General features: G+C 42.5%; 5 protein-coding genes and 2 long non-coding RNA genes across 12 annotated transcripts; 4 read left to right on the forward strand and 3 right to left on the reverse strand.

Annotated features, from left to right (window-relative positions):
* Positions 1-11,063: 11,063 nt before the first annotated feature.
* Positions 11,064-19,525, reverse strand: LOC128453923 (uncharacterized). Its single transcript, XR_008341569.1, has 3 exons — positions 19,405-19,525; positions 16,582-16,701; positions 11,064-11,191 (listed from the first exon to the last, which is right to left on the reverse strand). It is a non-coding gene; the product is annotated as an uncharacterized LOC128453923 (long non-coding RNA).
* Positions 19,526-20,028: 503 nt separating this feature from the next.
* calm2a (calmodulin 2a (phosphorylase kinase, delta)) lies at positions 20,029-24,386 on the forward strand. The gene is made up of 6 exons (XM_053436345.1): positions 20,029-20,158; positions 21,087-21,117; positions 22,469-22,612; positions 22,697-22,803; positions 22,880-23,015; positions 23,106-24,386. The coding sequence occupies exons 1-6, from the start codon at positions 20,156-20,158 to the stop codon at positions 23,132-23,134; spliced, it is 450 nt and encodes a 149-aa protein (XP_053292320.1). The 5' UTR covers positions 20,029-20,155; the 3' UTR covers positions 23,135-24,386.
* A 2,216-nt stretch (positions 24,387-26,602) lies between these two features.
* stpg4 (sperm-tail PG-rich repeat containing 4) lies at positions 26,603-35,945 on the forward strand. Its single transcript, XM_053436897.1, has 7 exons — positions 26,603-26,692; positions 26,855-26,911; positions 27,665-27,919; positions 28,958-29,022; positions 29,316-29,361; positions 34,468-34,572; positions 35,838-35,945. The coding sequence occupies exons 1-7, from the start codon at positions 26,603-26,605 to the stop codon at positions 35,943-35,945; spliced, it is 726 nt and encodes a 241-aa protein (XP_053292872.1).
* A 6,505-nt stretch (positions 35,946-42,450) lies between these two features.
* On the reverse strand, positions 42,451-95,167 carry ttc7a (tetratricopeptide repeat domain 7A). Of its 6 annotated transcripts, none has more exons than XM_053436335.1 (21): positions 95,111-95,167; positions 94,102-94,288; positions 89,053-89,216; positions 88,578-88,746; positions 84,580-84,710; positions 83,653-83,777; positions 81,808-81,886; positions 80,933-81,102; positions 79,129-79,192; positions 78,825-78,962; positions 76,218-76,301; positions 75,171-75,275; positions 72,922-73,039; positions 72,205-72,262; positions 71,703-71,775; positions 71,439-71,599; positions 64,219-64,335; positions 62,693-62,805; positions 61,996-62,130; positions 58,342-58,544; positions 42,451-44,344 (listed from the first exon to the last, which is right to left on the reverse strand). In XM_053436335.1, the coding sequence occupies exons 1-21, from the start codon at positions 95,165-95,167 to the stop codon at positions 44,126-44,128; spliced, it is 2,670 nt and encodes an 889-aa protein (XP_053292310.1). In that variant the 3' UTR covers positions 42,451-44,125. The 6 variants fall into 6 exon arrangements, with proteins under 6 accessions (XP_053292310.1, XP_053292304.1, XP_053292306.1 ...); XM_053436329.1 differs by lacking the exon at positions 95,111-95,167 and adding an exon at positions 94,549-95,028; XM_053436331.1 differs by lacking the exon at positions 95,111-95,167 and adding an exon at positions 94,559-95,027.
* A 2,754-nt stretch (positions 95,168-97,921) lies between these two features.
* mcfd2 (multiple coagulation factor deficiency 2, ER cargo receptor complex subunit) lies at positions 97,922-101,384 on the forward strand. The gene is made up of 4 exons (XM_053436337.1): positions 97,922-98,080; positions 98,624-98,851; positions 98,988-99,147; positions 99,818-101,384. The coding sequence occupies exons 2-4, from the start codon at positions 98,661-98,663 to the stop codon at positions 99,947-99,949; spliced, it is 483 nt and encodes a 160-aa protein (XP_053292312.1). The 5' UTR covers positions 97,922-98,080; positions 98,624-98,660; the 3' UTR covers positions 99,950-101,384.
* A 502-nt stretch (positions 101,385-101,886) lies between these two features.
* On the reverse strand, positions 101,887-104,108 carry prop1 (PROP paired-like homeobox 1). The gene is made up of 3 exons (XM_053436336.1): positions 104,012-104,108; positions 102,959-103,188; positions 101,887-102,289 (listed from the first exon to the last, which is right to left on the reverse strand). Exons 1-3 carry the CDS (start codon positions 104,106-104,108, stop codon positions 101,918-101,920), a joined length of 699 nt encoding a protein of 232 aa, XP_053292311.1. The 3' UTR covers positions 101,887-101,917.
* A 656-nt stretch (positions 104,109-104,764) lies between these two features.
* LOC128453438 (uncharacterized) lies at positions 104,765-107,226 on the forward strand. Its single transcript, XR_008341507.1, has 2 exons — positions 104,765-105,017; positions 105,109-107,226. It is a non-coding gene; the product is annotated as an uncharacterized LOC128453438 (long non-coding RNA).
* Positions 107,227-128,889: the final 21,663 nt, after the last annotated feature.

Raw genomic sequence — 128,889 nt, forward strand, 5'->3', positions numbered from 1 at the left:
ACAAGAATCAAGAAAGTACAATTTCTTCCAAAAAAAAGCAAAATTACAAAGTGCTATAAGTAAGTGTCATTTAAGTGCTACTAAGATGTGTAAACTTTCTGATGTCCGAATGTCAATGGGGAGCTCATTCCACCATTTAGGAGCCAGGACAGCAAACAGTGGAGATTTTGATAAGTGTTTAGCTCGCAGTGAGGGAGCAACAAGCCAATTCGCCGAAGCAGAGCGGTGAATTAGTAACCAGTGAAGGGAGCGGAGGAGTCTGAATTTAGGTTAAAGACCAGTGGAGCTGCTGCATTCTGGATGAGCTGCAGAGGACGTATGGCACTAGCAGGTAGACCTGCCAGGAGGGAGTTAAAATAGTGTAGGCGTGAGATGACCAGGGCCTGGACCAGAACTTGCGCTGCCTTCTGAGTGAGGAGGCGATGTATTTTGTTGATGTTGTGCATCATTTATCTGCAGGAAGTTTTGATACATAAATGTTGGCAGTAAGGGAGAATTGACTGTTGAGTGTCACACCCAAGTTCCCAGGAGTCTGGGGGGGAAGGGGGCTACCACGGAGTTGTCAAAGCTAATTGTCAGTTCACGGGTGGGAGAGCATTTCCCGGAAAGGAAAAGTTGTTCAGTCTTGTCAAGGTTAATTGAGTTTGACGACATCCACTGAGAGATGTCAGTCACAACACCTCATTGAATCTCATCTAAAACGTATCTGACGTACCCGTCTGGATGAAGGGTGTGATGCAGCAGGGAGTGTCACTGTCTGCTTTCATGCTTGTCTGCTTTACATGCTGTTGTTATGTGCAATGTTTGAACTTTAACCATCAGCTCTAATCAGTCAGTGAATGAAACACTCTATTGTTGTTTCTCTTTTGTTTAACTTTGGTGCCATCTTGGGGTGGATTCATCTTCAAGGACTTCAGTGCAGTGTCGTGATATTTGCTGCCACCTGTCTATTGTATATCACAAATGTCCTATCACATGAACAACAATGTGATAATTCATACAGAATCTTAAAAACAGTTCTGATTCGTTGTTTCCAGACTAACACCTTCCAGTGCATCCTGACCACGGATGGCGCCCGTTCCTTTGCTCTCCTGCGATATGGGGACATGCACTGGGGCCCTGGCCAGAGGCAATATCACAATGCTGTCATTGGCTACACAAATGGAAAGTTGTCCTTTAAGGAACCAACTGTTCCCCCTGAAAACCTGTTTGGACCCGGAGGCAGATACCGGCCCCAGCAGGTGAAAGGGACCCTGGGGCAGTTGGGACAGCTGGTGTATGATTTGACAGAACCAGCAGGGTCAGACGTAAATCCCCAAATCCGATGCCAGGCATGGGCAATGGAGGAGCCTGAGCCTGCTGAGTGGACACAGGGGCTGTCTTCTTGTCCCTGCACCCGAACCCAGGCTCTGGAGGACCTGTCGTTCCTGCAGGATACGACTGATCCGAGTTTAAGAGTGAAGATACTGAGGAATCAGCGGTGGGGGGGTGCAGCGGGGCACATCTTTCTGTCAGTCCTGTCCAACAGACATGGCTCAGGAAAAAGATGTGTGTATGAACCTGAGGGTCCTCTGCTGGCTGGATACAACGAACGCTACTTCTCTGGACACAGCGAACAGAAACATATTGGTAATACAATGATTCTGGAATTTTTGTTAAAAACACCACAGACATGTGATTTTAAGTGCCAGTTAATGATCTCTGATTTAAGTTGATATAATAATAACTACTTACTCTTTTGATTAAGAGCAGCAGCAAAGCAGATACAAGTAACAAGTTGAGATACACTATAAACACAAGGAAATGTTGCGACTGTAAGATATAAGTGCCTTGCTCAGGACAGAGCTGGGATCAGAACCTGCAACCTTCTACTTCCAGGACACTCTCTCTGACCTCTCAATTTAAGCAAACCTCTCTCGTCAGATGGAGATCTCCTGCCATTCCAGTGGTGCTGTATCGAGTCTCCTCTATGTCACCTGTACCTCAACAAGAGACCACTGGACCGCTGCCAGGGCTACAGCTGGGTCAGCTGTGATGGCTGCAGACCAGGCATGAGGGCGACACAGGGTGTAGGTGAGGGACTCGGCTCAATAAATACAAAGCAAGTTAAAAACAGCAGAACACATCATGCAGCAATCTGTTATATTTACTATTTGTTTGGCCTGTGTTAGTGCTTATGTAGACTTTACATACTGACATAATGAAATGTGAAAAATCATATGTCACCTCTTAAGGATCTCTTAATAATATTTGATGCGAGCAAATTGTGAGTGCCACAATAAAAAAGTAGCCATTTTTGTATATATATAAAAAAAGCTGTTACTCCTAATTCTATTTCTTTAGATGAGAACATATTATAGTGTTGATACTCAGCTGTCTGCCAATTTCCAGAAAACCTTTGCCTTAATTTAAAGAAGTCTAGTTTGATGAATTCAAATAATGCCCCAGAAAACCTAGATTGTCTGTGTTCTTCTTGCAGCGATGGTGTATGGCAGCCTCCATTTCATCACCTTTGATGGTACAGAATACTCCTTCAAGGCCCTGGGAGAGTTTGTGATCGTGCGTCTTTCCTCCACCGCCGGCTCTAATATCTTCACCCTGCAAGGACAGACTGACAAACTACACACAGAAGCAAAGGGGCTCATCGAAGTCCCAGTGGTGGCTCGCCTGGCTGCCTTCCACCAGGGCATCGGCAAGGTCAGGACGTTTTGTGTGTTGCAAGGGGAGACACTGGAGTGTGTGTGTTCAAAGAGAGAGAGAGATAGAATTTTGTTCTGGATCAAATAAGTTACATTTTTTAACAATAAGCCAATTTATTTTCTGAGGGTTATCAATTCCATACTAATGTGTTCGGCAAAAGTTGGAATTTGGTGGTGATGAGCCTAAATTAGCATAAAGAATCAGTGGGAAGTCGCAAGCCTGAGATTGTTCAAGTTACAAAATTAAGTCTTATATATTTCAAAATTCATTAATTGATAGTTTGGGTTTGATTTGGTCATTTAAGATGAGAATTTCCAAACTTCAAAAGGTAAGCGGATATACACAATAAAAACAAATTACTCTAAAACCATTATTTGTCTGTAATGTGACAGAGAAGAAGAGAGTTTCAGTATCAAGATCTTTGGACAAAATATTCCTATTAATTTATTTTAAAGAGTATATTGTTTATAAATTATAAATGTCTTCCTTTTTTGGATTTGGATATGTGTGCAGTTTTTCTATAAACGCCAAACACACCAGGATTGTAGGCTTGGACCCATTTCTGTACAATAGTCTTATACCCATCTAGTTTTTAAAGCCAGCATAATCCAGTTTTACATGCAGCTGTTTAAGCAGGCGATATTTATATAAGCGGTAGATAATATTCGTGAAACACATGTGTCTAATCCAGCTGTTGTGTCATTTACAGATTGAATGGAGATGTGCAGAGGAACGAAACGGACTCAAGATTTTTGTGGATAATGTTGAAGTCCCAGTAACAGTTGGTAATTTTAACCTGACACATCTGATATGTAACCCTGTACTTTTAATTGTGGTACAATTGATGTGAGAAAATGTTTTATACAACCACACTAATACACAACTATCTACTTAAGACCTAATAGCTGTTGTCTTCATCAGATGATAAACATGCCGTCACTGTCCTTTCAGGTGTCGTGCACATGGGTGTGAAGGACTTTGCCGTGCTCTGCATGTCAGTGGATCGCTGTGCAGCGTTGTACGCAGGGGGTCTCCATGTGGTGGCATGGCGGGTTGTAGGCCACAATCAGCTGGCAGCCATGGTGGGAGTTCCTCAGGCCTTCTACAACCGCACCGTGGGTCTCATGGGTCTGTGGAGCTCCAACCGCTCTGATGATTTCCTCATGTCAGACGGCAGGCCCCTCCCCTCAACGGACCTCAACCCCCCCACAGAGGAGAGACTGCATCAGTTTGGCTTGTCCTGTGAGCAGAATCTAGATGCATACAATTATTCTATTTTCCTGTATCACCACTAATTCACAGTCAGGCTTACTGGCGGCCTTCAGTGACATATCTTTCCCCGTTTGTGACTCTGTTGTATCAAATCTTAATACCGGGAGCTTGACTTTGACCCTCTCTGGTCACTGTCGTCCACAGCAGATTCACTTGCTTCGATGCTTTATCAACAGCACCCTATCCGGACTGTCATGTCAGGCACAGATAGAGCTGCTTTCTTATCCTTAACCCCTTAGCTGCAAGACAGAAACAGTAGTTGGTTAGCTGGATTAAATCTTAAAACTGGAGTTCTTTTTACAGCTTACAATCAATATTTTAACAGTGACAGTGGATCAGATTGCTATGTGCGACAAGAGTGGCTTGTAGTGACCAATCAAGAGAGGAAAAAACTTTGATAAACCTACAGCTCACTACCTGTCCAGTGCCACACAACAGATGTGGAAAATTATCAACTAGCTGGTGAATAAAAGGAAAGCATTCAGCAAATAAGGAGCCGGGTAGTTTTCTGAGGGAGTGGATCCTCTTCCACTGAAGCCCCTACATTTCTACTGCAGCTCAGAAAACACAAACCAAACACAGAGATAAAGAACATCAGGCTTTCAGACATGCACTGAACTCCTCAGTTCCTCTCTATTTTCACGAGAGGAGGTGCATGTGGGAACGCAAAATGTCGGAGTGAGACGCTCCGTAGTCTCTGTGGACTTTCTCCGCCTGGCTAGTATAATGTCCGTAGAAATCAAGGTGAAGTCGATGTGTGAACACAGCAGCTGATCCCCTGTTGGATTCACCGCGAGTCGGTGGGGGGGTTGATGACGCTTCACACACACGACAGTTGCGAAAATCAAATTAACTAAAGGAAAACAAATATCTCCTGGGGAAATAGAGATACACGGAGAAGACAGAGACAAATGTGTCAGGAGAGCTTGTGGTGATAAGAGCTGACACCAGTATCTGTGTGTTGTTAAAAGATCCATGTGATCTCTGCAGCAGAGTCAATATGTCACTTCCTGCCTGTTGCACCAGGCAGAGAACCCCCCTGCTGTGTTGTGCATGTATGAAAGGCAGACAGGTCATGTCTTAAAATGGCTTCAGGTAGGGAAGAGTAAGAGGGAAGTTAGTCAGTTGACTGCAGTCTGCAATCTTGCCACTAGATGTCCCTAAATCCTTCACACTGGTCCCTTAAATATACTGGGTGACACAGAAACTGCGTGGAATATGAAATTAAGAGGAGAGCTTTAGGTTCAAGTCTATTCTACCATTTATTAACAGCGCCATCCTTTTCAGGGCCTTGTTATTACAAACCTACCCTGTCTGTGACATCCACACCTACATGTATGTTTGGAGTCACTATGCTGAATATGTAGTTGTCTTACTTTATACAGATCAAAAGTCACATTTCTTGCGTTTCATGCAAAATGCCAACTGAAACTTACAGCTCCACCTTCACATTACACTTCAGTCAAGGACTGTGTGATAGGCTGTTATTTGTCACAGCAACACTTATCTCTGCCCCCATCTGTCCTCATCTTTGGTTCTGTGTGTGTGTGTGTGTGTGTGTGTGTTTGTGTTTCTAGGGGCAGTCCCAGTCCCAGAGAGCCTGTTGTTCTCTCCGCCTCCACTGGTTCCACTGAAGGATGTCTCCACTGAGCACCTGCTGGGAAGTGTCAGTCCTGCTGAGGTGGAGGAGCTGAAGAAAACCTGCAAAGGCAGCATGATGTGTGTCCACGACACTCTAGCATCAGGCAGCTCTGACATGGGCCTGCAGACTCTGGACGCCAAGAAGCAATTCCAAAATCTGGCTCTGATCTATGGTAAGCTGTCTGCTCGATTGTGGAAAGGTTTTTGATCACTGACCTGTGTTAATTTGATGTGTTGTGTCTGTGCCTGGCAGGTAACATGCCTCCCATAGTGACAGAACCCACAGTGATCCAAAGCAAGGTCAATTCTACTGTCAACATTCGGATTGTTGCTGCGGATCCTAACGGGGACCCCATCACCTACTCATTGCTCTACCCCAGGCCTCCAGGGGTTTCTATTAGCAGTGGTGAGACAAACACACACACACACTTGCATACACAAACAAAAAAATAAACTTCCTTGATTTCTTACCAAAGTGCACCCCCCTTCGTCCATCACTGTTGCCGATGACGTTACTGTTCACATTTGTCAGTGGGATGATGAGCAGCAGTGCACTCTCTCACCAGATGGGACATTTCAGAGCTGAGTCATTGGATGGGTCACAGAGAGAGACACGCACAAACAAACCATAAAGCCCAAATACTTTCATTTGTAATTAAAAATGATTTTATTGTACTGTTGTTACTTTTGTTTATACTATTGGTATTTTCCTACTTTGACAGAAAATGCTCTTGCAAATTGTTGTAATGTGTGTTTCTTTTTAAAATCGTAACCTCAGAAAGACAATGTGGGCTGCCTCAGATACCCAATGACCCTCCCATGGCAGTTTATGAATGAGTTCCTGTTTGTTCAGGCTTTCCTCTCCTACAACCCTTTGTGTTTTCCGCTCCAGGTGATGGCTACCTGGCGTGGACTCCCCTCAGCACGCAGCCGGTCCAGCTAACCATCAAGGTCAGCGACGAGCGCTCTAGCTCCCTGTTCACCCCGATTCTGCGGTTGTGCAGCTGCCTCAATGGAGGAACCTGCCAGTACAACAGCATCACCGAAAACCACCAGCAGGGGAAGTTCCAGGTGAGGTTTTAAATATAGTTGACGCTCGCATTGCATGGGGTTTGCATATTCGTTCATATATTCATCACCTGACGTTTCCCAGCTTATTGAGAAACTGCCAGTTTGTGCTGGTGATGTCTTTTAACAGTAATAAACATATCTTGTGATTTAAGAAGTTATTTAAGAAGGATTTATAAATGAACTTATCTGGAATATTCATGATAAAAGAAAAGATTAATAACCAAAAAGGCATTTCCTCATTACGTCTCATAGATTTTAGCAAATTATTTCAAAAGGTGTTTTTGGATTATACTCCTTAGATATGGATTCAATAAATGTTTTACTAATTTCAGCTATTTTTTAGTCACCCTGGTGTCATGTTTCGAGTGATGAAAACATCCGCCCACCACTTTGGTCCAGATTGAAATAGCTGAACTCTACTCAATCCATCGGCAAAAAATGTGCTACAGACGATCATAGCTCCCACACAATGAATTCTAATAACGTCAATGATGCCAAAACTAATCCTCTGGTACCATCATTAGCTGCACTTCATGTTTGCTTCTGATTTTAATTCTAATTAGCAAATCTGATGAAGTGACCATGTTACATAGTATAATCTCCAACATGTTAGCACTGTTAATGGGGATTATTATATGGAATCACAACTCAGGATTCACCAAAAAAATAACTCTTGCTCCAGTCTTTTTATTGGTTGGCCTGTTCATTATTTTTGTGTATTGTTGTTCACATGGATGCCATATTTACTTTTACTACAACTGCATGTGACACATGGGTTGAGGTAATGTCTAATGATTTGTAATGCCCTGATATACAGCTTTAGGATTAATCAGATTACCTTGATGCATTATCTAGTTGTGTTCCTGTCCGAAGTCACATTTTGTCTTGATGGAATTCAGGTGGATTCTGTCAATACTGGGGTAGTTTAGGAAATCTCGGGGTCTAACAGTCGTCCTCACCTCTGAGCAACTACATCTGTCCTTGACTTGACTTGACGATGTTTCACATTGAATTTAAAGAAATGTGGATTAGAGGACAAGAGGCATGTATAGATGTGGTTACTTTTGCAACATTCACTGAGTATAGGATAAGATGAGTCTGTTGTAAAGGTCATCCCTGCTGGTGCATCCAAGAGCAAGTGGGAGGGGTAAAAATGAAGTATGCTCCAGCTTTACTAGGCTCTTGTCTACGTATGCTGAATGTTTAACTGTCCATCGCAATTTCTGTTCATTCTTACTCCTCCTCTTAGGTGGTGGGCTGCCTCTGCCCAAAGGGGTTCAGTGGAAAGTTCTGTGGGAAGTCTTCAGACATATGTCAAGGAAAGCCCTGTTTCCGAGGGGTGAAGTGCCAGTCGATGACCGAGCCCGACCAGTTCACCTGTGGAGAGTGTCCTGAGAATACTGTCTCCAATGGAAAAGAGGGATATAAGTGCTTTGAGCATGGTTTGTGGCACATGACTGATTTTGTCAAAAATAAAATTGACCTCGACAGAGTATGATTTATCTCTTTCTTGCTTCTCAGACATGTGCAGCCCTCCGTACCCCTTCCCCTGCCACAAAGATGCCGACTGCCGCAGCACCAAACAAAATTACACCTGCACGTGTAAGCCTGGCTTTACAGGAAATGGACATAACTGCACAGGTACCGCAGACACAATACTTCAGTTTGAACACATTTATTTACAGTAATCTAAGCTCGCATCTGCCTTTGCCTGTATTTGTAGATATAAACGAGTGTGCAGAGATGTCGACCTGCCCCAATGCTAAGTTTGAGTGTAAGAACAAGCCAGGCTCTGTTGAATGCCTCTGTAGATACAAGGACAGCAAGGACACCGATGGATGTGGTATGTGTTGATTGTCTATTGACCAGCAGACAATAACAGACAACAAAATACAGCAAATACAGTCCAACAATGTATTTTTTTAAGTATTTTCTTGCCAACAAAGGTGCTATAGATAATGTGTGTGATACAGCTTCATTGAAAGCAGTGGTTCCCAAACTAGGAACCACTTCCACTGAATCATGTGTTTCTCTGCAGGTGACTCTGCCAACCCTCCAGGTGAGAGCTTCCATGTGCCTCTGTCGATGGCCTCAGGGGCTACATCATAGTTCAGCCCCGCATCTGGTGTTGCCAAGGTAAACGTCTCCATGTACTGTATGTTGATAACAGAGATGTTCCTGCTGTCGTGTTTCTGTAGGGTCAAACTTGTTCAACGTCTCTGTGAAGTGGAGGGAGGACAAATCTGACGGGCTGGAACAGGTGTGTGCAAGCATGTGTATGTGTGTGTGTTTAAATAGTAACTTATATCACCAATGAACAATTGAACCCATTCATATTTTGCAAATCAATAATCTGTTAATGCCAACCTTGTCTCAGCTGGTGGACATCTTGATGATGGGTTTCCAGAACAAATTCTACAACGCCAGTAAGAAGGATCAAAAGCAGAGCTCCACACCAGGTTCAAATGAATATCGTATTAACATGTCCAGTGACACGCCTCACTGGTATATCAGAGACTACCTGGCCAGAGTCAGCAGCCAATATGACATCAATGGTATTGAGGTTGATGGTAAGATACTTTGTTCTTTAATATTTTTATTCTTTGCTTTCTCTCTTTCATTCACTTATTTTTGGAATGATTATGGTTAAAATGTCCTTGTATAAGCTCAACAAGTCCAACACCACAGTGCTAACACTCATCGATGCTTTTCATTCCACTTGATAACATCGGTCACTTCGGTTTATAGCTTCTCTATAAAAAATGTTTATCGGGGTCATTATTATAATAAATGCAATGAAAAACAGCAATGCTATTACAGTTTTCAAAAGTAGCATAGTAAACTATAACCTTTATGTGGAATAGGCAAGTGGGACTAAAGTATGGGTTAACTTAAAATGTTAACTTCAATAAATGAGGCTAACACTATGTTTGTGTCAGTTTGCCATAGTATTGTGGTGTAGTATATAGTATAAAGTATCCTGGTGTTGGTGAAGCTGCTTCTTTGTCCCCACCTACAGATCTGGATGAGTGCACAGCCAAGGAGGCGATGTGCGTCTATCCAGCCCTCTGTGCTAACACTTACGGAGGCTACAGGTGTGTCTGTAACGGCACTGATATGGATGAAACCCAGTCCTGTGTATTAGGTGAGAACCTGCGAATACTTTATATCTACCACACAGGTTTATTAATGACCCTAAAGCTGCTTTCAGACCTGCACTGAACTCTTTACAACCTCCTGAAATCATGCGGAGGGGCAGAGTCTAAGAACGCAAATCTCAGAGTGAGTGATTCTGGACTTTCTGCAGAGTTTCTCCTGCCAACTCCCAGATAAAAACTCTGGAGAATGTCGGAGTGAGCCCGTGTGAGAAAACAGCAGGAGATCCTCCACAGGATCCTTTGTGAGCAAGTGGGTGATAATGTTTCTAACAAGGGACAGACTCAAAATGAACACAAGTGTCTCTGGATAAAAAATAAGTGTCATACACGTCGAAGACACTGTTGAAGATGTCTTGGAAAGATGTCTTTACAAGATGACAACAAGATTTCTGGGCTTTTGGTGATAAGGGCCCGGCGCCTGTGTTGATGTGTGGCAGACAAAAACAAGTGATCTCTGCAGAGGAATTAAAACGTGCCTCTGTCTGCTGCGCCAGCCCTCACCTGAAGGCTCCACAGGATTTTCTCCTGTTGAGTTCTCCATTTGTAAAAGACAAACTCCGAAGAAAGTCTGTCCCCAATCATCCGTACATCTCATGAACTTCATTTCTGAAGGCTCATTTTCAGAATAATAGATGGTCAGAATCAATGTTATGAGTACTAGACCCATGAACCATTTACTAGAAATGACATTTACTACTCCCTATGGGAGAGGCGGTGGACTAGTGGCAGAAACTTGGACTATGGGCAGAAAAGGTCTCTGGTTCGACTCCACTGAGAAACAACAAAAAGATGAACCTGGATTGATCTGTCCAAAAATCCAAGAGGATTCTCCCTACCCTGTCTAGTGCCCCTGAGCAAGGCACCTTACTCCCCCAACATCTGCTCCCCGTGCGCCGTACATGACTGCTCTGTGTGTCCTGCACCAGATGGGTTAAAAGCAGAGGTTAAATTTCCCTTCCATTGCATGAGTGTCCGTTTGCATGTCTGTGCATGTGTTTGATAAATAAATGTATCTTAATCTTAATTTTAATGAACACTTACAGTATATATCCAGTGTCATTGTCATTTTGCAGGAAAAAAAATCATTCAATGGTCTGGTAATTAATAATGATAACTGACACCTTAACATTCCTCTCCTGTCCCTTCTCACCTCTGTGTGACTGATTTGAAGAGACTTGGCCTCAGATTGCCATGACCTAACACTGCCTGACCTGTTCCAGAGCAAGGCCGGGTGAGTAACAAGCAGCGGGACCTCGTCCTGGGGCTGGTTCTGGGCATCGGCATCCCTCTGCTCCTGCTGCTTCTCCTGGCTCTACTGGCCTGCTTCTGCTGCTGCAGGAAGACGGTGTCTGGAGAGTGAGTAACACACGTAACACATTAAATGTGTGTATTAGGTGGGTCAGCAGCTCCTTTGGGCAGGGGGAAGCAGGTCACCACAAAATATACTGCTGCAGTTAATGACTAGACAATGGGACGCACACACACACACACACACACACACACACACACACACACAGGGTTGTGGATCCATGCCTTTTATGACAAATTATTTGTTGGAGACTTACTTTAACCTTGACCATAGCTACTTCTTGCCGAACCCTAAACTTAACCTTACCTGAACCTTGAAACATGTCATGATTCCCATTATGGGGAATACCTCAGGGAATACAAAGAGCCATAAAGTGGAAACAGCTTTAGGTCCCCACAATATAAATCTCTCTCTCTCTCACACACACACACACTGTTTCAAGGTACAGTAGTCAAGTAGGTCTGCCCGGAGACAATCGTTTTCAGCAGCTCAGAGGCTTTAAATCCTGTCCTCTGTACTGCTGCTGCAGCACTGTCTTCTTCTTAACTTCTCAGTCGGAGGATGAACTGCCCACTCTCTTACTATATTAAACAAAGACACTTCCTACTTACAGCTTTGGTCTGAGTTATGAAACTTGGCTTGGGTAACACCAAGGAACAGTAAATAGAATAGACACTAAACCAAGGTAATCAGAGGTTGTTTGCTTAAATCATCCTGTAGGGTTTCTGAAAATGTAATGGTTGCTTCTCTGATCCATACCACATCATTCTGCCAAGTGCGCATCCCTTTAGTTGTTTTTGAGTAAATGGACAGGAGTGAAAACGCAACCACCTTGGCGGAGGTAACTACAACACACAGTGTTTGGTATTGTGAGACTTTTTCGGTATTTAACTTGACAACACAGATTGAAAAGTCATTGAGAATAAACAGACTGAAATGATTCAGCTACAGCCTCAACATCACATGACAAATATATCACACAATCATGGGATTTCATGATAAAGCTGAATGTTTTGCGTGGGAATTGAAGTTTACTCTAAAATAGGTTAGATCTCATGCAGATGTCTATGTATGTGTGAGTGTTTGCAGCAGTGTATTCATGATTTGGTGTAGCATAATGTGCGTGTGTCCTTGGCCCCAGCGTGTGTACAGATGTATGGCATCTGGGCCAGGTGTTAGTGGGCCATAGAGACCCTTAATCCCCCTGATGACTGGCCTGCTTTCTCTGCTATCTGTAAACTAGACCCTATGGAAATAATAGCTGTGGTCTGTGCCTGCATTGTGGGATTATGTTAAATTGAGTACCAAAACCCAGGGATGAGATTGTGCTGTTGGATCTGAAGAAGATTATTTATATATAATAAAATAATAATCCCAGATGCATGTGATCTGATGGAGATGGAGCAGAAACTGTTTATGCAACGTTTCCAGTGTTCCCGTAAATCTATGTATCATCGTATGTAGGTGCTTGAACATTTTATTTACAAAATACTACTATATTTATAATATATGTAACATGTCAGGGTGCTTGACTAGATTCTGGACAAAGCGTTTTGAACACAACAGCTCACAGCATGGAGTGTAATCAAGGAGCAGACAAATCTTTTTGAGAGAAACGATTTTGCTAGAATTGTGTTTTGAATGATTAATGGAACACAAGGTTGCCTCATTATCAGGGAGGATATACATATTTGCATAAAGAACAACCATATTGATAAACAATGTGTCTGAGCTGCAAATCACAGCACGGGGCGTCCAGAGAAGCATTCAGGATGTGTGTTTCATGTTGTGAATCAGCTTTAGCTCCAGATTTCAGCATCTTTCAACGCTGCCTGAATATCTAGGCTAGAACCTGCATGAATATTCATGAGTCACTGAGTATTCCACAACAACTGCTGCCCATCCAAACCTGTCCACGGATTGCCTGAGATGATTGTCTGCTGGATGGAGAATTAGAGGCAGCAGTAGTTAGAGCTAAGAATCCATTGAATAAGGTAGAAAACATACAGACATTTATAGAGACTAATGCAGTGTCCATTCTAAACCTGCCTGTTTTTAATGGGCTGTTCTCTTGTCCTGTGTTAATGCTCCAGAGCTACTTCAGAATTATTCATTTTCATTAGTGAGTCCTCTTCTTAAATATACTTCAATACTACAATAATAATAATTATAATACAATAATAGTTTTACAATATACTGTCACTTTTTATTCTTGGTGTGCTGAACGTTGAGTGCAGAGCTTTTTATAAACAGTGCGGAGTGAAGATAGAAAGCGTTGTGTTCATCCTACCTGGTTTATCTGCAATTAAAATGTTATAGTTAGTGTTTTTCATGAAACAACACTTAATTTGCTTTATTGGTGTGCCCATGTGTGGCTTGTATATAAGCTTTATTAATTTACTGAAGGTTTTTTTTCATACTTTGCATGTCTGCTGTTTAGGAGGTCTATTAAGCATCAGTAGCACAATCTTCAGACCCAAGTTCACAAAATAAAAGCTCTGTAATTCAGCTCAACATAAAGCATTGCAACAACTAAATTAACATTTAGCTTTTACTTTGACGAGAACTTGCTAAAGAGGATGTGATTCTATGATGGCGATCAGCACCAGAGACTGTCTGTGTCAGTCCGATATGATGAAATAAATATATTTACATAATCATAATGATCTGGAGGGTCAGAGGGCCAGTATTACCGGTTAACTGAGGACATCGAAGAAGACACCTTGAATGCGGTCCACATACTGAAGGCTCACTGGCCCCACTCTTTATAGACATCATATACCTAGAATGAATGATAGATATTAATATGGACATCACTCTGTTGGTTTATGAGTAGACATATTCCAATATATCTTGAGAGGCAGAGTGCAGTAATTTCTTGTTAACCTCTGCATTCTGATTGGCTCATGTGTTTTCTTCCAGCCTCCCCCACTTGCTGCCAGACCACATCCAGGAGCAGTCCAACCCCCCACCCTTCAACTACTCTGACCCTGCTCTGCACTATATGACCCACTGCAGCCCCCGGATCATCGACATCTACGCACCCAGGCAACGCCTCAGATAGCACACACTAAGAACCCCATAAACACACATGCAATATATCTGCAGATCCCTCACACAGACACTTAAAGACAGGGAACCCTGCACACGGAAATGCACAAGTCTACAAACACAATGCACTTTTGGAGCTACTGTATATGATTTATAAAGACAAGATGAAAGACATTTATTTATATGGTAACAGACAAGCATTAAACCTGAGTGACTTTTAATGTCGGTCATCTCAGATCCTCTCCGGCTGAGGGATGGACCTGCCAAGTGTGAGCTGGAAGTTTTTTTATTCTGCGTGGACGACAGTTTACAGTCAGAGTCTGACCCAGCAGAACTTGACAATCTCTTGGCTGGAGATGTTGATGAAAAGTATACCACTGCAGTGGTCTTTAGCTTCCAGCTGATACGAGGCCAACAGCATTCTTGATAGCAACATTAAGCGTTTACCAGAATGACTGGCGTGTCACCCTCCTGCCCTCTGTGCACAATTATATTCACTTTCTTGTCTATTACTGCTCTTGTCCAAAATGCACAGTAACGCATCAATAAATGAGAAAATCTGCTCCTTTCATTAACACCGTAACATGGTTGATTCGATTTATTTGGTTATGATTGCAAACACATTCCATAAATATAATTCTGAAAGCATTCATCTCACTTTGGAATCACACAACAACAAACCAACCGCTAATTATTGTTCATGTCTCGTTCCCAGTTCATATCACACAGCAGAGTAATTCAGTGTTTCAACTGAAAGCTGTCTCCAGAAAAGCTGGACTGTCAATAGAAATAAAAAAAAAAAAGATGTGTAAAGATAATATAAATCAATAAAAGTGCAACTTGATTACTGTTGCTGTGTAGATTTCTAGAGCAGAAACAATGATGTCACTTTACTCACGTTGGGAACAGAATGGCCTCGTGGCTAACTGATAAGAAAGAGATAAGAAGAGAAGAAAGCACTGGGTTTGACCTGTGACCTGCCACTGAGGAGGGAAATTAATATTGTCATCTTCCTGTAAACTAATACATATCTAACTGTAACTGTAACTCAATTTCTTTAGAAGGTGTGCATGCCGAATGAACATAGTGATGTCATCTCCACCAAATGTTATTCTTAGCAGTGCAGAAAACACCTCACACTATGAACTGAAGCACAATTCATTCCAATTCTACTACAGAATACAAATTGTTTTTCCTCGACCATCAGTACAGTATGGATCAATACTGCTACTTCATGTCAAATAAGCTATACACTGAAATGGGGGATTTACAATACATACTGACTAATACTAAATCAAGGATTCATCCTTAATTTGATCACTAGTTAAATAATAATAGCATGGTGTAAAAACGCTAAATTATACATTTTGCAAATGTGAAAGTATAATTGAATATAGGTATAGCAGAGTGCACTTAAAGTTTATGAGTTATTTAATTAGCATATAAAAGTTTTAATGTTGTTGTAGTTAGACACAATTGAGTACATTTCTTGTATTCAAAAATTACTTTAGAAGTACAGATGAGTAATCTGTTTAAGTATCAAAACTAAAACTAATCACTCTACCTCATTATGTGTAGAAGCATGAATTATCATAATATGCACTCATATACAAAAGTGCACGATATATTAATTCATCTTATGTACAGTAGTTGACTAAATGTCATTTTCCACCATTGTATATAAGGCATTAACTTTATTTTGTTTGACCTACAATTCCTTTACTGGCCACTGGGTGTCTCAGCTGAGCCCTACACCCAAGGCAGATCAATCACATTTGTTTATGAGCAGGGTTTAAGCAGAAACGCAGCAGTCAGAGCCACACACACACACACACACACACACACACACACACACACATACACACACATACACACAGAGATGACTAGACACCTGCTCTGCAGCCTTGATCTGGAAGTGGCCACAGCATGCAGTGGAGCCGCTGCCCCCTGCAGAATGAGCTCATCTGAGGGGGACGCGGAGCGAGGCAGCCCCTGCAGGTCGTTGCCACTGCAGAGACAGACCTGGCCTCTGCTGCAACCAGGGTCAGGGACGGGCCGCTTCTCACAAACACTCTGTCCTGCACCTGTCACTTCTTTTATTGCCGTTACGCACCAAAGTACACACTCATGCAGACAGCTACCCCTGCATAACCTCTGCAGTGCTGCTTGATTCCTTCAGTTTCAATTTCGACATGACTGACTGAGCAGGTAAACTGAGAGTGAGCCCTCGCCATCACAGAGAGGATTTGCAGAGGAAACTTGTGTAAAGGATAGAAATCCACAGCGAGTAGAGTTGCTGACACCTGTGATACAAAGGAAGAAAAAAAGACACAGAACGAACAGTGGCCACTCACAAACAGACACTGAGGATGAAATCACCTTGGCGAGAGAGAGCTTTGTAGTGTCACACTTCTGGATGGTTCCAAGTAGCAGTGTTTCATGTGCTGCTGAAAGCTGCGGCGTTTGAACTCCAGCTCCTCGCTGACTGCAGAAGACCACCTGGAGGCACGCCAGAGAAAGGGAGAGTGGGAGAGAGACAGCGTCAGAGAGAGAAAGAGAGACAGAGAGAGGGGACAGGCGGGGGGTACAAAATGAGTGAGTGAAGATCAACAGCAGGGATTCTATTTGACAGCCAGTAAGAGGTTCTGTCCCTCGGATCCCCTCAAATAAAACAAGTGGCCTCTGCAAGTTTAGAGGCTGCTGATGATCTAGAGCCAGGCCCCAACAAAAACAGAAACAACATGTTCAGGGGGATGGTAAAATAACTGCATACATGCTTAACACTATATCCATTTCATCACAACATGATTGAAATAGGCTGCGAATAGCGGGCCAGAGCAAATCCTCTTATCTGATTTGAGGCCATTAATCATTTCTGCTTCATGATGTAATTTTGGAATACAAGTCATTTCTCAGTAACAGGTAGGATTGGCTCATGTGCGCTTGCCAGACTGATGTTGGACCTTACGCGGCTTATGCCCTTAGTGCACGGCAGTAAAAGTGTTCACGCTATCTGGACGTGGTTTGCTGTAATAGGCCGTTAACTTTGTGCATTGACTGCGGCAGACCTTTGGCCAGAAGCACTGGTAATCAGATGAAGCCTAAATTGCCTTTGGGTCATAAAAAATACATACGTACACAAACGCACCTCGTACTTGTGGGTTTTACCATCAGTGTGTGCATAGAGTAGCCCTGCACAGAGGCTCAATATAGGGTACTCTAACACACACACACACACACACACACACACACGTATGTTCGATTAGCATTAACACATACAGGCCTGAATGTGCACAGGCTCACACAATGTTAACGCCCTTTTCACTAATGCAGCTACATCCATGACAAACAAACGGCCATTCTTCTCCGATGAAAGGCGATCCACTCCGTTGGCATGAGACCAGCAGGTGCATTGCAAAGCCTCATTCATTAATAATGGCGTCCGCGTCTTTCAGTTACACAGGTAAACATCTTCTCATATTTGTCACCAGCGCTTTATCCCTCAAAGTCCACTCAGGTCAGTCAGGTACACGCCGATAGGCTTTCTCTGCTCCGGGTGCGTTTTGCTCGAGAGCTGCTTAACTTCAAGGCCCGACTGCCACACCCCCGCACACGTCCACCACACAGCGTCTCTCACATGCTGCATGCCAACCCAGTCCCCCCCCCCCATCTCTACAAACCGAACTGACCCACATGATAAGTTTGTCCTGCGGAGGGAACAATGCTATCAGTGGGAGTGATGATGTACAGGCCACTGGAAGGTGACATGAATGAAAATGGAGGGTCTGGCTTCGGCCTCGCCTCTGTGCAGCTCCAATGAACTTCGGCCCGTGTGATCTGGAAATGAAAGCTGCGGTTCGATCAAATTGTTCTTGGCTGGGCTTGCGTACGATAAGGACTTACAAGTATACGGCCGGGCGGTTACATATTCACAGAGCTGAAAACCGGAGGGGAAACATAAGGGCAACAACAGGGGTTTGAGCAAAATGTTTACATTTACAAATATATATTAGGCAACACTGTGACATATACTGCATTGCCCTCAACGTCGAGGGTGAACTCCTGGTTTTCATCCTGGAGATTGGCTTCAGCTTTTACGGACCATTAAGTCATGACTCCTGAGTTCCAATACGCCCTGTCCATATAAACCTTCAACCTACAGTCACCTCTGACCCAGGGCGGCTCCTCTGGGACCTGGGGATCATTGAGGGGTATGTCATCCACCAAGCAAACAGCTGATTGTGCATATTGGATGAAGTGCAGCTAAAGAAATTGGGCAGGAGGACAAAGTAGAGAGCTCTTCTGATATTGAAATATTTATGACCCACTAACAATAAAGCATTGTCCCGGACCGATAATTTACCGTATGGTGTTGCGCAAGACTGTAGGAGAAATGCAGCAAAGTCTTCATGGCAGCTGCGCATTAGCATCTGAGGTCACATTTTAAGTATTTTAAAAGAGGCAAAACGTGAATTCATCCACCTCCACACACATGCTCCAGCTTATCTGATTCTTGTGACAGATTTAGGCCTTTGTGCCGTCACCTTTGCCTTTACATAATCTGCACGGTGACAAAAACCCTGTAGAAGAAAAACAGATTTAAATGAAAGGAAACCAATGTGCTCCAGATTAGACAGGTCCGTGGGGTGGGGGGGGGGGGGGCGAACAGCCCAGGTGATTCTGAGGCTGCTCAGCAGAACACATGACGCAGGCGCCATCACCTCACGGTGCAGATGTCAGGTGGGGGAACCACTTTGGATCCTCGTTTTTATTACATCAGCGTTGGGGGGCTTTTGCACAATCCCTGCACAAAAATGTAGTGTGACATCTACTGACAAGAGAGGCAGCAGAATCAGGAGGAAAAAGAGAAGGGCGGGGGGGGGGGGCTGTTTGGGGACGTGGAGATTCTAGCACATTCTTCTGAGAGGATGCTCCTCGTATCGTCCGTCTCCGTCTCTCCGTGCACCCTCCTCCACGGCATCTCCCGTGGGGACTGGGGGGGGGCGGAGGGCGGAGGCAGGTGGTCAGTGGGAGACAGGAAGACAGTCAGGCATAAGCAATCAGGCGATCAGATCCCCCCCATCCACACACATAGTTAGACCTGAGAATCCACTGTCAGCTGCCTTAGTGTCACACATCACTCTTCTAAACGTGCACACGCACCTTCTACCAACTCTTAACCACTAACTCACTCAAAGTCACTTCTGGGTAGAATGTCAAGCGATGGAGCCGTGCACTGTTGAACCGGCAGGCTGGAGGAACTTCAGAAACAGGGACTCTTTGAGTGTGTGATAACCTTATAACATACTTTTTTTTTTTAAATGATCAAACACAAGTAATCTAATAAGGAACGGGCACACCGGTCATGTGAACGGGGTCAGCAGCGTTTCACCACCGCAGCTAATTGCTCCTAAAAGCCACCTCGGTGCACATGACGTGCACACGCACCGCGCAACAGGCCTGTCCGCGGCGCCCGTGGCTCTGATGTCTGCGGACAAGACGCAGCGGCAGCGCAGACCATGGGAGTGACGCATTGCAGGTACAAACGCACCAATCACAGAGCGCGGTTTCTCCCAGCGACGTCTTGCGCCCCACCGCGGATTAGCAGAAAGTATTCGTGCGCCGCCATGTAGACCGCCGGCGACGGGTGACGCCGTCGGTGATAAGGACATAAGAAAACGCGCGACAGTAAGACGCGCGTGTATCAGACGCGTGTCTGTATACCGCGCGAGCGACGATGATTGCAAATGTGTTTTTTCAGGGATTAGGAAACCGAGGAAGAGAGAAGTCGGCGGAGGGATATGAAAAAGAGGCGGAGTTTAGGGCAGCGCTTAAAGGCGGGTGCTGCCGCCACTTCCTCAGTGTGTCCATAGACTCTGTTCATTGCTCGGATTCTGTTCTGGACCCGATTGTTACGGATTTGTCTTGAATCAGCCGCTGCACCCACATCGAAATGGTAAGAGACGCCACTTTTGTGCTTTCTCTGCTGTCTAGAAATGGCGGACAGTCCTTTAGTGGCGGTCCTTCCTGTGAAACTTCATATCTAATATCGGTAAAAGAGGAAGGACCCGCTGACTAAGCTTAAGCCGACGCTCGTAAATGTAACCACCGCAGTGCCCGACGAGCAAGTGACAGCTCGGTAGTTGCTGGGCTTTCAGGGAAAGCTAGCGTTAGCTGGGCTGCTCTGAATGAATGCAGTAACAACGGTGTGTTTATAACATTAGCATAACCTGAGACAGGGCACGTCCATTAATAAAACTGCCTTTTAACAAGCCCAACATATGTCTAGCTAATGCCAAATCCCGAATATGACTGATGTCCGACTTGGTAAATACGTCTCTCGTCACTGGATGACGGGGATGTTATGAGGAATAATGGTGACTGTTGTACAAGTCAGTCATTCTGCTGAGTGTGGGTCTCTTACTGTAAGCCTGCTGCCAGACGGTAGCTAGCTAACTTTAGCTCTCCCTAGCTAAGTGTTACCGCCAAATTGTCAGTCATTCATCGTCTGTGGCGAAGTTTGCGTCATCACACATTCAAACGTAGAGGGATCAAATGTAGATGGACGTTTGAACGCCACACGGACTCGTACGTTTTTCTCCATATTCTTCCCCTCGCGTTCAGTAATAGGATTGGTAGATACCCGCACTATAATACCATGCTTTTATGCTTAGAATATTACAGTTCCATTGATGGCTCTCATAACGCACATTGTTTCACACTTTGTCAGCTGCACTCAAATCTCCTTACACTGTTTTAGATATGTTTGAGATGATTAACCTAAAATTACGATCGAAGTAGCTTCTATGTGCAAATGCTAATTGGGGATTTTTTTGGTTGTTGCTCTGAAATACTAATAATTACTCCCATCTTCTATTTTACAGGCTGATCAGCTTACAGAAGAGCAGATTGCTGGTAAGACATCGCTGCATTGATCTACTTTCCTCATATCCTGCGCAGTGGCCTGCATTATGGATCATTGCATCCCTTGCAGTGGATTTATACTTTTGCCTTTTAAGGCATTCCACAGGGTAGCCTACTGGTCATAAAACAGGAATGAATGAAACGGCTGTTGCTTGCTGGCTCTGGAACGCAGAAGGACTGCCTCATGGAAAACTTTGCATTTTCATGATTGCCATGTAATAAATGATGTAATCTGGAAGCACTGTGTTCTGGCGGGGTATTTACAGTCAGCTTTTTACGTGACGTGTCCTTTGCCTGGGTGTGTTCTCATCAGATAGGAATGTTTCAAGAACAATGCAGCAGCAACCTGGGCTTGGTTTTCTGGTATCCTAAGAGGAGTGTCTGCATACGCTTACAGTATGTGCTCAGACTGCAATGTATGCTGTACATGTCTAAACTGGTGCACAGTTGTAGCGGTTTCCCCCGATCATGTCGTCCTCCTGTTGACTAGATCTAGCATAGCTCCGAGGTTTCACAATACACTCATCATACTCTTACTGTATTTCATAGTATCAGCTTGCAGGGAGTAAGCCTGTGCTTTATGCTGATGGGCAGGTTTGTACAAACAGCATAGCATGAACATGCACCTCAACAAAGTCAAAATGTCCTATTGACTCTGGTAAATTACAGTGTTATAAGAACCTTCTGTGATGTGAGGTAGTAATTGTCTCAGCGACCAGAGGGATGTGCCCCCCCCCTCCCGAAACTTCCTGCGGTTGCTGCAGACCACAGGCCTTTACTCGTAACAAAGGGTGTTGCCCTGTGCGTTTGACCCTGCAAATGGCAGGGCAGGTTGATGTTTTTATGATGCTGACAAGCTGCTGCATGCTGGCACACATTGCCCACTAGCCTCATCACACTTGATGTGTGTTATCATTGCTCACGGCTCAACTGAACTACACAGGCTGTCATTCAGTGCTGATGGTGCCCAACTTTGCCCTGCTGCTTGGTCTCATGGTCACTGTCCTTGTTTAGCCAGAAACGACTGCAGTTGGAACACTAAACAGACGGGCTTGTTGTTATGCTGTAGCTAGTTTACAGGTTAAACATGAGTGGAATGACCTTTTTGAGGCTTGTACCAATTCAGGGCTGGGTCAGTGTGATATGCAGACTTGAGGAAGAGATTGTTATACAGGCTGGGCTGACAGTATTAACATGGTTTTTAATAATATAATTAGGTTCAACCTTCTGTGCTTTTTGTTTACAACCATTGTCATACTGTCTGGCCAGTTTTCATGTACTTATCTAACTCGAGGTATGACACCATTGACCGTATGACATTTCTTTTCTTTTTTTTCATTAGAGTTCAAAGAGGCATTTTCGCTCTTTGACAAGGACGGAGATGGCACCATCACCACCAAAGAGCTGGGCACAGTCATGCGCTCTCTTGGCCAGAACCCCACAGAGGCAGAGCTGCAGGATATGATTAATGAAGTGGACGCTGATGGTGAGAACTCAAATTTGGCTTCAGCACCTGGTAACTACATGCATGCTGGATGGAATTGCCCATAAAAGTCTGTTTCATCTTCAGGAAATGGGACGATAGACTTCCCCGAGTTCCTGACCATGATGGCAAGGAAGATGAAGGACACAGACAGCGAGGAGGAGATCAGAGAAGCATTCCGTGTCTTTGACAAGGTAAATACCATCTACACTCGCGCACATATGTATCTGCAGAATTTGTATTTGCTAACTGACTGATCTTTATATTCAGGATGGCAACGGATACATCAGTGCTGCTGAGCTGCGCCATGTGATGACAAACCTTGGAGAGAAGCTGACTGATGAGGAAGTGGATGAGATGATCAGAGAAGCAGACATTGACGGGGATGGCCAGGTCAACTATGAAGGTTTGTATATGTTGTATTATGTATTTGTAATCAGCTTTGATCCCTCATTGGATACTGATGGGTATTTTCATCTCCCCCTTTTTACCACAGAGTTCGTACAAATGATGACAGCGAAGTGAAGGCCTTGTACAGATTTCGTATATAAATAATTTGCCTTTTTTCTTTGTGTAATTTATCTGTAAAATCTTAATAGCCCCCCTGCCCCCGGTCCCAACTCCTTCTGCTGTCCAAAGGAACTGCATGTAAACTGCATAGGCTCTTGTCCCCATGTCCCTTTCTTTTGCTGTCATGGTGTTTTGGAGTGACGGAACGGTCGTACAACCAGATGCTCGTGGAGGCCCCTGGGAGCCGGAGAACTTCGAATCTTCCTGTCTTGTGTGCTCGGGGCCCCTCCACGCATGGCGACATTGGAAACCTGTCAGCTGGTTGTCACTTGGCAACACTGTTGGCATGGAAACAATGTAGAGGAGTTTAAACTCTGCATGGACTACGGACAAAGTATATATGGAAATCTTTCAGCATTGCACTATTGCAAAAAAAATGACACGGGTGTATCTCCTAGGTACTCGTACAAACTCTTTTTGTATCTGCTGTTCTATATACCAGAAAACGACTAAACTTATGCTTTTTAATGTTTTAATCACTACTTTTATTTTTCTTTTGTTTTATTTTTTTTAATGGCCTCTGGTCATGCCTCAAATAATTCATTCCAAGTTGTATATTTTTGTTTTCCAATAAAATTTACAATCTACCCAGATATGAAAATTGTCTTGTTTTCTCAGTTATGGATCCTTGAGTTTGTATACCCTGTAATAATTCCCATTTTTGTATTGAGGACAGATGCTCCTTTTTTTTCTTATTTTCTAATAGGACTTTTTTTTTCTCTCTTGATGCATAGAATAAACACAAAATGTTTACCGTTTCTAGATTTATAGTGTCCCCTGTTATTTTCCCAAAAGCACTGAGGAGCATCAGCCAATGCCTCTTAATGTTCAGATAAGCTCAGATGAAATTGTATTGTCATTAAAATAAAAGCACTGAGTGGGATCAAAGGCTTCTATTGTGAAGTGCACACAATGGTACTTAACATTAGATTAGCCTTGTACTGTCCAGCTCCCTGACTGACTATAAAGGCCATGTGTTGTCTGCTGCTGTTGGCACGGCACCATGTAGATGCTGACTGCCTCATGTCTTACTTGGCATTTTCCCCAATCACGAGGTGCAGGTGATTGTACATCAGAAACCATGGTGTAAATAGAGGTGTACCTGTTTTTTATTTTATTTCTGATTATTGAGTTTGTTACAGTAGCTTGCAGAGATACTAAGTTTGTTATTTTGACAAATGACAAAATAAAGCTCTTGTGGACCTCTGCTCTGTGTACTTTGTGAATTCTTTAGTTGCTATTATAAGGCTGTGCCCTTGATCCTTTGCAATGGTTATGCAGTAGACTAAAAACATTTTTACAACTTGAGTTTCTCTGATGTTCTACTGTCCGTTGGGAGTCGTTAGGACGGCAGATTGTGGTTTGGTCAGTCATGTATGATGAGGATTCCCTGTGGATGCACATTTAAACACAGAGCATTCTAAGTGAGGTAACAGCTTATACACGCAGTAGAACTGTGATGTGAAGTAGCTTTTTATTTACATTACACATGACTAACCTACCTTGAATGTAGCTTGAAGTGAGACAATCGTTATTAGTGCACAGTTGATTTCCAAGCCAACAGAAAAGCATCATGACCCACAACAATTCCAGGTGTGAATCGAGGACACAAGTGGTTCTAATCTCGTCCCAACCAATTATCGCACAAATGAAAACGCTCAGTTTATAGTGTCATTGCCGACAGCTTGTAAAAAGCTGTTAACTACAAAGCTCGTGTCTGTGCTCATTCAAGGTCCACACTGAACAGACTGAATATACATCAGGTACTGTGGTGGAAACAGACATATACAGGAAAACGTCAGTCAGTTTAAAGCTCCTTCTTTATGTGTGTGTATTTGTGTATTTCTCCTCATGCAGTCTCTGATCTCAGGAGACTTCCTTGTCAAGTAGCGTAAACATGAATCCTGGGTTCCTTCAAACTTTGCATTTCCATGTTGCCTAGCAACGAGGCTGAATGTGGCGCCTATGCTCCCAGAGCGAGACTTTCACTTCAGGTGTTGGATTAAGTTCTGCCTATTTCTGTGTGAGTGTGTGTCTGTGCACGTGCGTGTGCATGTGAGTGTGCTTGTACCTGACATCAGACTTCAGTCTAGTTTGATGCTGGAGGTAAGATCCACAGATACAACAGTATTCAGAGGCTGAATGATAGAGAGAGTTCTGTCTTTACAAATGTCCAAATGAGAGAATAAATGGCAGCTTGCAGCGGGACTGCTTGGCATGTCATGTTGGGGTTGTCCTTCGGGATGTCTACCCTCATCAAATGCTGCTAGAGACTTTAATCTTGATGATGTTTTCCTGCACGTGGCATCTATTGCACTTCTGTCCGTCCTGGGAGAGGGATCCCTCTCATGTGGCTCTCTCTGAGGGTTCTACATATTTTTACCCTGTTAAAAGGGTTTTTAGTAGTTTTTCCTTACTCTTGCTGAGGGTTAAGGACAGAGGATGTCACACCCTGTTAAAGCCCTATGAGACGAATTGTAATTTGTGAATATGGGCTATACAAATAAAATTTGATTGATTGATTGATTGATAATTAAACAAAAAATGGCCATAGAGCGCATACCTCCGACAAAGATCAACAGTCCCCCGAAACTCAATCAAGCTGCACCAAATTTCACACACTCAGATATCAGTTCACAATATGAGCAATTTTTTTTTACAAGATTACTCCCTGGGGAATCTGTTAAAATGTTGAAAAAACGTCCTGTCTTCCACTCAGCATTTCTGGAACCAAACTTGAATCGGTTCTTTCCTGTCTCATATCACATCCCTCCAACCAATTAAGTACAATGTCCCTCAGTAGAGCGAATACCTCCGCCAAGGCCCAAAAGCACCAAGTTGCACACACTCATAAATAGCAGTCCTGTAAACATGCCTGATTTTTTGCATCAAGATGTACTTTTTTCTGAGAAATCAATGAAAATGTATAAAAGAAAACATCAATCCTTACAAGTAAACAAACAAACCAACCAACAAATAAATGCAAAGGATAACTTCCATGGTGCGGGTTAGTATTTGTCAGAAGATTTGTCAGAAGATCCTCAGACCATGGTTTGGAAACCATATGCAGTGAAGAATGAGACTTGTGTTCCTGTCTTTTCTCGACCTGCATTTGCACTTTAATGCCAACTCTCCGGCTGTATATTCTTGTCAATGTTATAGTCTGCCTTCAAACATAACATGAGAGTAGATGATAATCATGGGGACTAAGTAACTGCAGCATGTGCAGTATGCTCAGTATACCTCGCTGTTCGTCTTTGTGTCTTACTCTGAGTACAACTGGTAGGTGAGTCTAAATTTAGCCCCTCACCAGGCCGGCTTGTTGAAAAATTGATCGATAGTGGAGTGGCTGCTATAGTAACAGTCAGTTTTAATGGTGGTCAGGTGTCACCGGATCTCCAGTCGAGCAGATAGCGAGCGACAATGAGGACAGCGCAGGACACGGTCACATGGAGACACAAGGCTGCCAGTAAAGTCGCTGACATGTCCAGGGGTGGCATTAGAACAGATAAGGTAAGGGTCTATCTTTACAGCCCTCATAACTGTGTGTGTGTGTGTGTGTGCTTAATGAGCAGAGCTGCAGGATGAGACACGCTGGAGATGCATCAGGACATTGTTGGCCCAGCAGTGTCATCAGAAGTGAAACAATCCACTGTGTCCTGGTCTCATCTGCAGGGTGATGACAGGGTGGACCTGTGTGGCCGTGGGAGCTGGTGGCTGCGAACACTGAAAGTAGGTGTCATGCTGCAGTGTGGCTTCACAGCCTGTCCTCACAGCAGAAGCTACTGCTGGAGCGCCTGAGCCGAACGCTTGTCACTGGTTTGTCGATGTGAAGTGGCTCATTAGCTCATGTGTAGCTGTGGCAGTGCTGTGCTGCCTTCAGGGACCTTCAGGGAGGAGCATCATAAACATATAATTTTTCTTGAGACGTGTATAGCTTTCAATTACTGGCTTTTTTTGCACTTTCCCGTTGTCTCTTTCCAAAGTGTGCTGCATGCCGGAAATAAATGAAACCCTAACGGTGCTCTGAGTCCAGTCCCTTAGTGGTCCACAGTGCATATTCTAATAACATATAGACCTGATTAATTATCAGTTTGAAATAATTTGACCCAAGTTTGATCATGAGATACTAGAGTTTAGATTATTTCAAGGAAACATAAAGCTTACTTTAGTAGTCAGAAATTATTAATGGAAAGTCAAAGGCAGTTTCCATAACACAAGTTTCTTTAATGCCAAACATGAATTCAAACAACTCGACTTGGCTCCAAATGACTTAATTTACGAAGGATGGCAATGGGTTTCTGATATTTTGGCTTCATTACTGGATAGTAGAGGGAAGGGAAGATGAGTCGTCCAGGTTATGCTGCATACAGACGTTGATCCAGTGATTCCTACAACCTACTAACATGCTAATACAGTAACAATTTGCCTATCCCAGCAACAACCAGACATTCCCCAAAGCTTTCCCCTCTCATCCTCTCCCAGGACACACCCCTCCCTGGTCTCTATTACATTCGAGACTTCATCGAAGAAGCTGAACTGAACCCTGTGAAGAAAACCTATGGGTTTAAAGGTGTGGGCAGAAAAGCTAAGACCCTGGGTGTGCGTAACGGGGAATTGCTGATGCCTGGAGCGTATGATTACATTGATTCCACCCAGGAGGTTCTGATGAACCAGGCTTCCTACTCTTTCAAAAACTGTCCACGGCCCGACATCGATACCCTCGGCATCAGAGACAAGGTGGGCTTCAGACTTCTCCCGTGGGACCACATATTCTGAATATTTGGTCAAAATTTGTGATACATTTTGATGCCACTCCAACTACTGTTGCAACAAGAATTAAGGAAGCTTGTTTGTAAAGAACTAGAACACACACATTTATGTACATTTCTAGCAATTAAGCCAAGCAAATGATTTGTGCTTTCGATGTTTGGACAGAGGCAGGCTAGCTCTTTCCCTCTGCTTTCATCAGCTCCTGTCTCCGCCTACGTAGTTAGAATACAGATGTTATACTCTTTGTAAAAAATTAACAAATAAAAGAAAATAGAAAAATGTCCCAAGTACAACAAAATATTACTAGAGGGTAACTTGGACAGTGGATATACCTCTGACAGGCCATCACCACATTGCATTATTGAAATCAGCTACATCCCGATCATTATTTGGATCTGCACCAAATTTCACCAAATCATAGATATTAGAAATTTCTACATTTTTTCTTAAGAACCCTGGACACACCACCTTTCCATCAAGTTTTACTAAAATTTGCTATGCACTTTTTGCATAACTCTGCCAAAGGTCAGACAGGCCTCAATGAAAACTTAACCTCCTTGGTTGATGTACTTCAAATTCCTCAATTTAAACCTATTTTTCAAAAATCTTAAACAGTTATTTTCTTTGTGATGCCACTACATAAACTGATGCAATGTGCAGTGTAATAGCCAGTCAATAATGTTATTCCTACTGAAGTTATTATTAGCAGGAACTGCGTCTCCACCGCCTCAACACCACCTTGATTCTAGTTTTTAAGCCTAAGGGGTTCCTTTACTTAAGCACTCATTATTATTCACAAGTTTGAATAGTGTATTTGGCATTTAGATTTCATGCTTTGTTTAAAAATGCAGGAGGTGCTTATTAAAATGCACTTGCTACCTGAAAACAACAGATGTGTTGGAGACAGAAGTCGACTGTATGTTTTATGTGACACAGCAGACAAAAAGCAAACCCCATGGTGATACTGTCATATGAACAGGTCTTCTTCTTTGTTCCCTTTGCCAGCATATACACACCTCACCGTGCGACTACGAAGTGATGGCCAAACCAGTGGAGAAGACTCCCTGCAAGTAAGCTCTTGACAAACAGCCTCTCAGATCACAGTGGAGCGGTCAACCCATGATTCATCCCTTGATCGACGAGGCCTCCTCATTCAGCTGCTCCTTCCCTCTCTGTCTCATCTTCCCTCCTCGCATCTCAAACATGAAGGAGCAACCGCCAACCTGCTCTATGTTCTCTGCTTCTGATCAAGCACAACCTGATTATTTTCTTCACTCGCTCCTACCCTCATTGTCGTCCTCTCTTGTTCTTCTTCTTGTTTGTTTTTTTTGAAAGCCACCCCCCTCCTCTGCTCTCCTTTCAGGCATGCGATGTTTCGGTCGACTGTGCAGAGGATCAGCTTTCCGCCTGTAAGTATCTGGTCACCAAGACTAGTTATTAAAACCAATTAGTCTTTCCATTGCAAACAAAGGGGCTTCATTACAATAGACTTTCAATAGGTTTTGATTACAAGCTATGACGTGCATCTGGTAGGGGCTGTACACAGGCTAGTTATGACATCCACAAGGGTCAAAGAAAACCGATTCCACCGGCTGGTTGTATGGTTTGTCCCATTGGAGGGCCTGTTATGGCACTGCTCTGGCGGACCAGTCAGCTTTGGTTCATATTGCAGGGTGTCGCAGCCACTCCCATGTGTCCATGCTGGTAGCTGATGGATATTTGAGCCGTGCTGGCAGCTGCTGAGTGTTGACAGAGAAGGAAAGGCGCTAAGAAATCCCGAGGGTGTTATTACTGCAGAGTTGGGAGCAGTTTTCTGCCATTAGTAGTGTCATAGCGACTCCGAGACAAGTTTACTGTCAAAGGTTAAGCAGCTACACGAGTGCAGCAGCAAAGTTAACTGAAAGCGCAGATCGGTCAGACAGCTGAAATGATGGAGCTGACTTGACATTAGTGGGTCAAAGTTGAGACGTTGTAATGGTTTACTCTGGGAATTCTATGTCCATCCTGACATGGGAGATCAAAATGTCGTACTTCTCTGTGAATGGATCCCAGAATGAAATGAAATTGATTTCCAGACCTTTAAAAAAGGAAACCCCCCAGTGAGTTGAGAATGTTTGGGAACACAAAAAGAAAACAATAAGCTGTATATATTCTCTTTTTATATGATTGGACTTAATTTCTCCATCCCGAGGCCCCTGTGTGTCCTAGATTTATATGTTGTGCTTTCTTGCAATATCGACTGCACGTGCTGCTCTGAAGGAACAAATTCTCCCTTGAGATTCAAGCCTGTTTCGATTAAAGTCATAATCACAGACTTTTACACAATGCTGTTGCCTGATGACCAGGCTGGGCCTTTATATTTTATTTTATTGGTCAGTTCCAGACAAACCATGAGACTGACACGTTTCTTAGAGGATGAATTGTAACCAATTATGACCTTGGTGTTCTTTTGACTTTCAGTTCACTTGAGGTTAACATTTGTGTTATTTTAAGGATATATCTCTACAACAAGTTGATGTGCTACAATTAATGAATTAACAAATATTCACAATATTCACAAACCACAATTTGTCTCATAGGGGTAAATGTGACATCCTCTGCTCTTAACCCCCAAAACAACATTGATTAGAATGAAATATGATACAGCTATTCATGGCGCCAAGAGTAAGTACCCTAATGATGCTGGTTTCCTGTCTGTCCCACTAGAACCACCATTAGTAGTTTTGAGTGAAATATCCAGACATTTATTTTTTGGGTGATCCCTTTAGAGTTCACCTTATACCACTGTCATCCCAGAATGAAGCTGAACTAATTCACATGTTATCAAGCTAACTGGGTAAAAATAAACATTAAACCTGATACGTCAGCATTGTAATCAGAAACATGTTAGCATGCCAAAATTAGCATTACCCAGCTCCACTGGTACAGAGCCACTAGCAGGCATGTGTCATATCTTTGTTTGCTGGGAATACAAATTTGGTCGGACTATGTGAAATATTTAATATGTATATGGACACAAAACAGCCTCACTGTTATTTTCCAAATCAAAATATCATATTAATTTCACTTCACCACCTAGCTACTCCACAGAGGGGAACACTCTGTGCTGTGCCACTGTAGGAAAGTAGGCCAGGTGCTTAGGTTCAACACACACACACATACACACACACACACACGCACACACACACACACACACACAGACACACACACACACACACACACACACACACACACACACACACACATACACACCCATCTGAAAAATGTCACTGTTGTTTGCTTGATCCCAGAACATATGTCTGCATTAGCACCACTGGGAGCATCCCCAGGCACGAAGGGGGCCAGCTGACCAGTTGCACATGATCAAGTGAACATGCAACAGGGTTTAAATGGCACATAGCAGCCATTCCTCTAAGGGGTGGAGATGAGGAAAAGACACCTTCCTGTCTCCCTCGGTCAGAGTCAGAGCTGAGAATGAACAACTGCTCCGGTGATCAGAGACAGGGAGATAGTTTTATGTCTGAGAAAGAGGGTGGAGGGATTTGATGCTATTTTGGCATGGCACACCACTGAAGATGACCAGTATGTGTGCTAGTGGGTAAGAGGAAAGGATAAGTGAAAGGCAAGGAGACGGAGAGAGACACAGAGTGAGACACTGAGTTTTGACACTGATTAACCTTACCCTAAACAACAGGGCAGAGACCATTCAGTCACATGGCAAATGATATGTCCTAGATCCTAAAAATATTGGTATGTGATGTAAACTATGTCTCATGTTTACAGAGAGTGCATCCCTCAGATGCCTGGAGTTACAGCAGGGTTTAACAATAGAGTTTTCATGAGTGCAGGTCCAAGGATGTAACAATTAATCTCTCATTTGGCTCTTTAACTGATAGAGGTCATGATGACCGTGGAAAATGTTACTCTGGCCCCAGGGAATATTCATACAATCAACCTGTCTGCTTTGGATTCTTTATGAATAATGCAACTTTAATTCAGGTGGTGTAAAACGTCCATGTTGCCTTCTGAGCGAACATGAGCCGTTTGTCTAAAGGGGTTTAGCTAATAACAGTCTAGTCCCCTTTTGACTCTGCTCGGTAACTGAACATCTGTCTAATAGGCAGGCTGCTTTCAACAAGGTATAATCTCCTGCTAACTGACACTTCCAGTAAAGATAATGACAAGGAGATGGAAAAACCGCCATGGTACTAATGTTCAAGTCACAAAAATACAGTAAAGCGGTTTCTGACCTGACCAAGGTAACTATATGTGGGATTACATACCAGTGATCACATGCCAGCCCTGCCCTGCAACATGATGGAATTGTAAGTGACGTCATCAGAGTGAAACATGCAAAGATATGGGGTAAAAAACCACAAGAATTATTTTGAGGCTGCATTTGGAGACTTATTATCTCACAGCAGTGCGACCAGGCTGTCCCATTTTGAAGGCTCCTTCAAATTCAGCCAAGAACGGTTTCCTTCCATTTTTGTGTGGAGAAACGTTTGACTCATGTAATAAAATAAACCACCAGTTCTGTAAAGTACGGCCAACGGAAGGCAGAGTCTTGGCCAACTCTTGGCTCTGTTGTCTACACCCGAAGCCCCAAAACAATGACTGTTACCGCCAGTGGGCTCAGAGATTATAAATATAATAAACAGATTGAGTTCACCAGTGCTCAATATGTCATTTTAAGTTTAACCACCAGTGTCAGGTGATGGTTTTGAACTTTGTGATTAGCCTTGTTTACAATTATCACTGCTACAAACTGCGGTTCCTCACTGGAATATGTGTCGGAGCTGCCAGAGTTGTCTATCAAAAGGTGAAATATGGCAAAAAAAGGTTCTAAATGCAAGGAAGTGGGATGCATACAAATTCACCTCTAAACTCTAATTTCACAGCCTTCCAGAAAGCTGCTTTATTTCTAAATATTGAACATATCTGTATATAATCTGTTGTGACATTTTGGGTATAAATGTGTTTTCTACCCAAAACCGTGTCCTTGATTGTTTGTGTCTATCAAGCTTGAGATGTATATCAGGTTAGTTTAGGGTTGGTCAAACGATAAAATGACTGTTTGGGTGAACAAACTGAGCTGAGTCACTTCCCGAAACGATCCATTCATTTCTCAGTGCTCTGTCAGTTGTGATCGAACGTGCAGAGCTACACTCGCTTACTGAGTGACTGACACAAGTCATCGAGTCACTCACCCCGTGTCACGTCAGCGAATCTCTGAAAACGTGACATGTTCGTACGGATCCCTGCGAACAAATCAATGACCTTGAATCACTCACTCAAATCACGTTCACTGGGATACACTCAGTCACTGAAGGAGAGATACAAGTCATTTCCTTTGCAGGAGGAAATGAGTCAAGACTAGGTGGGAACATCATTGATTCCGGTGGGAAATTACCACAGCAGCAGCAAAGTGTCACCAGTAGCATATTGAAACAAGTAGCAATAGCGCGAATTATGCGTGAGTAATTATAGATAGCATAGAAAGAGGAAAATAACATCTGTGAATATGAAGGATAAAAATAAATGAAAACTAAAGAGACTGTTGCTGATTCTTTTTGCGAGGGAATGGTGCACGTTGAGCGATTTATTCACAGAATGTTCTGCATTGTGAACCTGAGTTCTGAATACTCATCTGCTCAAACTGTTAGGATCTGACTAGTAGCCCTAACCCTAACCCTTAAAGAGCCTTCAATCCACTTTTCATATCCGATTTCATCCCAGTGGAAATTTAAAATAACAAGAATTCTTTTGAAAATGTTTAGCGAGTCGGACTCGGCAACAGCACTTAAAAAACAGGTATCATGAGAAATATACATGTTTGGACCATGTTTCAGTTCGGTGTGTGGGACAAAGCAGTTTCTCTGAGGAACTGTTGGAATGAGGGCTTTGAAAATAACTTCTTTAGACATTGCAACATCATATTTAGCTAAAGTTATGGTGACTACGATTTGGATTACTTTTTAACATGCTCTGTCATTGAAGCTTGCCTAATGACCAAGCTACTTGCTACAAGCTACTGCTAATGGACATTTTTAAGATATGGACAGGACCGGTCGCTGCAGGAGGACTCTAGCCTTCATAGTAAATTTCAATAAAAGCTATTTAGGAGAAAATATAAAATATTTGATTTCAGCTGATAAAAATGTATACAAAAAATAAGCTAATTCTACCTGGTATTTTTTTATCTTTTGTTCGACAAAGGATACGAATAGAACTCAGGTGCAATCCACTGACAGCTCAGCTGCTTTGCACAGTGAAGCTCCTCCATTTCACCAAGCTCCATTGTTAATATCAATTAATATGAATGAACTGATTATGAATCATATTGACATTTACAATCAAGAACGAAAGGGGTAATAGTGTCCCTGTTATTACACGGTAATGATTATATGCTAGCCTTGCTCAGCGGCATTTTGAGGCTCGCTCACAAAATCAATGAATCAATGAATCAATCTATCCCCTCACTCATTAATACCTCCTCTGTGTGACCCCCTCAGAGGGAGGGACCAGCTCCGTGTCGCTACAATACACAGACCAGACCTGGGAAAGGCATCACCTCCTGCTTCAAATCCACTCTGCCACGGCTCCATTATGTTGACCTAGTGAGTCCGGTACATCCCATTTACACCTCCATCTGTGAACACGTACCACACCACATCATTTTAAGTGCAGCCATTTAAAAAACCTCTGCAAATGCACACACACACACACACACACACACACACACACACACACACACACACACACACACACACACACACACACAGTGTTTTAATGACTCTGGCTGATTGGACGTGGTCAGGGTGGAAATGGGTGGAACTACAGCGGAAATGTATAACATCACAAAACCCTTGAGTACCAATAAGAATGATGACTGGTTAACAAATCATCCCGCCCACGTAGTCCTGAGAGGTAAACCAGACCACCACTGTGTGGGTGCAACTGTAGCACTGCTTTCAAACAGAACTCATGAGGCCATGGTTATGACATGAAAAGTCATGGACATGGTGTGCTTGGTGTTCGAGTGGCAAAGGTGTTAGAACACAGACTCTACAAAACCGCAACATGGATGCTAATGTTAGCTACTGTAGGTGCCCAGAAGCCACAGTTTAGCAAAGGCTTAATTCCAGAGGACAAAGATGAGGTCCTTTGGAATATCAGCATTTATCTCTGACAGAAGTTCAGATGGACTCTTTTGTGAACACTGTAAATCAACCCATTTGGGTATATGTGTTTGAACTTATATTTACTTTTATATCCTCTCGGCTGGATTAGGGCATAGTTGGTTGTTTCAAATTGATGATATTGACGTAATTACCGCTCTGTGGTGATGGGACTGATTTTCACATGACTGATAAAATTGAAGTGGCTTCATAAAGTATCGAGACCCGTTCGCATTTACCACTCTTAATTGTGTTATAAATTGACATTTCTTGTTTACAAAAGCACTCAGACCATATGCTGTGAATTGTGGTCAGGTCTATGCATAGATCGGATTTGATATAATTAATATCACTTTAGACCAAAATTCCAAACCCGTAATGTATTTTTCCTTTTAGTCATCGCAGTTAATTGAGTGTCAATGGAAAGGACACATTTTAGAATTTCCAGTACATATTAAATCTGCATTATATGAATGTGTAAAAAGAAAGTCTGAATAATTTCTAAAGCAAGTGTTCCTAACAGGATGCAGCAAAGAACACACACTGTATACAGTAGGCTATAGGAGAACAGTAGATAAGCAAAGGCCTCAGCACTTGAGAACATTCTGTAAATATTTTACATGTACTTGAAAATGTCTTAACAAAGAGTAAGAGATGAAAAATGTATTTGTGTGTGTGCGTGTGTGTGTGTGTGTGTTGCGCAGAAGACCCCAGGACCAGGAGCTTATGAACCAAACTGGAAGTTTGGTGACCATCTGAACACAGAGGTCATGGACCCCTCGTTTAGCCTCTTTTTCCGCAGCATTCCCTAGAGTGCGCTTTATTTTCCCATAAGGCCCCGATCCTCCCTTCATCTTTTCCCTCATCCTACGGTCAAATCACACATGACCCGGCCTCACTGATGAAATAGCAATAAAATCATGCTTCACAAAAGACAAAAACCCTCCAGTCTCTTATTACTTGGACTCATGTTTATCAGGGATGGATTTTGTGGGCCGCCAACGACATAATCAACTACATTTGCTGTGCTCAAATCTCTTTAGTGACGCCAGCCAGGGAAGCAGAATGATCTTATCTGCAACAAAGGGTACTTCATTCCACTTAACTACATGTTCCCGGTATTGCTCTCTCCCTTCATCTCTCCTCACGCCTGCTCTCGCTCCTCTCTCGCTCCACTCTCGCTCACTGTTGGCAGTCAGGCTGCTTCGCCTTCCTACTATCTCTGGCCTACAATGCACTCAGGAGGAGGAATGCTGCTCAGCCATGCGTCACATGCACATAGCTTAGTATGGCATCCTGCACCCTCAGATAACACATTCAGTATAAGGGGCCAAGGCAGTGGCACACAATAAAACCGCTATTCTTATCGCTACCTACTCTGCATACCCCGCCTTTTTTTTCGACACACAAACTTGGGCAATAATGTAAGGACATGGAGAGCAGCGGTGATAGGAATCACCTCCACATGGAACATCATGGTGGTGCAGATAATCACAAGGAAAAGGTACAAAGAAAACACATTCCAGGTGCATTACTATTATGATAGCGAAATAGAAATTTATCGTTTTTCTAACTTTGACTTTTTCAGAGAAGCTGAGCGTGTATTTACCTTATTAGCACTGCTTCACATCCACAGAGTCAAACACTCGGGCCTGACAGCAGCAGAGTTTTGTCACAGACAGTTGTTGAGGAAGAGTATTCATCCATACTGGCCCACCCAGATTTCAGCTATCAGATTCAAGGTAATTAAAGCCCACTTGATTGAGCTTTATTTTAGTGCATGAATACTCACCTATTCAGTAAAGAGTCTGCTGGCTGCTTCATTGACAGAAAAGCGGTCATGACTTTGATGGAGGATGTCGTCTCATTTCTTTGAGCTCACTGTAGACACTCAACAAGTGTTCTCTTGATTAGTGAAATGAGCCAAATATGTAAAGTCACCACCGACTGAGCAGCTGAAAAGGTCCTTGCTCCACGGAACTCAAGTTTCCAGTAAGATGTATGAAGGTGGCTCCAGTCACAAATCTAAGAATGTACCCTTACAAAATTTTTGTTTTTTGACCCCCAAGCCTGCCATACATGTTACAGAGAGTGTTCACTGTATCCAGCTACCTGATAACACTGACACCCAAGTCCCAAATGAACACCCCAAAACTCAGACTTCTGTGTTTTCATACCAATTTTTCCAGTAAGATGCTGGAAAGTTTTGACTTTACTATAGCCAGAAACTTATTTTTATTGAATGGCTTTTACTTTGTTGTTTTGCAGCTATTACTTATGTCCTATATTCTGCTCCCCTCAGAGTATTCTAGCCCCAATCAATTGCTTTATCATAAACACCCCCAACTTTATTTCTCTTCTGTGTCACTGCTCTCAGCAGCATTGTTTCTAACAGCAGCAGACAGATACTGTTAGCTACTGGCTGGTGAACCAAATATTTCTTTAACGAGTTGGTTGAGACCAAAACAGACCATTAGACCTATTTCGACCTACTTTAAGATTTATAAGAGCAGAAAAACTATATAAAGTGATTATATGTAAATATTGTGTTTGCATCTTGTTGCCCTGTTTACCAGGGATAAAAAACAACAACAACAGAAATAAACTATTTAATGCTCCTTTAAATCTGCACATGGCCTGTACTGTGAAGAAGAGACAACTAAAGCCATGTAACTGGAAAGCTTGTCATGTTATCATCCCTGACAGAAAGTGAATTACATCGCGATCCGAAAACACATTTGGAGCAGCAACATGTTGTTGTGTTATTTTCCCAAAGGTTTGAGTTGGGATCGCTGTGTGACACAATCATGGAGTAAAGCACAGTTCATCCCTGAGGTCACAGGAGGGATAGCTGCATCATCGTTTGAACCTGTTACATAAAAACTAAATGGAGAGCAGTGGTTTGCTTGAAGAATTACTTGTCAGTGATCACAGATTACCTCAGGGGATTTTGTAACATGTGAGATACTGAACATAAAGAAGCATTGCACTGCCTCCTCCAGCTGTACATCAGTTGAATGTTTTGTTTGTGACAACACTCCAGGCGAGGTATGCAGGACGTTATCACGGCACATCTACTCGGCCGACTTTAGTCTCCTCCACTGTTTTCCTTCAGTGGCAGACACTTAAGAGCATGAAGAGGTTCAAGAGCCGGCCTCTTATTCCCCCTGTCATTATGCTGGAGACAAAGGAGTGCACACTTCCACCCGGAGAGGAAGACAATCTTATTAACATGCGGCTTTGCACACAGCCTCTGGAGGGCTGGGCCTGTGCGTCCACTGCATGTGAGGAAGGATGCAATAACAGAGAAGTGTGTTTGTGCGCGTATGTGTGTTTGTGTCTGATGACTCAACGCACCAAGCCCCCAGTAATCTCTGCCCGTCTCAACCCCCGGCGCCCTTCCTCCCTTCTCATGTCAGTGATCTCCAGAGTCCAGCACTGATCTCTGACATATGCCTCATACTGACGACTTAACACCCTCCATCTCCCACAGCCTGCCTCGACCACAGGCACGGCCGGGCACCGGCTCTTTCGCTGTCAATCATGCCCCCCACACATTGCTTCAAAGGATACGCAAGCAGCCGCACAATGCAATACATGCAAATGCACCCGTGCCCTGCTGATCCTTTCCTTTTTTTTAAACACCACTGCAAACAGATGTGCAAACGTGCAAACACATTCACCGACTAGGATGGACTCAGTGATTCATAACTGAAAATGACTTGGAAATCCCTAAAAATAAATCAGCTTTCTTTAGTTTTTAATCACTTAAGAATGAACATTTCTGTATATATAAGCTTTTGCTCAATGCAGCCGAGGAAATGGTCAGCATAGCTAACACATGCAGTGAAGACTATACATCCTATACACATCCTATGAGACAGACTTTTCATCCGCGTGGCGAGAAAGGGATTTGAGATTTAAGTTGTATCAATTAAAGATCATAAGAGCATCTGGTGTCAGGGCCGGTCGCAGGGAGACCAAACATCAGCCTCAGCTTCCAGGAGCAGCTTAATGAGAAAACTCAGGAGGCACAACATTGTTTCGCGTCAGTGAGGGTCGGGATTCAAATCTGTGTTTTTGGCAGCTTCCAACAGGAGGTGACCCCGGCCTCTCAGTGGTGCAGCTGGGCGAGAGTCAAGGACGTCAAATTAACAGCTAAGTAGGGACAGCGTGCTGAGAAAATGTGAAACTGCTGCAGAATGATGACGAAGGCACGCCGCTGGAATTTACTGGGACTGTGAGGTTACTCAGAAATACCCATAATCCAATACTGGTGTGGGACAAAGGCCATTATCAGTTGCTGAGTCTCAACGTTTTGTCAGGAAACCAACAATCTCTCAAACAGAGCTGCCATTGTTCATACACTGACATTGTGTTGAACTACAATGGCCACCCAGTATCACAGATCCGGCCCGACTCTGTCTCCCTTACTCGCCTGTCTGAATAACATGCGCACCTTGAGAAACTCCAGCCAGCGGCGAGGGGGTCACACAAAGTGGCGGCAGGTTCATGGGTGCTGCTCCCTCCTGTCTCCTTTAAGTCCAGGTCACATTCACTCTCATCACCACATCCCGCGCCGAGGCTGATGACTGGCCAGTGGAGGAATTTAGCGGGCAGTGTCACACGCCAGGAGGGTGACCAGGTGTCCGTTTACCCCCCCCCCCCCCCCCCCTCGGGCTGCCGACAGACACATGGGAGCAACATTACGCGTCTGTTAAATGACATTTAAAAGTTTAATCAGCTCCAAAGGAGGACTGTTAGCAGACAAGTTGGGGTCATTGTCTAAGTGGGTGATGGTGGACCAAGGGGCGATCAAGTGAGAGAGAGTAATTGACGGGAGAGGCCGCACTGCCCTGCTAAGCTGATGTTGACTGCGGCATTATTGGACTCTGTGCTCGATTATTTTAGTCTCATAAATGAGCAACAGAGCATGTCCAAAAATCAAGAGCAATAATGTGAGACGAATTCAACTCTTGTTTCAAGCGGGTAAACAGGATTATCAGGGCTGCTCGAGGCTTGTAGAGTAGACGTTTTGTTGTGTCTGTGAAACTCTGACCTTTCTGCCTTCGCACTTATAATTTAGATTTTCTGCACACAGCTGCATGATGAGCTGGATGAGTTTTGTGCAATTACTGGTTACGGTCAGAATCCCCCATGATACAAGACTGTATTGAGACCAAGTAGGACAATAATGTCATGGAGAAACTGAGCTTTTCCGTAAATTTCATATAGGAGTAACTGACATTACTCAAAAGTGTGCATCGTCAGCTCATGTCAGAGCATGACCCCCCAAGAAATACTGGTATATCAAAGTATCTCTACCACTATACTTTATGTTTGACTCGCCTTGAGGCCTTTTCTTTTCAACACATTCTCTTGTCAACATGTGAACACTGAAAATCTTGTTGCATTGAACTCTGTGCAACACATTTGGCCCTCGAGGATGAAACATGTACGTGTGTAAACTGTACCGGCCATTTTATTTATAAATGAGATAATGAAACTGCATCTGATCCTCATAACCTCCATCACACACCCCTAACCCGTCCATGACTCCCCGGCCTTGTTTGGACATCATAATGATGGTTTATGGTTTCCTTCTTGGCGCCTTACACCAGCACCATCCATCCCGTGCCCTCCATATGCCCCTGCAGGCCTGGCATCCACACACACTGACCTGAATACCAAACACACCGGCACCTCAATCAAAGTGTTCACCACTCCTGATTGTGAGTTATTAGTTTTTTTATTGATCTTTAATCAATATAATATGGCTGTCATGTATCTCATGATGTGTGTATGTGTGTGTCTGTTTGTGTGTGTGTGTGTGTGTGTGTGTGTGTGTGTGTGTGTGTGTGTGTGTGTGTGTGTGTGTGTGTGTGTGTGTGTCTCACAGCAACCATAAAGGTACACTACAGTGCTTGGGTAACTTAACACTTGATAGTCTTCACTCTCCATCCCCCCACCCTCCTATCACACACTAAGACGCTCTTGTGATGCACGGGTGTAGAAGTGAGTAACCAGAGCGACACACCTGGGTGCTCTGACGTCACCCTGACGCAGAGGCACATACACAATAAGTAAGAACTTCCACGTGAGGCATATTGACCCTAGGTACAAGTCCTGCGTGTGTGTGTTTGTGAGCCAGTAGAGCTTGCTCTGCCTGTCGTCGGGGTGAAAGGCTTTGCATGGGGCCATTTCCTTCATTAATCTGTCTCCTTTTACCAGAGCAGTCAACACCGATGTGTATTGGAGCATGTGAACAGTACTGCACGGTGTGTACTTGTGCCTCTCATTCTCAGTGCGTGCGCGTATTTTGTGCATGTGTGAGCACACCATGTAATATTTCACTCCTTACCCACAGGGATTAGACCATTCATCTCCCGGAGCCCCTGTGTAGGTGTCACACACAGCGTTAATGAGCAGAGGATGGAACAAGGGACAGCCAGCGAGCGAGGAGGGGAAAAGTAAAAATAGATTTTTTTCAGGAGGTGTGAAAGAGTCGACAGTGATCGATAATTGCAGCGCACAAATCAATGTATTGATAAATGAGAGATTTTCATGCGAGAAGCGTTGGTAAGGTGGGCGATGGTAGGGGTTTTAAAATAAGACAGAGAAGGCGGGGATTACTGCTTGCAGCCCTGCAGGGAGCTAAAGGGTTAAGGAATAGTGGGTTTGCTGAGAGCGAAGGCAGGGACTCTTCCCATAACACAAATCAATTTACACCAGCCTGAGACATTGATTATAGCTGGCTCATACCTCACATGGTAACAGCAGACATCAAACAGACACTGACAAGCCTGTAAAACAACACAACAGGGGCATTATCTGCCTCTTGCTGTGTGTGTGTGTGTGTGTGTGTGTGTGTGTGTGTGTGTGTGTGTGTGTTGTTCAGCAGACCAGATATCTCTCCCCTTCCCCAGTTACTCAAACAAGGGGATGGCTGCTAGGCAACCAAGCCACATCACATCACATCAGGCAAGCTGGGTGAGAGCGAGAGACATAGAGAGATGGAGGAGGAGAGAGAGAGAGAGAGAGAGAGAGAGAGAGAGAGAGAGATGGAGGAGAGAGAGAGACAGAGAGAGAGAGAGAGAGAGAGAGAGATAGAGAGAGAAAGAGAGAGATGGAGAGAGAGAAAGGGGGAGGAAGAGGAAGAGGAGGAGGGGGAGGGAGTTCGGAGGCAGAAAACTGTGCTGGCAGTATTACATAAGCCGGCAGCCCGGTCCCACTGCTCACATTAATGTGGTTAGGCACTCGGATGTGATGTCCATTAGTCTCAAGTGAAAAGGCAGGTGAAGACGCGCCATTCAGCTGTGATTTTTAGAAGCCATTGTTGTTTTTAATGGAGAGCATTACTAAGAGATGAGTCAAAAAAACAACACAAATAACACACACACTATTAAGGGATGAGTCGCCTACTATACTGTACAAACAGAACAAACAGAACAGGGACTGATTACACCCCAGAGGGATGGTCTTGAACAAACACACATGCATGAAGATACATAATGCAAGAGACCTACAGTATGAATACACATATAGACACACACAAAAAATGTAGAATGATAAGTGAATTTATGATCATATGGGAGCTCTCATTTGAGGATTAAATTGAAATTGTTGCAATGTTATAAGTTATATGTTACGAGGTTATATGTTATATGTTATATGGTATGTCTTTTTTTTTATATTGTAATGCCCGTCTACTGCGTGGATGTTGCCTGCCAGGTCACAAGAATAACACTGTTCCGATGATGCTGTCATTGGTTCATGTGACAATAAACTTTGATTTGATTTGATTTTGGATGAAAGGGTGGTAATATCCCTCTCTCTGTGTGTGTGTGTGTGTGTGTGTGTGTGTGTGTGTGTGTACGTGCGCACATAAAAGCTGTGTCAATCAACGTGATCATCAAAAAAACATCAGAGGCTAAGATACAGATGAAGTGGAGCTGCTGTTTTGACTGGGAGCCTGTACATAATCCATGTATCTGCATTTCCACATATAACACAACAACTTACTGTACAGTCTATCTCAAGACGTAACCAGCACATCTTTGCATTTTATGAACCATTAAAGGGAACATTTACTGATTATTAAAAATATTACATTTGTATTATGGTTGAAATAAACTTATTCTTTACTAATAACTCCATAGGAGGTGTTCATTGAAATAGTACTTTAAACATTTGTCTCTACACCCCTGTTACCTGCATCATTCTGTTTTCATGTTGATACTAATTATTTTTCAATTTTTTTCATCCAACATAGCTTACTAAGATCAGATGCTATGAATGTATAGATGTAGTAGTACTGGAACTTAGAGGATAATCATGACACAACTTAAACATGCCAGAGACTATTCAGTCCAGTTGAAAAAAAAATTGTTACATGTCCTTTAACCAAAAAATTACTTATTTGAAGGAAACATTAGAAGTTTTTGCCTTCTTGCCAAGAGCTATATAAGAAAAATAGATCTCATTCTCCTATTTGTTCATTAAAGACTGGCAACAGGGAAACAGCTAGCAAGGTCGCACCCAAAACAATGACTGTATTTCTTCAAATGCGGGACATGACAGGAGCACAAAAGTGAAGCCAAAATCCGGTGGGATGTTGATAACGTGGTTCCACTCCACGATCACTGCTGCACAGACTCTGGTTCCAAATAAGATATTGGCAACAGGGTCTGGGATACTTTGGCTTCATTTGTCTACATTGGGAGGAAGTGGCGACATCATATTTAGACAGCCATTGGTCCAATGATGAGGAAATCTCTTAACATCTGTAAGTAAGTGTAAGTGAAGTGCTCCTGGCTCTAGCTATATAATTAATGGAAGGTAGGTTTCAATCCTCTCATTTTACTCTAGGAAAGAAAGCAAACAGGTCTACTTCCTTAAATGTCAAACTATTCATTGCACCATGTGTACAATCATCAAGCCAGAGGCCAGTTCCTTAACCTTCACTTCGACCTCCAGCCCAGGCCAGACCCCCTCAGAGCTCCCTGAGAATGATCGTGAAGGGCCGGATGGGGCAAGACGCCTCAAGCTCCAGTGCTGTCAAGAAGCAGTCGGGGGCCTGGCTGGCGCTCCGAGACTGCAGGGCCTCACCCAGGCCGCTCCACGCCTCGTGAGAGGTGCTGTGGACCTGAACCGCATCACGCAGGATCTTCTCCCCGAGGTGGACACGCCCGGTTTTCACCAGCAAACGACCCTGGATGGGAAGATAGAGAGAGGGATGCAGTAAAATGTTGCTTCAAAATGTTAACAAAATTTTTTATATCAAGTTGTGGTCCTTGAAGTTCTGGACGTTTTTATAATTTGGGAATAAAAAGTAATTAAAAACTGCTTTAAAATGGGACAAAGTGTCATTTAATTGTTGAAAGAAAACTCAATTAACCCAGCTTCTGAGGTAAGTTACAGGATACAAGCTGAACTATGGCTTGCTCTAATTTTCAAACCTCGGAACCTCATTTGTCATGTTTTTTCTAGGTCCTGAATATCCAACATTAAAACATTTTTCTTAGCTTGATAATATCAAGTCAGCAGATTGTGGCTTTTAAAAAACAACACAGGGGAATCAAACCAAGAAGACAATCAAGGGTATCCCTGAACTGACATGTAGCTTTCTGAAGTCTGGGTTACAATGTTACTGTTTTACTGTTTTACCTTCTGAGCATGTGACTCATGTGTGTGACTGGCAGCAGTACTGATTACAATGTTATAAGAAATAAGAATTGCAGCCTACTGCAGTCTTCAGTATGTACTCAGGAAAATGTCCGCACAGTTGGGAGACTTGTCCTTTCACATATGAAGAACGCAGCAGGAGAATCTCCGGATCAGACGCGTTTATAACACAAATCAAGACAAAAGCCAACCTGACAAACGAACCTCTAAACTGCAATAACAGAGTCATCCTGGGACGAGTAACTGATTTACCTACTAATATTTTACAATAAATGTTAATCCTTTACACCAATCATTACTGAGAAAAAAAGTAATCACATTACCATCAATAAATTACTGAGTAATGCACTTAATTCCCCAACACGGGTGATCACTTTCAGCACAAATAACAGGCAAGTTAAAAAAACACTGAAAGTATCCTTTTACATCTAAAAAACTGACTTCTGCACAATGGAGGCAGAAAAATCAACAAGAATGGTCTAAAAACATTAGTTCCTTTAAAGAAGATGTTTAAGAAGACTGTATAAATGTACATATTGTATGAATGTGTGTGTGAGAAGTTTATACTGGAATTTCAAATTAAGTGTATAGACGTATACATTAAATAAACAGCCATTATGTTTTAGGGTGTGCGCAAGGAATAATATATCTGAGAGAGGGAGATTACAGATGATATCAATTGTCGCCATTTTAAAAGGTCATACACAACTTTGTGTGTGTGCGTGTGTGTTCTGTCTCTTCAGAGTTCAGCTCAGTTGGGGTGCCCTGTGTCTGAGGACCCAGTGGAAAAGGCGTCATGCAACTGACCAACAGCATGGAGTCAAATCTATCTTCCGCTCAAACATAATGCACATTCACACACACACACACACACACACACACACACACACACACACACACACACACACACACACACACACACAAACACACACACACATACAGAAGCTACAGTGTCACAAGCACACGAGAGGTGACAACAGGCAGCCATTCTTGCACAATATCATCCCCTCCCTCATTCTAACTATCACACGCACACACACGTACACACACACACACACACACATACACACACACACACAAACAGAGAGCTGGCCTGAGGTCAGACAGACAAGTCTTGTTATGCAGTCTCTACTCACAAGCTCCAGATTAATTGGGCCGAAATTCACATAGCTGTCTAGAGGCTCTGATTCAACTTTCGAAAGAGTACACACACACACACTCTCTCTATTCTCTCTCTATTCCTCTTTTCTCTTTTTCCTCAGTGCTGCTGTGTGGAAAACACAGAGGAAGACTGAAACTCTTGGGTATGGAGAAAACCTGTCACAGGATGTACACACAGGTTTAACAGCTTATGTGCATGTGTGTGTGTGTGTGTGTCTGTGTGTGTGTCAGTGTGGGTGTATGCCTCTGGTGTATGATGTATTCCTTCCCACTGGTTTGGCCACTAGTGTCCACATCTTACTGTCTGTGCTCTCCAGCCTCTCACAGGGGTAACATTGTTCCAGCGTCTCTAGCATAAACACAGTCGGCTACTAGGCCAACACACACCAACACACACATCTGTGCGGCATGTCAGTTATGCTGGTAACCATGGAAAAGTTGATCATTGTCAGCAGCTCAATCAAATAAATTACATAGTGTGTACTGTGGTCTGATATAAACACTACGACGGCAGGAAAAACTTACAGCCTAATACACACACATGGCAACAAGTAAAACAATGTCCATTAAAGACAGAGCTGGTTACAGGATGTTGTTGGCTTAGCTTAGTAGGGTAGGTAGCCTGGTTCAGTTCAAAGCAAATCAACCTAAATAAAAGTAAACAAAGAACTTGTTTTAATTAAACTTTTTTAAAGCTGTATACATTTAGGGTAGATTTCTGATGAACCCTATTTCCTGCTCCGTCTGGGCAGTGTCTGAGGCTAAAGCGCAGTTTGCTTGTCAGTATGTACAAACAATATTTGATGGTTTTAAACCTGATAACCTTGAGGTCTGGGATAATTTCTCAGCAATTCATTCCACTACTTAGTTACTGGGTTTGCCAGGTAAGTAATTTCAGTTGAGATCAGTTTTGTTTACCCATATATTCACTGTACTTTCCATATTTTAGGGGTTCAGTATCTTGCCTAGGACACTTCGGCATGCAGATGGTGGGGGTGGGTATTGAACCGCCAACCTTCTTGTTGGAGAACGTCCACTCTACCCCCTAGGCCACAATGCCCTAGTTTATGACGCTTGAACACGAATAATAGGAATAAAAGGAAAAAACCTGAAAGAAAACAAATTTCTCCTGGAGAAAAAGCAGTGACATACACGTAGAAGTCACCAACTAGATGCCAGGAGAGTTTGCGGTGATAAAAGCGGTCATCAGTGGAATCACGTGATCTCTGCAGTGGAATTAATACGTTTCTTCCAGCCTCTGCCTGCTGCTCCACCTTTAGTCTGAATAATGCAGAGGATTTGTTGCTGTTGTTAATGTGTCGGTGCAGAGAACCTCCTGCTATGTTGTGCATATGTGAGAAGCAAACTGCGGGTGGAGCTTGTTTCTTTCTTCCGTTTGATTGAGATGATGTTCGTTCCTGAGCATAAGTGGTCTCGAGAATATCTCAGCTGGCCACAATGTAAGCAGGTCGTACGCCAGCTACAGTTGTAATTTTACCAGCCGGCTCTGTGAGAAGTGACCAAGCTTCTGATTATTCAGCTGATCAATAATGCAATCATTTAACTTTCCCACTTTCTGACATCACCAGGCCTTAGGAAAATATCTTGCTTAAGAGTGGATAATGTCGTAATGGCAATAGCATGTACAAATGTTGGACTGAAACCGATGTTGAAATCCTAAATTTATGCTGTCTCAACATAAAAAAAACACCAACTGTGCTATAACCAAAGTAAGAAACAATGTATTTAAGTTTGAGCAAAAATCAGAGACAGATAAAGAAAACAGACACACATGTCATCCACTAATCACAGGCAGTTCAACCTTGGGAAAGACCATTGTCAGTAACTAAAGATGGACAACATGAAGAAAATTGAGGCAAAACATCTCAATCGCCCCCTGGTGGCTTGCCACAGTATCCGTCATAAACGCCACCTACTCCATGTTAGTTGATGGGACATGGACCACTCTTAAAAATCAAGCAAACTTAAAAATATGTATTTCAATTTTAGGTAGTTCTTATCACACTGAGGAATGCTCAAGTGTATTTTTCCAGTACGTTTAGTTTTAAATATTTGGTGCTATAAAGATGAGCTGATAAGAATGATTGACAGCTGAGACAGAGTTCAAATTAATTGTCGGAAGGGCCTCGATACCACGGCTCATCTTCATGATTACTAATGTGCAGACTGGGGCTACCAATTATGTATTCCCTGTCAATATACAATCAAGACACTACATCCAACATTTCTTCAGAATTATCAAACGATTGTGGTCACTGTCATTGGTATGTTAATGTGAATTGGTGAAGGAGACTCACTTTTAAGTGCTATTTACAGTACTGTAGATGCAACCATGCAGAAAGTGAAAGTGAGTGGGAGAGTGAACAGTTTAAAAAAGGAAGTGAGTGAACAAATGTGTGCTCAGGAACATTTAGATTGCTCTCGCATGTTTTTGGCATCGCACGGATAAAAACTGTTATCTATTGGTTTTGCTTTAATTACTCGCAGCCATCTGTCTGCAGTTTTACCTCAGCAGATCCCATCAAGCTTGGCAGCATAGGTTTGTTTCTAGTCGTGCCATTAAAGCACAACTGAACCGAACTGAGCCAAACTGAGCAAGTGGGCAGTGCAGTGGTGTTTCAGGCGGAATTGAAGCAAACTTTGGAAATGCTGCAGCAACACACAGCATTTAATTAAGTGTATACTTCCATCGGATAGAATAAAAAGAATCAAAGCTTCCCGAATGTCAAACGCAAACACAGCCAACGTAGATTCGATTATGGAATCGATTTCGAATCAGGGAAATTAGATTTAGTTTTAGAGTGTCAGTGAAAGTAATTTATATTTTATACTGTACAAAGACAAAAGGAGTACTTTGTAATAATGGAACAAACTACGGCTAAGCATACACCACAGATAGGTTTTTATGGGACTCATATCTATTGGATAACTTCTTTATGAGAAAAAGCTAATTTTCTTCCTTAATTAAATCATAGTTTGCATTGAAAATCCAAATGCAAATTGAGCTAATGTTTAAAGCCACACACTGATCGAAAGCTATACAGGCTTCGATCGAATGTGTGATTGGATGTGGATGCAAAGAAGGATGACTTTAACTCTTTTCTATAGGTTACTGGGTGTATATTGATTGGAAAATTGGCCATTTCATCTAATCACAGTTAAATATACAACAAAATGAAATGTGCAAAAAGTAAAGATGGTCCTATGAATCACTTCCCGAGAAAAGAAACACAGGAATTAACATCTTTCTACACAGAAAGCTGAACTCTAAATATAGACTTGCAATCTGCTGTTGTCAGCCATGCTGCCTACAGAGCCAGGGAGCTACGACTGACCGGAAAAATTGGAAAATAAGACTGAGCCAATAAATTGTTGAGTCTAGATTCAAGGTTAGAAACAGTTCTGTAACGGTTTCAGGCTGTAAGTGGTCAAGAGTGTGCGTGGCATGGTTCAGGTCTACAATAACGCAATGTGACATCCAGAGGGCTTGTAATGACACCCAGTAACCATCTGTTGAACCTGGAGGCTAACATCTACTACACACATACTCACAGTGGCATGATGCACTGCCAATGATCCAGTAAGAGCGTTTACCTGAACCCTTAATCTCATCAGTGGTTAAGTCTGGGCACAAAGGGAAAGCTAAGGTGAGAGGTGAGCCAAGGCTACTGTTAACTTCAAACGTGGTGGCTTTAACTTTCCTTAATTATTAACCTTGTTAAGTGCTCGCTACTTCGACACCTCAACATTTTGGGAGGTAAGGTGCTTTGCTGATGAGTCAGATTAGAATACATGTGTCAGTGAAATATAAAGCTACAGCCAGCATTCCATTAGATTCAATGAGTATAAAGACTGGAAGCAGGGGATAAGGGTGATCCAGATACATTGTGTTGATCAGACAATGTCAGAGGATTTGAGCTCTAAAGAGCCAGGTTTGCAGTTTCCCCCTGTATCCAATGTTAATACAAACAATTTTCTAAAAGTCTTCTGGCGGCAGCTTCATATAAGGTGCACAGGCATAGGAGTGGTATTATCTTCTCACCATTTCCTCCAAAATCATAATCTTATTTATATACCTACCAACTTAATTACCTATATATCTCAAATGAAAATACTGTGTTTGCTTTGTGCATTTAGACACATGTACAGACATATGTGGAAAAGTTGGAAATTTCTCTCTGACCCTCCAACTTCTAAGTGAGATTCAAGAGGTTACTTCTTATTTAACACTTTTACTGAGCCATCTTTTGTGTTGTTGGCATAATCCTGACCATGCAGAACTTGACATATTAGGCATCTTAACCATGATATCCAACTGCGTGGCATGCTTGCATGGCAAATAGAATGTGTATCTATTCCTGTAGTTTGTAGGTCTGTGAGTGTGTGCATGTGTGCGTGTGTGTGCTTGTGTGTGTATGTGTGTTTGGTGTGTGTGTGTGTGTGTGTGTGTGTGTGTGTGTGTGTGTGTGTGTATGTGTGAACGAGTAAGAAAAAACTAATGGCACAAAGACAATGCACCAAGAATCAATTCCCAAATTGTGAAGAGCAGTCATCATGACACACACATATTTACGCGTGAAAAACCCATGTGGAAAGACAGCAACAGGAAACAAGAGCAAGCAGGAATGACAGAGAGAAGTGATACAGGAGCCAAAGAGGAAAAGAAAAGGAGAAGTAAGCAATGAGGTAAGGGAGTGTGAACGAACGAGAGAGCGCTAAAACGGGAACAATGAAAAGAAAGAAAAAGAGATGGAGAGAAAAAAAGAGAGAGGCGTCAAAGAAAAAGGAAAAAATAAGCGAGCCCAGATGAGCCATACATAGCAACGGAGGCTCCAGCCAACTCCCAATCGTCTCCCTGCTTGCAACCCCGAGTTTTTCTTCCTCTCTTTCTCTCTCCCTCTCTGTGGTTATCGGAGGTCTTGCTCAATAGAATATATTTCCGTGGTTGCTAGGCAATCCCGTAAAGCAGCGAGAATGAGCAAAGTGTTATAAATAATGTATTTGCATTATCTAATCAGCTGACAACCACCCCCATCCACACAAACAGAGAGAGAGAGAGAGAGAGAGAGAGAGAGAGAGAGAGAGAGAGATGGGGGCATTTGATAATTGGAACGCGATTAATTCAATGAGCACAGTCCTCGTCCTTGAGATAAGCATACATATGTGAAGCTGTGTATGAATATGCTGGAGAGGAGGAAAAGTAAAGAGTGTGTCTGTGTGTGTGTGTGTGTGTGTGTGTGTGCTTGTCAGACTGACTCAGAGCAGGCCCCACTACTGAACAGGACGGATGGGGTGTAGAGGATGTTGGGAGTGGGTCAGATGAATATCATACCATCGCCTGAAGAAAGGCTGGGCCGTGTTTCAGGATCAGCTATCCATCGGGAACAGACACACATGCACAACATGCCACACATACACATATGTCAACCAAATACAGTAAAGAGGTTAAGAGACCGGCAAATGTTTCAAAGCTAATCATGGCTTATTCTGTAATAGACAAAAACAATAAATACTTGGGTTTAACCTGTGGACTGCAACAACCAAGACTTTAAATTAGAGAGTTGTCCATAACCATTACCAAAAATACACACACACACACACACAGATACACACAGCATACCGTAGGCCTATACTGGTTTCTCTCACTAACACACTCTCATCCATCCAAAAATACTCTAAAACCAGCAGCTGAGCAGAGCAGTGAGTCACTGTCTGATCATTGCCTTTCTCGTTCTCTCTTTCTCTCATGCACACACTCGAGAACCATGTACACATGCCTGATGTGAGCATACAGAGGTAGAGGGGGTAAAGTGGTTGGCCCTATGTGGTGACTGTGAAAAGATGGTGGTGATGTGTTATTATGAATCACACCTCCTGTACATCTTTGCATCCACTTTGGGTGCTGTTGAGAGAAAAGAGGACCTCACTCCACACTCTGTAGGCTAGGTGAATGTAATTGAAGATGTCACAAATGCTCGAAAAATGTACAGGAAACTTGACCATCAAGGCCAGAACAATGTCTACGGTATTAAAAATGAATACCGTAGCAAGAATCAGCAGAAGACTAGGTTAGCTTAGCATTAAGACTGGAGGTTTTGAAACACAGCCTACTGTCCTTCTACAAAGTTCAAAATCTTCTTAGTCTTAAAAGCTTATACCATGTAAATTGAATGAGTTTATAAATAATAAAAGCAACAGTTTGTGGTTTTAGAGGGAGTTTCCTTCGTGTGGTTATTTTTTCAATAAGATGACTTTTGCTCCCAAATTATATTTTGTTGAGAAATTGTTACTGTACGTGACTAAAAGAGGAACCACAGCGACTTGTGGCTGAATGCCCAAGTCGTTTTTTAGAGCCATGTTACAATGGCACATTTTCACATATGTGTTAATAATACATTTTTCACAATGAAACATTTTAAAGGATTATAGCAAAAATCTTTTGTATACTAAAATACACTTTACTTAATAAAACTCCTGATAACTGGACAAAGCTGTATAAGATCTGAGAAGGCATTCTAGGAAAGAACAGTATGTACTTTTGCAGAATAATAGCTCAAGTGTAAGAATATCATCCAAGAATATCTTCAGAATTCCCCTTAAGGCAGAGCAGATTAAATGGGCCACCGGCACACAAAGTGGCCACAGCAGATACAGTATAAAAATAAATGCATGAATCCAGAGCCACTGAGTAGCAGCGACTGTAGATTGTATTCTGGCAGGCTGATGCAAGCCAGAAATATGGGCATTGCTCCAAATAAAATGTCCTGCATAGCGTCCCACTTAGACTCCATCATATTGTAAGGATGCCTTTATTTACCATAATGCCTAAGTAGCATGTTGAGTTTGCCATGCACACCATACATACTTCTAGAGCACAGCATTAATCAATCGATCTATCAATAACAAATTGTTCTTTTGTTTGTGTAGCCCATATTCACAAATCACAATTTGTGTCATAGGGCTTAACAAGGTTCGACATCCTCAGTCCTTAACCCTCAACTAGTGACAGAGGAGCAGAAAACCCTTTGTAGTTTGCATAAGGGAAATGGTGAACGGAGTGAGACTTTCTAGTCAAAAGAACTGAGACCATTTGGAAAATAAAATATGATCTAGAAGTGATAATGGGAGATTGGTCCTTTTTAATTTTCACTTAACAGAATAAAAGGCAGGAAATGTATACTGTAATGACCTAAAGAACATTATTTAACATTGAGGTAAACAAACAAGGAGGAAGGAGAACATCGAAAATGGTAAGAGATAGATGAGGTCCATGTTGAGTTAAGAGGATACAAAGCATAGCCTCCAATGCTAAATTTTTTGATCTTGTAGAATGAGAACCGGCCAAAGATTTAGACGACCTTAACAGCTGCTATCACTCTGGTAACAATGGTAAGAAGGAGCAGAACATCATCAGCATACAGGGAACTTTATGGGAATCCATATTAATGCTGTCGCTAAAGAATTGAATCTTATCACCTCCGCCAAGGACTTCAATGCTGACCACAAACAAAAGGTTGATGATTGGACAACCCTGAGAAGTGCCTCACCGAACCAAAAATGAAAGGGAAGTCCAAAAACTTATGGGAACGGATGCATAAGGGGAATCGTAAAGGATCACATCCACTTAAAAAAGTTATGAAAGTGTATTATTAAAGTGACACTGAGTGAGATTTATCTAGACAGCGATTTAGACAGCTGTGACAATTGACGATCACCAAAGATTTCAAAATCCACTGGGAAAGTGCTTTAGTTTGTAAATCAACGGGACATATATGTGTGGCATATAAAGTTAAGAGACATTCTCACAATACAGTGTTCCTGTGATCATATCACTGTCCTGGTGTCTTTCTCTTGAACCCTAAGCGGCTAAACTCTATGAATTAGAATCACAATAACTTTACTCCATGAAACGAAAAAACATTTACCTTAGGTAAGACTCTTGAATGAAAATACTATTATTATATGTATATTTTTCCTCATCTTTTGTCGGACATTCTGTGAGCAAAGTTTAATTCTGAGGTTATCAAACGCTGTCTTAAATAGACAGACATGCCTGGCCTGATCCAGCAATATAACATTTACCCCCAGGGTCATTTCTGCAAGAACACAAAAAGAGAAATGAAAAACCAGGACCACATGTAAGAGAATGGAACCTGTGAACACAACCTGACCCAAACCCTGAATATTTCCCCAAACGAAGCATGAGAAACAGACTGTGTCTGAACTGTGCACTAGACCAGTACTCCAGATGTATACTGTATATATACATTGACAAATCTACTAACATTTGATAGGCTGTAATGTAAAAGTAGAAATGCAAGAATGGAGGGGAGATGATATCCGTAAAGGCCACACCTAAGTGAACCAACCATAATCAAAAGATAGGACTCACAGCAAAACCAAACAGGGGGGTGCAGTGTGTCACATGCAGCCACTGAAGTCCTAAATGTAGCTTAATTTATACAACTAACCATAAAAGCAGAGGGCTTCGGTGTAATGCAGTTGCCTCAATCCCCCAAGTCTTAGAATTCCATCTGACTGACCAGGTACATGGACCTTCAGAATTAGGAAGACCCACATAATGTCACAACTTCAGTCAGCTCATAGCATTTTTATTTTCTTTTAACTTGTTTTTCATGTACTAATTATCATGTCGTTTCAGAATTCAGCCACTCCCCCCTGCTCTGCATCACCTCTTCCCACGCATCTCATTACCTGCCCCACCCCCAGACTCACCTGCTGTCCATCAGTCATCAGTGACCCAGTATATACACCGGCCCATTTCCTCTGTTGTCTTCCAGATGCCGGATCTCTTCTCTGACCTGCCTTCTGGACCCTGGATTCCCTTTTTGCCTGCTCCCTATCGGATTTGTTTGCTATCTCTGACTGTCTGCTTGTTTTTTTTTTACCTCTGATCGTCCATCAGGCCAAAATGGCTCAAGCGTCGTGCTTCTGGGCTCACCATTTTGCGCACCCTGACACATAAAAGTTGATACACATAAAGTTAATCATTAGACTGTATAAAGCTGTATCAATCCTTTCCTGGCCTCCAGTGGGTTGGATGGATGCCTCTAGTTGGTTAACGGGATCTGCAGCCTGATCTGACATCAGCATTTTTCCAAAGACTCAGGTTTTGACAATTGCTCCTCAAATCCTCAGCTTCAGCCACGAGCATGAAGTTGCTTTCATTGGACTTTGAGCTCAACAACTGACAAGTGGCTATGGAAGAGTGAGTCTTACATAGAAAAGATTCAATAATCTTGACCACAGACAAGAGGGAGAAATCCCACATTATCATCCTGGGGCTTTCCCTATCATCTTTGATATCTTTGTTATTTTGTTAGGGTAGAGTTTTTAGTTTTTTAAGTGCTTTTATAGTGAATGAATAAACCTTCAAAGTGTAATATAAGCACAATTTAACCTGCAAGAGTTTCTATGGGCTGGTGCAACATGTTCTGCTGTCGAAGAAGAGGAGATAAATTTCATGATGAGTTCTTAACGTCTCCTGACATTTGCACTGCAGAAATAAACCAGGGAGAATCTGTCAAATAAAATTATCGCAGTCAGAGATGAGCTCAAAGAGAAGTCCGGAAAATGCTAAATGTCAGAGAAAAATAATTATGTGAGAGGAACGAGAGAGGAATTGACTCGCTACAGTAACTCAGCTGACTAGTTAGCACTGGGAAAGTGAGCCATCTACAGACAAGCGGCTGAACAATCACATTGGTAAGCTCTCTGGACTTTGGATGGTTTGACCACTGCTTGCCTCAAACCCCTCCATCAAAGACCTTGTCCCCTTGACTTGTTTAGTTAAAGGTCACATCTTTTCATCTCTGACTCTAGGTCTGCGTTTGAATCCTTCCCCTATGTCTGTATTGCACTGGTTCATTACACATACAGTTTAGAAAAAAATGTACTTACGTGCCAAATCCATGGAGGCATACAGGCATACACACACACAGTCACCTCTTGACACATGCACAAGCACGCGTGCGCACAAATACACACTGAGACTAAGAACACAGCTGCCCTGTAAGAGACCCAGAGTAGGACAATGCCAGCTGGCTTTGTTTCAACTTTTCACCCCCCTGGGATTGGTTCTCCCACAGGCCAAATATGGAAAAGACGCGTACCTCTCTCTACCCCAATGGGACTTCACTCCTACACACACACACACACACTAAAGTGTACAGTAGGAACGAAAGCATTAGCCTTATGTGGTCACAAGGGTGCTACTACTTGACTCAAAGAAATATCAACCAGGACATCTATGATCACTATGGAGACCACAGTAACGTGTATGCTTGTGTTGTGTGTAAGCAAGTATCAGGTAGTGTGGGTCTCGGATTTGAGGAAAATCCCTCTCTGGTCCTTTCACCATGACAACGGAGAGAGTTCAAAGGTCAGAGCAACCGTGGTTAATCCAGTGGATCATCAGCGGGGACAGACTGGAGCAAGACTGAGCGAGGGAGTGGATGGAAGTGGGTGAGAGAGGCTCTTTATTGTGCCGAAGTGTGTGTGTGTGTATATGTGTGCGTGTGTGTGTGTGTGTGTGTGTGTGTCTGTGTGTGTGTATATATGTGTGAGTGGGAGTGGGAAAGAGAGAGAGAAAGGAGGAAAGGATCTGCTTCGATGAAAGAAATGTGGGAGAGAGATCAGCCAAGCGAAATCCAGAAAGGAGTATTTGTCATTTGTTGACATTTTCTGAAACTTTACGTTTGCCTTACATATTTCAGAATATGACTGAGCTACTCCACTGACACAGTGCATTCATTGGAAAAAATAAAACGAAGCGCTGGAACTATTAGCGCTTCGTCTATAATGACAAACTAACCTTGTACTAACATTTATGTATTCTCCCAGTATACACTTTCAGACTAAAATATGCTATTGTCTTGTAATAAGGGGTGATGTTTGGTTCCATAGTAATGATTATGAGCAGCAGCCATTGGCTTGCTAGATAATATCATCCAAGCCTGGTTAATAAAAAAATATATATATCATGAACTACCATTAATTTAGTCTTCTCATAGAGACTATTGAAAGATAACACAATTTACAAACCTGCTAGTCTAAAAACAAGTCAGCAGTCGACAGTATTTCTTTTAAAAGGGCTGCACATTAACAATGCAGAGCTCTGGACCAATGGCCAACCTTCTGTACAGGCGTTTAAAAAGGAGGGATTTGTTAAGCTTCACCACTAGCCCACCTGATTCAGCATAATGAGATATTGATTAGATATTAAACATGCCAGAATATATTACAGCACTAATGAAGAATCACAGATATTCGTCTATATATTAATCGTTGAAGAGATTGTTGAAAAGAAAATATGTTAAGTTTATGATTTTTTCATGAATTAGTTTAGATTGTATTTGTGTAATTTAAATGGGGTTAAGTATTTAGATATTTCCATGACTTTTTCAATTAGTAAAATCAACTCAAATCTACATAAAAAGCTAATAACAGAAAAGAGGGTTAAACACTTGACTTTTCAAGTTGTATCTTAACAGGGTGCATGTGTGTGTGTGCATATATGTGTGTTAGCCTGAGTGCATGCTTTTTATTTGATATGTAATTTACTCTTAGTCCATGTATTTTAGGCTGGGTGTTATGACTAAAGCTGTTATTAAAATAACATTTTCATATCAGGTGATGTCGATGATTGTCACGTTAAATGTGAAATTGTTATTTCTCAAATTTTTGCTCGTGAAGGTTGTGGTATTAAACTCTCCTTTATCAACAGACAATGACAATATATTAAACTTTTGTTATATTGCTATGTTTATGCTTCTTAATAACACTCTATTAAGTAGCATAAACATAGCATGCCATTGGCCTAACAGGCACTGAACAGCCTTACAGTGGAAAGTCTTTGTATTCAGATGCAATGACTCGGCGTGTAAAGACAGAGATCTGGCCCGATGACTCACATGAAACTATATACTCTGATTAGTGCGTATACTGTTTTTGATGTGTTTATGTTTATGATAAGGAGATCTGGCAGATTTTGTGTAATTCCGTTCAGTGGCTTTAACAAAAGCACAACAATTGTTTTGCATCTGTTTCTTGTGTATCTGAATATACGTTACATGACTTCAGATGTGAGTCTGACTTAACTCTCAAGTTCTTGTGTAACAGTGTAATGTAATTTAGTGAATTCAAGTCCAGCGTTTTCAGTGTGCATGAGTGTATAGTTGTATGCTAGGCTGCATACACGAGTGCATGCATCTTCGGTCACTGGTAATCGAATAGCATAAATTGAGTGAGACACTTAGCAGAACAGAATGTCATAAATTATAATTGAATTAAGCAGCCTCTAATGCTTTCACTGTCTCTCACCATGTGCACCAGTATCCTCTCTCCTGTGGGATGAATAGCCAGGGCCTCGTCATACAGGCCTTTGGCTTCGTCCAGTTGTCCCCGGAGCTCGGCCAGTCGGCCCCGCTGCAGAAGCAGCGAGTGCGAATTGGGGAAGATTGAGCTCGCTTCAGCTATGCAGAACTGGGCCTCCTTTAATCGACCGTCTGCCATGAACAGCTCCCCTGCAGGAGGAGAGTGAAGGGAAGAGGAGGAAGACCAAAGAGATTCAGGGAAAAAAAGATGGAGAATGATGAAGGGAGGAGAAGGAGAAAAGACAGAGAGGTTTGGACGAGGGCAGAGAAGACAGAAAGCAAGGAGGGTACATGAGTTTAGGAAAGGAAGCAAGGGTAAGAAAAGGATGATGAAGAAAACAGGGAAAATAAGGGACACAGAAAAATATTATTATTATTAATTCCTATCCAACGATAAGTAAAACTGACAGACGACTTCACAGTGAGTTCAAAGCCATTAAGTTAAAATGTAAACTGTGCAGCGCTCAAATACAAACACAGACGACTACAGTTGAATGGACACAAACACACACACACATTGAAAGAGAGAGTGGGAGCAGTGTAGTGCCTGGGAAGTCATGAGAGACTTGCCTAAATATGGCCATCGCAAAGTAAAGCTGCCTCCTTTCTTTGCTGCTGTTGGGAAGATGAGGACAAACCCCAGACTCACACAAACACAAACACTCACACACTCACACACTCACACACACACACAAACACCAGGGGACCCGCCCCTGAGGATGGAGCAGACCACTGAGTGGACAGGATACTGTAGGAGGGAGCTGTCAATCAGTCGGATGAGTGGATGCTGGGTCGACACCCAGATAAACCCTGAGAAAGAAAACCCTCGGCTCTGAACACAGACTGCCCTGCGTGTGTGTTTGTGTGTGTGGGTGTGTGTGTGTTTGTGTGTGTGTTACAGAGAGATAGAGTAAGCTGTGCTCTGCAAATACATTGTACATGCCGTCTGCTCCTGAGCGCTGCGTGAACCCATGTGTGTGTTTGGTAGTGGATGTTTTGTTTGTTTACCTGTGTCCCACAGATGCACAGATGGGAAATACTTAGTGGATGCATGCTACCTCATGTGAGATGAAAGAGAACCATTTTCCACACTCAGGGTTCCTTATCATAGCTTCATTTCACAGAAAAGGGATTCAGTGAATGGTTATGTAAGGCCTTTTCCTGCTCATCACCTGAGCTCTCTGAAATATTGCTATTAGATCAGCACGTGCATATATACAGTCCATTTAGATGTATGTGTGTTAGAGTTTGAATGTATATATACAGCTTAGTGTGTCCCTTTTTTAAGAACCTTCAGTCTCTCTCTCTCTCTCTCTCTCTCTCTCTCTCTCTCTCTCTCTCTCTCTCTCTCTCTCTCTCTCTCTCTCTCTCTCTCTCTCTGTGTGTGTGTGTCTGTGCGTGTGTGTTTTTGGTCAATCAGGATGTAAGATTGCGAGAGGAAGTGACCGATGTGAAGAAGAATGCTGGGAAGGAGAGGGGGTCACTGAGGGTAGGACTGTCTCTGCCGTCAGTGAGAGACACACACACATGCACACACACACACACACACACTGACACACACAGCTTCATGAGCGTGTTCCATTTCGCCTGTTCTCAGCAGAGGAATAGTAGGGTTCAAATGTTAGACATAGAAAATAACCTTCAAATTACACCCGTCCACAGGGGACGTGACCCCGCGGCCCCTCCACCCATCCCATCCTCGACTGCAACACGCTGGTTTTTTTGTTGCATCACCGTGCTCACTCGGCTGCGGTATGGATTCCCATTCCCATGCCTCGTCCACTCCAGCTGAGTGGATAGATGGAGGGTTTGTGTGGGGCATCTCTGTACTTCTCTCCCTTCATTTCCTGCGAATGCTCTGCTCTCCCATGAACTTCCACATGCAGACTGAGGGCTGAAGGGGTGGAAGTAATAGCCGTATGCATCACTGCCATTCTGCCCTTAATAGAGCAGTGGCTTCATTTATGCAGGTACAGCGCACAATCCGACATAAGGTATGCAGTATTCAATGGGACTGAAATGGCTCTGACCACTAAATTGTTAACATATTTAGTATTTACCCCTGTTTGTGAAGGCAGAGGTAATAGAAAATGGCTGCAGCAGTCCCACTAAATTATGTAGTTTTCAACAAGGTTGCAAATATATCATCTCCTGCAGGAATTGTTCTCCTGTAAATATACACATCCCTTGTGGTTAACACAAGGTTCTTTCAACTGTCATTATACAGAGGTGACCCCCAAGTGAGTTCTTGTGACTGCAGTGGTCAAAACATGGAGAAAAAAATGTGTGTTCACATTGTACCAAGTACGTAAACAATGTCTCGCTCCCCAGAGAGATTGAAATTCAACTAAGCTTGTAAGCAGGTCAGTAAGCTGTGAGCGACAGTCACAGCTTTTATAGTAGCATCTGTACAACAGTCTGTGTGGAGAGGATTTTCATTCAAATTTGCCATCATCGATTCTGACTTGTATTTTTGTCTGATCTGGAATTTTCTGAAGAGGTCATTCCTACAAAGCTTTCAATCCCTACTGGGACCTTACATTTTTGGGATACTTTTGACATATATGGATATGTGGTGGTTGTGGCTAACCACAAGTGTTTGTGTTCCAACGATTGATCCTTGAGGTCCACTTATTTGTGATTTATTTTTGTCTTCTTGGCTGCTTGTTTTATATCTTTATGTATCCCCTCTATTTTTCATAACTTTGGTAAAGGTCTGTTATTTATGAATGTTTATAAACTCATCCACCAATTTGATAGTGGACAGAACAAGGTAACACCTATTTGAATGGACTGTCATGACATTTCAGATATTCATGGTCCTCAGAGGATAATCCTAATAATGTAATTGACCTGACTTGTGATGACCTACTACCAATGTTTTGATTTTTAGTTTTGACAGAACTTCCTTTACAACTATCTAATAATCAATCTGATCTGTGATGACATTTGATGGTGACATTCATGCCCCTCTCAGGACTAATTGTAATCATTTAGCAACTTCATCAGATCTTTTTTTTATAATATACTTTGTTATTAGTGCCCTTTAGTAATTAGCAAGCTTAAACATGCTAGTGACTTTAGTAAATATTATACCTGCTAAGCATGTTAACATTGTCACTGTGATCATGTTTTTGACCAGTGGAAATAGAGGCATAAAAGCCAAGCCTCATATACATCGTGGCTGAAGGCTCTGCTGTTGAAAGGTCTTATTGCTGTAATCTTTTAATCAAAGACTGGGGAGAACTGGAAAGCTTAATAATTGTCTGAAATCAATATTCTGTCCATTTTGCACTTCAAGATTGAGATTATTATTCATGAATCTAAATAACGTAGCGACACACAAAACCATAGAATCTGATTGCTATCGATTGCATAGCCATAGCTGTTTTTACAGCTCAAAGTCAATAAACACATGGCCACGGTTTCCTGTTCTCTCGGTTCAACGGCAAATTAACTCCCATGCAACACACATGGTTACTTGCTGACCCTGCACAGAAATTCCTTCTTGATTAAAGGGAATTTCAAATCCAATTTTGCAAGAGATCCCAACCTTGAGGTTTGAAAAACTGTGTTATAGCCGCATGTATCGCCGTCTTACCAGCCTGCAGCCAGATGCGTTCCAGGGTGTTCCAGATGTAGGTGGGCCCTTGGCGACGGGAGGAGCTGATATCGGACACCTCAGAGAGCGCCGCGTCCAGGCGGGACACTGCAACTGACGAAGGGCTCAATGAACCTGTGAAGGGAAATGAAGGAACGACAAGCTGTAAATGTTTCTTACAGATATTGAATGGAAACACACAGGGAAGCCATCATTTGTCCCTAATAAATTGTACAAGTTTTCAAACGCAGGTCAAGATTGGCAAGACTGATCATGGCGCAGGGATCGATTGTTAATTTGTCAGCAGAAAATAACAATGACTGAATAGAGCCGTGCTCAGGAACACGTTTGTTCTCAGAACAGCAATAGATTTCCTGTGACTGAATGAGAAGTGCACAGGCCCCTGATCCGTATCACAGATGTGGAGGTGAGTCAGATAATTATTATTAAAACAGCACGCGTGTTGCCCAAAACTGGGTTATGGACAGGCAAACACAGTTTGAATCCATAATAGGTCAAATGCCGGGGAAATTAAAATGACCTGCATGTTCACCTTTTCTCACTGGTATTTACCCAGCACCAGAGAGGAAGAGTGATGCGTTTAACTTAAAAATAATCAATTCAGCTTGTGGCAATCCAAATATGTGCAGTGGAAGTGCCCTCATTAAAAAGAGTTAAAACCAGCAACAGAGCAGACCAGTGGAGCCGTCCTGGAAGTCAGGCAGGGTCAGGTGGATGGAGGGTTTCCTGCTTCCGGGGCTGACCTCTGTCCTCTCGGCCATCGGCGTACTGCTGCTGTCATCTGTCTCACTGCAACACACATTCACACGCCAATGAAGACATGTGCAGTACTCGCATAATACATGAGCAAACACACCCAGTGAGGCAAGCACTGATATACACAGCTTATACACAAGCTTCTTATGTTCTTTTTTAAATTTACTTTATGTATGTGTATTTTTGGATTTGATCAGTCGCCGTATATTAAAAAAAAGGAAATGCTCTACCAGTGTCATTAAAGTTATCCTCCATAAGGCTCCATCTGTGAAGCCAGTCATAACTGAGGGTAAGGAGAACCAATCAGGTTTTGCACAGTACATGTGCTGATTAAAATATTTTTTATATTTTCCTGTAAATAATAATTCTGCCAAAAACTACAGTGTGTATGGCCTCTCTAAAATGTCAACAGGAATTGGAAAGCCATGTAAACTATGTCTTTCTCCACCTTGTTTAAAACTTCTGAGAGTCACTGCACTCCGTGCTGGCTAAAAGTGGATGCTCAGTAGTGTCGTACAATGTGTCCTAGACCTCCTCCGCATATATCACCGTTTTTGGGAAGAATCAGGCAGAAAGAAAACTGAGAAAGTAATTACATTTTGAACATTAACAAAAACTAAAATTAATAATTTGATCAGACAAAACTGATTTTTATTATTAGCTTCACTCTGCCAAACCGAAACTATCGGCAGATTTTTCAAGGATTAACATTTTTTTGAATTTGTTCCAATGTTGAAAACAACAAGGACACAGTTTCAAATATTTGGTTTTTCATTACTTTTTGTCAGCTTATCAGATTGATCCACAATATTTGAAATATATATTTTTTTATATATATAGTTTTATAAAACCCTGTAAAGTACGACGCCAATTATCTCAAAACCACTCTCACAGATCGCAGATAGAATCTTAATAACATATCGTGATATAACTGAACAGCAATATTTGATATTAAGCAACATCAGACCCGTATGTGCTTGCAGGATAAACTAAACAAACGTGGATGACGTAAAAGATCAAAACATCCAGGCAGTTTGTTCAATATCCACAGTAGCAGATTCAACAGACCTACATATCAGCAGCAGCCATCTTGATTGTCATTTATCATTTCAAACCGGCCTCATTTCCGATAAATGGTCGTGATTTGCCCGAACTGTTGCAGGACAAATGAAAATCTGTCTAAAGGGGGGCCACACCCACTTGCAAGAGCGAATAAATGCAAGTTTACTGACTGGTCTTATCAATATGTCAGAAATGCAGAATGCATGAATACACACACACATATGTACACACATACACACACACACACACTAATCGATTCAATCAATACTGCCGCAGCAAAGCTTCCCCCTCCTTTCTTAACATAGCAGTACAAATACTGGAGCAGTGAAGTATCACCCAATCTTCAGTACATATGATACACACGTCTTGCATTCCCACACTCACCTGGAGCGACTGACTTCATAGCGGCTTTGCCAGCGTTGCAACATCTCTTCACAGGTCTGCAGGGCAGTAGCTGGGCCGAGCAGAGCCTCTTCAAGCTTTACCTTTGTGAACAAGAGACTGGAACACAAAAGACAGACACACACACGCACACGCACACACACACACACACACACACACACACACACACACACACACACACACACACACACACACACACACGCACACACACACACACACACACATTACTAATCCTTTTCAATGTTGTGGTACTTGTTTGTGTTTTATTGCCATATGATGAACCCATGTGATTAACTTATGTGCACTTATTGTACAGTAAAGTAGCTGCTGTTTCTGTACCTGAAGGAAATTCCAAAGTAAACTGAATAGCCTGAAGGAGTCTTAAGTTGGATTCAAACACAGTCTAACCTGTTTTTCTTGTCTTTGATGCATATTATGTATACACACAATTTTAACAACTCAGTTTGCATGAGACAATGGAAATAAAGAAGCTTATAAATATGGATTAATTTGCTTGTGCAAGTGTTTGAGCCTCGACAGTAGCTTGGTAAGTGCTTAAGACCCATCAACATCTCACTGATGTATGTGGACTGAAGTACCCATGGATCAATAGAAAGAGAGAGGGGTAAAGATGGTCATCAATAACAAGCTCTAAGATTGTATATGTGTGTGTGTGTGTGTGTGTGTGTGTGTGTGTGTGTGTGTGTGTGTGTGTGTGTGTGTGTGTGTGTGTGTGTGTGTGTGTGTGTGTGTGTGTGTGTGTGTGTGTTGCGCTGTGTTAAGAGGTTGCAGAGTACAGGCCATAGAGTGTCTCTGCTCTGGCCTTTTAGTTGAAGACAACTGGTTAAGTGATGTGGGAGTCTCTGGTGTGTGTGCATGTGTGTGTGTGTGCGTGTGTGTGTTTAGTAATTGCCAGAAGGGGCTCTCAGAGGATTCAGTCTGTCATAGGCATCACTCATCGTGTGTGAGGACAGAGAGAAAGAAAGCGAGGGAGGCACGGAGACTATGGTGTTCGCCAAATCCGACTACTGCCTGCCTATCTGTCCACTGCCTCCCTGTTGAAGGCTCCTCCAATTATTCTGTACTGTCATGTCAGAGGGAGAGAGGGGGGGGGGGGGGGGGGGGGGGGGGGGGCGATAGAGGGGAAGGATAAAAGGGAAGGACGAAGGGATGCAGGGAGGGTGAGGATCAATAGCAGAGAGAGACGAGCCCATGTCAGGAGAGAAAACTCTCAGTGAAATGCGCCTCATTACCAACTCACTACTTGGTGGAGTGGGGTGTGTGTGTGTGTGTGTGTGTGTGTGTGTATCTGTGTGCATGTGAAGAGGGGGTGAGGAGAAGATGGAGGGAGGAAGTGTGTGTGTGTGTGGGAGGAAGGGCGTTGGATTTTCTGACGTGTGGATGACAAGTGCTGCCGAGGGACTTTGTGTTAAGGATACGCCTGCCAGTAGGGGTCCACCAGAGTGTGTGCGTGCGATTTTGTGTGTCTCTAGGCTCCCCATTACCAGTGTGGCAAAGCGTTTAGAAGCATTTCGATGCATTTTGAGGCTGTACATCCATTCTAGTGTTGAAATGTGACACAGTGTGTGTGTGGGTACACATCATACAGTACATATTGACTTCCCACTGTCTAACATGCACAGTATCTACTGATACTGTATGATGACACACCAAAACTAAGTGTACTCTAAATTGTCATTCCCAATACTCTTATGATTACAGAGTCTTAGTTTATGTCCTTACTTTAGTCTTGTTTTTTTAAACACAAATACTGATTTTATTGACTGTTATAAATCAAAGTCAGCACACCCTGCAGTAATAAAAAAAAAAATATGAAAGGGAGAGATATGACACTCGACTAACTGGAAGTCTGGGAAACATTTGTGCAGCTATGAAGGATTCATGCAGAATATTTGACGTTGCACTACCAGTAAAATGATGGTAATCTTTCCATGCAATTGAGAAAAAGAACAGGGAGATCTGTCTCTACTGTGAGCCTGTTTTCAATTAAGACCATGTTTGACACAACACACTGATTTATTGCACGGTTTTATGCCATCACAAAGTTTTATATCATAAACTAATATAGCTAGTAATAACTGAGTTGTATTTTTTGCTAATTTCTTTAACATAGATGCTATTTTCATTTACAAATAAATGAGCAATTCATTCTTGAGTTAACGTTAGGGAAACTAGGCACATCCTGCAGATGTTTCATAGTGAGAGGTGTTATGTAAGAAAATGTTGAGTTGAATTGAAAGCAGTCTCATACAGATCAAAAACAATGGCTAACTAGTACAGACTGCAATGGAAGAAACAAGAAAACATGAAATTGCAATTAACAGCAGCCAATATAGGAGCTGATTAGAAAATATGGAGTCATCTTGCTCAAACATACTTTGTTTGAATATATCAATTAAATTAGTATTTGAATGCAAGTAATTACAGGCAATGATACAAGGATGTTTCTCTTTTAATGAGGAAAATATTTGGAAATTCCCAACTATCTCTTTGGCATTAATTCACATATAAGTCTGTCAGGAGTACATAGTACCTGGTTCATGATAGTAATTAATATCTAAATGATCTAAGGCATCTGAGGATAGTCTTTTCCACCCTGCAGCAGCCGATCACATACTTGTGTTTCCTTTGCAGCTCCAGAAAAAAGGAGATTTCATCAAGATTACAGCACTCACAACAGCACATCAAATTACAAAGGCTGTCATTTCCACCCTCCTGGGAATGAGGCAGGCATGTGCAGAGCCAGTGTAGTGGCTGTGGATGGACGGCAGCGAGCCCTGTAGCTCAGTGGCGCCCAGCTCGAGTAGTGACTGCCTGCGTAAACTCCATTTAAAAATAGCTAATAATGTTCCCTTGAAAAAAAGTGGCATCTACAGTATTACTCATTCTGCACACCCACAGATCAGAGTGTGCGTTCTGTACACACACACACACAGACACACACGTAACATACATGTACTTCATATAGTAGGGTCAAAAAGTCTGAAACCACTTTCCTTTTCACTTGAATGGGAACGAATAGAGATTAACACACACTCAAGCCTGTGCAGACATGCTTGCTTTGTGTGGTAGAGCGTGAGCCAGGCATGCATGTGCATGCTTATACACACACTTGCACAGATGCACACACATGCACACTTGCTCATGCTCCAACATCCCCTTAGATGAATGCAGAATCAAAGGCTGGGATTAATCATTCTCTTTAGTACAAACTGTAAGACCACGATCTCTCTCTCTCGCTCTCTTACACACACAACCCTCCCCCTTCTCTCCCTTACTCTCTTCAGCTCTCTCAATCTGTAGCAGAATCACATTTCACATTGAAATGCATGCCTGTTTACTGGGTGATTAAAATTACAAAGAAAAGGAAAAAACACAGACAGAGAGATAAAAAAGACGAGAGCCAAAGAGAGAAAGAGATGGAAAAAGAGAGAGTGAGAGAGATAGAGAAGCCCGGGGTAGAGGATGTGGCAGAAAAGGAGGAAGGAGAAATTCAGTATGCTACAGCGAGCTGACAGTTTGCTGAGGTGCAGAGAGGCAGCAGCTAACAAGAATCACACACATGCATGCGTACACACACACACACAAAACATACAGTGACACACAAACATGCATGTGCAAGATTACGATCTTTTACACGTGTACACATCCCCCCAGCATCACAACACACAAGCACACACACACAACTGTCTTGGAATGCCTAGCACCTCGCACAGTACAAGCTTTGATCCCTGATGCTCACTCACACATCAAAAGCAAATGATATTCAATGAGCTTGCTACTGAGAAAACACCTCCTTTCATTATCCTCCCCTCTCTCTCTCTCTCTCCTTTTTCGCTCTCTGTCTCACTGTTTCATTTTCTGACTCTGAGATCTGCAACTTGGCCTCAGCCCCAGCGGGTCTCAGGGGGTATTGACTTATTCTGACTGGGTCTGGCTTCATTTTCATGTGCATATATTGCAGGTCTGGGTTTGGTTAAGGCAAAAATACGCATATTAATCACAATGAGATGATACATTCTTTGCAATGCATACTGATAATCTTACACCCTGTCTGCATGCAAGTCAACACGCATGCACGGTTGTCAATTGGAGTCAATCATGCAGCCGTTTGATTGTATGCCTCTGTATGAATTCTGGGTATGATATTAAACATACAATGTGTAACTTTGGCTGTGAGGAGCCTCTCAATCAAAACAATAACAACATAACTAGTTTGACGACGTCTTGAAGCAGCGTGGGATCAATGGGAGATGCAGAATTCCCCATTGAATTGACTCTGGCGCATGTTTATGAATGAATAATGTATTACAGTTTTAATCCCGTTTCGTAGCAAACGGCAAAGGAAAATCGTTGCGAGTGACCAATACAAACTGTAGGCTACTGGCTAACTGGCTAGCTGTGTGTTTATCTTTCATCATACATCTTTCGAAGTTAAAGTAGTCAAGGACAAAGCCACAGGTTATGTGGATATGACGTAATTAACAGATGACCAAAATGAAAAGTCCTGCTAACTTGAATAAAATTGGGGATTTCTCTGAGATTGAATAATGTTGGAACATTTTGGATATAGTAAGTACACAAGTCAACAACATACCTAACATAGGTTTAGTCGTTCCTAAACATTTTAATGAATTTACATATTATATCTTTAAGCAACCTGTTTTAAACTTGCCTGACAACAGGAAGTTGGATCAACCAATGAGCTTGTGAGATTGTTTTAGAGATTCAGGAGATGTGATCCTCTGCGAGCATTTAAAAAACATGATTTCCTGAATTCATGCTTCATGAAGACACACAACACGACATTTGCTAATTATTTGTAATAATAAGCCTTTTATAACAAGTCAAGGTGATTTAAGTTTAGTTTATTTAAGCTGGATTAGCTGCTAGTGGCTAATTGGTTAGCAAATTGGCTTTTCACCCTAACAGCAGACACAGAGCACCCATTTAGAGGTGTCTCTCTGCACCTGAGGAATCTAAATGAATCTTTTCTCTCTTTTAGGCTCTGTATTAATGTCCATTGACTCCAGAGGGAAAAAGCTGGAACTTTAACTACTGCATGACCAACAGCTAGTTGCTAGCGTTTTATTAACAAAGAGGCTAAAACGCTCTCTGGAAATGAGAGGAAGTGCAGAGTCACTTTAAGAGAGACCGTTCACATTTCACGCAGTCAATTCATTCGTCATTAATATGAACAAATTGATGAGTGCAGCTTGAAGTGATCACAGCCTTATTGTATGACTTTAAAGCGTACTATAGTACTTCTGGGAAATTATGATAATAGGAAGAGATCTTCTTAGTTGGCTTGGTGAGAGGTGTAGCAGTACCCCTATATAAGTTTCTTTATTATACTCTTTATTATTATTTAGTATTCAGTAAACTACACTTTTCATGTTAACTCAACTATAATGGACAGATTTATACAACAGCGGGCAGGACCATTTGTTACACTGTTACTCTCTAGTCAGACAATTCCTTTAGCTTCGGTTTGGACTCAAATCTATTGGGTAAGTTCAGCCCAGGCTGATCCATATCTCTCTATCCATAAATCCATAAATCTGAGAGGTATTGATACAGACTTTCAGTAACAAGTCATTAATGCAACTGTTCCATTCAGCAAATTATACATAAATACATTTGTATCTCTCGCTCTCTCTCTTTATCTCCCTTAGTCAATGTCTCTTTGCCACTCCATAACAACAGTTTGGGAACAACAACTGATGCTGCCTGCTCTACCCATATGACCTCATGGTTACTGGGGCGATGGGGATTCCTGGCGCAGAGAGCGTTTTGATTGGCTGAGCACAGAAAAGAGCTCTTAAATGGGTCAAAGCAGTCAAGTGTTTCTACGGAGGAGGCGTGTGTGTGTGTGTGTGTGTGTGTGTGTTTGTGTGTGTGTGCGCGTCTAAGTGTGCAATTGGGCATTGAGATAGAGCAGATTTCATTTTCCAATTGTACATACAGTACTCATCAGTAAAGCCTGGGCAATTATGAAACCGTCATCTCTCCTGCATCCTCCCACACTGTCTCAGTTTTTCCTTCTTCTTCCTGTCAGGCTCTTACATCCTTCCTTCCCTTCATTATGTCATCACTTTTCTTGTTTTTCTGCATTTCCTCTCTCTCTTCCTGTCGCTCCTGATGTATGGATGTAACCCATCTGCTTGTGCAGGGACCGTGGAGGCCAACACTGACCCCAAATGGTTGCATTATGAAATGCTTTACTGGGCTTTGAAATGAAAGAGAGGACGCATCAGAAAGATGATGCAACATGCTTCCATGTTATGGTTAGTGTGCAATAACTGGCCTGGATAGTTAATGGGGTTTATCTCTTACGCTATAGCGCTTCCTCCACAGCTAATCATTCTGCTTTTCAGTATGGCTGTCTGAAAACATTCGTGTGAGTTTATGTGAGCATCTTAAACCACATTTTGGGGCCTGTACTTACTATATTATACCTGTGCCGGATTTACTCAATGACTCAATTTCAAGATAAGAAATTCAAAGACTCACAAGTTAACTTTCAAACTAGACAAGAATATAATCAGAAGGATAATAATTAGTAATATTCTTTGTTATGAGGATATGAACAAACCTACTGTTTCAGCCCAAAATGTTATATTTAGTCATTGAAGTTACATGCTATTATGATGAATGGTGAGAGATATCTACCCATAACACACAGGTTGAGTTCCTGCATCTATGAGGTGCCTTCAACGTGTGCCATAGCAAAAGACTAATTCCATACATGCCTCAAAATGCTGGGTTTTAACCTGCTCAGTGTAGCAGACTGGTGGGTTTATATGTTGAACGACTCTGATCTGTCAGGAGAGCTGCACCAGGGCCGGGGTCAGAGCTGCAGAGTTAAAAGGGTAAGGGTGTACGAGGGGCATAGGTACTGCAACGCAGGCTTCTACTCTGGCACATCTAAATAAGGTGTTGAGTGTGGGTCTGCTTGGCCTCCAACGAAGTAGCACTGAGACACCCTACCCCTACAGAGAGGACTACTGTTGGGACGGGGCCTCACTGCACCACTCACTGGAGCAACCCTCACACAAACACACAAATGTGAAAAACGCCAAAAAGTACAGCGATCGTTTGGCACTTTATCCTCATTTCACCAACACCTTTACCAACATTTCTTATCGCGTGTGTGAGTGGGATGGTTCAGTGGGTTTTACTTGAAGTTGTCTGGGTGCTGGCTGAGGGCCAGGCCCACGGTGTCCAGGGCATGACGGTAGTGTTTCTGGGCGCTGAGCAGCAGGGTGAGCAGGTGGAGGGAGTGCAAGTCGTCTCCCTGGAGAGTTAAAGCTGCCTGCAGGGGCTCCATGGCTGCAGATACCTGCCATACACACACACACACACACACACACACACACACAGATCTTACTTAAAATATGCAACTATTTATAATAAATAACTTGTCGAGCAACCGATATCTTTACCTGGCGGACAAGTGCTAGCTGCAGAGCCAGGTACATAGCAATCTGTGCATCCAGGGGGTCTAAGGAGTGAGCCCTGAGGAGGAGAGAGACACGTCCCTCAGGTTTCATATGTTTTAGCAAAGGTTTTATCACAAGGATAGGTCACTTTATTGATTACCATTTAAACAAAACAAAAACATGGTGTTAGTTAATACCAGTGATAAAATAATAAAAAACAAGTTGGGCTGGAAATACAGTATATACATACTTACATTCATTCATAAATGCATATAATATTATATTGTGTGATTATGCTTATTATGTTATGCTAACAAGAGTGGAGCCTTTAGCTACATGTTAACTTAGGTGTGTTAAACATTACAATGACAGGATGCTATTGTTTGGCAGGTAAACATGTTCACAATCATAGTTTTGCATGTTGGCCTTTTGTCATTAGCAGTAGTTAGGCCAACAGACTCATCTGATCACTGAGAAACTGAAAACAGAGAGAACCAGGACGTACTTGCTCAGGGCCTGCAGCGCTCTCTTGTTGAAGTCATTCCGATCTGCTTTGAGAGAAGCTGTAGAGACGTCGAGAGTCGTTTTTAGTTTAAAATGTTTTATGTTGTATAGAATTGAAGCAACATGTGCTCAACAAGTCGTCACCTTATCAACAAAGTAGATCACTTGTCATCCGTCTTTTGAAATGATCCATAACACACAAACACATGTGTGTAAATACTGGCAACAGGGTTGGAGAACTAGCCTGGCAGGTACTGCTGGTATCCTAGCAACCTACCAGTATCAACACTCTCTGAAGTCCCAGCCAAAAGTACTCTGGCATGAAACTACAAGGAAAACCTCAACTGGACATTTTTACACATTCGTTTTTATATTGATTAAACTGAAAGGATAACATGTTTATTAATAAGCTTTAGAGTAACTGACAAGTGGATTTGTAAACCCAGGATCAAAGGGGTTTGGCTTTCAACCAGCCAGGCCTAAAGTCTTCATGCCAAGCTAATCTGACCATTAGAGAGAGTAAAGTGAATGAATGTTGAACTATTTAAGATCTGATAACTGTATGGATATGGAAAGATGGCCATAGTTAAAAGAAACCTGTAATGACCGCCAACCATTCACCTTCACTTCCAAGACAACAGTGATTACTTCAGGAAAGTGTGACCCTTTAAAGCAAGTCACAGTTTGTTTGATGGTTTGTGTATTTGTGTATCCATACCATCAGAGGCCTGTAGACTGTAGCAGAGCCCCAGAGCCAGGTAGGCCCTGGGCAGAAGTTCTCCAGCTTCCTCCCCCATAGACACCACACTCTGGGACAGAGCTTCTGCCTCCTCAAACTGGAGGCGCAAACACACACGCACATGCATGCGCGCGCACACACACACACACACACGCACACGCACGCACACACACACACACACACACACACACACACACACACACACACACACACACACACGCACACACACGCACACGCACACGCACACAAACAAACATAAAGTGTAAAGCCTCTCCAGGATCAGCAACAGAAAACAGACTTCACACACAAATCCAGATATATCATGAAATATAATTGATATAATAAAAATCATCTAGGGTCATTGTGAGGAACTGGACCTGCAACATCCTCGACATGGGTGTGCAACAGGAAAAGCCAGAGTTGTACTGTTAGGCAAATGCAGCTGAAGTGCAGCAGGGAACGAAGTGTTGATGGCTGTGCCTGGTGTGAGTTTGGGCCGAGTAGATTTAGCTGAAGGACAACGCAGAGTTTGCTGAAGGACACACACTGACACACACTGACACACACACACACAGCAGTAGACTGCAGGCACTGTGTGGCTGAGCTGAGCCATGGTGCTCTGAGCCGAGGAAAAAGTGTGTCACTCCGTGTGAGGTAGTGCTGGTGGTGGGCAGGCAGGTGGGTAGGTGGGCATGGGGGGGTTATGCCTTTGACTGCATGCCAGGTGAACAGCGAGCCAACTGCTCTGACTCCCTACCTCCCTCCTTCTCCATACTCCTCTTCCTCCCATCGTCCTCCCCTCTGTTCCGTCTTTGTCTCTTTCTCTGACTCCAGACAGCCAGCACACAATCACCAGTCATTCAAGACACACAGCCCGCATGTGCACGACTTGGGAGCATTAGGTTTTTTGAATGGTGTGCAAGAATATGTATCTGTTGTCGGGTAAGAACCTTGCATCTGCAAAACTGCTCTTCAGGAATTTAGAAAAGGAGCCTCACTTTCAGTGTGTGCTGATGTCATGGGTTATGAGAGGGTTTCATGAACCCAGACATCTCTCACATTCTCCGATACATGTATAAAAACATGAAGATATCCTAAATAAACAGTCCAGACTGTCCAGTGGGACTGCTGGTGGATAATGGTGGCCCATTTATGTAATGCCCCACTGCACTATGGCCACAGTGTCCCATTGTGATTAAGGCGGTAAGCTCCTTAGTGTCTCCGGCCTGCCATGATCTCCAGCCACTGACAGATGTGCTCCCTCCATTCGCCCGTTAGCTCCTTTTTTATAATCTCTGACCTCTCTCTCTCTCTCTCTCTCTCTCTCTCTCTCTCTCTCTCTCTCTCTCTCTCTCTCTCTCTCTCTCTCTCTCTCTCGTCCTGTCTAACTCAGCCTGACTCATTCTCTCTCTCATCCCCCCTCCACCCTAAATACCACTGTTGCTGTGACGCCCAGATCATGAACAGCAGGACTATCCAAGCTGGCCACGCTTCAGAGTGATGTGTATCTGCCTGAGTGACCCCAGTGTCAATCCCCAAACATTAGCGACACAGTGATGCTGTGCGATGACTTTCTGACTTCCCGCGTGCACCCTCCCTCCTCCCCACTCACACACACACCTTCCCCGCTAAATATTGCATAACCCTCCAGCGATGCACTACACAATTCTATGACACTATGTCACCTTTCAGCTTAACATCTTATACGTGTTAACTGAAGCTGTGGGGACAGGTCTAACTAAATGAAAATGAACATGCATGGATTACAGACATGATTGTCCGTGCTACTGCATTCGTATGCAGATTATATCTCATTATTTCCAGATGGAGAATGGATCCTGTCTACTAGGGCTGTAATCCTGTGGAATGTCAACCTTTATGTGTACCTTAACTTCTTCTGCCTGAAAACCATGTAATACAAAGCATTGGCTTCTTTTAACCACTTGTCACAGAACATGTCAGTGTGTTATGTTAAAAGACCCTCTTATTAGAGGAATATAAGTCAGCACATGAGTGAACACACATGGAAAACAGCTCCACCTACAGAAACACATCTCCAGAAGATTCACAGAAGTGTCTCTGGGAAATGAAGTGCAAAAGACACCAGTTCTTCATCCAATGTATGTGTGAGCTTCAGGCTCCCAGGCCTGACTCTGGGACTCTGTGTGTACCAGCATATTATGGTCATTACATACATCTTTATAGGTGTTGTGTGTATTTGTATTCACCCTGTGCAGCTGACCAATGCAGACTTTAGCAGCTAACAGGGGCAATGAGGGGTCCTCGGGTCTCATCCTGGAACACTCTTTAAATACAGATACAGCGCCAACACCCTGGAAGACATACACACACATACACACACACACACACATACGTCAGTGACAAATTGTGATTCATTTTACACAGCAGCCAGTTATCATGCAGCAACAGATGACATGGATCGCTGTTTGCCAGTGTATCAAACACACATCAACTGTCCTTACACAGCCTTAATAGACCCATTTAGGCACACAGTCACTTAATACATGTAGGTCAATCATTAATGGACCACGTGCACACACACATGCAGACACACACACACTCAGCTGGCCCTAAATAGAAGCGGATCTGACGACAGTGAGGCGGCCCCTTCTCCTTCTAGGGAGCAGCCTATTTCAAGAGCTCTCCATTGATCTGTAGTGTCACTTTATCCTGAAACCCAGATCAATTTCTGTGTCACACACATGGGCGCACACACGTGGACGTGTGTGCGCCCATGCTCTGAGGAACTGAGAGACAGGAGAAGAAAGAGAGAGAGGATTGTACACGATTCCTTATTCCTCCTGAGGACTCCCATTTGAAGAGTGCACAGGTTTCTCATCATCTCATCATCATGTTCACATAGCAGCAAATGCATATAAAATGATTCCCCAGTTATTAGATTTTTCACATGTGTAGATGGTGGTGGGAAATGCTGTTGTAGGACAACACAATGTGTACTTTCTGATAAAAAATATAGCTGATTGACTTTTATTGGACCTTTTTGTTACTGTCAATTACTTGGCACTAACTGCTTCATCCATACCAAGCAGTCTATGGTCCAGACCCAATAGAATGTAGCCCATCTGCCCCTCCGAGCAAATTGAGCACTCAGCTATGAATGCTATGTGTTGCACGCCTGTGAGGAAGGAGCGCACAGTGTACGGGACATGAGGAATGGCAGATGATGGATGTCTCCTTCGGGCGTGGCGTGGTGTGAGGGTCTGTTGCTGATATATAAGAAGTAATGAGCTCACCTTCCCCGCCGCCATGAGTGACAGGCCCAGCTGGTGCCAGAGGTGGAACTCGTTGTATGAGAACTTCATGGCTCGCTCCAGACACTGGAGGAGAAGCACATACACACGCACACGGTTAAGGACAGAGGATGTCACGCCATGTTAAAGCCCTATGAGACAAATTGAGATATGTGAATATGGGCTATACAAATAAAATTTGATTGATTGATTAATTGACACACACACACACACACACACACACACACACACACACAAACACACACACAGCAGGAAAACTGCACTGAACAGACACAGTGTTTGGTTTACATTTTTTTACACTTAACAAATCTGGAAAAAAAAACGTTTTGCTCATTCTTTCTCCTTAACAAAGTACTGAGATGAATGGCGGCTCTCCATGGCTCCATCTTTACAAGCTGGAAATGCCTGTCAGTCAACACACACCACCCACTCTGCTGTTTCAGTACATAATGCTGTGATTGATGTGTGTGTGGATGAACAGAGGATGGCATGGAGCGCCAATCAGTCAGATGTTATCAGTCATGCAGAAGTGAGCTCAACCAGAAGAAAGGTCTGCCTGATCCTCTGATTAAATACTGTGCACTTAATAAAAAAGCCAGCTGACCATTGAACATGCAGAAAACAAGACATCCTGCTGCACAGAGCCCAAGACACACTTATCGACCGCTGGGAGGTCTGACTAACTGAGGACTGTATAGATGAGCGTTTCTTAAAACAGACCGAATGTACGAACTAAGCAAAGCAGGAATCGTAAAGCTTCAGAAATACTTGCTTGGTCTTTATAAAGCCACATGAAGCTGCTACATAACAGCGCTGACCCTTGTTAACCTTGCTAAATCAGGCCCAGGCCCATTACAAATCCCAGTTTAACCCCTGTGTAGAGGGTTAACAAGTGGAGTCAGAATTAGGGTTCACTCAAAGTGGGAGGCAGGAACAGAAACCTAAGTCGCTGATTCAACTTGAAGCTAACTAATCATTATTCTGATATACTCATTTGGTCTAATGACTATGTGTAATGTGTTACAGTGTATAATGTTTTGACCAAGCCAGAAAATTACCACCGACACTCTCTCATCCTCTCTGCTCCACATTGTGTTTCAACATCTTGCAGCTCTGTGATTTAGATGTAGCTCTATTTTACGCCTTCACTGTTTTGGTTTAGCCTCAGTGCCCTCATCAGTCTCATTTCTGTTTTCTAGGAAAAAAAGAAAAACATGCAGCAGACAAAGCTAGAGAATAGACGGTGAACATAGTGGAACATTTAGCAGCTAAATAGCCAGATATATCCCTCAGGAGTTATTAGAGACCCAAATGGAACTGATAGAGGAGGGCATGTTGAACGTTGGCCAAGTGAATTCATTCTCATGTTGCTCTGGTTGTGTATGTAGGGAACTGTATAATAACCTATTCACTATATGAACTTCAAATGGTGTTAATAAACTGTGTCAGTGTTCTGCCTCCAGGTTGATGTGCTGCCTGTTAGTGGCCAAAATGTTGATCACTTGGGTGTACTCAATTAGTATTTATTAGTAGTATTTTATATATATTTATATATGTTTATACTTTTTTTCAGAGACTCATATTGTACTTTTAACTCAATGCAAACCCTTTAATAAAGGCAGCTCCAGTTCTTGTGGTGCTCACATGATAATGCAGCAGTAATAATTATCCAACAATATAACAGATATAATAACAATCTCAAAGTGATAGTTGATATATAATATTCATCTACATTGACTGATTTCAGGACTTTGGTCGTACTCGAATATTTTTAACCTTTGATCTTGTTCCTTTGTCTTAACTACAGTTGAACATGTATCACCACTGATTTGATGTTCAAAATCATTCAGCTGTCCATCCTTCAACATTTTCCTTGAATGTTATTTTTCTCAATGATTGGTACTCACCTTTAAAACCCAGCATTATGAAAATACTAATACAAACTTTAGTATCCTCAAATAGAATTTTGATAATTAAAGTTTACAGCACACACGCTGTGAATTGATTCATGTCTAAGTGAGTATAGTTGATCACAGTGAATCTTATTCATCACATCACTGATGGATGGTGCAAGCTGGCTGATATCTATTTTTTAACAAATGGCCCATACTGGCATTATATATATATATATATATATCAAACTGATCCACTAGTGTAGGTGGGACCTCAGTGTGTGTGTGTGCATGTGTTGTCCTCCCTATAAGACGACTGATTCCTCCTATGAATCACTCTGATAGGTGGACAAACCTAACTTAAGATGACCCCTCTGACCTCTGCCTCCCCGTCTGCCCACATGGTCGCAGTCACATTAGATGTAGCCGTAAAAGTGAGAATATGTAGGAGGAATTTGGAGCAAGATAAGTACGAATGAAAGGGGAATCCGTAGAAGAAGGCAAAGAGTAAATGGGAAGCTGAGAGAGGAAAAGAGACTGAGAGAAAAAGATACATAATCCCTTCGTTCAAAGTGATGAGCATATTCATTAAAAAGTTTGGCAAAGGCAAATCTCTTACTAAAACATCTCATCGCTCTTTTACTCCCCTCCCCTCAGACCTCCAGCATTGAGTATGTGCAAGAGTGTGTGAGCACACCTCAGAGAGCATGGCGTACTGCCCCCTCCTGGCCATGCCGATGGTGAGCAGATCATAGACAGAGGTGGCATCCTGCAGACTGGCCTGGCGAGCCTCGGCCTGGTCAGGCAGACGACTGATCACCGCTTCGCCACTGGCCTGGATGAAGAGAGGGACAGAGAGTGATGAAGAGCAGGGGGGAAGAGAACAGGTAGGACGACAAAGGACAGTCTGAGATACTGTGTGGAAATTTGGTGAAACATTAGAAAGAAAACATGTTGGCTGTGTGCAAGTGTGTGTGTGTGTGTGTGAGTGTGTAGCTCACCATGGACTCTGTGATGAGCAGCAGCAACACTGCCTCTTCTACCACGTCCTGAGGACAGAAGCAACTACCAGGACACAGGAAACAGGAAATGGTAAGAGCAGGAAGTCAAACACACACACACACACACACACACACACACACACACACACACACACACACACACACACACACACACACACACACACACACACACACACACACACACAGTTTGTCTGGAGGTAGATTTCCAGGAGCATCCAGTTTCTGTCTCACCTGTGGGGCCGTAACATAACACGGACCACCCTGGGTGTATCACTATACAGAACTATCTCAGATGTCTCACACACACACACACACACACACACACAGACACACACACACACACACACACACACACACACACACACACACACACACACACACACACACACACACACACACACCTTCATCTCTACCCCTCCCACCCCTCTCCCTCCTCCCTCTCTGTGCCTCTCTTCCCTCCCTGGTCAGCACTGTGTCCTGTTCAAGGACACATTTGCCAGACACCATACTGGCCTATTCACCAGAGGCAACGATGACAAAAGCCACTGACAATAATGAAGAGTACAACTGTTCCTCGGGGTGAATTCTCCTGTTCAACCTCTCCTTCTAATGTCAGACATGGATTTAGATCTTCACTTGTGATAGTGTGGGCAGGATTAGATATGTGGCGGTGACTAAGTATGGCTCACAGGGCCTGAACAACGAGTGCAGGATCCCCACAAAGTGGGAAATGCAGAAACAAGGCAACAAAATGATGCAGATAACCAGTCTCGTCTTGTCAGGACTGCGAAAGGGATTTTTATTGCTATATTTTATATATGTATTGTATGAGTAGTCTGTCACTTTGATACGACATTCTAAGTTATCCAATGCTATGGTAAACTATGCCATTTTCCATTCTGTTCTGTTCTGCAATATTATGCTATACTACTATGCAGTGTAATGTTCTGATATATTCCGTACAATAATCTGCAATGTAAGGCTATGTTATCTTATGACCTGTCATCTAATGCTATGCCTATCCTACGTTATTGCTGTCCTACATTTCCCAGTTTCAATCTGTAGTAAGATGAGGGGCTGCATTCAATTAAACAGTAACTCTGAGGGGTCTTAAGCATGTGAATGCCAAGTTGAAGTGGATCTATGATACAGTTGTAAGAGATACAACACAATTATCATGCACTTTGGGGAAAAATTGGGATTAAGGTATCTGGTTTTCGAAGCAACAACCATGCCTTTTTATAGGTTTTATATGATAGCCCATTGCCTGTGGTCTAGCCCACATTCATCTCTTGATAACTTGAAAACTCTGAGACAAATTTCAAACTAATTTGGACCAAACATGGTGAATTAATAAGCAGGCTACATTACCATTGGTTTGTTGGCTACTGATTAATAGTCAAATAGATAGTTTCCTTTACTTATTAACTGGCAGGCTGCATATTTTTTGTGTGGTATCGATTTTCCAAGGTACCAAAATTGCTGCTTCATATCAGTCCAAGTTGAATTTTGGATCAAACTGATAAGAGCAGGATGGAATGTGAGAAAACCTGTGTGTGTTCATTCACACCATCCTGCTAATGACGCATTCTTTAGTTCACAAGTATTGAGATGTACTCTTGTCAATCGGCTGGTACCTTGGACTAAAGTGGTACACTTGGTCTGAAACTTTGATTCCTACAGAGACAATTTACTAGAATCGTCTCTCAAATGGTGACCTTTCGGGTTAAGAGGTTTCGTTGAGTAAAGACTAAAACCAAAGAAAAACAAGTGAAACACGAACCAGTCCGTGCTGTAACGCTGCGGAGGTCTGACGGTGGGGTAGATGGCATCTTTGGAGGCGGCTGCTCCCTCTCTGTGGAGCCAGGCTGAAGGGGGAGGACCAAGTGGGGGCCAGTAGCTGTCTTCACTCACTGAGCTCAGCAGCACCCCCGCCAGCTTCCTGGCTGCAGACTAGGATCCGACACCAAGGCAGTAACTGATGAGTTATTTATATTCCTGACAACTGGCATGCTGATGAGGTTATGGTGTATATGAGATGTGAACCAAAGAAACTTTCAAGATGGAAATTATGCCTTTTGTAAAAAAAACACTGCAATATGATTTTTCATCAACATATGATGAGTTTGGAAAATTGCTACTAACCTACACTTATAGACCATATTTACATGTCGAACATTTTCCTCACACTCAGTGGAAACATTAAATATTGTTACGAACAGAATAATATTGTACTAGTGGGATACAAGTTTAAAAGTCAGAACATTAAATGGAATGTGGATGAGAGTTGTAGTAGTACAGTTCTATGGAATACAGTGCAATGCTATATTGTATACAAATTGAGATTAAGCAGCTGTGTGTGTGTTTGTGTGTACATTGCATTACGTTACATGTCATTTGGCAGACGCTTTTATCCAAAGCGACTTATTAGTGACTTACAATTAGTGCATTCAACATCTATGAGGGGCCATTTTAGGGGTCCAGTATCTTGCCCAACGACACTTCGGCATGCAGATGGGCAAGAGTGAGGATTGAACCGCCAACCTTCTTGTTGGAGAACGACCAATCTATCCCTAGGACACACCTGCACCCCTTTTATGTTTGAGTGTATATGTGTGTGTTTCTGTGTGAGAGAGAAGAGAGAGAGAGAGAACTCACCTTCCTGAAGCTGTGAGACCCTCGTGATTCCACCACCCTGAGCACCCTACGCAGCTGGTGAGCACCTTGTGCGAGATGACTAACATACAAAGGGGGGGCGTATATCAGTGTGATGTACAGGCTGTGAAATTGTAACAAATACCTAAATATAAAAACACAGAAGTGGCTTGTGGAGAGGAAAGCAGATAAACTCGGTATCACAGGAGCAGTGATATTCTGATTGCACACTGCACTCACATTCCCAGAGCCACGGATTGCCACATAAAATATGAAAATTTACTGAAGCAATACTCTCAGTGGTTGTTGTTTTTTTCTAACATCTTCCTCACCCTATAAACATCTGCCATGGTAGAGATAACAAAAAAAAACCTTGAGTGGCAAAAATACAATTTAACAACATCAGCACAGCATCCATATTGATCACACAAAGACATTAACATTTTGTGGTTTCAACAGAAACATTAATAAACTGTAAATGGTAAATGGTTTCTATTTATATAGCGTAACAGTTTTCAAGGACATTGCGGCATTCAGATGGGGCAGACTGGGATCGACCCACCGACTCTATCCCTTCAGCCACAGCCACCTCTATAAGTCGTGTACCTGATAAACTGGCCACTGGCTGTATGCAAAAGTCTCACAAATGATCCATGCTTCTTTAGCTTTTAAACACTGACACCTGCTGGTCACAACGTATAGTACATCTCCCCTGCACTGGGGTCATGCAGAGCCTGAAGGCATTTTGCCGATTTCTTTTCCTCCTCACTGTTCTAAAACGAGGACAGGAGGTCAGAGACGATGGTTCCCTGCATCACAGACGAGGATGAGTCAGCAAAGACTGCAGCCTCTAAACATAGTGCATAGCCAGTGACGTCACGTAAATACAGGTGGATGAACTACGATGATTCAGTCTGAGATAACATAAGGCTATCCACAGGACAATCTATTTAAAGAGGTCCATTCACTTACTATATCAATCAATCAATCAAATTTTATTTGTATAGCCCATATTCACAAATCACAATTCTTCTCATAGGGCTTTAACATTGGTGTGACATCCTCTGCCCTTAACCCTCAGCAAGTGTAAGAGAAAACTACTAAAAACCCTTTTAACAGGGTAAAAATACGTAGAAACCTCAGAGAGAGCCACATGTGAGGGATCCCTCTCCCAGGACGGACAGAAGTGCAATAGATGTCAGGTGTAGGAAAACATCATCAAGATTAAAGTTTTTAGCAGCATTGATGAGGGATATTAGATATAGATTTCCTTAAAGTGTATCCAAACTCAGATAAAGTTCTAATCGGTTCACAGTTGGTTAGAGGTCAGTTTTTACAATGTTTCCGTCCCATTGAACCTGAAATAGATGATTATCTTCAAGTAAAAATCTAAATTCATTGAGACAAACAAACTAATTTAAAAGAAAAACATATACGTTAATAGAATAAACTAATGACAGTACGATCTTATTGAGTAATATTCATGTTATTATGATGGTTATTTAATTCATGAATGATTTGTGATATGTTCCAAATATAAATACAATCAGGAGCAAATAGGGACATATGTTAACATGTCATGTTATTTATATGAAATATAAAGGGCAGGTAGGAAGATTCTTCTTCTTCCTGCTCTTTTTTCATTCGTGGATTGTGTATATAAATGTATTATTTTGTTTTGTTTTTGGAGTAAACTAAAATAAAGGAAATAAATATAACTAAACTCAAAGATTATTAAAATAGTGAAGATAAAAAGCCCTTTTAACAGCGCAGCAAAATGCATTGGAGAGCAACAGAGAACACGGACAGACACTGGGTATGTGTTGGGTGTTGCATTGGTCGACTCACCCCCTGCGCAGCAGACAAATGTAGGCGCTCTGTAGTGCAGCTTGCAGGAAATAGCCCAGGTCAATATCCACAGGTGGAGGCAGCAGATTGGCTTTGGCTGTCTTAGTGTGGGGAGTGGTTACTGTCTGTAAATACATGCACAATAAAGTTTACATTCAATTCAGTCAGGTGGACATTAATAAAAATAAAAAAAACTTAAGAGTAAGCATTAGATGTCTAAGGTTTTTATTCTTTTGTAAACTGTATCGTCTCAGATTGAAAACTTCTTCACCAGATAAAGACACTGCCGACTTTTCACCTGTAAACATAGGCAACAAAACATAAAAGGTCAAAAGTAGAAACACTTATGATGCATAATGAGCCCAATTATTATCATGTTATTACTACTGGTGCATCAACATGAAAGCAGGGCTTTTATAATGAAGTTTGGTTAAGACACAGATTTTTTTAATTACTCTTCAATCTTTTGTGTTGTTTAATCTATAAAATCTTGATCTGAAAATAAAATAGCAACAATAACTTGAAAATATATTAAGTAGAACGATAATATTCAAGCATTTTATTTTAATGAGTTATCTGCGTGTTTTGTTGATTTTTAAATACAACTTTGCAGCAAACAGACATTAAATATTAGCTTTTCATCCGATAATGCACCGTTGCTATTTGGTTATACTATAATAATAATGGGCCGTAACTCGGACAACAATCCTTAGTTTATTTACATTATACAGAATACTAATTACTTCTCAAAAATGTTAGAGAACTATATATAAATACACTACAAGTGATTAACACAACTCTGTCAATAAACTTCACTTAATTCATGCAAACACACATTATACACCTCTAATTTCACTGTTACTGACCCCACAGAAACACACAGTCACATAAACACACTGACATGTCTCTACATGTATAACACTCCACCTTATCGAGCTCCTGCAGGAAGGACAGAGCAGCGTCGCAGGCCCTGAGGTAACAGGACAGACTCTCCTCCTCCCTCTCTGAAAGACGAACCCGAGACACTGAAGAAACTATCTGATGGTCCAGAGACAAACCTGAAAAACACAAGGATGTTACCATCACCTGCTGTGCCCCCCCCCCCCCCCCCCAGCAAGGTGGGTTATTCATATATACAATAAGATATTCTATTTAAAAGCTACTGCACAGTGTGTAGCACATGCCTCCGCCAAGGCCCACCAGTCCCCTTGGAGTAAATCAAGTTGCACCAATAGCACACACTCATAGATATCAGTCCCAAAAATATGTGTTATTTTATTCTTTTTTCATCAACATCCATTAATTACTCACTGGGAAATCAGTGAACAATGTCAATAAACCTGCCAAAATCTCACTATGTTTAAGAAAGTGATTCCTGAATCTGTCCCTTAATTATCCTGCTGACATACCAACCATTCAATGGACAGGGGTGAGAACACACGTAATTGGTAATAAAGTAAAATGTCATGAAAGTAATGATTAAAGTTGGAGATACCTTAATTGTTTTAATACCTACAATTCACAATCTGAGAAAATACTAAAGGTCCCAACTACCCGAACAGAGCTAGGTAAGTCCGCCTCATGCTTCCTGTATGACATACTTGAAATGAGCTGCAAGGATGAACTAATGTTGTTTCCCTTTCTTGGCAAGTTTAAAAATCTTGTTGTGCTTTTTATTTTCCGTGATTTCATTTTTGCCATCGATTCCTTTATTTTCTTCTGTTTGCTGTGTTTGTGTGTGCTATTTACTCCTGATTGTATTTATATTTGGAACTTTTTTATTCATTGACGCTCAAGTGAAATATACATACAAATAAATTGGAGTATTAGTTTTGTAGGTGCTGAGGTGCATTTTTATTTTGGTGGCAATCGCAGAATGGTCACTTCCTCACCTCCTAGCCAAAGTGCATAGACAAACCAAAAAGTAGGGGAAAAAAACAGCTAAAAATAGTCACAGTAGCAACATAACTCCGGGACTGGAGGTCCATTACTAAACCCACACAACATGTATGGCTACAACAGTGTATCTGCCAAAGATCAGGACATTAGCATTGTGAGCATGTGCCTGTGCATATAGCTGCTAGCATTACTTAAAACCCTGAAGTAATATTCTTTCATGAGAGCACCGATTGCCCTCCAACAGAAGCTGGATTTGTTTCTGGATGTCTAAATTTAAGTGACATGTTTTCCTATCTTTGCACTGTAGATGCATGAATACAGAGAAAGCAGTGTACAGGGCAGTGGTGTCCAGATGCCTGCTCTGATGCCCGTTAGTGGACTTAATGGTCCAAATAAACGCCAGAGCAGGAACTTTTCTAGACCGAGGCCTGTGATGGACAGCAGCCTCAGGACAGACTCCAGGCCTAATCGAATAAACAGACAGCTGCCGGGAGACAAGACATCATCATCCAAATATTCCCATCTACTGTAACTTCGTTCCCACAGCAATATACACTACGTACACAAATAACTACGCCAGCCCCACAGGAGCTGATCCGTCTCCTCACGTGGCCTCAGAGGCTCCAACTATCCAGTGTAAATATCATTTAGTGGGTTTCAAAACAATCAAAAGGAAATCAAGGTCTGACAGTTATTATAATGAAATCGTCTTCAGTTTCATGGGCCTGACGTCATGTCCGATTAACAGGAAACGGGGAGTGTTATGGCATGATGATAATGATGAGTGTAACAAGATTTTCCAGTGCTCCGAGGACAACGGGCTGTGTAATGTTCTGTGACTTTTCACTTCATCACGTTGGGGATTCAATGTGTCAAGATGGACAGAAATACCAATATCTCTAGGAAAGGGTCTCTCTGTTCCCAGAAGGGTTTTGCCAAGTTTCTTCCCTCTGATTGTATCTAATATGAGAGTTGATAATGTGCACCGGGAGAAAACACAAAGGTCGCCTTTGTCCCTCAGAACTGTACAGGGCCAAAACATCTAACTTTTATTAACACGCTGAGGTTAAATCTTGAATAGACATAACTATCTGCCCCATTGAGCTGAAGTTCTCCAGCTGTTTTACATCCATCTCCACTGACTGGATTTCATGTGGCCAGCCGTCCACTTCCACACTCCACACAGGGACTTTGTGGTTTTTAAGGAGGTGATATCTCCCAGCAGAAGGGATAAGGAAGAGGATCATCAAGGATATTTACGTGTAGAGCTGCTCAGTCTTGCCTGTTGTGTTTTTCAGAGGAACTTGCCAGTCGACAGTGATGGTTCTGCTTATTAACAAAGGTGTAAACTGTGCAGCGCTGTCTGAGTCTCAAATCCTGATAGCAGCTAACACAAGGCTCCAGCTGACATACTGCTGGTATATTTGGTTATCTTAAGCATTACACACAAGTTCAGGGGAGTAAGACCACTGCAAAGGTTTCTCTAAATGAATTTATGACATTGAGTCCCATGTCTAAAGAGCGTAAGCTTGAATACCTCTGATGCAGTGGTGCATAGTCCAAAAGCTTCTGTAATTATTGTTGACTAATTTGTAATACAACTATGTTTCTATTCAATTCCGAATTATGATTTCCCCCAAAAATGCACCATGTCTAACCTTGAGGTCTAAGAAGTGTGATGAATGAATTTCCTTCATCTTGAAATATTTGCTAGCTGCATTCTTTGATTCTCTGCAAGAGGTGTGAGCTGATACGAACTTTACTAACTGCTAACAGTGTGAAACCATTGGCAGGGCAGTGGATTACATCACATTTGCATCTTTATGAGTGTGTGTGTGTGGTGTGTGTGTGTGTGTGTGTGTGTGTGTGTGTGTGTGTGTGTGTGTGTGTGTGTGTGTATGTGTGTGTGTCTGTGTGTGTGTGTGTGTGTGTGTGCTAATAGGAACAGATGTGTTTAATCGTGTAATTGATTGACACACTTTGCTCCAATAAGCCTGCAGCGTTCTGCTTTTGCTAGACTCGCCCCTTTACATCCCTGACATTAGTGTGTGTGTGTGTGTGTGTGTGTGTATGTCTGTGTTATCTGTGACTTTTCTAAAGATAACTATGGTTAAAGTACTGTATTATATTCTACTGCCGTTCTCATTTAACAATACATGTACAATAAAAAGGTATTTTAAAGATAATTTATTTCTTGCCCATATGTGACAGCTTTGAATTGATTTTATATTACTGTTAATATCAATGGTAGCTCAATTTGTTTGTCACAATAATAATGTACGAGGCCTGAGGAAGTTTACTAGATTAATTCGCCACTTTCTTAAAGGACAGTTTCAGTTTTAAAATAACTTGGGTCCTGTTTGTGTCAGAAAACGGAAAATACCTCCAGATCTTTTTTCAGTATATTCAGACAGTTCGAACTTCTGTCTATGTTTTTTTATGACGTTTAAACAACACCTTGTCACCTTAGCAGGTGTCAAGGTGTTGTTATAAGGTGATATTATAATATCAACAAAATAACAAAGAAAAGGGATCACGTGTCACAGGCATAAATAATGTTTAGAAAGTCTGGTGTTGGGTGCTTGCGAGAGATGGATTTGCACTTTGTGAAAATAGTTTATTAGTCAAGTTCCCATCAAAAACCAGCATTTAAAGCTGATTGTAAATTAAGTTAATTGATTTATAAGTGATGATGACATAAAAATAAAATTTTCCTAGTTGGTAATATTTATTATATGTTATTTTGTTATATATTGATTAATCTGACACCATGAGAGTGCTAAATAACAGTGGCAAGGTGAATGTTCTTTAAGGTCTATGATAATTTAAATAGCACATACAGTGGGTAAGTTTTTGGTTTCAAATAATGATTCTGTCAACCTGAACCTTCCACATAGTTTTTGCTGAGCTTTGTTGCCATGTCTGATTTCTCTATAGTGACGTTGCCAGATCTGACCATTTCCCAGTGTGTTTATATAATGTTGCTGTTGCCAGTTGCTCTTTAAGTTTAGAGAGGTCTCAGGTACCTTTAATAACAAATGCCTCAGCCAGCAGGCGAAGGTGATAGGTTGGCTGGTCGTCCTGTGTCAGCTCCTCCAGTCCCACCCTGGCACACATTCCCTGGGCGTCCCGGTAACGGCCCTGCACATAGTGCACTTTGGCCATCAGCAGCAGAGCCTCATTCAGGTACCTAGGCTGGAGGACAAGAGGGGATGAATGGTTGGTAATAACTGGGGGAAAGAACAAGATAGAGATTTGTGTATATAGTAAAGCTTCCAGTGTGCCGTACCCTAATGCACCTTTATTAGGGTCACATTAGGACAAGAGCTTTATGGAGGCAGAGTTAGATGGTGACGGCACAAGCAGAGGACTAACACACAAACACACAAACGCAGACAGGCAGATGGGTGGACAAGATAGTGAGCAGGTATGCACGACAAGCAGGGACGGACAACAAGTAACAAAGGCAGGCAGCAGATACACATCACAGATCAGACTGACTGTGAGACGGCCTCGGCTCAGGATGGTGTTGAGGTGTCCTTTGGCCCTGAACAGTCTGGACTGGGTCTTGTCCAACAAGGGTGTGGCGCGCCGCAATAGGTCCACGTTTTCCTGCAGACACTCCTCCAGCAGCGCCTCCGCCATCATCAGGGTCCCGTAATCATCTGGGGGCGGGATTTGAAAAGTTAAACGTGAACTGAGTTTAGCTGGAGCAGGTCTGAGATCAGGGCCACAGGTCATTTGTTTCTGTAGCCAAAACAAACCTCACTCAGGCCACTAAAAACAACATTTCCCACTGGCTCAGGGAGAAAAGTTCAAATATACGCCACAGTCGTCAAGTCTATTTAGAAGCTGCAGTTTCCATTTCCCTCATACTTTCCTCAAATAGCTTTAACTTTGTAATCACATGATAAAAACTGCACATACACCTACTCTGAATCACGATGTCACCGTTTATTCATGTGATAAACAAATCCTGTTCTGCCTCGATTGTAGCTGACAATCACTCTGTGTCCAGTGCTAGAACTAGTACACACACTTGATTAAAGCCTTCCTGTTGAACTTTTCATAGTGTGTGTGTGTGTGTGTGTGTGTATGTGTGTGTGTGTGTGTGTGTTCTGACACCAGTGCAGTGTTTACGCTCTGATATACATGACATATTTGCCAGTTGGTTTTATCAGCAGAGTCACCTCAGTGAGGTGGGAGGTTTAGGGATAAACAGCAGGACGAGGCTCTCCCACAAAATATTAAGAAAAAAAAGACAAGGAGAAGATATTTAATAGTTTTAAAACAAGTTTCAGGGCAGACTTTGTTTTTTTTGTCCTATTTACTGTGTTTGTGTGTGTGTGTGTGTGTGTGTGTGTGTGTGTGTGTGTGTGTGTGTGTGTGTGTGTGTGTGTGTGTGTTTGGGTGTGTGTGCTTGCGTGTGCGGGTGTGCTGAAGTTAAAGTGGCTGTGATCTGTAGTTTTTGTTCAAGAGTGGGCATTTGTTTGTTTGTTTGTTTGTTAGTTAGTTAGCAGGATTAGACAGCAACTACTGTATTTACCACATCATCTGGTGGAAGGATGTGGTTTGGGCCACATTTTCTTGATTTCTCATAGAATTCTTTATTGATCTTAGACACATTTATGATGTTGGAATTGATGAGTCAGTGTAATTTTGTGTGGACCCAAATAAAAATCTAGTGGATAGGGCTGCAGTATTTTGTCTGTCGCTGTCATAATTAGGACTATTAACCTATAACTACCACCAACATGTAGCTAAGAAGTTTAACGTGACCTTGGCTATTAGTATTGTTTTAATTTATGAAGGCAGCTGGGCCTTGGCGGAAGTACGCACACTGCCGAGTGACATTCTAGTTTTGAAGGGTGATATTTATACTGACAAGCCCGATGGAGAGTTTTCACTTAAGAGAGAAAACCAATTAGTTCCTTTACATACTTCCCATGTACTTAAATCTGTGGAGCTAAAGTGTAGCAAAGAGGAATCAAAGGCAAGTAGACTGCTGGTAAACTTGGAGGTAAATGCTGTAGCTTTAGAATACTCAAAAAGACAAACGTATCAACTTGGCTAATGTTTAATAAGGAAATAAATTGATTCAACATGTTTGCTCAGCCTCAAGGACACACACTGTGTGTTTAAATGAAGCTGAAAGTTAACAAACGTTGTTAGTTTGGAAGAAAACTCCACAGGGCACATTAGGCCTATATTACATCTAAAATATACTAGAATCAGTCTACAAGGTACCTTGTGTTCTATTTGTCAGACATAATTCCCCTTTGACCCCGCAACCCACACAGACCCAGGATTACCACAGAGGACACGACCCACTGTGCTTCACCTTCCATTTCTCTCTTGTCGAATATTGGTGTACAACATCATTCTTTTTATAACAATCTTCTCTGAGGCTGATTCATATCAAACTAGTACTATTCTTATTATACAGATGAATTCCTCCATTATCCAGCTTTATCCTTTACTTCATACAACAAGGGAGCTGAGAACACAGAGTAACGTAGGTGGTGTTTTACTGGTTTTGCAGCACGGTGGAAGTTTATTTCCTCATTGCTTTACATGTCATGAAGCTCCTCCAGGTCAACTTACGCTCCATGTTTTGAACACACTGACAAGGTCAGACCAGCAGATGTGAAGCACGCACTGTGACGGCCTCCAGGTCACATTAATGACTGCCTAAATAAGTTATAGACTACTTGTGTTGAGCTAGCCTTCATTATCTATTTGTTTACTACAGAACTCTTTTAACTTGAAATAGCAACTTCAAATTTAGTTTGATGGTTCACTTGGAAAAGAGAGAATGGAGCTGCTTTCGTTCCCACTCCTCAACCTGAACGTCTGTTCCTGCTCTATGTAGCTTTGGTGAGAGCGTACTATCTCCTGTGAGAAGTGTTCAACTGACTGATAATCACAGCTTCAAATGACAGAATCAGGTCCAGCAAGTTCAAAGTAATGATGAACCGTAGATCAGACAAAAATACATAGAAGTCCTTAAAAAACTGTTTATCTCTGATATTCAGTGAGGAAACTTTTAACATATGACATATATGTTTCAGCAGCAGCTCTTCTGGTTCACGAAGCTGGGGATCATGGGTAATATCCACTGTGAGCACTGAGCATTCAGAGCTCTGGCTTTGTTTATCCTCTAAATTGAATCGCTCTAACATGACATGCCCAACAGAATCAAACACCATGTGTGGCTGTAGCTCAGTAAAAGTTACGCCGTGTTCCTTTAAATATTTCCTTCTTCAATAAACTGCTAAACATAACACACGCAGGGTTCTGGTCCAATTTTTAACCTGAAAAATGTCGACACTTCAGGTGAGTTAGAGCAGTGTAATATTGTTGCGAGGGTTAGGGTTAGTTAGGGTTAGGGTTAGGTTGTCAGTGACAGTTGACTTCAGATTTTAGACACTTTAATTCTCAAGTGTTGAGCAGGATATGAGCTGTGCCCAAGGAGAACAGTGAGTTTGTAATTATGTTGTTGCTCCCTGTGGTTGTGTATAGTGTGACTCCATCTGCCTTGTCTTGTTCTTTAGGATGATCTTAATGTGGGTCTGGGTGTGTAGTCAGTGTGATGCCATAACAAAAGGATACCAAGCACTGTTGGTAAGTAAAAACTATCTTCTAGCATTTTCATAGAGAAAGATTTATTTGATGTGACAACACATTTGAGCTGCTCAAAAGTTGGCATGACACCAAATACACCTGAGTTGGGGGGGGGGGGGGGGGGGCACATGTTTCTGCCAAGCTGTTTGAGGCAGTTCAGGTTGCATTCACTGCAGTACAGTTCCACAGCTCTGTTTAAAGCAATGCATCATCAGGAGGAAATGTGATGAAAAATGGAAAAGGGAGACATTTTGAGATTTCTAAATGGAGTGTGAGAGAATGGGAATGGAGGAAGCTTTGGGAAAAGGGAGAGAGAAAGTAGAGCACTTCAAACTAGAGATGAGTCACTTGTGTTAGCCACAGGGTGACACAAGTCTACAGGTGTTTGTACTAATAAGACCCAGGTACATTTTTGCATTGTTTGAGCCAGTGGCACAGGTCAGAGGATACTCATACAACTGTGATGTTACAGTGTGTCTTCCCAACAAAAGCCCAGAGACAAGTTTCTGATCTGACTTCTGCTGAAAGTGGGGACTGAGGTCAAAGCTACAGCTCTAAATAAATATGAAACCGTTACTGAAACATGGAGGCAGAGGTTTAGGAACACATGCTGAATTTGTGGGAGATATTTTTGGTTCATTTAACTCTGGTGCTTCTGTGGGAGAAGGTCACGACGATTTGTGCGATGAAATTTGTTTTGTTATTTCCTCCTCGTACCCACCATTCTGATTCACGGTCACCTCACCTGGAACTGTATTTACTTTGCTCAGGTGAGGTGTGGAGGCACATGCATTAGTGACTTACCAAAGTCATGTGTTGTGAGGCCCCGAATGAGGAAGTGTGTTTGCAATTCTCAGTGTGGAGGACTTCAAGGCTGAAGGCCAAGAGTGAACAGTTCACTGGTTGTCTGTATCCTGCATGAGGGTAAACAAAGTGGAGGCCCATACACCTTTGATCAAGTATACACTCTGTGTGTACTGGAAACTTCCAGCCAGTGACATTTCACTCTTGGAGACATACGGCCACCTCTCTGTGACCCTGCTCTGACGCACCGCGACAAAGTAATCAACTTGTGCCTTATTGTTGCAGATCCAGGATCGCAGCTGTGGCCACATCATGGATCGTGGGTTATGATTTCAACTACATTGCCTAGATATACAATATACTTGCCCACATATACTAGTACTGGCAATACCATACATCGATATCCTTACTGCTCCCTTCATCTCTGTCAGACCTTTTAATCTGTATAAATACTTTAATCATTTCTACACCTCTCCATCCCTCTCATGTGGCTCTTTCTAAGGATTCTACCTTTTTTTCAAGATAAAAGCGTTTTTCCCCTCTCTAGTCGGGGGTTAGGGAAAGAGGATTTCACACCTCTCACACCCTATGAGTCAAATTGTCTAATGGTTTGTTGACATAACAATGTATTATATTATTATTATTATTATAACTGTTTTTATCAAGTGGGAGACATATGCTGAGGAAACTTGTAAGCACAGTAACTGTGAGTCCAAAGTCTAACTTGTGGAGCCACCTGTCAAATCCCTGTGCAGGAAAATATCAAACCTTTCTGAAAAAAATGTATCTACGTATGGGTCTTGAATCATCAGTTGAGAGTAAATCCTCATCCTCATCAATGCGACTTATTACAAAGCATTTCTAGTATCAGTATTTATTTATTTTTTTAAACTAAGCTACACATTCCGTGGAGGCAACTTCCTGAAACAAATGAGAGAACAACTTTACACCTGATCATGTACTTGTTACGCGACACACCAGCTTTCCAACCTGGACTCCCCGGGACTGTTTGTAATCCAGTGGTCATTATTTTTTGCAGCGTGCACATGAAGCAAGAAGCGAACAAAAAATCAGGGAGCGTCACCTTTGGACTCAAATCCTCTAGTTGTAAAAAACGCTCACCGTCCTCGTGGAACCGCGCAGCCTGCATCTGGTCGATGATCGCCGGCATCTTGTCCCACTGGCACTCGGCCCGGCAGCGCTCCAGCTCCACTTCCAGCCGGACCTGGGTGAAGGAGACCCGGGACGCCATCGTCGCTCTGTCCCGGTGGTGACTGTAGTCCCCGGATACGATGGGAGTAACAGCAGACTACACCCGGGGAAATAAATGTGTAATCTGTGAGTGAGTGCGCAGGGATGGAGGGTGGAGTGTGGGTTACGATAAAGTCACAGGAGGACATGACTAGCAAAGGTAAACAGTGAGACAAACAGTACTGTTTTTCATTTTCAGTGTTAGGATGTAATGTTAACACAGGAGCGAGTCATTATCTATCGCAAGTCTAAGTTTTATACCATTTCATGTGGAATATTTGCTCACTGTGCACTTTCCAACGCTCACTTTTTACGCACGTTTACGCACACTTTACGCACGAGGCTCCTGTCAGTAATGGGTTCCTCTTGAACTGTGAACGTGATTTGAAGGAAGCGAGTCCCCATAATCTCCTGCACTAACACTTTAACTGGATCAGGTGGGAGCTTAAGTAGTAGCGCTGCTCCGCTCTGTGCCCCCCCACATGCTGCATGTATCCGCAGCTGTTTGATTCTTATTCTTCTTTTAAAAAAACACGTTCAGTTCATAGATGACCTCAGTGGGAATAAAACCCGTTCATTTGTAATCGCTTGGCTTGCTCCCTGATCTGGCTCCAGCAGCAGCGGCAGGCGGACACTGGCCAACCTCCTGGCTCAGTGACAACCTATTACATCTGTCATGTAAGTCAGGCACAAGGTTGCACTTGGACAAATAGACGATCACAATATATCTAGTTTTGCGTCACACTAACGAGATTTACTGAGGGAGAGTGAAGATTTCACAAGGATGTGCTGGACAGTGGACACTACTCTCCTATGAGCCACAGTACATAAGGGGGGGACTGTGGGTCTCTAACAGCTACTGTATGACATCAAATATAACCTCGAGCCTCCTGAACAGGGATTTAGCGGCGTCATTTTCTTTCTGGAAACTTGACATTTGTTTGACACTGATCCACGCTTCTCCTCCACCTCCTGCCCTGCGCGCGCTGCTGTGCGGGGCTGCGGATCTGACAGCTGAGCGGCTGAATGCCTCCCGCCCCCTGCTGACGTAATGACCGGCTGCTCAAAGATCGTTTCTCTCGGTCAAGATTGAAACGGTCATAAAACCACATACTTTGTTCCCTCGAAAGCGCCACAAGTGCCTGTCGAGAGAGCAGGGGCGGGTAATAACTTTTCCTGAGGGGGCCATTTAAGTAAACCTAGATTGTTTCAGGAGGCCAAACTAATTTGATACATTTTATAAATATTCAGTGCACTTACTCTTATTCCAAAGAGGCAGTCTAAAGCGTATATATTCCCCTTAATACGACATACATCACAAATTATTTTTTATCTAGATAAGAAACATAAAGTAGAATTATTATATTTAAGGAAGTACGTCATCGTTGTGTCACCATGAAGTCAGATAATGATGTCATATAGAGTTGTAGTGCAATCAATGAAAATAGAGAATCCAAGAATTCAAATCCTGAATAATCTTCACACTGCAACAGACGTCTGAGATTTTACTCCAATGATTTAAACTGTCAGGTGAAGCTGTTTAACATGGGAACATTTGATAAAGGGAAGCCTGAGATCAACAGGATCAACATAAAAACCCACTCAGGAGCTGGTGGAGCGAAAAAGAGTGGAAATTGTCTTTATGAATACAACTTCCATTTTCCCTATGGTGAAATTTGCCGTCTCCTTTATAATCAGAGGATGGTGCCTTAAATGGCACCAAATACTCTACCCAACTGAAACTGACTGATTCACTCCGTTTTGTCTACACTAATTTATGCTCAAAATACAGGATCAGGGCTGTAACATGGTGGAATGATGATGTACAAGTGACTTTATGTTAACACATGTTGAAACCTCTGCATTATTTCACATTTGTTTTTTCTTTTCTATGTGTGTCTGTTTAACTCTGTCATTTAAAGTACTTATCATTATATGACCTACATTCCTGCTGGTTACTTAATTCCTTGAGAGATAGACAGAAAGATATTTCAAATCACTCTTGTTCGAAGTGAGTTCCTACAAATCTGCATGTAAAGTGTTATAGTTTTATTAGAGAATCTTTGAAAAAAGTTAAGGCAAGTTTGTTTACTTTTTCACTACGGTACTCATACCTTTCAAATATTAAATATCATTTAAGAAAAAATGCTTGATTATTTCACACAGATATTTCACCTGACTCTTGTTTACGGTGACCCCCCCTAACTGCATGTACACGGGACACATGGACACAGATTATTCACCTCACACTTGTTTATTGTTACCCCTGTTATGTTATATTAGGTGAAAACCCAGTCGCAACATGACAAATGAGTCTCCCCTCTTCACAGCTCCCAAGAACCACCAGCAACAAATTATTACAGCCCGTTTAAAGGTTTACTTAAACTCTGTTTTTGCTTCAGGGTGGGCCAACAGCAAAACAACAAACAAAAACAACCTCAAGGCGAACCACCTAAACTTCCCTACTCAAATTAAAGAAACAAAAAGTTACTAACCTAACTCCTAATCTGATAACAGGGGTCAAACAGAAATGCTACCCACCCCTAACAAACCGTGCCGGTACATCAAGCAACATCTCTGAACACATTCAACAAGGCACAATCTGGCTGCCCGTGGCAAGAGGACAGACAGCAGGAACTTGGGGACGCCGTCCTCTCCACCTGAAAGCATGGAGGCTGGAACCAATCAGCTCCCTGGAAACGAACCTGCACACTCAGATCATCCACTCACACCTGCAACACATCACACACAAGCACCACAGCAGAGAGAGAGGGAGAGAGCATGCACGTCAGGTCTCAGAAGGTTTTACTGTAGGATAAAGTAGAACAACTGAAAGGCAGATTTGAATAAGTTTCTATAAATTTATTCACAACTTGCTAATAATAAATATATGTTCTAAACAGTCTTTGATAGGTGACACACATATTTTACCTCACAAAGGTTCAAGGTGACGCTCACTGTCTGCATGCAAAGTTTCAAAAGGTTTTACTGTGACGTTTTTGACAAAAATAAAGGCACATTTGGGTACTTTTGCATTATGGCACTGACAGCTTGCTAATAATTAATCTATATTCTTTTTTATTTTTTGATAGGTGACGGGATATTTCACCTCTCTCTTGTTCATGGTGATCCCCACTGTCAGTTGTTCAAGTCTTAGAAGGTTTTACTGTGGAATATTTGAGATAATGAAATGCAAAGTTGGCTTTTTAACTTCTCACAACTTGCTCATATATATATATATAAAAAAAATAAAAGTTAAAGTCTCAAGAGGAGACAGAGATAATTCACCTCACTCTTGTTCATGGTGAACCCCACAGTCTGCATTTATAGTTTCAGAAGGTTCATCATGTAATATTTGAGAAAATATAAATCCGACTTTGGCTACTTCTTTCACTATAGCACAATAACTAATACTAAATATTATTTTAAAAGAGATTCTAGTATGGTCGTACACAAACTCCAGGAGGGTTGTGGGTAATGTAGTATTTCCCCCCCAGATATTGCTAATAAACCCGTGTTCCTGAGAAATGTGCTTGATATTATACTCACTCTCTGCTTCTTCGGGAGCATGTACATGGGAGCAGTGTCATTCCTCCGCAAACACTTATGTCTGAAGTGTCCAGACAAACAAAGGAAGTGCGGCGGGTTTTGAGTAAATACAACCGTTAGAGCAGCGAACCTTCTCGCTTCGACTGTTTCCTCTCTGATAATATTAACCAATAAGCATGAGCTGTCGTGTCCAAGCGGGACTACGGCAAGCGGCTGGGTCCTGAAGCGCTGTGACTCATCGTCACAGAATAAAGCGGAGTAACAGTCCACGGAGCCAGGTGCAGATACACGTTCGCTCCAGGTAGGTGCTGACGTTACTTCTAAAATAACCACGCAGACATTTACACTCCTTGTTATTTCAGTGCAGTCTTACATCGCAGCTTCTTCCTGGCATATGTTAGCATAGCTGATTAGCTAAAGCTTGTTTCCCTTCATTCCGGGGGCAGCCCAGTGTGGTAAACTCCGGCAGCAGCTGTGAGTCAACACACAGGTTTGTTTGTGTCTGGCGGTTTCACGAATCGTTTTAAATCAGTGTTCACCAACACAATGGTGATTCATCAACATAACAGAACAGGCTGTGTTAGGGAGTGTTGGTTCAAATAACGGGACACTGAGAAAAACAAATGAATGTAAAAAAAGTCTTTATTTCAGACAAGTGGTGTCAGACAAAGATATGTGTCATGTACCATAATGTAGATTAAAAACAAAGCTTAAAAGTATTTTAAAATTGTGTGTGTGTGTGTGTGTGTGTGTGTGTGTGTGTGTGTGTGTGTGTTTGTCTGTGTGTTTCCGCCTGTCTGTCTGTCTGTCTGTGTCTCTTTCTATCTGCTTGCCCTCCTGTCAGTCCTCCTGTCTGTCTCTCTGTCTGTGTGTTAATAAGTATGAGGAGTGTCAGGTCTGCTGTGCCCTGTGGGGGTCTGCTCGTCCTCCTGTCCTGCTGTTTGCTGGGTGTTTATTCTCAGGTGGATCCGCAGCAGCAGCAGCAGCCCCCCCCGCCTGTCATAGAGAGCGCAGCTCACATATCGGCCCACAGTCACGGTCGCATGGACAGAAACATGGTCCAGGACAAAGAGTGAGTGATATCTCTCCACATTCAAGAGGCTTATTTGCACATAGTGATGGACTCTGAACACAGGCAGCAGCAGCAGCAGCAGCGTTCACACACACTGTATTCAAGAGCTGTGTTTCTTGTTCTCTTCGTCTCCCAGCCACATCATGGAGCATCTGGAGGGAGTGATAGACAAACCAGAGAAGGATATGACACCCCAGGAGCTCCAGCTTCACTATTTCAAGATGCACGACTATGATGGAAACAATCTCCTGGACGGGCTTGAGTTAGCCACAGCGATCACACATGTACACCGAGAGGTAGGTGCTAGTGGTCGTGTATATTTGCTTTTATTCTCTTTGAACACATTTAATTATTTGTATTTCTTATTTGTTACTTTATTGTGATGCTTTTCTTGGAAAAGTTATACCTCCTCCTATTGGTTGTCACACCACCCTCTTGTCTCTGTGCAATATGCCCCAGGCCACTTTCTTGTTTGAGTCAGAACTTTGTCAGATTTCAGTTTCCTTTCAACACTTGTTGGATCTGAAGTGTTTGAAAATGTCACCTTTCCAATTTTTTTTTTTTTTTTTGTCTAAATGTGATCTCAGATGAAAAAGAAGCATCAAACCATTTGATACAGATATAAACTGTTTTGACTGCCATCTTGATATGGAAGAAAGAAGCTTTTCACTCAGGAGACTTCAAATGTCAGAGTAACAAATATGTGGTGGAAAAAAATACAATACCCAGAAATCATCTTGCCTGTTCTGATTTATATTTTTTTCTTTTCACAGTAAATGTTCATCAAGGTCTTGTTCGGCCTTTGACCAACGATTTTTAGTGAAAATACTATCAAACACAAAAAGCCGCAAAGTTTCCCATTTGAAACGTTTCCCATTTTTATCTGATCGTCAAAATGGTTGCCAGTTATTATCCGTCAGTCAACACAGACATTTGTGTTTTTTTATCTTTTCTTTCCTTGTTCAGGAGAGAGGGGAGGATAGCCAGCCAATGAAAGAGGACGACCTCATCACGCTCATTGATGATGTTCTGAGGGACGATGACAAAAACAATGACGGTTACATCGATTACGCAGAATTCGCCAAATCACTGGAGTAAAGTGTCTCCACGTTTCCTCATGTCCACAGCAGCAGCAGCAAAGGAGCTGCAGAGAGAGTGTACGTAAACCGAGAAGCTGCCCTGCGAGGTGGAAGACCTTCATTCAGTCTGTTCTCTCTCTCTCTCTCTCTCACACACAGGCAATCACAGGATTATTTGTAATTTATCATAGTTTTATGAAATTTTTTCTCCAAGTTGGAAATCAGGAGAAAATGTGTTCCTTTCATACCAGTAATTTGATAAGCAAACAACATTTTTTTTTCTCCTGGTGTATGCTTATAATTACATTTAAAAAGGGCCAGTTCACCCAATATCAATAGCAAATATTTATTGTATAATCTTGTTGTTTTGTTGATCTGACCCTTGTACGGTAGCACTGTAGTGTGTCTACACGTGTGTTCTTCTTTTCAGCGTCGCTACTTTAAATTCACTTGGAGAATCTAGACTGAATGTCATCAGTTTAAATGATCAAGTTTCTATTTCAAACTGTGTTGCGTAAATGTCGGATTTAACTGACGCACACTTCCTGTTTGGACCAATCGATTTCTCGTGTGAATCAATTTCATTGGCTGTTTGTGACGAGGATGATGAGACGAACAGGTCGTTCCCATGCCAACAGCAAGCGGCCTTGCTCGGATGAGTAGTCAGTGATGTAGTGTGTGTTTGTAGAGTAGAATCCCTTGTTGAACTGATGAAGTGATATCATTTTTGGGAGAGAATCCTGTGGTTCGATGCAGAACAACATGGATGTGAATGTTTCAAGCCGACTGACACACTGTGTCACATCAGCACCTCACGGTTCTTCTTGAAGTGCTTCTTCATCATCCTCCTGTCGCCGCTCAGCGAGAAGATCCCCAACAATGACCTGTTGTCATATAGTGAATGTAAATCAGCACATCACTGTGCAGTGCTGGTTCTTTATCACTGGATAGGAAAGACTTGAAGCACACTGGTTGATGCACAGCTCTGATGCTGAAGATATTAGCTGCCTTTAAAATATACTGTAACTATGTTTGTGTTCATGGCATTGTTACAGAAAGAAGCTTAATGTGGCAGGTCATGGGTTTAATTTCCAAACTAACAAGGAATGGACATCATGTGACAGCAAGTTCAGTTTACAATAATTGGGTGGAGGGTCCTCAAAACCGTCAAGTTTTGACCACAATCAGATCAGTCTGAGGTAAGGATGGACGGAGACGTCTGTATGTATTAGTAAGATATAGATACAACACTTTAGGTCTGTGTCAAAAATATCTGATTCCTTCTTCAGTCTAATTTTCATAAGGATTAATTCTATATTTTTGCCATCCAGTGTTGATTCTTCAATCAGTTCAGGTTGTTGAATGCAAATATTTAAAACCCAAAGTGAAACCATAAGAGATACAAGTGTGTTGTCTCTGAAATGTGAAATATAAAAAATTATATAAATATCTAATCTTGTGTCTATTTTGTCTTGAAAGTGAGTCATTGTGTAGGATAAAATGGAATTAATGAAATTACCTTTACTCTGCAGATGTACACTCATAAAATACATGTTTAGGGTGAAAAGCAGTACAATTGTTTGCGTCAACTGATCGTTTTTCAGAAAGATAATTAAAATGTCATGACAAAAATAAGTTTGCAACTTCATTGAAAACCATGAGATGGCGCTGCAGGCTCCGCAACAAAATCTAGTAAGAAAGATTTAAGTCAGCTAGGTAAGACAATTTTTTTTTAACTTTATTGTCATCCCACAAACTTCTATCCAAGATAAAAAAAAATAAGCTTCACACACAGTTAAGAACCCTTTTAATATATGTGAACAAAGATAAATGAAAAACTTCAATACATACTCAAAATATCAAAGTTATAAAATGAAGGGGTGAAATAGTAGACTCATTGTGTATGTGTGTATCAAGGTGTAGATCAGAAGGAAACAATTTAAGGTATTTTATTTTGAAATACACAACACGTTTCCCTGGCTACATCCTAGCTCCAGTGAGAGGTGGGGTCCAGGGGCTGCATGGAGGCCAGAGAGAACATGGGTGAGGGGATGTTGCCCCTCAGGGGGCTGTACCAATCATCATGCTGGCGCTGAGAAGCATGCTGTGGAGCGACACTGGGACAGGGGCACTGGCCGACCGGGCCCGGGTGGCGGGCAAACGCCCCAGAGGGCAACATAGGGGAGAGGCGGGGGATGTGAGCCAGGGGCTGGGCGTAGTACTGTCGGGCCAAGCTGGACGGCTGCACGTGCACGCCTCCCAGCAGAGCCCTGTGGCCTGGCATCACACCCACAGGGAGCAGCTTCTGAGAGGCCCGATCCTGCTTCCGCTGTTTGGCTCTTCTGTTCTGAAACCACACCTGTGGAGACAAAGATTGGAGATGAGGACAGCTGAGGACATGTCTGACAGCCTGTTCAGCTCAAGTGGGACATTGAAGCTTTGCCTTGTTATGTCATTACAATACATAAACACACACTGACTAGACTAATGCAGACTACAAGAGGTCATGTATGTGCTAGAAAGATGGGTCTATAAAGGACCCATTACATTTAGATGCAGATCCGGATCAATGGGTGGATTCAGGATTATTATTTTTCAGCATTTTCCCTGATTTCTCCGAGAAGGATTCATGGTTCGTGATGTAAAATATCAGGCATTTTTAGGGTCTGTTGGGCCTTGGCGGAGGTATGTGCACTGCAGAATGCATTCTAGTTTTTATCCATGAAATCTTGCATCATCAACAATCATTATGGACAAAAAAGTCCAAAACCATGATGTTTTATAATGTAAAATGGTTAAAACTAATAATTGTTTTGAAGACAGAAATCAATGTGTTGCTTCAGCACTTCAGGACTTAAACATTTCGCCTTTTAAAAACAGTCTGTAGGGCCCTTTCATTTCAGTCAGCTGCACTTACTGGGACACTTCATGTTCGAGTGACACCTGCTTCTCCTGTGATGACAAGTCTAAACTTCTGTTGTGAAAAGTGAACTTTATTATCCGTAAGATAAACATCCCTCATCTTTACCTGTATGCGAGCCTCGTTGAGCTTGGTGATGCGGGACAGCTCCTCTCTGTAGTAGATGTCAGGATACTGGTTTTGCCCAAAGGCCACCTCCAGCTGTTCCAGCTGCTTGTGGCTGAAGGTGGTGCGGTGGCGTCTCCTGGCAGCGGAGGGGTACGCCCTGCTCCGGCGGCTGAGACCAGCAGCCATGGAGGTCTCACACAATGACCCCTTCCTCACCGACTCTCCTATATCTGTTTTCAGGAGGGGAAATAAAGGTTGAGGCTTTGAGTAGCTGCTGAAAAGACTTTTACTTTTTTTGCAGACAATTCTCAAGCTCCTGTTTCTCTTCGTCCTTGTGTTTCCCAGGTTGGCATGATAAAAAAAGTGTCCTAACATTGCAAGAGAGCATTTCACCAATGACAGTGTGAAAAAGGAGGGATTACACCGACTTAATGGTTCCCACTGCCGTCAGGCAACCTGAGAGCCAGAGAGCTTTAGATGCCAAAGACAAGCTCGTGAGAAAGAGATACCAGAAACTGGAGGATTTGACCAAGATTAATAACACAATCACTAACAAAGTGACTAATCTGTGTAATTGGTGGACTGAGTTGACCTTGTCTATTCATATCATGGTGCCTGGAAAAGACATAGACAGACTTGATGATTGGTGAACATCTGGCACAGTTTGTCTTTCCCTCACATGTCCCCTCATTCAAACTGCCTCAGCGGGATTTGGAATAAGAAAATTCCAAATAAGAGTTTCGTTACATTTCATATGATTAACAACTTTGAATGATGGAAAGAAAAAAAGATTTTAAGTTGCTAATAGGCGGCTTCAGCAACTAATGCAGGAGGGCCTGAAGGTTAAGGTTGAACCTGCTAACAGACAATGCTGCTATTCAGGTCTGTGAATTAAATCTGTTCTTAAAGACATTTTACGTTTAAACGGGATTTCTCTGTTAAGAAAATACAACATTATTACTCTTCATTGAATGGCATATACAATTCACAACAAATAATAATACAAGCATTTTAATCTAATAGTTTTACATCATATAATCTCTTTGGACTCACCTGCACTGGAGCTGACAGTCGCCATATCAGAGTAAACCTCTGCACAGTCCTGGTGGCTCCTCGCTGCTGCGTCCCCTGCTACCTTTACCTGGGCCATGACTTCCCCTCTGCTCTGTGACGGGATGGTTCACACTGTCTGACCCCCCCCCCCTCCGTTCATGTCGTGCCCATGTCCCACCCATCGGGTTTACCTTTAACAATGCAGGTGTGTCTCAGAAACCAGTGGAGCCCGCACATACACATACAGATAGATAGATAGATAGATAGATAGATAGATAGATAGATACGCTGTTAACAATTTTTATGCAAATCAACAGTAAACTCATGGCAGCAGGGTTGTCTGCAATTTACTTTTAATTTATTTAATTCTCACCTAAATCTGAAAGGGTCATTGTTGCATTTGAATTCAAGTAACACAAGGGAAACTGTTTTGTGTGCCCTTTACAGAAACATACCAATGGGGATGTGCAATGGTGCATAAAGTGGGCACCATCTCATTTAATTCATCAAGATTTTTCTCTGAGAAATCAATGAAAATGCTAAATCTTACGATATAAGTGAAGTGATAAAAAAGGGTCCTGGATATGGCCACTGATCCAGATCCAGATCAGAATTTGAATAGGTGTGATTTCCTGACCCACCATGTCCTTCCACAGGGCTTCATGGTATCCATCCAGTAGTTTTTGCCTGATTTTGCTTACAATCAACAAACTAACAAACAGACAGAAATGGGTGATAAAATTACCTCCTTGGTGGAGATAGTTACTTATGCTGCTTTTACTGTTCTCTGTCAATTCAAAGGTTGATTCAAAGCTGGGGAGCTGCAGCTGCCTTTGTGACCACCAGGTGACGACACAGACTCAGGCACAGGGACCAATCGAAACCTGATTAACCAAACCTCACATGTGCAAAAGGATCAATCCTTAGCATTCGTGGGGGCTGTGAAGTGTGGAGACCACCCAGCTGAGTACACACCCCAGTCCTCCAAAGACACAACCCTTCTCAGGTCAGTCCCTGCCTCTGGTTCTCTGTGTGGTGACTGACAGGGCACCCCGTCGGCTGGATTAACTCAGCTGAACTCCTCTGTAACCTCCCAGGACCCCAGCTGCTATCAGCAGTTCCCATGATGCTAAACTCAGTCCCAAGTCGGTGTGGAGGAATGGCCTTCTCACTCTGCGCTGGATACTAGGAAGAGACCCGCTAATGTCCTACTCAGCACTGAGTCATGGCAGGGAGCACCGGAGGCCAATACATAGTTGGAGAGCAGCAGTTGGCTCTTTATCAGCACTCAAACAAGACAGTAATTCATCATGTGCTATATTTGTTGGACAAAGCTGTTTGCTTGTTTGTGTGCCCATATAGTGGCAGTAATGTGGACTAACCCTCCCTGATTCCTACACATGCAGGGAGGGTGGTGACTATATCAAGTTCTCCTAGTGAGTGTTTGATGGTGCTAAATTATGAGCTGTCCCTCTCCTTCTTACAACATGTCTGTCATATCACGAGCCATTTGAACCGAGCGATACGTGCACTTCCAAGAACCAGTAAATCAGGGGTTCAAACGCTGACTGATGTTTCACACTGACACAGTACATTGTAGCCGTGCCTCCCTTGGCCGCAGGATCCTCGCCAGGAAAGTGCAACAGACAAAAAGCAGTGATTGGATGATATGCTGCTGAAGCAGGTCTGCAGGGTCGCCTGTAACATATGAATTCTCTGCTTGAATTACTCTAGAGATTGTACCAGATTTACTGGGTTATGGTTTGCGAGTCCCTCGCCTGCCTCTCCACTCTCTGCACAGCAACGTCTAATTTAATTCCCTGTGACACATCGTTTACAAGGGCCAAGTCCTCTGCGTCCTGGAAGAGCTTCCATCTTCCCTGCATCCTGTGTGTGTGCGTGTGTGTGTGTGTGTGTGTGTGTGTGTGTGTGTGTGTGTGTGTGTGTGTGAGTGTGTGTGTGTGTGTGTGTGTGTGTGTGGTCCAGGTATTACTCATGCTGTGGGGACCGAAGTCTTTTTACAGAGTCACATTATAGGGACGTGTCCTAGTTATTAGACAAAACAAGGCCCCATTGTTCAAATTTTAGTTGAAGAGATGGTTTAAGGGTAGGGTTAGGTTAGCTTCAGAGTTAGGTTAAGGTGAGAGTACGGCTCAAGTTTGTGGTTAGGGTAAGGATAGGTTTAGGTTTAGATTTGGGTTTATGTTTAGGTTTAGGTTTAGGGTTATGGTAAGGCTAAGTTTAGGTTAAGGGTTATGTGAAGGTTAGAGTAAGGTAAGTTTAGGTTTAGGTTAGTTTTAAATTCAAGTTAAGATTTAAGTAAGTCTCACATAAGTCTGGATGTCCATTGAGCCATAGAGACATGTGTGTGTGTGTGTGTGTGTGTGTGTGTGTGTGTGTGTGTGTGTGTGTGTGTGTGTGTGTGCGTGTATCCATGCGTGTATCTGTGCCCAGCTACCAACTTCTCTTGAGATCCCATATTCAGCTCACATGTTTCCCGTCCCAGACAACGACTCAGCCACAAACCTCCCCAGCAAAGCACAGAGTCTGTCTGTGTTTTCTGTCTGAACCTAAAGTCAAGCACTGAGTCAAACTCAAATCACTGACTTCTGTCAAGCTAAACTCAAAGATTTAGTAGTAGTGGGAATGGCTTCTGAATCTGAACAGCAGTTGGGAGGTGGCTGATGTTGGAGAGTTTTTAACTCACTTGAAATGAACAACAACTGTTTGTCGGTTTAATCTAGAGAACTTTCATATCTTAAAATCCAGACCATATTTCATCAAACCCACAAGCCTCCAGTATCAAAGAGGATGTCACCATTCTCTGCTTTCCCTGTGATGTTGGTCCACAGGGAGTTGAAGTTACAAAAGACAAACTGAACATCAGGCCATCAGAGCAGTGGACCTAAAGTAAAAAGCTAAACTTGTTGCTGAGCATAATAAGTTTCTGTTTAATGTCAGAAAGTGTTTTTTTTGTGCTATAATTCACGAAGAAAGATTTCTCTGCCAAAATCTTGTGGTATGATGGAATGCAGAGATGAGCCTGACTTTGTTTTTAAAGTTTGACTTGTGTTTTCAACTCCTGGTTATGATACATTACTTTGAAGCTTCTGTTATCATTGTTTTACTCAACAATTGCCTCAGTTATTATGCATCTCTATGCGAAAGGGGTTGTTTGGTGCAAATAAAAAACTTAGAATAACCTACTGACTGCCGCTTGTAAGATGTCACTGTCTTTTGGCTAAAATGCTAGATATTCTCTGGTGGAGACCAAAAATAGAACCAAAAGACAAAATTCACCATATTGTCAGAAACATTTTATCTGTAAACACATTCCCTGGATATCCCTAAAGCTCGCACTAAAGTTGGCAGAACTGAGTTCAGGTATTCTGCACCTTTTAAATGGAATGGCTGCAATCTGCCCTACAACTGCGGTATTAAATTCCCCTTAGTGATTTATATTCTGTATCTAACATTTTTCATTATTCTTGTAATGGTTGTAATTAAAACCTTGGTATGAAGCTTTTAACTGTTAACTCCTTGAGTTGTATTTAAGTACTGATTGTAAATTGCTCTGGTTAGGACTATCTTGAAAAAGAGATACAAAAATCTGTGCAATACATGACGTGTGTGTAATGCGGCACAAATCAACAGCAAACAAAGAATAATAATGATTTGCCAATTTCCCCTCACTGTAAGTTATTCTCTCCTTCTGCACTGAGACCAGATGACCTGGAATCTTCTGGACTTATTGATCAGTTGTATGTTGCTATGTGAAGTGAGTAAGTGGAGAACAGAGATTTCAGGAGGAGGCCTGTGCGACATGACAATATAGATGTGTGAGGATGGGGAAAAGATCAGTGTTTCATATTAATGCTCTGCAGTTTATTTTGATGTGTTTTTACTACAACATTGTGCATCAATGTTAAGACATTTTCCTACTTTTCAAATGATGCCACTGAATGATCCCTGCAACACACTCAATACCCCATCAACCTACGAAAGAATCATGCAAACAGTACATCCAGCGATTAGAGCCACATAATTAAAGGAAACTAATATGGCTGAGCGGTATACACACACACACACACAAACACTGACACCCTCATCACACACGAACACAGACACACACATCACACACAAACACAGACACACACACACTAGTTGCAGAGTACAGACAGGCCGACAAAATTTCATACAACCCCACCTCTCCTACAATATACTTCTTTGAAAATAACATGCAAGTCATACTACACTGGGTGCTCAGTTTCAAACATCACACACACGCACACAGATGCACACGCACACGCACACACACACACACAAACACACGTGCCCTGGGTGGACACAGGCCTCTGTATGTTTGCGGCCTTGTCCAGTATGGACACATTGGGGAAATTCTTCCCTCCCAATTTCCCGGGACTGAACTGGGAGTGACCTGGTTGGCAGACACACAGCCCCGATGGAAGGAATGTAACTTAACTCCCCCCTCATCACCCTCAACTACCCCCCTCCCATCCATCCTGCAGTCTGCTGGTCCAGCTGTGTGAGGAGAGTTAGGGTAACGGTGCAGTGGGCTAAAGAGGGATGTATTTTATCTGCAACTAATTCATGAAACTCCTCTCGATAGTTTGGTGGGTGTTGGTCTGAGGTAAGATCTTTGTGTTTATGACATCTGCCCTTCTTTTTTTTTTCTAATTCCAGTCAGTAAATACTCCCAGTCCCCTCACGACAATAACCATAAGAGCAGCAACAACTCAAAACAAGAACAACAATAGCAGTACGACCAATATCTGTCACAACAAGAGCAAAAACAGCAACACGACATGAAAAAAGTGAAAACAGAAGCAGTAATAACTAAAGACAAGAAAGGAGACTCCATAATGAGAACAGCCAGAGCAGAAGGGAAACAAAAGAAACCAAACATAATCATTCATAACTCCTAACAGCAATAAACACGAGCAGATACAGTGACAGAAACCACATGTTAAAACCACACTAAGCTCAAAATAAGGCTCATGTTAATGTTGAAGCTCAAAGTCACATCAAATGCAAGTTACCATGTAAACCAGCTGACTTCCAAATACAGCTCACATTGTCAACCACGTGGTGACTGGGGGTGTAAGCCCTGCCCCTCCGTGTTAGTGGTTTGGACATGAACCAAATTAAACAGACAAACTGTTCATCAAATAAACCAAAAAGGTTTCTGTCATTTTAGATACTTCTTATCACACTGATCAAGTGATCGAGTGTTAATTTTTCCTGATAAGTTTGGTTTTAATTTCCTCCACAGAGGAGGTTAGGTTTTCACTTTGTTCCTCTGTCTGTTAGTTAGCAGGACTACACAAAAACTACTGGACAGTTTGCCATGAAAATTGGGGGAAGAATTTGTTGTGGGTCAGGAAAGAACCCCCACAAAAAAAACGTGGATCCAGGATATATGTTTTTTACTTTTCTTGCAGCATTTTTCTCACCGTATTAATTAAATCTATGGTGGTAGCAAGGGTGCACATGGATGCACGAGAACTGCATTGAATGACACTTGCAGGTACTTGCAAAACTGAAGCTGATACTCTGAGGTCTGACTATCTGCATGGACGGTAATAACTTTATGGACGAAAGCACAGGTGCTGGACCATGTAGGAATAGTGCTGCACACAGCTATACAATGCAGCAACGGAACAAAACACCAAACTAGAGATCTCCTGTAATTATGAGAAGTTAAAAAAATTGTTGATCATCATGAAATGGTAGCAGGACAAGTTAGAATACGGCATGCTGCTACAGTCTGTTACTAATGGGAAACACTGCTTTGACATGGCGAGATAGGGCACCTAACAGCTAAGACTGACTTGCGATTGGTGCGATGGGTGTTTCCTTAGCTGCACTCCACGGTCACTATTGTGCAGGCTCTGGCTCCAATTACATCAAGCGCCTGTGTCCTGGATGTTTTTTGGCTTCATATTTGTACAGTGGTTGGAAGAGGAGACACGTCGTCCACTGTTCTATTCAGTCATTGTGTAATACATCACATGAGCTACAGTCAAGTGGTGTGATGTTTGAATCCTCATCACTGCTTTTCAGGCCATGTGACACAAAGGTAACCTACGTGCCATGAGGTTGAGAAAACAGCATATTGATTAAAGTATATAGAGTAACAACAAGGCCTCTCTGTTTGGCTCCACTCTCTTAGTCCTTCACTAGTGTTTTCTGATCCTTACAGTCTCATTGGTGGCGGCTTTTTATTATTTAAGGCTTTGAAAGCTTCTCAACTTAAATTGTCTTAACTTTCCATTTTATTCACTCTGATTAACAGTTTGTTACACTTGGACAACACATATGTTCATTGAAGCAAGTACGCCTCTTCATCTCATTACTATTACGACCCAAATCCTTCTGGTTCTAGCTTTGTCTCTCTGACCACTAGGCCAGTGTGCTGGCTGAAGTTGGCACCACTGCACCCACAATGACTCAGCAGATGGTGCGGTATGCATCACCACCCTCCTTGTGCCATGTGCCTGCAGGAGCACTCTGTGTTCTCTAATGACATTTTACTCATCTAGGCAGTCATATTACCCCGCGCCTTGGGAATCTCATCTTTCCCAGACACAGATACAAAGCCAAGAATGCCAGGTTTGAACTGAACAGGTTGTCCTCGCTGTTAAGATGTTCTTTCCAGCGAGTAACACAATGCAGCTTTGAGTCAAACACTACAAATAAAGCACATTTATGGCTGTATCTGTAAATGTCATTCTACACACACATATATGTATATATATTTCGCTGTTTCTGTCGCACTTCCACGAAATTGTCAGCTTTATTGTCGAGTGATTGAGATAATGGTGGCGTGTGGCAGCTTGCCCTGCATGAGGTTTTCGAGGTTCAGCTGTTTGGCAGGGAGGGCCGGTGGATTTGCAGAGCTGTTGTCTGGATGCCTGCTCCTGCTCCAGACTCCCTTGGTGGTGTCCTCTTTCCCCCCACCGACCGCCTTTCATTGGCTCCATGGGCCCCCTTTGGTCCTCAAAGGCACTACCCGAACCCGTGCGAGATACTCTGCCCGCAAACCTGCCACCCCACCCCTGCCATCGTCCACTGCCACAAGGGAAGGAAATAACCTGGAGGAGGCACAGAGTTGCATGGTATGATTATCGTCTTTCTACATCTCCCTCCTCACCTTGGTTTATTTTCAACACATCGGATGCTACCTCTCCAACTCGACTCTGCACCTTAAACAGTTTGGGAATACTGCAATACTGGGTGCAGCAACTCACTCAACCGTAAGCTATGGCAAAGCTGTAGTGCAGTATACCACCGCTAAACCTGCATATATCAAATGATCCACAGAAAAATTTAAGCAGCAACTGACTGGCAGGATATTATTACTTAGTTGTAACTCCTACTACTAAGCTGTAGTTGCTACACCTGTCGTGCTTGATCCTTACTCGTCAAAATTCTTTAGAATTTATTCGATATAAGTAATTAATTTCAGACAAAGGAAAATATCTATTAGAAGACTCTGCATGTGAATATACAGAACCTTTAGGTGACAGAGAAGCTTTTGAGGCTGGAATAGCTTTAGTTTCAATTTCTATATTGAACAATCCAGTTTGTTTAGGCTTTGGTTGCCCACAGGAAAACAGTCCGTGTGGAGAGCAAAATTGGCTGAACCCATTAACCAAACTACATGCAGACAGCTGTTTATGGAGTTTGGATGTTGTTAGGACCTAACACCAACAAATGGTATCACCGTTTCTATTTTGTGCAGAGAAATGTTCGACTGCTGTGACTTGTAAGCCTGTAAACAGCGAACAGATGTTGTAGTCTCAGCCCGGATAGTCCCTGTCTTTACTGCAAGCCCCAAAATATTGTCTGTTACCCCCAGAAGCTTATTCTTTGACAGACGATGGGCTCAGAGACTGGACCCTGGTAGAAATAAGCACTTTGCAGCATTGTTCGTTTATTGCAGTCGTATTGCATGTTAGTTGTAATAAGATTGATACATTTCACATTCAGAGGTCAGTTCATTCATACTTTTAGATTGATTTTATGTGTTAACGTAACGTAAACTTTGTACAGAACCTAGATACTTTAGCTTGTTAGCTAGTTAGCCACAAAGGCTAACGTTTGTGGCTCACACTAGCGCAGATACAGTAAAAACGCTGTGGATTAATTTCTGTTGTGTTCTGCCCTTGTTATTTTAGTTTTAGAAAGGCTAAAAAAGAGACAACACCTCCCAAACTTTTTAAAGAAGTAATATTTCTTTTTTCTGACAGTCCCATCATGCTCCCCACACAAACACAAGGAGACATCAACAAGTTGACAGGCCTGCTGTGCATTGTGATGGCTGCTGAGTTACGATGGGACGGTCCAGCAAATGATCTTTTAGACATAATCCACAGAAGTAGCAGCCGAACTGGTTTATCAAAATATCTTTGGCCTGCCACAAGGGCCGTTCCCTACAAGATACATTTTAGACAAGCCATGTCTTAAATAACATTCCTCCACAACCAGCATTGTTATTGTTGATTGTGCAACTTTGTTTATGAGCATCTATTTGATCGTGAAGTGCTTCTTCTTCTTGTGCAACAACTTTTCACAGACAGGGTGTGCCAGCATCTTGGTGGTTGTATCCATGGTGACGGCAGCTGGTCTCAAAAGTGCCGCCTGCCGCCCCCCCCCCCCCCCCCCCCCCCCTGCAAGACTGTATTACACTTTGTTTTATCATGGTCATCGGTGCTAAGCCTGCTCTGACCCCCTGGCACACTACACTAACCTTGCTGGGCAGATGGCTGTTCATCACAACCCTTTCATATACTGTAAGGCCACACACACACACACACACACGTAGACATGCTTCCTAACTTAACACACATGTAGGCTATATTTTACCTTGCAAACTCATGTGCTCTCTAATAGCTGACAGCACTTGCATGCACACTGCGTGACCTCTAAACTTACATGGGATATCTGCTGCTAATATGCCGCATATTGTGGTCTGGTCTGCAGGCTATTCTTAGCACTGCAAGAGGATAAAACACGAGGAGCATAGTTGAAAGGTTTTCAAAGGCTGCGTATGGTATACACTGCAAACATCAGTATATCAACAACTCAAATGTGTGATGCAACCAGACAGATGTACCCTTTATGGTGTCTCGGTCTGTTTCCGTTTTCATCAAATACATTCATGGTTTGCAGATTCCGACTGAAGTACGTCCAAGTCGTAGGGAGATATGACGGATTCCGACGATACACAGTCTCCTATACTGTCATCATAGTGCTGGGAGCTGTAGCTCGCCATCCACAGATGAGTGACAAATTAAAGGAAAACTTGAACCCGAGGGGTCACTGAATGGTTTGATGTTCACGAAGCATGTGTTGTTGCTGTCACAGTTCACTCATCCCAGTTTTGGAGTGACGTGTCAGACCGCTCTCGCAACCACCACCATCTAAACACAAGATGATGGGAAATGTTGTGACATAATGCAACCATCCCTCCACTAAATGGTAAATGGTTTTGTATTTATAAAGCACTTTTCTAGTCTTGATGACCACTCAAAGCGCTTTACAGTACAGTTCTACATTCATACAGTGCATCTATTCGGAGCACTTTGTTATTCTATGGGGGGGCCATTCAGGGTTCAGCATCTTGACCAATCACTTCGGCACGCATATGGGTTAGACTGGGGATTGAACCGCCGAACTTCAGGTTGGAGGACGACCACTATACCCCTCAGCCAACTAAAGTCTGGAGACTTGCAGGATTAATGCCGAGGCACATTGGCGCTGCTCTGGTGGCAAATGGTGGCCAAGGACATAAGACACTTCATAAGCAGGATGCATTGGCCAATCCCAAGCTGAGAGCCATAAAGGTGAACCTAAAAATAAAATAAAATATAGTAAAAAAAAAGAACAGTTGTTAATCCAATGTATTAATGCCATTTATATGAGCTTGTATCTCTACTGACTGCAAACAATGGAACAATTATTTTGCATTGTAACTTTCCCTCTGGCAGAGGAGAGTCATATAAAACGGAACGAGCTGGATAGCTTCTGGCATTTTGGACTCAACAGTTTGACCACCCATTACGAAAGAAGTCTTACAGCAGTCAATAATATGAATTTGCATAAACGGTGTTCACTGAAGTTGAGTTCAACATGAAAGCAGCGGTACAGTTCCCTTCCAATGATTGAATCTGATGTGAAGTTCTGATGTCATTAATACATGAATGATGGGTCTTAAATCAAATCTGCTGTGCCTACGTTACTCTGCTAGCCTGAGGTTGTCATACTCATAATTCTAGTCAGAACCTCAAATGTTGTGGGCGGGGCTAAATTCGTCTGGCATCCAGGCTATTACTCTGCAGCTACATATGTTTGAAATTAACATGAATAAATATCATGATTCAAACGTCCCCCCCTTTTTGGAAGAAAACCAAAATATCTGTGGAACTGAGAAAAGTTGAGCATGAAAGCTTCGGACCTGTATTGAGTCAGTGCAAGCTTTCACATTAACAACAGAATTTCGGTAAGCGATATAGTGGCTTTTATTTTTTCAGACCAATTCGGATTTTCCAAGGTTTCACTTTCTACATGTGCACATCTAACCAAGCAGATCCTGGGTTGATATCAATGTCACATTTTTTTATTGAGCTATTTTTCACAGTTTCTTTTAAAAAGATATGGTGTAGGCTACTTGAAGCTAGAATCAAGCAACAGGCAACACAACAAAGGGGCACCTGATCATCAATGCTGGACCTCAATTCCATATTTCAGTTCAAGAGGTGCAATTGCTTTTGTGTAGAGTCGCCTTCAAATTATTTTGTATTTAGTGTTTATTCTCGTCACTGTTGATTTGCAAAGGCCTTCTGTCTAGTCATTCTTATTGCACTTTATATAAAGTATACATTATTTTTGGCAAATTCTCCAGAAAGTAATAATGCTCATTTTCTTTGTTAAAAAAAAAGAAAGCTTAATACTTAAATGTTAGCAAACAACTACCCATTAACACATCTGCAGCAAAATGATTTTCATTTTAAATCGTCTTTATGGACACCTGATGAATGGAAATTCGGTACCAACTTCCCTCATGTCTCACTCCAGCAGCTCTTAGAATAAAAATAACTATTTAAAAAAAAACACCATTTAGCTACTTCATTCTTCTCTAAACTAGCTGGTAACATTATCCTTACCTCTCAGTAACGATACACAACTCTTATAAAATGTAATAAAAGTGATTTGTTTTCTTGATTCAAGTTATTCAGCAGCACGGAGAAAGAATAACTTTGTTCTACTGTGTTCACTTTGGAGGATGCAGTTTGTGATTCTACAGAATTGCATTGCAAATACCTTGAGGTGTTTAACAACTGCATTTCAATCTGTGAGACCAGGCTAAAACATTGGTTAAAACAGGAAATGAAACCATCCCCCATTGCTCAATCCAAAGTTATGCTCTCGATATGATGACCTCCCTGACCAGACCATTATGTTAACATGCATACAATAATACAGACATAACTATCCAGCGTGTGTCTGCAGCCTGCCTCTCGATTTGCAGCCTCCTCTCCAGCAGGTTCCTCGTGGTGCCAGCAGCAGCAGCCACGCCCGAACAGCTGGAACGAGGACAGGAGCACACAGCTGGGAGGGGGGGAGGGAGGGAGAGGAGCGGGTGTCATTGAAACCCAGCGCTGCGAACGCCACCAGCACAAAAGGCAGGGAGAGGGGCTCGAAAGCATACAGCTTAAATGCACACGGCCAGAATCCACTGCTGATGTGGCTAAGTTTGGACTTTAACAGCAGATTTGAGGGCACATTACGGGTGATTCAGAATAGTTATGGCATAAAAAGCCTCAGTGTGTGCACAAGTGTGTGTGTGAACAGGAACAATGCGGCCATTTATATGAAGGGGGGAGACGACTGCAGGGTTTAACAAGGGCCCTTAACACATTAACCATGTGACCTGCTCAAGCTCTGAATCTGTCTTGCAATAACCTCGGCTCTGCTCTGCTGCGACACTCCCATACCCTCAAATACAGACACACTTATGTCCAATGACACTTTGCATTTAGTATTTTTCCTCCGAAAGATTATTTTTCTCTCAAAAATCAAGTTCTTCACCTTAAATTACCTCATCTGCCAACATGTGACTCACAAGTGAAAAAATGCAAAAGTTTCATAAAATGACATCAGGCGGGGAGCAGCCCTGACCTCTGACCTGCGGAGCCACCCGGCCGCCTTTGCCCCACTGAGGCTGTGATGTCACCCCCCAGTACAGGACAGGCAGCGCTGGAAACGAGGAGCCTGAAAAAAGAACCGAGAAACACGGTCCAGAAGAATAATTATATGAGAGAGGGAGTGAATCAGGAAATAGCTCTCGGTTTGGGAAACTCAAGAGTTTGAGGGAGCGCTGCCATGTGCTAAATGAAAACAGCATTTGAAAAAAAAACAGAGGAAAGAGTGAGACACAGAGTGAACGAGAAAGAAGAGTGCGAGGGAATGCAAAAGAAGCGAAATGGGCCTTTTTTTCTATCAGAGGGGTGACGGGGTAGCCAGTGGTCAGCACAGAGAATATCCCTCCACCTCCCGCTCCCTGATCCTTCTCTTCCCTGTAAGTTTTTTCTACCTCCCCCACTCCTCACCCCTCCATCCATCAACCTCCTCCTCCTTTTCCTTTTCCCTGCTCTCCCTTTCTTAACTGGCTGCCAGGCTCCCCGGCTCGTTCCTCCTTCCTCACACATTTTAATGGGTATCTTCCCAATCACGATTTTTTTATTGCAGGAAATTTCAGCACACCACATTGCGTGAGCCGAAGGAGTGCTCCATTCTTAGCTCGGCACCGCTGAGTGCTGGGGTGTGTTGCGCTTGCCAGTGTGTGTGCATGTGCGTGCGTGCGCCTGTGGGGTTAGAAAAAGGGGGGAGGTGAAGTGGCGCTGGTGTCAGTTTGAAGCCAGTGTTATAGCCCGCCACGCCCCCTTCCTGCTCAACAATAGTGAAGTCAGGGTGGGAGGCGGTGCAGGCTGTTGCGAAAAGACAGGGAAAAAAGTACGCTGGTGTCTCTGAGTCAGAGCAGAGTGGCACAACATAAAACTTTTACTTAGAATCCACTCACCCACCCACCCGTCACCACCAACACCCAACATTTAACTCCCATTTGTACGAGCTTCAACTCCTCACCTCTCCCTCTCCTCACTATATTTTCTCCCCTGGCAGCCCACTGGGTTTTTCTCCGAAAAGAAGGCTGTGGTTTTGGGCTTGCGGTTTAATTGAAATAATATTTGCTGTACTCCGCTGCCTCCCCGGCTCTGTTCTCCCTTAACAACGGGCATTATTTTTAGCCGCTGTGCCGAGTTCTGTCATTTCCTGTTGCAGGGCTCGCCGTGCTCACGAACACAAGCGGACTCAAACACTCGGTGCCTCTGTGCTTGGCTTTCAGCGTCGCGCCATTATTCCTCACGCACCCAAACTGCCCTGGCGTCTCCAGTGAACTGTCCTCGTCTTTGTCCAATAGCAGCCGCAGAAATAAACCAAAGGCCACTTGATCTGTGGTTCGCCGCTGCATTTCATTGAGGATGACACTTGTCTAAACAAGCAAAGTCAAGAAGCGGGTTAAATGATTTCATGTGTTCCTGTTGTAAATCAGCTAACAGCACTGTTTTGTTTTATTCTAACACAGAATTTAAAGTGATCCGACAAATGTTTTGTCTTTCGCAAATAAATCATACATAATCCTCTGTAACTTTTTTCAATTCTGTAACTTAGATCTATTTTTGAAGTTTTTTCCGTTCTACTTTCAGAACAACGCGCATAAATGTACAGAAATCTGTCAAAACTGGTACAGAGACTTAACAAAGAAGACACTGACCCAGGACCTCACATGCAGCGCAAAGGCTCAGTAGTGCTAAGAATAAATGTGGACAGTAGACTATACAGATCAGTCCACAAATATACATTCAACAGGGAGCAGAATGGCTGCGTGCATTGAAGCAGCATGTTTAACAGCTCGGCTGCAGCTGCGGAGGGAAGCTCACTCACTGACCTGTGCATTGATCCACCAGATCCTCCGGGACTGAACACATCCTACAAACCAGTGAATACAGTGAAGTGAATGGAGAGTGTCCATGTTCGTGTGAAAGGCCACCTCTGAGATATTCTGTGAGCCGCTCAGCTCACTCGAATGAAAACCACAAAGCTAATGTCCTGCAATCAGTTTAATCTATAGCATTTTGGAATATGTTTACATTAGGTAGGTCCTCAGTGTCGATCAGTCTTAAACTGAAAATAAAAGAATATCTAAATATATCAAAAAATAAGAGAATACATTGTTATAAAATGTTCATCAATAATTTGAAATATTGCAAAATAACAAATTAAATCTAATTGTCAAACTTAATTAGAAATCAATGCCTGTGAGAAGAAGTGGGTCTTTAGCCATGATTTAAATGTTTCCCAGGTCCGAGAGGTTCTGATATAACTGCTCCAGAGATTAGATGCAGCTACTTACTGAGCCTGGTTCTCAGGTCATAGAAACCTCAGGCTGGTTGGCCTCAGGGATCAGGATGGTGAATAAAGATGCAGTTCAGTTTAAAAAGTGGTGCCAGTCCATTTAAAATCTAAAAAACAAGAAATAGTTGTCTGATTTGTTTGACTAAATAGCAAATGGTTGATAAGTAGCATAAGTGCTGATGCAGCTGAACGGACAAAGAAACAGCCCTTCACAAAATTCTCAATGTAATTAAATTAAGATTTTATTTATATTGTTAAAATTGATTTCCGTGGAACATATGTCTTGTTTCTTATTGTTTTGTCCATTAATCGCCAACGGTTTATCCTGTTTACCTAAACCATTTCATTCTGGGGGTAGAAAACAACTCCTGTAATTATCCTTCCCTGCTCTGGACTGTGACTAACTGTAAGTATGCACCATTATTAAGAGTACAGAAGGTCAAAGTTGACCCATTAAAACTTTTATGGATGCTTACAATAACCAATTTGGGTAATTATTGTATTGTTTGTCCCAGCATTAGTCTTTTTGGCTAAATTGAAAAGTATTTGAATATATTGATGGTTTAAAGGAAACATCTGGTAATATTCTTCATATTTATTACTATCAACAAATCCTATGAAAAGACAAACTAATGCCCAACAATATCTGTGTTCATGTCTCAGTACTTTCCAGCTCTCCCAGCCTGTTTATGGCGAATAAACAGTTTGAACTTTACAAAATAAGAAACTGTTTTCTTAAACAGCGAGAGACAGTTTCATTTAGCAAGCATTGCTCAAACAGGCGCATGGAGTGAATTTGTCCGGGATTACTTTCCCGAGTAATACACATTTGTTCCTCTGCTGAGGACTAAGCACCAGTGTTCATGATACTGACCCTGTCGCCTACTTTGACCTAAACACAATACACACCTCTAACCTGAACGAGGAGCTAAGAAATTATGTTTTACCTCATTAGGACTGAACTTTGGTCCTCATGAGATCTACTGGTTCTGACAAGTCAGTGTTTATGATGGAAAGGGCCGCCAGGAAGTCACTTTCTGACCAAATTAAATGATTGGTTGGCGTACCTGTCACTACCAGTCCCTTCTGCCCTGTGCTCTCACTTCACACGAGCAGAGTCTTCACCAGCCGGAGAGACACGTCACTGAAGTGGAGGCTTAGTTTTGATGAGAGGGTCAATGGGAGAGGCTGGGATGTGTTGGTTGCGTTTTTTCAAAGTGTAGCCTATTTTCTATCTTTTCTTGGATTACAAACCCTAGCTGTAATTTGCAAAACTTCTTCAATGCTTGAGTAAGAATACTTTGGAATTGCTGGGCAGGTGGAGAAGTTGGAGGAGGTTGCAGGTTCACAACTGCAGATGCCGCTGAGCAAGTTACCTAACATGCAGCAGCTCCAGTGAAGCTGCTGAATGGCCTCTGTTGGTTTGTGCAGCTCACATTCAGGATGTTAAGGCTGAGCAGAGAGCTCCAAAAACAGTTTTCTCCAGGACCAAAGAGTAGAAGAAAAATGATGTGTTCGGAACTCAACTGAAACAAAATAATGCAATGCTTGATAAAAGTTCTGTCCGATGCAGAAGTACAGAACATCCGGGAAGATCACTGGCTACAAAACCGACAAGAAGAAAAGATAGTGTAGATGATGGAGTCGAGATTTGACTAGACCTGTGAAGTGGGCCTCTTCCACAAGTGTAGTTAGACACAGCAGCAGCATCAACAACATCCACGGCCCACATGTAAATATTCAACAGCAGAGAAGCTCATGAATCAAGTTCATGTCCCAGGGGCAGAGAAACATGTGTCATAGTTGCAGAATCGGACGTGTCAGCATCATGTAAACAGCGACCAGGGAGCTGTGAGTCATCCTGCCACAGACAACATGTCATCACACTGACAACAATTCATCCTTCTACAGCCTGGGTGGGTCGTGGTTGTACAGCCGGTGCCCAGTGGTGTCACAACAGCTGTGTGATTCACTGGGAAACAGAGAGAGGGGCCGGTGGGATGCCCCCCCCCACCCCCTCTGGACCCATTCTAGAAGAGATGGTGGGGACTTGATGAAAAGCTCTGCGGTCGCCCTGAGCTGATTCACTCTTCTGGGAAAGCCGGCTCAGAGAGGAAAACCGCAGAAGAGCCTTATTTCTCACTGTCCTCCTCATCTCCCCTCCTTCTCTCTGCCTTTTTTTTCTCTCTCTCTTGTTCTCTCTCTTGTTGTTTTCTCCAATCCTTGAAGACATCAGAACAGTGAAGGGCTGCTGGTGCTGTGTGTCGTCATGGCTGAACACAATCTTTCTGCATTTTTTCGGTGCGGCTACAGTTATTAAACTAGAATTGGCACTCAGAGAGTTCATAGCTCCGCCGAGGCCCAACAGTCCCCTTTGGAAACCACACTTAAATTCAATGCATTCAGATTTGTATTTGGATCTGCACCAAATTGATTCTTTCCTGACTCATACCACATCTTCCATCAGGTTTCATGGAAATCTGTTTTTTGCGTAACCTTACTTACATAAAAAAAAAACAGACCCAACAGACAGACAGACAGATAGGAGGTGAAACCTCCTTGGTGGAGGTAAAACATATTTTATTGTGTTTTCAGCAGTCAGAAGAAGCAAGGTCTTACTTTATGTTTATTTAGTATGTTTAAAGCTGCTCTAATCAACATTTTCATATTCATAAAAGATGACTAACATGACTCTATTGCTGCCCTACAGGGCAAGGTTTTGATTGTATGGCCTTTCTATTTAATCTCACAGCTCTCTTCAATTGCAGAAATATCTGCTTGCCAGTGACTTAGCAAGTTTGCGAGTTTGACCTTCTCTGGTTTGTTAGAAGGGCAAGGCTCAGAAACCCTAGAGGGGAATATCTCCGCACTGCTTTCAGGCTGCTCAATAAGTCTGGGTCACCCAGGTTTTTAAAAGCACTTCTTCACATGAAGATATGTGCTACATATTCATCAGAAAGTATTTTTTCAGTCTGGTTTCTAAAATGTCTGATTCTTGTTTTACGCCAACATCATGATAAATATCCCCCCCTTTCACCATTGTGAAATGGGTTCTGCTCCAGTTCATGTATCTACAATTTGGTGCCCATTTGGAACCAAAGATCCAAAGTTTTCAAGTGCAAACTGTCAACATCAGTGGGTGTGTCTTAGTGAAAGAGAGGACGAGGAAGGCAATTATGAAGAAAGCATGTGACACAGACAGTGTCTATAGAAACATCATGAACACTTGCAGGTAAGCAATGTCTCCCTACATCTCGGTGCTACTCTTTATTCCGTGGATAACACTTGATTGCACATGAGATCTCACTGGCTCAGAGAACAGTAGTTGTTCCTTTGGTCTCTGAAGACAAAACATCAGGGAACATATTCTCTCAATGGAAACATCTATAGTAATATTTTCATTTCAAAACGTACTTAGCCAATTTGTAACTTTGACTTTGAAAAAAAAGTTTGATTTTTTCTTGTATCTCGTCACATCGGGGTCCCCTGATCTGTGGAACAGTGTGGAAACACTGGCTGGAGTGAGCATGTGGTGCACCTGAGTCAAACCAGAACAAACAAACTGGGATCTACATGTCAGAGCATTGCTCCATAGCATTAATAGTGGTCCAACAGTCCACAGGGTAGTTTTAAATGGGCGTGATTGAGGATGGTCCTTTTTGGAAAGTGCTTTGCACATTGCCAAGGCAGCGAAACGAATTTAACAAACACTCCTGGCATGTGGCCGAGTCACGAAGGTTTATTCACAATCAAGTTAATTGAATTTATAACTTGTCAATTCCCATGATGTGGGATGGGTCTAGCTGACAGACAAGCCGAGTCAGCCCCAGTTATTTTTCTAACCTCTCCAGGAGACTCTAATACCCAGTGGAGCGTGGTAGATTCATCATAATTCAATTAATTACAAAGTGTTCGGTATTTCTAGTGCCAATGACCCAGCCAAAACCCTGCCGTAAGAAAATACAGATCCACCACATATCCCAGAGCGTTACCACAAGGCCAATCTGAACCCATCGCTTTCCTGTCCTGCTGCCTCCATAATGGTGCACCCACCACCACAGAGGCCATGGCTCCAGCTCCAAGCCCAGTGGCTCCTCCACCACACTGCCTCTGCCTGCACGGGCAATGAGGGATTAAATATAATGCTCGCATGTCAAGTCTGCAACGCAAGAGAGGGAGCGAGGAGGAAGGAATTTGTCAGAACTCCCTAAACACATATATGGATCGGGTCTCGATGCCAGCACTCAGCAAAAGGAGAACTTTCCAGAGGCTCACTGAGCGACGGGGAGGCCGAGGGTGAGAGCAAGCATGGCTGCTGTCCGGGCCCAGGGTTTATGCAGAGGCCAGCCAAGCAGCAATGATACACTGCAGTGGAGGAGAAGGACAGGGGAGTAAAATGAGAGCAGAGAAGCAGAATGAAAGAAGAGGGTAGATAAGAAACTAAACCCCTGTAGTCTGGGCAGGATATATTCAGAAACAAAATATTCCTTTGATATAGATGCACTTACAGTATATACATAGAGAAACTGATATCAGAAGGGGAGACCGTCATGGAGAAAGAGAAAGAGCAAAAAGCTAAGGAGGCGGGAGAGATGGAGGAATTAACAGGACATGCCCACTGAAATTTTCCAGTGTCTCTGCCAGAGAAAAAAAAAAAAGAGGTCAGTCCAGATGCCGTTCACCAACTGTCCAACTTCTCTGGCGCAGAGGGGTGGAGGGATTGTCGAAGAAAAAGGGGGTGTCGAGGGAGGAGGGTGAGTGTGGTTTGTATGTGTGTGTGTGTGTGTGGGGGGGGGTCTTTAATCAGATTATGTGAAGCAGAAACTGGACGTCTTTTTGCGAGCAGATGTTGAACAGGTGGGGAGTCAACTTTCTAAGAAATCGTGAGGAGAAAAGCTCCAAAGGGGAGAAGCTACCACAAACTGTGACCTGCTCGGCTTTTTGTAATAAAAGGTCTAGCTGTGCCAGATCCAGTCGAAGCTAAGTCATTGGTCGATAAATAAGCAAAGGAAGATAAAGAATTAACTGATGAATCATTCTCTTTAGGCCCACGTAGCTGCCTCAGCTCTTGTGCACCAGATGACCGTGTGATTGGCCCTGTGTTGCTCTTGGCTCGGCCGCTGGGAGAGGAGCAGCGACCTCATAGCCTGGCCCTCCTCAGTCGCTAGGAGGTGAGCTCTGCAGTCGGGCATATATATTTCTGCTATGAAATATGGATGCAAACCTTGTGTGAGCCCGTGCCTGTCTGTGTATGTGCATCCGAGTAAGGTTAACTGGAGGTCAACGCTCGCTCTGCCGCCACAGGCTTGGCGGCACTCCAGCGCCGGGAAAAGAAGCAGCAGTGTCTCTTTACTCGCCTCCCTGTCCTCTGTGCTCTTCCTCCTCATCCTCCTCTCCTTGCCACCGGGACTGTAGTCCATGTGCAGGCAACACACAGGGAGCCATGTGGTGTGTATCTGTGCTGAGCTCTGGGCTTAGCACTGTGTGTGTGTGTGGGGGGGGGGGGGGACGTGTGGGCTCAGAGCAGAAAAGAAGGCAATGAAAAAGCCTAACTAGTTGTCAAGTGAGTCAGGACACAGATGAGCCAGAGTTTAACAGGTCGAAAGTTTTTCCCTGCTGCTGAGCTCAGAAAATAGCTGTGAAAGTGGCCTCACAGGTATCACTGCTATAGTAAAAGCTAAAAATACCAAATAATACTCACCCCATTACCAGAAATGTTGCTGGATTTTTTTGTAAGTGTGCTTGTTTGACTTCTCTGATGAGGCTTAGATAAAAGGATAATTTGGTACCATGCTCATATTTGTATAATACAGTAGTCGGCAAAGGGCAAACACGCAGTGGCGCGGTTTTATTTCTGCAGGCTTTTTACTGTGTGTTCGCTCTTTGTGTGTTCATTTTGGCTTCACGTTGCATGTTTTTTTTGCAGCATGTTACCATTGTTGTATTTGTTTTGTGTATTCGCGTTTTTTTTTATGAATTAGCATCGTTTCTGAAATTTGAGCTTCTTTCGTTATACAGAAATGCACCAGGTCGTTGCAGCAGATTCGCTCTTGTCAGCCACTATTACTGGAATAAGCTAAACCAGAGTTGTGTCTCAAATCAGGGGCAGCAACTTTTCCCATTTGAAAGTCTCCTTCAAATGCAGCTTACAAACGTGTCCTGTCGTCCATGAGAAACAAAGGCTCCGATGGGTGGATCCTTCCCAGGCCGACCTGTCCCGGGATTCATTGTGCTTTGGTGACGAACTGTTTTTTCCAAAGAGGTAATGGCCCCGGCAAGCAGCAGAACGTCTAATGCTTGAGTAACAGACTTCAACCGAACAGCTAATGCTAGACATGTTATAAAAATCATTGAGCTTTAAAACTTTCATGAATGTCCAACTTCAGTTCTGTTCTGGAATCAGCAATAAGGGCAGGACGAGCTGGTGACACCTATCATTGAAATCCTCTGGAGTCAGACCTATCATTTTGGTTAAACCTTCATGGTCTTTGGGACGGTCGGTCCTCACGGACTGGGTAGACCACGTCCTCCGAAGGATGCAGCCCCTCAATTGACACTCAGCTTATATGAAGCATTAGTCATCAGCCAGTAATCTAATCTTAGCTTTAACACTGGAAAGGGAAGGCATGGCTCTATTAAAAATAAACAAAATACACCTATCAGCACCTCTATATTCTGACTAACACTCTGCTCTGATTCAATCACACATTATTCATTACTTGTTTAGTTCATAAAAAAGCCCATAAAAAACAAACATATGGCACATAAACCCTTCATTAAATCCCAAACAGGAACTTTGTGAAAAGCTAAACTAACTGGTTGCAGGCGCTAGCTTTGTATGACATCAAGTTTGAGCTAGCCTCTGTTCCTCCAGATGCTGTAACACAATGCAAATTCTCATGAGCATTTTAATAAACTTCTAAACTCAAGTCCTCTCTGTCCTGCTGTTACAAACAGGTCTGGGCCACACAGACTGTAAAGTGTATACAAAGCTGGACTATACATCCCTTCTTCCATACTAATAATAATGATAAGAACTACCTAAAATGATGGATCCATATTCGAAACTGTTTTTTATTTTATGCGTACTTAGATTTTTTGTTTGGTCCATGTCCTATCCACTAATGTGGCAGTATTGGGATTTATGACCTAAATTTCACTTTTGGGCAGCAGTCCCATCGTCAATCTATATATACAGTCTATGGAGCTAAGCCTACACACTTGCTCATGAACTGAACTTTTGGGCCGTGTCCCTTTATCTGTGCTGTTCTTGGGTTCATGTGAATATTGACATTCCTTAAACGCAGGCCTGGACTTAGAAGTGGGCAAATTTTTACTCTGCCCACCCAATTGGTCAACTTTATCCTGTGCTTACTAAAGCAAACCCAACTGTTGAACCTTTGTTTAAACATAGTTTAAATAAATTACACCTGTGTCACTAAAAACAATCATCAGTGTTGTTATAATAATAATAATAATAATAATAATAATAATAATAATAATACTATTGCCCCCCCCCCCAATCTGAGCAGTTTAGAGCGGACCTGCTTAAATGATACTATAAAAACATGCATTTTGAGCTTTTCCTTTCAAAAACTGCAGCATGTGATGTTCTTGAAATATTCTACTGAACCAAAACATTTAGCACTTTCCCACGCACTAAAACATAAACTTAAGCATGGAGAGAACTTCACGTATGACAACACTTAGAAACAGGCAGTTTAAGAGCATTATTAAATACAGCTTACCCCAAAAAGTCCTGTATTTTCATGTGAACCCTGATTATCAAATGACATTAAAATACATAATGAGGCTCTTGGCAAGGAACAGCAGACAAAGAACTTGTATCTTGATAGCAGCGTGATGGTTCTCACCCCTGATTTGTCTTTTGATGCAGCTGCCAACATCAACCGCTCGTTGCAGCTCAATGTGCAAACCAGAGATAGAGCCTTGTGCTGAGTGGAGGCCACATGGCACGCTGGGCCGATAAGGAGGCGTCTAGGACAGAGCTGAATGGGCTACGCTGAGATGAAATCTGGTGGGTTTGGGCGGTTGATAAGCTGACAAGACCTTCATCATATGCACTTTCCTCCTCCTCCTTTTGTCAGTGACCCACATCCGACTCGAGAGTCCACAACTTATTGCTGGAGAGCCGTTTCTCGGTTTCTACTCAGGCTGTGCCAGTAGGTTGAGCAGGGACTCCAGGCCTGTTTGGAGAGCATGGATATGAATGTACAGTACATGAATGTACACTAAGTTTCAATGAACTTTTTTTATTTTTTGTCGGTTTTCGTGTCCTCTGAGCCGACAGAAAGTTTCCTGCCCTGTGCGGTGGCTCAGCCTCCTCCTGGGTCAGCGTCAATTATTCATAAGCCTTGGGTAGCTAACTTGAAACCGATAACCCACATGCTATTTATACTTCATTTAAAATGAACAAATACTTAACTGTGAAGTTCCAGGCAGCTTGGCCATGTCTGTCTGCAGAGCCGCTGCTGCTGGGCACAGTGAGGGGAGTTTAGACTGTGGGCACGGCTGAGCGGTCAGGAGGGGTGAGGGGTGTGGGGGTTGTTGGTCTATTGGGGAGAAATGTTGAATCAGCAGCTGCATTACTAAAGGTGAGACTACAGGGTGGAGCTCAGAGAATACTGCAGCACGTGGGAGTCTTTTCATGTGTTTTTTAAACCTCCTAGTAAGATTTGAATAGCCATTACCCAAATCCGTCCATATATAGACATAATCTTTAGTCTAAATAAGTAAAGTGTATTAATCCATGTATTCAAAAAAAGCCTTTTTTCATATTTTAGCATGCTCGTAGTTGGTTTAGACTTTTGAACTTGAAACGTCTGTTATTTGTAAAAAAAAAAAAAATTGTTCTGTGTTTTATCCAGTTGACGGGTGGAAGCCCGCCACTGGTGAAGTTGTTCTTGCTTTTGTAGGGGTTCCAGACACATCCCTGGCTTCCATGTTGCTTTCCATGTACGACATACTGTCCATGTACCATTCCATTGACTTAAACAGTCTCTGCATGCGAGGTTTAATATTGTTTGCCTTAGGTGGAAAACAGCATCGTGGCTCCCAAACTGCAACTTAGGCTCGCAGTAGTAAAAAGTTATTATTTATGTATTGTAAAAGGTAGGGTAAAAAAAGGTAAGTTGTTATTGAATCACTTTTTATCTTATGTGTTGAAATCCTCTTTCTCCCGATAGCCATCATTAAATAAAGCTTTTTGGGGACAAAAAGAAAGCCTGTGTATGAAAATAGACTAGACTATGTGGTGACAGGCTGGGTCTCACTTAATTAAAACAATGCGCTATTGTGCAATATTTGACTTAAGACAGATTTGCTGCTGCTTTGAAACTGCCAAAGGGAAAATTACTTTATTGTTGAATTAGTGTTTCACAGCTTCTTCTGGCTCTTCATGCTGTGCACTTATCTTGAGGGTGTTGATTTTTTCACTCTGGAATCTGATGCAATATTTGATTTTGACTTGATATTTTATTAGTTTGCATATTGCCTAAGGACTGCAGCTGAAAAGTTGCCGGTTGTCTAAAACTGAAACTGCTAACAGTGATGTTGTTGGATGTGAGCTGTCAAGAATTGTGTTGTGACATCTGGAGGAACAGCAATTTGAAATTCAATCAGGAAATTTCAAATCTTGAAGCCTCTTGTTCAATTTATTGTCCAAAGTACAAAGGCACAAGAAAGATTCAAATGTGTCGTCAGCCGAACCAATGAACTGCACCTCGCACAGTCTGCTTCACAAAATAAGGCTGCAAACATGGTGCATGTTAAAATGATTGCCAATTAAGGTTTTGGATGTTATAAATGATAACACGCTACTTATGTGTATGAACCAGTTCTGCTCCTCTGGTAAGAATCAGTCAGATAATCAGTCCGTGTCAGACAAAAACCTTTTGTGAGGCAACCTTTAGCATTCATGCTCTAAGCCGCTGGATGTCTTTTTAAGACTAGCTTTTGATTAAGAATGGTAACTTAATATATATATAAAATTGTATTGCATCTATATTTAGAATTTCAGTTAATATACTTTAACAGTTAATAGTATGTTTATTAATTCCATTATATTAACTTTTATTTCTTCTATTTATTGTACTTTGAAGATAAAACAATCCTTTACTAGTCCCACAGAGGGGAAATTCCGTTTTACAGATGCAAAAGACTGTTGGAAATAGACATCAGTAAGAAGTTAATAAGGAAACATGCTGTGTAACCACAAGGACATATAAGATTTATAAATAGAATATAAATAAATGTATATGGTGTAAACAAAATATATAGTGTGAAAAGTTTTTATACAGTGTAAAATCTATTATATATCTTCTCTCTGTCAGCTTTTTAGTTTTTTATTTTCTTGACCA

Source organism: Pleuronectes platessa, chromosome 12, assembly GCF_947347685.1.
Source record: "Pleuronectes platessa chromosome 12, fPlePla1.1, whole genome shotgun sequence".
NCBI classification, from domain to species: domain Eukaryota; kingdom Metazoa; phylum Chordata; class Actinopteri; order Pleuronectiformes; family Pleuronectidae; genus Pleuronectes; species Pleuronectes platessa.

Excerpts from the sequence above, each read along its gene's own strand:
- calm2a (XM_053436345.1), top strand. Across the intron at positions 21,118-22,468 it reads TACAGAAGAGCAGATTGCTG|AGTTCAAAGAGGCATTTTCG; the intron begins GTAAGACATCGC and ends TTTTTTCATTAG. Across the intron at positions 23,016-23,105 it reads TGGCCAGGTCAACTATGAAG|AGTTCGTACAAATGATGACA; the intron begins GTTTGTATATGT and ends TTTTTACCACAG.
- stpg4 (XM_053436897.1), top strand. The coding sequence starts at position 26,603 with ATGAGGACAGCGCAGGACACGGTCACATGGAGACACAAGGCTGCCAGT. Across the intron at positions 29,023-29,315 it reads GTGGAGAAGACTCCCTGCAA|GCATGCGATGTTTCGGTCGA; the intron begins GTAAGCTCTTGA and ends CTCTCCTTTCAG. Across the intron at positions 34,573-35,837 it reads GGCTCCATTATGTTGACCTA|AAGACCCCAGGACCAGGAGC; the intron begins GTGAGTCCGGTA and ends TGTGTTGCGCAG.
- ttc7a (XM_053436329.1), bottom strand. The coding sequence starts at position 94,635 with ATGGGGACTCGCTTCCTTCAAATCACGTTCACAGTTCAAGAGGAACCC. Across the intron at positions 89,217-94,101 it reads TGCGCGGTTCCACGAGGACG|ATGATTACGGGACCCTGATG; the intron begins GTGAGCGTTTTT and ends TCCCGCCCCCAG. Across the intron at positions 84,711-88,577 it reads TGAGGCATTTGTTATTAAAG|GTTTGTCTCTGGACCATCAG; the intron begins GTACCTGAGACC and ends TGTGTTTTTCAG.
- mcfd2 (XM_053436337.1), top strand. The coding sequence starts at position 98,661 with ATGAGGAGTGTCAGGTCTGCTGTGCCCTGTGGGGGTCTGCTCGTCCTC. Across the intron at positions 98,852-98,987 it reads AACATGGTCCAGGACAAAGA|CCACATCATGGAGCATCTGG; the intron begins GTGAGTGATATC and ends TTCGTCTCCCAG. Across the intron at positions 99,148-99,817 it reads TCACACATGTACACCGAGAG|GAGAGAGGGGAGGATAGCCA; the intron begins GTAGGTGCTAGT and ends TTCCTTGTTCAG.
- prop1 (XM_053436336.1), bottom strand. The coding sequence starts at position 104,108 with ATGGCCCAGGTAAAGGTAGCAGGGGACGCAGCAGCGAGGAGCCACCAG. Across the intron at positions 103,189-104,011 it reads GACTGTCAGCTCCAGTGCAG|ATATAGGAGAGTCGGTGAGG; the intron begins GTGAGTCCAAAG and ends TCCTGAAAACAG. Across the intron at positions 102,290-102,958 it reads TCAACGAGGCTCGCATACAG|GTGTGGTTTCAGAACAGAAG; the intron begins GTAAAGATGAGG and ends TTGTCTCCACAG.